This window comes from Oncorhynchus keta, chromosome 15 (genome assembly GCF_023373465.1).
Source record: "Oncorhynchus keta strain PuntledgeMale-10-30-2019 chromosome 15, Oket_V2, whole genome shotgun sequence".
Taxonomy (NCBI): domain Eukaryota; kingdom Metazoa; phylum Chordata; class Actinopteri; order Salmoniformes; family Salmonidae; genus Oncorhynchus; species Oncorhynchus keta.
Genome location: NC_068435.1, coordinates 30,112,154 through 30,256,332, shown reverse-complemented (window position 1 = coordinate 30,256,332; position 144,179 = coordinate 30,112,154). Strand labels below are relative to the sequence as shown.

The window sequence follows — 144,179 nt, the reverse complement described above, 5'->3', positions numbered from 1 at the left end:
TTAGGTGCCTTTTGGCAAACTCCAAGCGGGCTGTCATGTGCATTTTACTGAGGAGTGGATTCCGTCTGGCCACTCTACTATAAAGGCCTGATAGTTGGAGTGCTGCAGAGATAGTTGTACTTCTGGAAGGTTCTCTCCATCTCCACAGAGGAACTCTAGAGCTCTGTCAGAGTGACAATCGTGTTCTTGATTGCCTCCCTGACCAAGGCCCGTCTCCCCCGATTGATCAGTTTGGCTGGGCGGCCAGCTCTAAGAGGAGACTTGGTTGTTCAAAATTTCTTCCATTTAAGAATAATGGAGGCCACTGTGTTCTTGGGGACCTTCAAAGCTGCAGACATTTTTTAGTACCCTTCCCCAGATCTGTGCCTTGACCCAATCCTGTCTCTGGGCTCTATGGAGAATTCCTTTGACCTCATGGCTTGGTTTTTGCTCTGACATGCACTGTCAACTGTGGGCCCTTATATAGACAGGTCCAAATCATGTTCAATCAATTGAATTTACCACAGGAGGACTCCAATCAAGTTGTAGAAACATCTCAAGAATGGTCATTGGAAACCTGATGCTCAATTTTGAGTCTCATAGGAAAGAATCTGAATACTCACGTAAATAAGTTATTTGTGTTTTGATTTGATTTGTCATCATGGTGTCATTGTGTGTAGATTGATGAGGATTTTTTATTTATTTAATCAATTTTAAAATAAGGCTATAACGTTCCAAAATGTGGAAAAAAGGAAGGGGTCTGAATACTTTCTGAATGCACTGTACATACAGTTCTCTGGAAATGCTATGCTTCCAGCCAGTCAGCCAGCTGTGAAAACTACCCTCTTAAGATGGTTTTACATCTGCAACATGATTGAAAAACAACTCTTGTAGAATGAATAGGATTACTATTCAGCATAATGTAACAGGATGACACGATGAATTGTGTGATGGGGTTTTTGCGAGCCACACTTGGTTATTGTCTACTTGTCTGTCATTTTAACTCATCGCTTCTCCGTCAGACTGTTATGTGTGTAACTGTCTCTTAATTCATTTGATAGAGCTTTTATCATGTACCCTTTATTTAACATCCTTTTACATTGATCCAACGGAATAGAGCAGCCAGCACAATTCCCTGGCACTGCCACTTACTGGAGTCACTCAGGAGAGACTAGCATTTGATTAATAACCTGCCCAAAAGCATTAAAACTAAGGAGTTCCTCAGTCCTTCTCCCCAGTTTGGGTCTGTACAGCCTCCAATAGTCCATTACTTTGATCTACAGGTCACAGAGGAACAAAACTCAACACGGAGGGGCTTAGACGGCGTTATGAGCCATATCAAGATGAGTTGGATGTGGACCGGGAAACCATGACTTCCCCACATTGACTCTAATTTCTCAATACGATGGAAGAAGGAGATAAAATAGCTTAAGACTGTCACAGCACATCAATTCAGTAATACAGCTGAGGCAGAGCAGCGAGAGCAGCATACAGGATGGTGACGGAATACATGAATAGAAAAGCACCACTCCAAACAGCTCCATCAGAATCCACATAAAAAGATAACTGCCTGCTTTCCGTTCCTACCAAATGTGAATTTTATTGGGAAATTTGCTGACGGTGTGCCATACTTCAAACGCTAAACCAAAATGCTGGCATATTGGTAGAACACCTTCAGATTGATCAAAATATACATATTATACAAGATTATTGCATTTCATTTCAACAAATAGCAGAATAAAAAGCCTTTTAAGACAAGAAATTCGAGGTAGTAAAGAGCTATCATCATTGGCATCCCTGAAAGTTGAGTCTGATCTCTTTTCCACAGGTTTCAGATGTCTGATTTTTGTTGGTCCTGCTGTGGCTGAGCAGGCCAATCCTACCAACGGAGCTATGCATCTGAGTCTTATACAGATGTAATAGAATCCTGTCAAACGTGTGCCATCCATACATCCACCTTAGCATGTAGTCGTAAATTGGATCCCTGCCTTCCATGTGAAATTCAATAAGAATATGATCAAGTGATTTGTCTCCACAATTATCTCTCCTTCTCCCAGCCTGCCCTAAGAATCCTGTTTAGTTGGATCATCGTGTGTGTGTGTGTGTGTGTGTGTGTGTGTGTGTGTGTGTGTGTGTGTGTGTGTGTGTGTGTGTGTGTGTGTGTGTGTGTGTGTGTGTGTGTGTGTGTGCGTGCGTGCGTGCATGCGTGCGTGCGCGTGCGTGCGTGCGTGCGTGCGTGCGTGTGTGTGTGCGTGCGTGCATGTGAGTGAGTTCCAGAAGCACATGAATATAATACCCATTGCTATGCCTAATTCCTTCTAAGGCGTCCACGGCTTCACCCAGGTAACTGGTAAGTGGTAAATGATGCCTTGTGTTACCACGAGATCTCCTGCAGAGACAAAGCGTCTCTTAATACCAGCGAGTATTCACAGAAGCCATGCAGGCTAATTATCTTCTATTTCAGAGTAATGTATCTCTTTTCCAGCCCTACTTAGATTAAAGGCTGTTCTCATCTTCATGTAGTGAAGTGTAAAATCGTTTTTGTTCCTTGAGTGCATTGGATTTTGTCCAACCATTTGCAATAGTTTGCTGATGTATGTAGTAATAGTCTATATATCTGATCACCAGTTGTAGTATGTCAAAACCAGGTGTAAATGGATTATGAACATCTTAGAGGCCAATTAAATATAAGTATCTAAGATATTCATAATCCATTTACACCTGGTATTGACATACAACTGGTGATCAGATCTATAGAGTATAACATACATAAGCAAACCATTGCAGGCCTACTGTAGTGTATGAACCTGTGTTCTTAAAGGATGTCGAAGACACTGACTGACCTAGTATTGATTCAGAGAAATGGGTTAATACAACTCACTCTGAAAACCCTCTCCATGAACTGACAATGTCACTTTAATGAAAAAGGGAAACATACTGTATGGCTATACTGTATTTTCCATTCAGATGGGAATCATATCATGATATGAACAAGGATGTTATATTTGATACAGAAAAGGAAGGAGTGAGTGGTAAAATAAAGTGTCGTGTAGGTGTTTAAACGCTGAGAGTCCCAGGCACATATACCTCTTGCCCTGACTTAGAATGTTTGTTTATCGATTTCTTTTTTTCGACATAATCACTGCATCTTAGAGAAGAAAGGACATACAACAAATGCTACCAGGAGATACATCTGGGTCTAATTAGATAAGACCTGTTGCATTTTTACAACCAGGGGTCTCACAGGGTAGAGAAGGAGGGATATTGGATGCTTGCATGGCAGGAAATGGTCCATCACTGTGCTTCCCTGGGTCATGAATTAACCCCTTACCTCCTACAGTAGAGGTGCATTTAGATAATAGCCCAAAACAGTCTTGCATTACAGAAACTGGCACACACACATGCTTGGGTATGTGCACACACCCATGTGTGGGCGTGTACGTGCACAGACACATACTGTACCTAACACATTCATCTAACAGACACACACACACACACACACACTCTGTATCCTGTTTATATCTGCAAATGCATGAATATCCACAATTATCTCTCAAGGGAAAGACAGTTACTGTATGTCGCGGGAAAAGGAGCACTGTTAAAGATCACAATCATTTGAATTTTCAGTTGGAATATCTATATAAATACATTCACAGTTTTTCAGGAGCCTATTGGCTCAAATCTAATGGCAAAAATACATTGATTTTACACACGAAAACTATTATGGATAGTCAAGAAAAATGTTCTTCCACCTGGTTTGTTTTACGACATATGTGATACTGCAGGCGTTTGGAATTATCACAGTTATTCAAATGAACACGGTAAAAAAAGGTTTCCAAAAAGACATCTTGCTTTTTGAATGTCAAGTTTGCATAATATAATTAAGCTAATTACCATAGACACAAGTTCTCTGTTTTGATGCATTACGTTTGTATTTCTTTTGTTGTTTCAGAATGTAATTGATGTTTTGAATCAGAATCATAAAACATATCAAGGGAATCAAATCCTGGTGGTATAATATACCTTATAATAATATACCTCACATCCTAATTTTTGTGTGTGTGTGTGTGTGTTTGTATGCCTGTGTGTCTATGAGTCCAAACCTCCAAGAAAAATGATAATATGCCAACGTGTTTAGTTAGTAATATTCAAGTCCAGTCCAATTACTCCACACTACCAGTGAAGAACTGTAATCACATACAGTGTATTCAGTGGGTATACAAGAGCAATAAGGCACGAGTGGGTGTGGTATATGGCCAATATACCACGGAGTGCCTGGATACAGCCCTTGGCCATGGTATATTGGCCATATACCACAAACCACAGAGGTGCCTTATTGCTGTTATAAACTGGTTACCAACATAATTAGAGCAGTAAAAATACATGTTTTGATATACCACGGCTGTCAGATAATCATCATTCAATGCTCAAACCACCCAGTTTATAATCAGGTATACGCCATATACCCACTTATTTTTCAGTGGGCAATGTATATACTCACTTATTTTTTTCCCCAGGATGACTATCAAAGTTGTGTAGCGATGGACCAGAATTTGTAGCTTAAAATGTTGAAAAACTTTTATTTCTTCACATTTTCAGCAGAGCAATGTGCACATAGTTGTATGCCTAGAATGGTGCAAATGTTCAAAAATGTGTGGGGGAAATGCGAGCAGTTTCATGGAGAGAGATGGAAATATCTGATAGAAATTTAGAGAGGGGTGGGAGATCTAAAGATGCAACAACTATTACGGGTTGCTAATACGACTAGGATAATGCCTTTGGCTGCTACACAATTAAAGAAAGTTGAAAGAAAACCAATATAACAAGGGAACACATATGAAACCTTTAGAAAAGAATGGCCTTCATGTTTCTATGGTGGGATTTTGGCTATAGGCTGAAGCAAGGTAAGACAGGCCTCATATTATGACGTAAAACGTTCAGTTGTCAAACTATTAAGGAACAGGAAAGATAACAATGCTAATGATAAGCCTAATAATTTCCTCATAGATGGAAAGGCTTTCCCAAAAACCTTCTAAGTTCAATATTAACCACCTACAAAGTAGCCTTTGCCTACACTCTAAAAAGAAAAGGTTCCTGGAGTATCCTTTACGGGTTCTTCAAATTTAAACTGTGGGGGAACCCCTATAAGGTTTTCAAAGAACCCCTTTTAATGGATCCTTGAAGAACCTTTTGGACCTTTTGGGGTTCATTTTTGAACACCGCCTCCCTTATTATTATTAATAATATGCATAACAATAACAACAATAACACAATATTTTAGTTGTCAGTGTTTATTATGATTTTAGAGGAAAAGCAGATGTAAAATAAATCTAAATGAGGTGAACTCCCAGCAGAGCCCCAAGTCCAATGGATATATCCAATAGCGTGGATATATCCAATAGTGTGGATATATCCCATAGTGTGGATATATCCCATAGCGTGGATATATCCCATAGCGTGGATATATCCCATAGCGTGGATATATCCCATAGCGTGGATATATCCAATAGCGTGGATATATCCCATAGCGTGGATATATCCCATAGCGTGGATATATCCAATAGCGTGGATATATCCAATAGCGTGGATATATCCCATAGCGTGGATATATCCCATAGCGTGGATATATCCCATAGCGTGGATATATCCAATAGCGTGGATATATCCCATAGCGTGGATATATCCAATAGCGTGGATATATCCCATAGCGTGGATATATCCCATAGCGTGGATATATCCCATAGCGTGGATATATCCCATAGCGTGGATATATCCCATAGCGTGGATATATCCAATAGCGTGGATATATCCAATAGCGTGGATATATCCAATAGCGTGGATATATCCAATAGCGTGGATATATCCCATAGCGTGGATATATCCCATAGCGTGGATATATCCAATAGCGTGGATATATCCAATAGCGTGGATATATCCAATAGCGTGGATATATCCAATAGCGTGGATATATCCAATAGCGTGGATATATCCCATAGCGTGGATATATCCCATAGCGTGGATATATCCAATAGCGTGGATATATCCAATAGCGTGGATATATCCAATAGCGTGGATATATCCAATAGCGTGGATATATCCCATAGCGTGGATATATCCATGGCCAGAATGAATTTGCAGTGCATGGTGATCGAACAGGTTTCCTGCTATATTCATCAGAGGTGTAGGGAGGGTGAACTCTGTGAATCCAAAAATGTGTAATTATACAGATGATTAACAAAACATGCACATGACAGAATTCCTACCTTGGTTTTTGTGGTGAATATGAATGAAAAAAATGTTTTGATTAGGGATGCACAATATATCGGTGAACATATCGGAATCGGCAGATATTAGCTAAAAATGCCAATATCTGTATCGGCCGATGTCTAGTTTAACGCCCAATGTGCAAAACCGATGTCAAAGCTGATGTGCATACCTATATAACGTAGGTAGAGGTAATGACTCCACGTAAAATGTTGCGCTACACGTGCAACACAGCATTCCTAGCCTAGCACACAATGTCTGCTGTGGATCGAGCAGTCAACAAGTCAAGCAGTCATTTGAAAGAGTAAGAACATTTCAGCGAGACAACTCAAAGGCGAAATCCATTAACACCAAGATGATATCAACCATTCTCTATTGTGGGTGATGTTGGCTTTCGCCGACTGGTCGTGCACCGGTTAACACTACCAAGTGTGCTATTTTTCCAATGTTGCCCTACCGGAGTTACACAGTAATAGCGTCACAGCTATTAGCTTCACGACATACATACTATGGAACGCTGTTTGGGTCTTTGTAAAGATACAGAATCACTGTCAAAGCTGTACAAAAAAAGTCAGCAAACAAGCAAACACCGGCCACAAGCGATGTGTTTACAATACTGTGTTGGTAATAAAGCATTTGTTCGACCACAACTTCTGGGGTAGCTAGCTTTAGCTTGGTACCTAGCTAGCACCAATACAACCAGCCTGAAAACAATGACCAGTAGAAACTGCACTCATTTTCATTATTCTTAGCAATGATTTAGGAATCCTTGTCAGTAGGTATTAGCTAGGTTGTCACTTGTTGTTCACCTATTGAAATTGAACTTCAGTTTCTGAAAATAAATAGCTAGCCAGCTACTTAACCCTATTGCTCAAAGATAACGTTCATCTGCTTCATCTGGCTAGTGAGGCTCGACCGGACCAGGTTATGTGTTGTGAAGCCAGCCACTGTAAGGATTAGGCACAATATTGGAATTTGCGGTTTGCCTCCAAAATAAAAGTATGTCATTGACAGTGATGCAAATTAATACAAATAGTAGAATTATGCCATACTTTTATTTTGAAGGCTAACCGCAAAGTCCGCTATTGTGGCTAAACCTTATTGTGGCTAGCTTCACATAGTCCATCCACCATTAATCAAATAAGAACTGTGTTATAAATTAGGGTTATTTTAGATGATGACACCTAGCTATATAGTTATATATAGTTCAGTCATCTGCATCCAATACAGTTAGCCTTCAACATATTCTTATAGCCTACATATTCTTACCTCTTTGTTGATTGATTTACATTTAATTTATGTTTTAGAAAGATTTGTACAAATATGAATAGATAGATGATATCATCATAAAACAATATCAATTTAGATCATATAAGGGACAAACCTTACCTTAAATTGTGGAGATCTTAACATTTTTCAGTTCAGTGCCTGCACCTGCTGCCCTTTCAAATCCAAATGATTCAGTTGGGCTGTTAGGTTCCTGCAAGAACCCCCACCAACGAAGGAGGTTCCTCGATGAACCCTACCTCCTATGGGGTTCTTAGAAGAACCTTTTGGGGCAATTTTCAGTGCCAAGAACCCTAAGGTTCATCGAAGAACATTGAGGATCTCAGAAGAACCCTTGTTGAACCCCTCATTTTTTAGAGTGTACCTGGCAGAATGATATCATGATTACTAGCATGAATCCAGTGGCCATTTGTTTTGCAAACTCCATCTCATGTGCTACAGAAACACAGCTAACCAAACAACAGCCTGCACACTTGAAATCTAAAAATCTGTTTCATGCGAGCTCCATCCCATATTCCAGCTGTCATCTCATGTGTCAACAGAAAGTGGCATCACAGCATTTGTGTTGGCGAACCTATCCTTTGTTACACCTTTTAACAGCGCCACACTGTGACAACAGAAAATACAGCTTACAACTTTTACAAACATCTTTTACATCCTGTGTTTGTTTCCCTGGTCGGAATTTTGCTTTGATGGTAATCCTGAATACTACAAAATGTAGGCATCACAATAATATTTTGCCTTTCTTTGAATATGATGAATGTACTAAATATTTGCCATAAACAGTGTGTTTGTGAAAGTCTCCCTTCGCATGGGGTGACCATCAGTCTCTTAAATGTGCAATCTGGTTGAAGGTGCCTGTGATGTCATTTCGAACACAGTCAGCTCTATTTGGAGCCTCTAATTCAAAGTAGGGTTGTTTACTCAAAACATTGAGGGGGAGAATCATTCCCATAGTGCATTGCAAAACAGAAAAACTGAAACTAAATATCTGTGCACAGCGTAACATAATGGTCTGCTGATTAAGTGGTCTCTGAGGATTCTGGGGACCCATCCTAAAATGTTCAAAACACACCTTTAGGGAGGTGTGTTAGTACACCTCCCTAAACACTAGGAGTGCTGATGAAATCTCCATGTACCTTTTGACAAACTGACCATTGAATCACACACTGAAAATGTTTAGTGAAACACTAGGTCGGACAAAGAAAATCACTCTGCAATGGAGTGTCATGTCTACCTAGTACAAAACAAAACTTGGTAGTAGGAGTATTACCTTGTTTTTGTTTTGCTTATATGATGCCCTTCTCAAAATATATAGGTTCCATTTAGGTTCCATATAGGTTCCATTTAGGTTCCATATAGGTTCCATTTGAATATGTAGGGGAAACCAGTTTAATATATAAGATAATACCTGGAGGTTTATGTAATTTACTCCTACGGTATACCTCGGGCGTTTGAGCTGTAGACCTAAGCAACTTATGGCCTTGAGGGACACAAAAGAAAATATGTGTGCACTGCGTAGTGAAAAAGACTCCTGACAACACAAGCATTAACACAAGCATTAACCTAAACAGCACAAATTACTGTTTGGCTGCTTCATCTACACTGACCTAAATCTTAATTGAATTATAGTATGTGCCGGTGTCAAAGTCCTTCCTTAGTTACCTACAGATTAATCAATCATACTGTACTGTGACTGCACCTTTAATTCCATCCTGCTTCCTTACAGTGGGCTAATCTGCCTGTTGTTTAAGCAGCAGAGCTGACACTAGCATATTTTTTGCAGTTAGCGGAGCCTTGCCAGATTTGAGTCCAGCATGTGTCACTGAGGAGGAACCCGAGGCCAAGGACCATGCAGGTCCAACTCATCGTCCGTCCCTCTGTGTCCACGGCTTAAGTCTGCGTCTAAGGCATTACAGGACAGGCATTCAGGGGAAGGCTTGCTGAGATATCTCAGGGTGTGGGCGTACGCAGAAAGGAGAGAGGACTGAGTGAGTAGTATCCGGCACCATGGTGAAGTCATATGTCACTGAATAGTTTGGAGCCAGAGAAGGAAGACCTCAGCAGGAACCATCCGCCCAGCTCAGCCCAGGCTTAGCTCCAGGCCAAGCCAGGGAAAGGAGGTGTAGAATGTGAGTGAGTGAGGAGTTTGAGTGTGGAGTGTTTATTCAGTTTATCTGTGGACCTGTTTGCACTGGAATGTCCCCTCTCATTCTGAGAGCTATGTAAATGTAAAATTTGAAATCAAACATGAGTAAGATGGACTTTGGAACTTCCCGATAGCACCACACACGTAACACAATCCTTAGCCATACATAAAATAGTGTTTATTTTAGTTTTTTTATTTAACCTTTATTTAACTAGAAAAGTCAAAGTAAAACAAATTATTACAAGGACGGCTTACCAAAAGGAAAATGGCCTCCTGCGGGGACGGGGGCCTTTGATTATAAATAAAAAATAAATACAATATTAATATAAGACAAAACACACATCACAACAAGAGACAACAAAACACTACATAAAGAGAGACCTAAGACAACAACATAGCAAGGCAGCAACACATGACAACACAGCATTGTAGCAACACAACATAACAACAACATGGTAGCAGCACAACATGGTAGCAGCGCAAAACATGGTACAAACATTATTGGGCACAGACAACAGCACAAAGGGCCAGAAGGTAGAGACAACAATACATCACACAAAGCAGCCACAACTGTCAGTAAGAGTGTCCATGATTGAGTCTTTGAATTAAGAGATTGAGATAAAACTGTCCAGTTTGAGTGTTTGTTGCAGCTCGATCCAGTCGCAGCTGCAGCAAACTGAAAAGAGGAGCAACCCAGAGATGTGTGTGCTTTGGGGACCTTTAACAGAATGTGACTGGCAGAACGGGTGTTGTTTGTGGACGTTGAGGGCTGCAGTAGATATCTCAGATATGGGCGAGTGAGGCTTAACCAGTGAGGCTTAACCAGTGTGTCTTGCGACCGGTATATAGAGATGACCAGTTTACAGAGGAGTATAGAGTGCAGTGATGTGTCCTATAAGGAGCATTGGTGGCAAATATGATGGCCGAATGGTAAAGAACATCTAGCCACTCTAATCTAGCATGGGTAGGATGGTCATCTGAATCGGGGTTAGTTTGGCAGCTCGGGTGAAAGAAGAGCGATTATGATAGAGGAAATCAAGTCTAGACTTAAATTTAGCCTGCAGCGCACCGTCTAGCTATACTCCCAAGTACTTGTATGAGGTGGCTACCTCATGCTCTAAACTCTCAAAGGTAGTAATAACACCTGTGGGAAGAGGGACATTCTTCTTACCAAAACATATGACCTTTGTTTTGGAGGTGTTCAGAACAAGGTTTAAAGGTAGAGAAAGCTTGTTGGACACTACGAAAGCTTTGTTGTAGAGCATTTAACACAAAATCCCGGGAGGAGCCAGCTGAGTTTAAGACTCTGTCATCTGCATATAAATGAATGAGAGAGCTTCATACTGCCTGAGTTATGTTGTTGACGTAAATTGAGAAGAACATGGGTGTCACAATCATCGTATTGAGGAGACCAAAGCGCAGCGTGGTGTGAATGCATGATTTAATGAAAGACGGAAAAAACAAGAAATACACTAAAACAAACAAACAAACTAACAAGATGAATGTGACTGCTATCAAAACACTGTGCTAACATGCAACATAACATAGACAATAACTCACGAACCAAACTGGAAAATGGCAACCTAAATAGAATCCCCAATCAGAGACAACGATAAACAGCTGCTCTGATTGGGAACCAATCCAGGCCACCATAGACCTACAAAATGTCTAGACGTGACACACACACCTAGACATACAAAAAAACCTAGATGAGACAAAAACACACATACCAACCTCGTCACACCCTGACCTAACCAAAATCTATAAAGAAAACAAAGAATACTCTGGTCAGGGCGTGACAGTATCCCCCCACAAAGGTGCGGACTCCGGCCGCAAAAACCTAATCAAAAGTGGAGGGTCCGGGTGGGCCTTTTTAACGGCGGTGCCTCGGGTGCGGGACGTGTACCCCGCTCTACCTCAGTCTTGGCCCACTTAGGTGGCGCCTCTGGAGTGGGGACCCTTGCAGCGGGCCCCAGACTGAAGATCATTGTAGAGAGCGCCACTGGACGGAAAGGCGCCTCTGGACTGAGGAGCAGCTCTGGCAGCTCCGGACACGAGGGAGATTCCAGCATCGCCGGCGTGACAGGCAGCTCTGGCAGCTCCTGGCTGACTGGTGGCTCTGGCGGCTCCTGGCTGACTGGCGGCTCTGGCGGCTCCTGGCTGACTGGCGGCTCTGGCGGCTCCTGGCTGACTGGCGGCTCTGGTGGCTCCTGGCTGACTGGCGGCTCTGGCGGCTCCTGGCTGACTGGCGGCTCTGGTGGCTCAGGACAGACGGGAGACTCTGGTGGCTGAGGACAGACGGGAGACTCTGGTGGCTCAGGACAGACGGGAGACTCTGGTGGCTCAGGACAGACGGGAGACTCTGGTGGCTCAGGACAGACGGGAGACTCTGGCAGTGCTGGGCAGGAGGAAGGCTCTGGCAGCGCTGGACAGGCGGAAGCACCTGTAGGGATGAGACAAAGAGACAGCCTGGTGCGGGGGCCTGCCACCGGAGGGCTGGTGCGTGGAGGTGGCACCAGATAGACCGGACCATGAAGGCTCACTGGAGATCTTGAGCACCGAGCCTGCCCAACCTTACCTGGTTGAATGCTCCCCGTAGCCAGGCCAGTGCGGCGAGGTGGAATAGCCCGCACTGGGCTGTGCTCGCGAACCGGGGACACCATGCGTAGGCTGGTGCCATGTATGCCGGCCTGAGGAGACGCACTGGAGACCAGAAGCATAGAGCTGGCTTCATAGCAACTGGCTCGATGCCCACTCTAGCCCGACCGATACGAGGAGCTGGAATGTACCAAACCGGGCTATGCACACGCACCGGGGACACAATGCGCACCGCCGCATAACACGGTGCCTGCCGGGTTCCTCTCTCTCTCCGGTAAGCACAGGAAGTTGGCGCAGGTCTCCTACCTGGCTTCGCCCCAAAAATTGGGGGGCTGCCTCTCGGGCTTCCAGCGACGCTGCCGTGCTGCCTCCTCAGACCGGCGCCTCTCTGCTTTCGCTGCCTCCAGCTCTGCTTTGGGGCGGCGATATTCCCCTGGCTGTGCACAGGGTTCTTCGCCGTCCAGAATCTCCTCCCAAGTCCATGAGTCCTGCGTTCTTTTCCGCTGCTGCTGCTGGCCGTTACCACGCTGCTTGGTCCTTTGTTGGTGGGTTATTCTGTCACGATCGTTGTAATCATCGTATTGAGGAAACCAAAGCGCAGCGTGGTGTGAATGCATGATTTAATGAAAGACGGAAAAAACACGAAATACACTAAAACAAACAAACAAACTAACAAGATGAATGTGACTGCTATCGAAACACTGTGCTAACATGCAACATAACATAGACAATAACCCACTAACCAAACTGGAAAATGGCAACCTAATTAGGACCCCCAATCAGAGACAACGATAAACAGCTGCCTCTGATTGGGAACCAATCCAGGCCACCATAGACCTACAATATGCCTAGACGAGACACACACACCTAGACAAAAAACCCTTGATGACACAAAAACGCACATACCACCCTTGTCACACCCTGACCTAACCAAAATATATAAAGAAAACAAAGAATACTCAGATTAGGGCGTGACAGTGGGGCCTAGGATTGAGCCTTGGGGTACTCCCTTGGTGACAGGCAGTGGCTGAGACAGCAGATTTTCTGACTTTATACACTGCACTCTTTGAGAGAGGTAGTTAGCAAACCAGGACAAAGACCCCTCAGAGACCCCAATACTCATTAGCCAGCCCACAAGAATGGAATGTTGTACCGTAACAAAAGCTTTGACCAAGTCAATAAAAATAGCAGCATAATATTGTTATCCTACTCTGATTGTATTTTCCTAATTCTCAGCATGAATGCTTGAATGTAGCTTGTCTGAATTACTTTTTTGTTTGTGTTGCCAAGATACTGACTGCTGGAATTCTAGTATAAATGTGGGTTTAGCAAGTGAAGTCCAACCGTAACAGTCACTGCATGTTGACCAAGCAAAAACACACCAGGAAACAATGTCTCCCACAGCTCAGGCTGTACTGCAGTCAATAAGATTGCCTTTTGTGAAAAGCCCTTGTGTGAACCTTGAAAGTGTGTTTGTATTATACATTCCAGTCCACACTCAGCACCGGGAGCACAGGGCTCTACAGTAGGTTAGGGCAGTGCAGTACATCTCTCATGCCTCAGCCATAGCAGCCCCAGAGGGTAAGATAGGTCAGGGAGTGGGCGTTGAGGAGCGGGCAGCCATATCTCTACCTCCATGCCTGGGCATGATTCACCATGTGTGAAGTGGTGCTGACAAATGGGCGATAGAGGGCTGGTTGGTTTCACTAGGGAGAGGCTGTGCTGCTGCCCTTACTTACAATACTGTTTGACTTTTGTGGTTAGGGTTTCATTCTGGGTAGTTCAAAGGAAAATTATAAGTTTTATTGAGGAAACAATATTGACTTTTATTTAGGAAATTAGTACTGCTTTCCTATTTTGTAGTTTAAACTGTCCTGGACCCCAGTTGACCATGCACACTCTGTCTTCTGCCAATGTTAGAGAACCCCACAGTAAAAGATGTCCATTAGCAAATCAAAGGTGATCATTTAAATGAGATTGAGGTTAGTTGGCGCAGCAGTATGCAAATTTATCAGTCAATTTGTCTCCATGCCAGCATCAGTGACATCCCATTTAACAAAGCACCAAGCTAGGGTAAACAAACCAATCAAAAGCCCCCCTCGCCATGCCCAGAGTGGAGAGAGGGTAATCAACAGAGTCCATCAGCATTTTAACAACATGGTTTCCAACAGGATGGATAGAACTGCACACAAACTCACATACAGGCGCACTCACACCAAAAAGAACACACACACACACCTCCCCCCCAGAGCCCTTTCCTCACGTAGAGAACAAAACCAGATTAATTTGAAAGTTGTGTGGAAGATGAGGCTGAGGCGTGGAGTCTGGGCTGTGCCAGGGATTCCAGAAGAGGCTGGCTGGCCCGATCGATACTGCTAACAATTGATCTGCTCATTTACCTGATACCTTCTGACACCCTCTCCCCCTCAGTTAACATGCTGCTGCGCTAGCAGATTATATTTTATGATTTATTTGGAGTAGAAATATGAAATGCAAGTAAAGAGAACTAGATTTAGATTAGTGTCACTTTTAGTGTGTTAGAACACAATTTGCCAAGATCTCTACAGTGGAAATGTTGTACATTTTAGAATTATAGAAAATATTCTACAATGAGAGTACAAAATATTAGGAAAACCTTCCTAATATTGATTTTCCCTCAGAACAGCCTCAATTCGTCAGGGCATGGCCCACAAGGTGTTGAAAGCGTTCCATGGGGATGCTGGCTGGCCCATGATAACTCCAATGCTAGGTACATTTTTTCAACGTTAAATTATTATCCTATCATCATTAACAGAATGTTTTATTTACAATGTAGTAATGTAACTGCAATGCATTGAGGACAGGAATGTGATTCCTCAGTCAGGAAAAATATCACTTGACACAGAGGCATCCAATATCAGAGCCTTAAATGAAGAGGTGCAGGCTCTTAGAGATGGATGGGAGTGTCTCCTGTCTGAGGCAACACTGATTTCTACGCAAATGGATGCTGCACCTCAATTTAGCACGGAACACAGCCACCAGAGGAAAAGGAAGAGATTCCATGATGACACCTCTTAAGACAGCTCAGGACTATGCAGCAATGGTGTTTAAGAACATGGTGTTTTTTACTGCTATGGACAACATCATAAGTGACTTGGACACTAGGTTCCACAGCACTGCAGAAATTGTAGAAAAATGTTCTGCTGTTCTGAAAGTTGTGAAGATTAGTGAGGATAAAGAACCTTCTATGTGCCAACCACTAATCATGAAATCTTACACCTGAGATTCAAAATGAAGTAAGACACCTGAAAACTGTATATGCTGCCACTTTCCACCCTAACTTGTCCCCTCTTGGTCTCCTGAATGCAATTTGTAAGATGCAGCTGCAAAGTATTTTTGGAGAAGTGTGCATTGCTTTACCTATATTTTGCACACTGCCTGTGACTGTTGCTGGTGGTGAGAGCTTTCAGTAAGCTAAAACTGATAAACTATTTGAGGTTCAATATGTCCCAGGACAGGCTTTGCAGTCTCGCCATGCTGTCCATTGAAATTCAGTTAGCTAGAAATCTGAACTTCAAAGACTTGATCAGTGACTTTGCTAGCAAGAAGGCTCAGCGCTGGGCTCTTGGTGAGTAAGGCTGAGCAAGGGCCAGTGATAACTGTTAAATGGCATGGCTGTGGATACTGGATCACTACACACATGATGCTCACAGGCTGAGAACAGACTGAGAACAAGATATATCTCAAGTAATGGCTGGATTGCCATAAAATGGGTTGTGCACAATCAAGACTCCAAGTGGAAGAAACCTATTGATTTGGAGACCTCTTGACCTTTCCTCTAGCGCCACCATCAGGCCTTTTCCTTTTGTTGTCCATTTTCTATTTGTTATGTATACATAGCTCAAAAATCTGCTGCTGATTTTATTATTTTGTTTGTTATAGAATTCTATAGATGACCATGTTAATTTATTTTAATTGAAGAGGTTAATGTATATTTAAGTTATATTTATTTTAAGTTATTCATTCATTTAAAGACAATTTTAATGGTACAATTATTGAATGAAAAATTATCTTTAGACTGTAAAAGATGGCCTTTAGCACATTTCTTATAGAGGGTATCAGTCTTACATCAAATAGTGAATTCCACTGTACGCAGAATGTTGCCTGCATGTCTGCACAGAGTTATGTTTTCACAGCTCACTGTCAGTAAATATCATACATTAAATATTGGACTACAAGAGAGTTGCAAGCCTGCAAAGGTAGAGTTATTTAAAGCTTTGAATAGGTTACAGCAATTGTGCAGGGTTGGTGTGGCCTGTGGTGGTGCAGCCTTATTTGATACCTTTTCATGGGGCCCAAAGTCCCTGGTTTTGGGTGCTGGACCATTGATGACACGCATGGGAAATTGTTGAGCATAAAAAACCCATAAGAGGTTGAAGTTCTTCACACACTCAAACCAGTCTGGCACCTACTGTACTACCATACACGTTCAACGGCCTATACAGTTGAAGTCGGAAGTTTACATACACTTAGATTGGAGTCATTAAAACTCGTTTTTCAACCACTCCACAAATATCTTGTTAACAAACTATAGTTTTGGCAAGTCGGTTAGAACATCTACTTTGTGCGTGACACAAGTCATTTTTCCAGAAATTGTTTACAGACAGATTATTTCACTTATAATTCACTGTATCACAATTGCAGTGGGTCAGAAGTTTACATACACTAGGTTGACTGTGCCTCTAAACAGTTTGGAAAATTCCAGAAAATGGTGTCATGGCTTTAGAAGCTTCTGATAGGCTAATTGACATGATTTGAGTCAATTGGAGGTGTACCTGTGGATGTATTTCAAGGCCTACCTTCAAACTCAGTGCCTCTTTGCTTGAAATCATGGGAAAATCAAAAGATATCAGCCAATCTCAGAGAAGAAATTGGAGACCTCCACATGTTTGGTTCATTCTTGGGAGCAATTTCCAAACGCCTGAAGGTACCACGTTCATCTGTACAAACAATAGTACGTATGTATAAACATCATGGGACCACGCAGCCATCATACCGCTCAGGAAGGAGACTCCTTCTGTCTCCTAGAGACAGATCAAATCAATCCCAGAACAACTGCAAAGGACCTTGTGAAGATGCTGGAGGAAACAGGTACAAAGTATCTATATCCACAGTAAAACAAGTCCTATACTGACATAACCTGAAAGGCCGCTCAGCAAGGAAGAAGCCACTGCTCCAAAACCGCCATAATGTCAGACTACATTTTGCAACAGCACATGGGGCCAAAGATTTTACTTTTTGTAGAAATATCCTCTGGTCTGATGAAACAAAATTAGAACTGTTTGGCCATAATGACCATCGTTATGTTTGGAGAAAAAAGCGGGAGGCTTGCAAGCTGTGAAGTGCGGGGGTGGCAGCATCATGTTGTGGGGGTATTTTGCTGCAGGAGGGACTGGTGCACTCACAAACTGGAGTGGCCTCATGAGGCAGGACAATTATGTGGATATATTGAAGCAACATCTCAAGAGATCAGTCAGGAATTTAAAGCTTGGTCGCAAATGGGTCTTCCAAATGGACAATGACTTCCAAAGTTATGGCTTAAGGACAATTAAGTCAAGGTATTGGAGTGGCCATCACATAGCCCTGACTTCAATCCTATAGAAAATGTGTTGGCAGTACTGAAAAAGCATGGGCAAGCAAGGAGGCCTACAAACCTTACACCAGCTCTGTCAGGAGGAATAGGACAAAATTCACCCAACTTATTGTGGGAAACTTGTGGAAGGCTACCAGAAAAATTTGACCCAAGTTAAACAATTTAAAGGCAATGCTACCAAATACTAATTGAGTGTATGTAAACGTCTGACCGACTGGTTACGTGATAAAATAAATAAAAGCTGAAATAAATCATTCTCTCCTGTTATTCTGACATTTCACATTTTTAAAATAAAGTGGTGATCCTAACTGACCTAAGACAGGGAATTTTTACTAGGATTAAATGTCAGGAATTGTGAAAAACTGAGTTTAAATGCATTTGGCTAAGGTGTATGTAAACTTCCGACTTCAACTGTACATCTTTTGTCTTGCCCATTCACCCTCTGAATGGCACACACACACAATCCATATCTCAATTGTCTCAAGGCTTAAATATCCTTCAACTTGTCTCCTCCCATTTATCTGCATTGATTGAAGTGGATTTAACAAGTGACATCTATAAGGGATCATAGCTTTCACCTCGATTCACCTGGTCAGTCCATGTCATGGAAATGCAGGTGTTCTTAATGTTTTGTACACTCAGTTAATCATCCTTAACTTAACCAGAGGTGGGACCAAGTCATTATAAGTTCAAGTCTGAGCACTCAAGTCCCAAGTCAAGTCCCAAGTCAGGACAGGGAAGTCCAAGTCAAGTCTCAAGTCCTAAACTTTGAGTTCCGAGTCCTAAACAAGTCATAATGTGCTCTTCACCAAATGTAATACCATTTCATATTTTTAACAAGAGTAATAGTGTAATACAATTACGCAAATCATGAATGCTTTCAAAAATATCTAAATATTTAATCCTTTCCAAATAAAACGTTATATTTCCATGGAAATACATGGGTAGCCATGAGAAAGACCCCCCCAATAGTGATCGACTATCGAGGATTGCTATGTGGCGCAATCGGGCGATGTAGGCTTGTACACAATCGCCCAACCTTAACACACACATACATCCACTCCCTCTGTGTGGTTACAGTAGGCTAATGTATGTCAATGGTTTTAGGAACAGCATAAACATCACTGCCTAGCCAGTTGTAGCTCAATCTTGGGTGCAATGTTCACGTTCCCGCTCTGACTGACTGTGTGGAGGCTCATTGATTTAACGTTACTCTAGCCTACATGATACACCAGTAAAGTAATAAAATATATAGCTGTCGGCTATATTAGCCATGATTTACCGTTCTTTGTGCAGCTTCAAATGTTGAACAAATTTGGAAATTGTTGCAGATTACCGTCTGTAATTTTCTTCCCGCATGTTTTGCAAGTTGCAATCTGTTTTTTGTTGATGCAGCGTCGTCTTTATATCAGAAAATAATAATTTTGGGTATCATCTTTCCAAGGGCTCCATCTGAATTCGCCCGCCGATGTTCCTCTGCACTGCCACGCACAACTTTGTCTCAGCTGTTACAATTTGATTGGCTGCTGTCCGATTCAAACTGTAATCCATTATATGAAGAGATGATGCAGTGCACACATTTTTTAATAGCATCATTTAAAAAATTTGGGCTTGGGGAGGGTATCAAGTCAGGTCGAGTCATAAGGCTCAAGTCCAAGTCAATTCACTAGTTATTGGTGTCAAAGTCGAGTTGCATGTCATCATATTTGTGACTCGAGTCCAAGTCATGTGACTCGAGTCCACACCTCTGCTAAATACTCTTTTGAAATGATGATTCAAAAGAACATCTTAAAAGCCGCATAATGCATGAAACTGCAGTCTAACTTTTGTTCACACAAAACGAAGGGTGAATTAAATCTTAGCTTGATTGAATCTTTTTTTTCTCAATAATATCCCTGGTAAAGTTCTGAGGGGTAGTTAATCCACAATGACTCTGTCAAATGCTCTCCATCAGGTAAGTCACCTCCCGGAATTTGCCGTACCAAACCTAATTACACATGATCTGATATAAAGGATTATTTTATATTGTGGAGGTATTCATATCATGTGTCTGTTTGTTTTAGCAAATCACCAAATTATTTTAAAAAATCGAATTAACAATGAATTATAAAAATGTAATTAACATTATGATGATATTGCGCGGGATATACATTTTCATGAAGACTACGGCATTCATTATTTTTGTCTGTGCATCGTATTTTCGAATGGTTATGATGAAACAAAACTCATGTGTCTGATGTGTTTGGTGAACAGAAGAGGCACGCTAATGCACAGAGCCCAGAGCAACTCCATGCGAGGAGGAGTGATGTCTTTTGGCAATCGATGTTAACATGTTACAAATCTTCAGCCTGCGTTTTCACTTCATTTGATCAAATGGGTTGGTGAAGGTTGGTGAATGACAATAAAGCTGTACAGCTGGTTGGAGTGAGAGAGAGAGAGGCGCTGACAGTGCACAAGACACCACTGAGTCTCTGCACGTCCATCTGGCACTTCAGGAACGCTCAATCAAAAACTCAAAATATTTCTAAGATTTCAAGTAATATTTAAACACAGGTCTGGTTTAAGAGGCCCACATCGCAAGATTTCAACAGAACATCATAACAAGGGCCTAAAATAATATTAGAAAGACTCTAAATGTTAAATGGAATGTTTCACCTAAATTAATAGGCCCTCTGAGTAATGTGATTTTGTTTAAATACAGAATGGAGCCACGAAGCAGAGGATTTTCATTGTGGTCTCTGTTATTTTATCTGATATCTAATGTGACAAGCCATATGCCTAGGGGAGACTGGATGTCAGGGGTTTGGTGCAAGTTCACAGTGGGGAACCTAAGCTTTGACAAACTGAAGAGCTTACAGCCCTTGATCCAATTGTTATTGCATGACTGGGCAGCACATGTACACTGTGTTTGTCTTGAATCATAGCTCATATATTTGTGAATGTGAACATCAAAATAAATCGAGGTGACATGCATTCCCTAATAATATGACACATACACATCACACATTCTTAGTTTTGTGCACCCAGAGAACCTGACACACTCTGGGACTTACTGGGACTTTCCTGTGGGAGACCGGCTTCACAAGTTGACTTGCCCTCTATGAAGGAGACAAGGGTAAAACTATGACTCCCTCTGTCTGTTCTGAGGCTGAAAACCGACCAGACACCGTGCCAACTGCCAACCTCACCCCACTCCCCTCCACCCCCCCCCCCTCTCAAATTTGACTATCTTGACACACTGTGTCTGTGAACAGCCTTGTACGCTGAAACCCTCCCCCCTTCTCACTCCCCCCTCCCTCTCTCTTTCTCTCCCCCTCTCCACCACGCTGCCACCTTGTTTTCCCTTAGCCGCCTATCTTTCCTGGACTAATGTGAGTCGACATTCTGTCACCAGAAACCTAAACTCAGCCACTGTACAATATGTCACCACAGTCAGGAATGCATGATATTCACAAGAGCCTCTCTGTCACTATCTATTCTAGTCTTATTTTAAGACTTTTGGGATCTTTGCCTTTCATGCTTCCCCTCCCACAGATGCTAACTCACTCTTGTCTCTCTCCCCTGATCCCTCTTGTCTCCCTCTCCCATCCCAAATTACGTGTAATTTATCATTCACTCATTTCGTGAACATGCACTCAACAGGGCAACAAATCGCTCACATCGCCAACCAACTCAGATGTGTTTATATTTACTGTAGACTTTTGAGAACATTAGCCAACAGTCTGCAAATGTTGAGTACAATTAGCACAGTTTTAGATTTTAAAGTGCCATTTCAAACGGTGATATGATGGTAAATGCTTTCCAGTAGACATATTACAAATAGCAGAGCGATATACAATGACAATGGTGCAGAAGCACTGCTAAGAAATAATCAGCCATCTCCCATCAGAACAATTTGGTGCACAATGATGATTTTTCGGAATATTTCTAGATAATTTGGAATGCTCATTCAGCAGGCCCTGTTATATTTGAAGAAAACAGTCACCTGGAAACACATTCACCCTGCTGAGTGCACACATTGTGCTGACGCTCCTTCACCGAGACACCTTGCAGTGTGCAATCTCACATTCTCTTGACACCGTGAAAAGTCGAGAGAGAGAAGCTTTGTCTCTAGATTTTAAAAAAGTTCTAAGGTTAGAGCTCAGTCGCACCGTACTTTCATGTTCCCCTTGTTATGCTGATATTAACACATATTTGCATGCATGTACCATTTTTCAACTAAATCCATTTTCTCCCAGAACTGTAGAGCTATGTGTTTTTTTTAATCCAAACGGTGTGGTGAAAGCCTTGTAACGGCACCCACCACCATCAAGAAGACTTGTTTCAGACGTTCAGCCCCTGAGGCAGACCTTGAATGGGAACTTAATGATGCATTTATGAGAGGTCATTTTGGACTGCGAGTGAAAGTGATTTAATTAGTAAGGTACTAGGCCATTAACATTTGGCGCTCTTAACCTGAACCGCCACTCCAGATAACGTCCACAGCATACTTTGTGTGTCAGAAGAAAGATGGGGATTAATGGTGGAAAGAAAGCCTTAGTTGAAGGTTGACGCAACCTTTACATGAGTAAGGTTGAGCAATCAGTCTTCATCTAAGAAAGGCCAATGATCTGTTAACCTACTCAGGTTAGACCTACGTCTAATAATCCATGCCTTTTCCAATCTCTCCTCCAGTGGAAAAACAGTCCGGGTAATGAAGTGAATGGGCAACCTAATTGAGAGTTGACTGGGTCTCTGGGTATGTTAAGAGGTCGGCAATCTGTCTCACTGTACAGAGGCCTTCTCGTTAAATTAACCTAGTCGGCTTGGATTATGACAAATATTAATGACGCATAAAGAATCCGCAGTGAAAAAAAACAAAACAACGGGCCAGTGAAATCGATGTGGCTTGGTTTCTGTGGATGGATAATAGTCGTAACCACCTGTAGGTTTCTGCTTCCCACGACGAGGCCCGCCTGGGCTAGCTAGAGTGATTCATGTTTCTATTTTTAGATCATTTCCCCCGCTTTACTTTATTTATTTTTTTGTTCTAATTGAGAGAAGGCAAGGCAGAGAAGGCAGACGGGCAACACTGCCAACAGAAATACTTTGTCAGCAACTTGATTGCATTTACATGGTAGAATGGGTCCAAAGCTGGAGCAAATTAAAGGGTCCTGAGCTGCAGGGCTCAGCAGAAACAACACAGACACTCTGAGAGACACACAGTGTGGTGAGCCTTTAACACCGTCACCATCAATATCATTATTAACTAAGCCCTCATATTATTACCAACAACCTTGATTGTTTTAACCTCATCTATTTTCACTCCTCGTTCTTCCTATTATCACAGTGATCCTTCGGCTCTATATTTAGCATCAAAAGCCTTAATTGTTTTTCCGGTCTACGTTCATTTTTCTCCATTCTTTAATTCACCACAGTGCACACACAAACCTGTTCTTACATCCTTATTACATGTTGTTTTACAATCGCCAACAAGCGTTCACCTAAACTTTAAGATACTTTTTCGAAACACTTAACACAGCAGCACAGCTACATCACACAACTGGCCAGAGAGTTAATTTTCTGCTCAAAACCGCATTTTGTTCATTAGATACCAACTCTACATTTCAAAATGCAAAAAAAACGTTCTCGGCATACACTAACTCTTCCAAAACACAGCAAAAAAAACTCAATGTCTAATCATTCTGTCATGACACTAGCACATGTGTTCTATCCAAGGGGAAAACTTAGCACCATGACTTTCAAAATACTAACAGTTGATGGCATTACAAAAACTGCATTACATTTCATGTATCAGTTCTACCTGCATACAATAGACAATATGAAATCCATTGTTTTTATAATTCAGTTTCCTTTTCCTGTAAACCACTCTACATTTTTTGGTTGAGTATCGAATGTGTGCATTTTGGCAACATAATATCAAAAGTGAATGAGTCCTCTTTACATTATAGAATGTACAGTAGAAACAAATAGTAAGTGACAGAATTGCTGTCCTTCAGAGGAACAAAAATACAGTATTTGCATTGGGATTGGGGGCCTACAGTTCCTGTGGGACATACCAACAGTAATGATTTTTTAAATATATTTTTTTATTTTACCATTATTTAACCAGGCAAGTCAGTTAAGAACAAATTCTTATTTTCAATGACGGCCTAGGAACAGTGGGGTAACTGCCTGTTCAGGGGCAGAACGACAGATTTGTACCTTCCGGTTACTAATCCAATGCTCTAACCACTAGGCTACCCTGCTCCCCCAATGATAGAAGAAGCCCTTGTGAAATGCACTACTTACTTGTTGGTTTGTTGAAAAATCCGGATAATGGAAGCCACGGTTGACCGTCTGAGATTAGGCTGGACTCTTTCACCAGCCTCTCTCAGTGATAGACCGTGGTATTAGGCTGGACTCTTTCACCAGCCTCTCTCAGTGATATACCATGGTTTATCACATGGTCTATGATGGTGGCTCTTATTTCATCAGTGACAACAGCTCTTACTCTCCTTTGAACACCACCATACATTCTTACTGCTCTCCCCCTACCTCTCCTTCTCCTTGTCCTGGTCCAACTACTCCTCTGCCTGGTCCAGCTACTCCTCTGCCTGGTCCAGCTACTCCTCTGCTTGTTCCAGCTACTCCTCTTCCTGGTCCAGCTACTCCTCTCTGGTCCAGCTACTCCTCTGCTTGTTCCAGCTACTCCTCTGCCTGGTCCAGCTACTCCTCTCCTTGGTCCAACTACTCCTCTGCCTGGTCCAGCTACTCCTCTGCTTGGTCCAGCTACTCCTCTGCCTGGTCCAGCTACTCCTCTGCCTACTCCTCTGCCTGGTCCAGCTACTCCTCTGCCTTGTCCAGCTACTCCTCTGCCTGGTCCAGCTACTCCTCTCCTTGGTCCAACTACTCCTCTGCCTGGTCCAGCTACTCCTCTGCCTGGTCCAGCTACTCCTCTGCCTGGTCCAGCTACTCCTCTGCCTGGTCCAGCTACTCCTTTCCCTTGTCCAGACATCATTTTTTCTCTCGCTGCTCCTCTGTGTTGTTCTGTATCCACATTGAATAAAATCAATTCAAAGAGTCCCATTTTAACTGTGTGTGTCCATGTAATTGAAATAACTTCAACACCTGGCTTTCTCTCCAATTGAGATTGGAATCAGCTGTGGTTGGTCTATTTTACACAACTTACAGTAAATCAGCTATTTCTCAATGTTTCAATGATCTGTTCATTCAAAGATGCTTATCAGCTGTTTCAATATAGCTTTTGAGCTGCTGTTGTTGCAGAAGTAGAGGTGTTATACTATATTTAAGGTTCTGAACATGAGGTCTTCATTTCTGGCATGCTGTGTGCAAGCATTTGTAAATAAGACAAGAAAGATCCATAGTACTGGTATTGGGTAAGCTTGTTTGTAAAGAAAATGTAATCATTTTTGTAACCTGTTAATTGACTGCATATTCTGTGAAAACAACATGGTCCACAACAGATGGATGTTGTGCTAATTGTGGTTAGAGTTTTGAAAATGTGACTACAGATTGGACAAAAGGATGTTAGCGACTGTCAAAAGAAAACCTGTAATACCAATAGCCTTGATTGTTTTCACATTCTACATCCTTTCCTCTTCGTTCTCTCCTTTCACGAACCACAAATGGACACACATACGTATCCCTCCCTTTAAACTAAAATTAGTAGCCATAGGGAGGGGAGACAGCAGGAACAGATGCTCAGTGTTATGGTCTCACATGTCTCAGTGAAAAGGCAGGCAGAAGCCCCCCTACAACCTACTGAAAAGATTCCTCTTTACCTGAGGAGGCTGTCTCTCTCATTTGACTCTCTGACTGGCCAATGATCCCTCACATCACCTCACACCAAGCTGAGCACCGCCATACCTTTGTATTATAACTGAAATCATCTGTTCAAAGTTGTGGTATGAGTTGAATGTGAATAATTAGCATATGTGAAGCAGGAAGTGAAGCAGGATATCCATGATGGGGTTATGGCTCTATGAACACCCCCTACATTGGTGTAAAACAGATCCATGTAGAAAGTGAACATCCCCTTTCTCTAGCCAAAGCGTCCCGCTGACACAGCAGCTGTGTGTGTGTGTGTGTGTGTGTGTGTGTGTGTGTGTGTGTGTGTGTGTGTGTGTGTGTGTGTGTGTGTGTGTGTGTGTGTGTGTGTGTGTGTGTGTGTGTGTGTGTGTGTGTGTGTGTGTGTGTGTGTGTGTGTGTGTCGTGCCAACGCAGGTGGTTAGAGGGGGGGGGGCTGCTATGCCTGTGAACAGAACAACAAATCCGGTACAGTGTACACCTGAGGAGCTGTCATTGTCATCATCAGCCATTTATAATGCATGAGAGAGACTGAGAGAAAGAGAGAGAGACAGAGAGGGAGAAAAAGGGAGGGAGAGAGAGTGACAGAGACACAGAGAGGGGGGATTTGGGGACAGACACAGTATCAAAGTTCTAGGTGTGAATCTCCTTCAGATTATAACCCAGATCGCTCTCTCTCAGTCCTGAAGTCGCACTTGTCACGACCAGAAATCTCTCCTTCCACTCTACCCTCGTCCTCTCTCCCTCCCTCTTCACGCCCTGTCTGGCCCAGCTGGGTGTGTGTCCGGACACCTCCTCCAGAGAGCTCAAGGTGACACACATTTTAGTCAGGCTGCTTATGACTGGTTGTGGCCGTGTCCCCGGTTCTCACACAACAGGACAACAAGCCAACCTGGCCTCACGTCCTCCACCTACACCGCCAAAGCTCTAAACAAGAGCCCCTGAACAGAAGGTAAGCTATAGTACAAACACCAACACCACCTACCAACCCCCGGAGCCCTTTGTGGTTCTCTCAGAGAGAGACACTAATCTCCATACTCTGTTGTGTGTTATGTGTGGGGCTACTGGGAGCTAGCAAGAGCGGCAGGCAGGTTGACGAGGTTCCAGCTCTCTGACACAATCATTCATGGCTCATTGTATATGGTGTGTTTGGGGAGTGGAGCAGAGCAGAGAGAGTGCTGTTAGACGGCAGGGTTGGTATTTTTCTGCAGGGTCAGCAGAGGCTGGTGCCAAGCCAGCGTCACAGCGGATAAATCAATGAAACCCAATTAGACTCCGAGAAAAGCCAAGGTGAGAGGGAAATTGAATGGCACTAAAATGCACAGAGTTAGACTAAAAGTGATCCTCAACCCCTTTCCCTCAGTGGCAACTTTGTGAAAACGCAGAGATTAAATCAAACTTTTTTTGGGTTCACTAACACTATAAAACTATCCACAACCTAGCGCCAGCGAGGTGTTGTCATTGACCGGTAAATTGAGATATAGTGCTAGAAAAAGTCCAATGCAGCTTGTGATGTTTGAGAGCACACTGACACTGTCAGAGAGTTCCTAGAGACAGTGTGGCTTGTGTTTTGTGTCACATGTGGGTGTAATGGCACAGTGCAGTGAGTCTGTGGTACATGCATGTGGGAGGTTTACGTTTGCCGCGTTCCTGCATCATAATGGAGTGTAAGGTATCATACCTCCATGCATTTTCATGTTTTGCCTCTGGGAAATCAAGGCATACACGCCGAAAAGGTGGTTTAGAAAGAGACATAAAACAAACACTCATTAAGATATTAGCTAACAGAGGGATGCTGAGACTCATTTAAAAAGTGAGCAACCTCAGTCTCAGCATCACTCTGTTACAGTGGAATTGCCCAGAGAGTACATTTGGTGCTGTGTTCACACTGAGTCCAAGAGTAAAGCAATATGATGCAGTATGTTTAATGATCACCTCGTGAGCTGGCCAAATGAGGAAACCTTTGCTCCAAGCAACCTGCCACTAACATCTGCTGTGTTGGAAGCATATGCCTTTCTTCTTTATGCCAGAGTTACATCTGAAACCAGGCTGCCTCAACCTTACATTATAAACCATGTCCAAATAGACACCCACACACACACACACACACACACACACACACACACACACACACACACACACACACACACACACCATGAGCGTTTAAACTCAATGTGATAGTTATCAGAAGATAATATCATAACACTACTGTAGTTGATATCCATCCTCTTTTGTGTTTGAAATGTTCAATCTTGTTGTGAGTAATGAGAGTCTATGTTATACAAATTGGAGAGAGTGAAGACAAGCCAATATCGGTGTTTCTGTGAAAGGTGGTTGGTAATGCCTGTCCCCGGGTGCACTTCAAACAAGAGCACCGCAAAGAGCAACAATTCGCTATACACACAAAGTATGATACTCAGATAATGTAGCTCTGTTCTCAACGTACCCATAATTCAAGTGGAAAATATGGATGTGTTCTGAATTAATGAAAGAATAACAGCATCGGAGCATATGTGATAACCTGCTGAGTATTCATGAAGAGTTGGAAATTGCTTGAAGATGTTATGCAGCAAATTGCAATTACAAAGTATCTTAAAACGTTAAAAAAACTAAAACCCTGACATGTCATGGAAATGCCAGAATGGTCTGGATATGGGGTAGATTGGCCGTTACCTAACTCCCTCATTAAAAATGGCAACGTGGTATGATCAAATCAACTGAATGTTGCGATGTAATGGAACCATTCTAATCAATAACCACGTGAACTATCTATCCGTTCATCTCAACAATTGTCTTGTGTATTGGGAATGTGAGAGCTTTAATGGTTTTCATTAACCATACTTAGAAATTCTAGTCTCAAACTATGTCCTTTGAAAAGAGGAGAAACAGGGGAAAACAAAGCCCTTTTTTAGTTTAATTTCTCATTTCTAATCCCATTACTTATGTGATTAAACTCCAGACCGTGTCTCATCAGTACCAACGTGTCTCCAGTCGAAAACCCTAAGCTCTGTCTCAGAGGAAACCCAGTGAGACCGATGCAGCTGGGTGGACATCTTGGATCCGCCCAGCACCCTGACTATGGTATAAATCCATCGCGGGGCTTTGTTGCTCAGACAGGCTTATGGTCCCATCCTAAATCAGAGAGTCCAGACTTGCAAGGGATGACAGTCTGTCTCTTCACAGATCAATAGCAATGAGAGGGAATGGATTTCAATCCTCAAGATTCGAGAACTGCTCAGGTTCCAGCCAGAGAGCGAGACAGGTCCACAAGTATCATGCATATTTGAATGGCAAATGGAATATTGCACCCCTTTAAGTGATGATGATGGCTTGGTCAATGTTGTTTATGCCCAATGAGACCTGTTGCAGAGAGCATCAGCGGGGACTAGCAGACCATGCATCACTTTGAGAGAGGTGGCATTCCTATTGTATGCAAATGGTTTGGGACAGGAGGGGGATATTTAATTTAGATCCTCAAGGACTTTTCTGTGTGTGTGTGTGTGTTGTGTGTGTTGTGTGTGTGTGTGTGTGTGTGTGTGTGTGTGTGTGTGTGTGTGTGTGTGTGTGTGTGTGTGTGTGTGTGTGTGTGTGTGTGGCCAAATCTTGCTGCTATGTGCTCGTATGGCACTTGGGTGTAATAGCTATTGATTGGCTGATTAGGGAGGACCACTCAGGAGAGACCAAGGGAGAGCAGTGTCTGTCCTTAAGAGATGAAAGCCATGGCTATTGATTTAAATGGTGGCTCGTGTGCCAGGAAAAGTGTTTGTTGACTTGTTTGTTTGCTCATTCATACATTCATTCCATCACCATCATTTCTTCAGGTTAATCCAGCCAAGCATTGACTGTTGAATGCTTTAGTTTTCACTACATTGATTTGTTTGTTTCTTTGCTCATTCATTAATTAATCCGTTCATCTGTTCATCCAGTCATCCATTCATTCATTGACATTTTGGTGTTTGAAAGTAGGATTTATCTTTAAGGGCTTCTGAACTAATTCTATCAGTGGGAGACATTTCAGTATGAACAATCTATCCGGGAGGAATTCAATTTGTACTTTTCTGTCTGAAAGTGTCCACGAGGACAAAATATACTGACACTGTGCTCTACACTACAGGAGAGGACATGAGCAGTGAAAAGCGTTTGAACAAGTTTCTACTTCTCTCTCCAACACAAAATGAAAACAATTAGTAATGGCTCTGCTATTTTGCAGTGAGTTCTTAGAGTGAGACACGAATGTATTTTTTACAGAGCATGATCTCCCAGGACACAGCAGGTCAAATAGAATAGCCAAGTAAATTCAATGAAACCATCTTAATTCTATTGGAGCATTAGTTTTTCTTATTTCATATACTAATCCTTTCGGCATGATGCCTATGAAGGGGATTCTGACTGAATTATATGTGTACACTTGCGCATGCACAACAAACACACACACACACACACACACACACACACACACACACACACACACACACACACACACACACACACACACACACACGCACACACACAAAGCAACATCTTGACATTGTTTGTGGACAAGGCAATGCTCTGATGTGCTGACACTTCTTTTCACAAGGACTTACGATGAACACTTTTTCCTGAAGTTAGATATGTCGCACAGCCGGGAAAATTATGGCCCTAAAATACTTTGTGATTTTAAATGCAATTATTGGTTTATCTCAGGACACACTGTAGACCATAAAAACGAGCCACAAATCCATCATAACCGGGTGTAATCATTCAAATATTTTGGCGACTGAAACATGGGGTGACCACTGGAGGCTCCTCAGATGAGGAAGGAGAGGACCATCCTACTCAGTGAATATCAGAAATACAAAAATAGTCAACCATTGAAAAGTTTTCTTTTTTTAGAAAGAACTATACTAAATATATTCACGTCAACTTTTCCCACATTTAGCAAAACCTTACACTCAAGGAGCAAAACACAAGGCTAGATTTGCACAACTGTAAGCACATTGTCAGCTTCACACTATTTGCAAAACATTACACACAGTGATTTGCAAAACACTAAACACACTTGTATACATCAGACACAGAAGTATATCATGATGACACTTCCTTGCAATTCCAAAGCACTGACTGTCAAATTACCACACCTATGAGCCAATCTGTTAAACACAGCCATCAGGTGCACAAACACATGATTGCTAAACTGTAGATACACCAATCAGGTTTAAGCACTATAAAAATGCAGCAGGTAGGTTCACCTGCCTTCAACCAAACTGGAAGGAGTCAGAAGAGTGAGGGTGAGAGGGGGAGTACACAGAGGAGGAGGAGTAGGAGGAGGAGGAGGAGAAGGAGGTAGAGGAAGAGGCGGAGAAGGAGGTAGAGGAAGAGGCAGAGGCCGAGCCAGAGGTCGAGGAAGACCTGAAGCAGGAGGAGAATGTGCACAAAGAAGAGGACCAAACCTATCAAATGACATGCGTGCAACACTAGTGGACCATGTTGTGAACCACGGATTGACGCTGAGGGAGGCTGGACTGAGAGTTCAGCCAAAACTTAGCAGATATACAGTGGCATCTGTCATAAGGGCTTTTTGACAGGAAAACAGGTAACAGGTTAAAAAAAAGATCTGTCGACAGTTACAGTAATCAACAGCTTATTGTATGCACCATATCAGCACTCGTGACATTGTACAGTAAGTTACATGTATTATTCTCTACATAGGATTGAGGGTCGGGAACGACAAGGAGGAAGGGGGCCATATTCACGCAAGAACAAGAGAGCGAGATAATAAACATGGTTTTGGCCAATAATGCTATCCGGCTCAGAGAACTACAAGCCAACATTATCGGTGACCATGCCATTTTCAATCATGTCCATCAGGTCTCTCAGTCAACACTGGCACGCATCCTGAAAAGACATCAGGTTCAAATGAAACAACTTTATCGAGTGCCTTTTGAGCGGAGTTCAGAGAGGGTCAAACGGCTGCGGCTTGAGTATGTGGAGGTTTGTATTGTTCACTTTAGCACTGTGATGTTGCATACTGCACACATGACTTCTTTACATTGACTGTATACTAGACCTATGCTGAACTACACAATCTTGTCTTTCACTGTATTTCAGGGAGTTTTGCAGATGGATGCTGAGGAAATCCTGCATGAATTCATATATATTGATGAGGCAGGGTTAAACATCACAAAAGCAAGAAGGAGAGGCAGAAATATCATTGGCCACAGGGCTATAATCAATGTCCCAGGGCAACGTGGGGGTAACATCACCCTTTGCGCTGCGGGGGTAACATCACCCTTTGCGCTGGCTTTCACAGCATGGGGTTGTCCTCCGTCATGCCAAAACGGTCCCTTACAACACACCTCACATTCTCGCATTTTTGGACCAATTGCACCACATCGTCACAGCAGGTAATGAAATGCACCAGATGCAATACATGGTCATCTGGGACAATGTAATTCCACCGCTCTGCTTTGGTCCAGAACTGGTTTCAACACCCTCCACAGTTAACAGTACTAGACCTTCCACCATACTCTCCGTTTCTAAACCCTATCGAAGAGTTTTTCTCTGCATGGCGGTGGAAGGTTTACGATCTCCAGCCCCAGGCTCAGGTGGCCAGGAAGGTTTACGATCTCCAGCCCCAGGCTCAGGTACCCCTCATTCAGGCCAGGAAGGTTTACGTACCCCTCATTCAGGCCATGGAGGTTTACGATCTCCAGCCCCAGGCTCAGGTACCCCTCATTCAGGCCATGGAGGACGCCTGTGACCAAGTCGACGCCACAGCTGTGCAAGGATGGATTCAACATTCAAGACGGTTCTTCCCACGTTGTCTTGCTAATGATGATATTGTTTGTGATGTTGATGAAATTCTCTGGCCAGATCCAGCTAGGCGACGAGATAATGTATAGTATGTCTGTTTTTTTCAGATTATTTTATGTTTGTTGTTATTGACTGTAATTGTAACCTGTACTGGATACAGTATTTTACGTGTGTCTGATTGCTGAGCTAACAGTGTTATGCACACTACTGTAGTAGCATGAAAACTGGGACATGTTTTGTTGTGATTCTCCATGTTGACATGTTGACTGATTTGGGTATATGGAGAGAAATAAATTATATCTTCCTCAGTCTACAGCATTGGTCTTGTGTAGTGTTTGTATAGTTGCACTTTCTCTGTGTACTTCATTTACAGTTCTCTAATCACAATGACAATTGGACTTGCTAAAAGTGCTTTAGGTTAGCAACAGCAGTGTGTAACTGGTTCAAAAAGATTGAAGTCATATGAAATGTGTGTTTCGTATGGTAAATATTTAGTTTTGACAAGTGTTCCATTTTGCAAATGATCTGAAGTGTTGTGCTACTTTGGTGTAGGGTTGTGCTAATTGTGTGTAGTGTTTTGACAAACCGGGCCCTGTAAACTGTAAAACACACTGTTTTACGAAGGTCTCCAGTAGCATCAACCGCACCCTCTAGGGTAGTGCCATGGTGTAGCCACTTTTACATCCTCCTCTGGGTACATTGCCTTCAACACAAAACCCTTGAGGCTCATGGTTCTCACCACCTTCCATAGACGTACACAGTAATTATGACGACTTCCAGAAAACGTCCTCCAACCTATCAGAGCTCTTACAGTATGAACCGACATGTTCAATCAAAGGATCCAATCAAAGGACCAGAGAACGAATCCAGTACTGAAAGCATAAGCTACAGCCAGCTAGCACTGCAGTACATCAAATGTGGTGAGTAGTTGACACAAAAAGAAAGACAATATAGTTAAACAGTTTGGAACAAACAATTAAGGAGAAGCAGCAGAGAGCGAGAGAGAGCTAGCTATATTTTGTTATATTCTTTACCTTTCACTTATTTAACTAGCTAATGCATCCAATTTTGCCTACTCAGCAACCTGACTCAAACTGAGAGGAGTGCTATTTCTGTTAGCTAGCTGGTTTAGGCTATCCAACACTGTGACTCTTCCAAGTCATGGTAGGATTTCAGTTTTAGGAATGAGAGCCCGTGGAGGCGGGAAAGAGTTATAACACGAGCAAAGTGATGACGCTGTATGTGGCTGCCATGAAATTGACCTGTGTGTGCGGGTGATCAGGGGTGTTTTCATGACTCCGATTCTGTTGCAAAACGTTTCTGAAACTGAAGCAAATGGAACGAAGGGACCTACCTGAATAAGTCCAATATAAACTCTTGGTTTAGTTGCAAAACTGAATGTTTTGCAACTGTTTGGACTAATGATTAATCACCGGATCAGCTAGATGCAGGCAAGAGTATGCAATACAGTATTGAATGTGTCACTGTCACCTTGATTACTCCAATTTGTATCTCGACCTGTGCACCTATGTTATACATTTTCATTTGTAGTCTAGGTTGTAGCAACCTCACAATTTGTCCTCCCTAATCTTAAATGCCACCGACCACCACTGTATGCTTTAGGACAGAGATTGGGTACAGTGATAGTGGTGAAAACATTTGAAAACCACAATATCCCACCACTAAGACAGAACAGACAGACTATACAGCACAACTCTATTTGGCCCTATTGTTCAAATGGCATAAAAGATTGAAAGAGCCGCTTTGGCAGCAGAAACAAATAATCACAGTGTTACTGTGGTCCTAAGAGGGCTCTATTGAATGCATAACAATGAAGCTTGATTGGAATTGATAGCTGCTTTGAATGCTTCGATGTTCCTCTCAGCTGACTCATTTGTTATAGGGCGACCTTTGACACGTCAGGGAATGCCATTGGCTAATGAGCTATTTAGCCAAAGTTAGAGAGGGGTCAAAAAAATGTGTGCTTTCTATCAAAAGGACTGGCATTCTGTTGAAGAGGTGGGCTATCGGAACACCATTAATCAAAAGTGTTTTTACTGCAGTGAGCTAAATCACTAGTCTTAAACAAATCTACTTTGAAACAAAAGTATTCTGTTATGAGCTTAAAAAAAGAAGACACCTGTACCATGTGAGATATAGAGTTGAAATGTGTTCAATTTTTAGTTTGCATCTCAATATTACACTTTATATATCCCAAAAGGCTGAAATAGAACAAAACCATTTGACATAGAAACACCAGATTTTCTACAAGTTTTTAGAAATAATGTTTATTAATTATTAAATTATGAAAAATATTAATACAATTCCACCCATGAGGCCACTAGAGAGCGATTTGGTCATTTGACTGCAGGAAAGGGGTGTTATGATAGCTATCCGTTCAAAGCGGTTGTCTGTTTTTACTAGTCTCAGGCACTTTACCGTAGCAATTAGCCTGGGGAAGAGGTTCGTTAATTACCTAAGGAGGCAGTCATTCATGACTCATTATAATTTGTATTCAATGAAATGTCAACCTACACCGACAGAAACATCATAGAACAAGCACACATGGGGAAACTACATACTACTACTACGTACAGTTCCTAGTCTCTGTATCAACAAACATATAGTCAGCATGAAAAAAATGCAGAGGTGTGTAAGTGTTATAAAGGTGCTGCTGACCTCTGCCATTTTTTCTCCCTCGGAGCGATCAAGGCCACCGTGGAGAAATGGGCCTGGAGTCAAGGGCTTCCCCCCAGGCCACCAGCCCCCACCAGCCTCCCCCGGCCCCAAGTCACCAGACACCTGCACTTACAGGAGTCAACAGCAGTGTCAGCAGCATGGGCCACATGCCTCATACAGCAACCTTACAGCTGGCCTGAAAGCAGTGCTATTTCTCTTTGCCCAGACACCTCTACATAACACAGGTCTAAGAACAACCTTCTCTAGTCTCCATCTGTAGGATACAACTCACCTCCTCTTCTGGCCCTACCTACTCTACACATCCAAGTCTCAGAATTGGAGCAGATTCCAATTCTGAATCAGAACAGCATATTGATAATAATATTCCCCTTTAGACTGCATGCAGTTTTATATTATGCATTAGTATTAAATGTATTTTCATAAAAGGCAGCCCACAGTAGAAATATGCTGCATACACAGTTCTCATAGGTACAAAGTGGCTTTATGAAATCTGAAACGTGATATAGCTTGATTGAATGCTCTGAGTCATAATTGGATCCCTCCTTTCCTCCCCCCTCACCTCCCATCACCCCTCTCCTCCTCATCTCCCCCCTGACAGAATAACTGCGACAGCCTTAATCAAAGAGATGGAACATTTTGATCCCACTCTCGATTAGATTAGATTACATAAACTGAAGCAATTTGTACAAAATGCAAGGCGAATGATCAACAGGTCATTCAACTTGATCTCTAACCCAGTTTAGGCAGTTACACAGTAAACAATGTAAGGCATTCCACGGATCCATTTGCTTCCTTAGGAAAATCCTTTAGTTGAAATTTCTAATCAATTTTACATTGATTAATACTGTGGAGTACATTGAATTGATTTAAAATATGTTTGTTGTAATTGTTTAATTCCATGTAAGTAAAAAGAGTAAGATAACTAATGTCAAATATACTGTGTCTGCAAAATGTATATAGGTTCAGAACTTTTGTGAAACAGCGCAGTTGAAAAAGACAGGGCAAGTATAAATCAAAACAGAAAGGTCTTCAGAGATAGATGGGAGAGATTGAGTATAGCTGAAGGTTGGGACTAAAAACAAACAAGAGATAACTAATTGTAAAAATGTACTGTGTCCGGAAATTGTATATACAGTTGAAGTCAGACGTTTACATACACTTAGGTTGGAGTCAATAAAACTTGTTTTTCAACTACTCCACAAATTACTTGTTAACAAACTATAGTTTTGGCAAGTCGGTTACTTTCTGCATGACACAAGTCATGTTTCTAACATTTGTCTATAGACAGATTATTTCACTTATAATTCACTGTATCACAATTCCAGTGGGACAGAAGTTTACATAACACTAAGTTGACTGTGCCTTTAAACAGTTTTGACAATTCTGATAGCTTCTGATATCTTCTGATAGCCTAACTGACATAATTTGAGTCAATTGGAGGTGTACCTGTGGATGTATTTCAAGGCCTATCTTCAAACTCAGTGCCTCTTTGCTTGACATCATTGGGAAATTAAAAGAAATCAGCCAAGACCTCAGAATAAAATGGTAGACCTCCACAAGTCTGGTTCATCCTTGGGAGCAATTTCCAAACGCCTGAAGGTACCACATTCATCTGTACAAACAATAGTATTCAAGTATAAACACCATGGGACCACGCAGTCGTCATACCAGGAAGGAGATGCCTTCTGTCTCCTAGAGATGCACGTACTTTGGTGAGAAAAGTGCAAATCAATCCCAGAACAACAGCAAAGGACCGTGTGAAGATGCTGGAGGAAACAGGTACAAAAGTATCTATATCCACAGTAAAACGAGTCCTATATCGACATAACCTGAAAGGGCGCACAGCAAGGGAGAAGCCACTGCTCCAAAACCACCATAAAAAAGTTAGACTACAGTTTGCAACTGCATATGGGGATAAAGATTTTACTTTTTGGAGAAATGTCCTCTGGTCTGATTAAACAAAAATAGAACTGTTTGGCAATAATGACCATTGTTATGTTTGGAGGAAAAGGGGGATGCTTGCAAGCCGAAGAACACCATCCCAACCGTGAAGCACGGGGGTGGCGGCATCTTGTTGTGGGGTGCTTTGCTGCAGGAGGGACTGGTGCACTACACAAAATAGATGGCATCATGAGGCAGGACAATTATGTGGATATATTGAAGCAACATTTCAAGACATCAATCAGGAAGTTAATACTTGGTCGCAAATGGGTCTTCCAAATGGACAAGGACCCCAAGCATACTTCCAAAATGGCTTAAGGACAACAAAATCACGTTATTGGAGTGGCCATCACAAAGCCCTGACCTCAATTCTATAGAGATTTTTTGTGGGCAGAACTGAAAAAGTGTGTGCGAGCAAGGAGGCCTACAAACCTGACTCAGTTACACCAGTTCTGTCAAGAGGAATTGGCCAAAATTCACTCAACTTGTGGGAAGCTTGTGGAAGGCTTCCAGAAAAGTTTGATCCAAGTTAAACTATTTAAAGGCAACACTACCAAATACTAATTGAGTGTATGTAAACTTCTGACCCACTGGGAATGTGATGAAAGAAATAAAAGCTGAAAGAAATCATTCTCTCTACTCGTATTCTGACATTTTGCATTCTTATAATTAAGTGGTGATCCTAACTGACTTAAAAAAGCAAATTTTTACTAGGATTAAAGTTCAGGAATTGTGAGAAACTGAGTTTAAATGTATTTGGCTAAGGTGTATGTAAACTTCCAACTTCAACTGATATGTATAAGCTTGAATTAGAAGCCTAAAGGGCTGTTGTCCATCCGTTTACTCCAATTAGAGGAGGTGTGGTAGTGTTAGGGGATAATTAATAAAGGAAAATACATATTTTTAATAGATATGGGGGACTGGAAATGATGCAGACAATTAAATTCATGGAAACCACAATCTATCTGTAATATTAAAGCTGATCTACCACCCCACCCCCCAAAAAACTAGAACATAAAAAAGTTATAAATAAAAAACATACCTACAAAAATGTTTCTTAAGAAATTACAAAAACAAATAAATATTTGTAAATAAATTATATAGTAAGTACTGTAGTACTCCATGGTAAACTGTAGTATTATTACATGTGGATGTGTCATTCATTTGGATAAAGATCAATATCATAATTTCTGCATAATATAAAAAAAATAATGCAAGATTAAAGGGCATGTCTTTAAATCTCCCAGCTTAGCTACTCATAAGATTTTCAGGCAGAGAGAGTAGGGCAGGAGAGTGGAGATAAAACACTTTTAAAGGTCCCGAACAGCGAAGATCATGTCTTTCATCTAATTGTATGATATTTGGAAGAAACCAGTTCAAAGTTGGATAAGTTGCAGGGTAGAGTACTGGGAGGTAGCCGGATAGTAATATTGACTAGGGTTCAGGGCAGGGTACTGGGCAGAGACTGGTTAGTGGTGACTGTTTAACAGTCTGATTGCCTGAAGATAGAAGCTGTTTATCAGTCTCTTGGTCCCAGCTCTGATGCACCTGTACTGTCTCCTCCTTCTAGATGGTAGTAAGGTGAGCAGGCCATGGCTCGGGTGACTGAGGTACTTGATGATCTTATTTGCCTTCCTGTGACACCGGGTGCTGTAGCTGTACTGAAGGGCAGGCAATGTGCCCCCGATTATGTAGATGACCCCTCCACCCTCTGGAGAGCCCTGCAGTTGCGAACTGTGCAATTTCCGTACCCGGCGGTGATACAGCCTGACAGGATGTTCTTAATGGTGCATCTGTAGAGGTGTGTGAAGGTTTTAGGGGCCAAGCTGAACTTCTTCAGCCTCCTGAGGTTGAAGAGGCACCTATTCTAGGTTGGTTGAACAAAATAACTTGAGTTCCTGTACATTATCATAATCACACCATTAGTAGTTAATCATATACCTGCAGCTTTCTTCTTCCCGGAGAGTTCTTTATTCCTGTCTGCGCGATGTTCCCGAGAACCCAGCTGGCTGTACGGAATGGGGGACAACGCATCCGGAAAGAGCCATTATTCAGTGAAACAGAGTATGTTACTGTCCCTGATGTCTCTCTGGAAGGAGATCCTCACCCTGAGCTTGTCTACTTTATTGTCCAGAGACTGAACATTTCATGAGTAATCTATCCATTGTGGCTCCGGAGGATCGCCCAAAGACTGCCTTCACCACACCAGAGGGGCTTTTCCAGTATGTAGAGGATGCCCTTCGGACTGCATGGTGCCGCTGCAACTTTCCAACGCCTCATGGATGCCATTCTAGAGAGGAGGAAGTGGCTTTGATGGCCCTGGAGGGCAAAGGAAAAGAGGAGGCTCTACCACAGGTGCCCCCGTGGCCAAACTCTCCTGCCGGAGCAGTCAAGACAGCTTGACAAGCTGATTATGAACTTTGGTCGAATATTCTCTCCATTCCCAGGACAAACAGATGTCCTGTTCCACCATATCCACACTGAACCCGGCAAGAAGGTGCATATCCGCCCTTACAGGATTCCTGAGTCTCGCCGAGTCATCGCTAAGAACGAGGTAAGGGAGATGTTGAGGATGGGTGTGATCGAGCCATCGACGAGTGCGTGGTCCAGTCCCATAGTCCTGGTCCCCAAATCCGATGGTAGTATGAGACTCTGCAACGACTTTAGAGGCGTGAATGCCATCTCTACATTCGATGCGTATCCCATGCCCCGCATGGATGAACTCTTGGAGCGCTTAGGAAAAGCCAAGTTCAGCACCACCCTGGATTTGACGAAGGGATATTGGCAAGTGTCGGTGGCTCCAGAGGATCGCCTAAAGACTGCCTTCGGCACCCCAGAGGGGCTTTTCCAGTACGTGAGGATGCCCTTCGGACTGCATGGTGCCAATGCAACTTTCCAACGCCTCATGGATGTCATTCTACGGCCCCATCAAGAGTATGCAGTGGCGTACATAGACGATGTGGTCATCCACAGCGAGGACTGGGATAGTCACCTCCTGCGATTACGGGCGGTGCTCGTGAGTTTGGAAGCCACAGGGTTGACGGCCAATCCAAATAAATGCTGCCTGGGCCTGTCCGATGCGGAATACCTGGGGTACACTGTGGGGAATGGGAAAATACGCCCACAGAAAGAGAAGACCAGGGCAATTCGGGACTGGCCTCGACCCCGGACCAAGCGGGATGTTCGGTCCTTCTTAGGGATAACGGGATATTATCGCCGTTTTATCCCGGGATATGAAACCATTGCCAACCCCCTCACAAACCTCATCAAGAAAAACTTGCCAAACCAGGTAGAGTGGAAAGACAATACGGAAGAGGCCTTTCAATTGCTAAAAGATGGCATGTGTTCTGATCCCGTCCTACAGGCTCCAGACTTCTCACAAGAGTTCATTGTGCAGGTCAAGGGTGAAGACGAAGCAGAGAAGCCAATTTTGTTCATAAGTAGGAAGCTCAGCGATTTTTTATTTTATTTTATTTCACCTTTATTTAACCAGGTAGTCAAGTTGAGAACAAGTTCTCATTTACAATTGCGACCTGGCCAAGATAAAGCAAAGCAGTTCGACAGATACAACGACACAGAGTTACACATGGAGTAAAACAAACATACAGTCAATAATACAGTATAAACAAGTCTATATACAATGTGAGCAAATTATGTGAGAAGGGAGGTAAAGGCAAAAAAGGCCATGGTGGCAAAGTAAATACAATATAGCAAGTAAAACACTGGAATGGTAGTTTTGCAATGGAAGAATGTGCAAAGTAGAAATAAAAATAATGGGGTGCAAAGGAGCAAAATAAATAAATAAATAAAATACAGTTGGGAAAGAGGTAGTTGTTTGGGCTAAATTATAGGTGGGCTACGTACAGGTGCAGTAATCTGTAAAGCGATCAGGAACAGAGATATGCTACCGTAGAGAAAGAGGCCTTAGCCATTAAGTGGGCCCTTGATTATCTCCGGTACTACCTACTGGGTTGGAGGTTTGCATTAGTTACTGACCATGCGACCCTCACGTGGATGGCTTGTAAGAGAAACAATAACAACAGAATAGCCAGATGGTTTTTGTCTTTTCAACCGTTCTCTTTCCATGTCATCCACAGGGCCAGATCGAGGAACGGGATGGCAGACGCGCTGCCCCGACACAACCAAGACGGTGCGTCTGGCGCCCGACCCTCTGGTTCGGTCCTGAGGGGGAAGGTATGTGGAAGGACCACCAGAGGGCAGGCTGGGCTCACGGATAGTAACCCAACAAGGCATGGGAGACAAGGTAGATAGAGGCAATTAAGCACAGCTGACGGTACTAATGACATATTCTCCTTCCCCTATAAGAGAGAGTAGGGAACCAGCAGACAAGGGGGGAAAAACTATCTCTGGAAGATGGCCACCGAGACAGAAGAGCTATCCATGAAGAACCACTAAGACGGTGACAATCCCGAGACATTTGTTTTAGTTTAAAGATAATCGTATTGTGTTCCTGTTTGATCTGTAGAAGAAGATGTATGTGTTGTCCTTGGGAGATTTTCATTGATTATGTTGGAGTGTTTGTGTTGACCAAATGCCCTCAATAGAGAACTGTGTTCAATCAAGAAAACCTACTCCTGACTCGTTTATTCCACCTTTACGCTTTAGAGTGACGCCCAAGTACTTGGTCCGCTCACACCATCTACAATAAATGCGGCCCCAGGATATGTGGTTTCCAATTTGCACATAGTTCATTGTAGTTCCTTGAGAGCCATCTGGGGTTCGTCTTGCAGGGGAATATACACGGCAGTGAAGATAACTGCGGTCAGTGAGGTACTCCAGATTGGGAGAACAAAGGACTTGAGTTCCTGTACGTTACCACAATCACACCATGAGTAGTTAGTCATGAAACAAACCCCTCTGCTTTTTTTACCCCAGAAAGTTGTTCTTGTCTCCTCGATGGATGGAGAACCCCGCGGGCTTAATTGACGATGGACAATATATCCGGAGAGATCCACGATTCTGTAAAACAGAGTATCCCTGATGTCTCTCTGGAAGGAGATCCTCACCCTGAGCTTGTCTACTTTATTGTCCAGGGACTGAACGTTAGTGAGCAATATACTCAGAAGTGGTGGATGGTATGCACGCCTGAGTCTGACTAGGGCCCCACTTATTCTTCCTCTTCTCCAGCATTGGCGTGTTGGTGCAGCCACTGGGATGAATAGAGCTCCCTTAGGGAAGTTCAAACAAAGGATCCAGATTAGGGAAGTAGAATTTCTGCTTGAATGTCTGGTAAGTGACTGCCATTCTAATGTCCTATAGTTATTTTTGGCTGTTGGTAATAATACTAGAAAGTTGCACATTGGCTAAGAGCTAGAAACAGGGTGACTGTGTCTGTCAGTGCCATCTTAAAATGTTTTGCTTGGGAGATAGAATGATGGTGCCAGAACTTTAAAGGGCCAATCAGCAGTTGAAACAACAGGTAAAAAGCTCAGGAATGGGGCTTGAGAAATTTAACCATAACTAATCGACATGGATACAAGCGCTGACCAATGATATCAAAATTATATTTTTAACCATCTTTTGAGTCGATATTGTGTTTGTTTACAATAACATTGTTTACATATAATGGAGTAAACCAAGCTTTTTTTTGTTTGGGGGTTTATAATGGGGCAACTATAATGGGGCAACCACCGTTAAACCAAGCTCGTGAGGTATTTAAAAGTTATATTCTTCATGAATCAATGGGTACCTATCATTCATTAGAAGCATTAAAAGAAAAGCAATCGCAGATATTATTTTTTTATTTTTCGAAAGGAGGAGTATCGAGTGGAAGGAGCGAGTCTCAAGGAGCCAGAATGTGTTTAGTGAAATTGGCGAATTGACCAGTAGGGAGAGACAATGAGAGACCCTGTCCTGGCACAGCGACAGCGTCTTTCCTGTTCTGTTGGAGGGACTGCATGCATGGGAGGGAGTAGCAGCCTCAGTACCAGGCGGTGATCTCAGATCGGAGCACGGAGTGGATAGGGGAGGCTGCTAGGCTACATGCTGCTGCCGCTGCCACCTTTGTTGTAAGCAGGGATCGTTTGATTTCACCACTACATCCATACTGCAGCAGACATAGCCTACGGATATTTATCACGGATTGCAAGGGGAAATACATTACAACCGGCATACCCATGTACTTTTACGAGGGCAGAGGACTGCTTCTCCTCACGCTCTTGGCCGCTTTGCAGGTAATGTGTCTGCGGAACGGTTTTGTTGAGTTGGAACAGGACAGTTCTAGGACTAGTGCTTGTTTTCAGTGACGATGTTTCTGCTGTGATCTGTCGGGTAACGTGCCCGCTTGTCCATTATGGCTCGCCTCTCCACTATGAAAAAAGGCTACACAGGCATGTTTTGCATGGTTGCTAGATATAATGCAGTATTGGGAACTTATATATGTGACGCGTCAACAAATAATGACAATATGTAGTAGATTGATATTGCATGAAGATCAACCCTGGGTTATTGTAGCCGACATCGCTAGGGTCTATTTGAAGGATGGGATGATTTGCCATTTAAAACAGCTACCCTTCTTCAAAATATGATTTTATGTGGGCTACAATGTATCAAGAGTAAATTCATTATAATAAATTTAACCGACATAATATATTAAACATAGTATTATCTATTAGGGTATTCCGTCCATATGGTGATCAAGCAATACATTGTTTCTTCTTAAGTATATTTTAAAAAACTTGCTTAGATGATGATAGCCTATACATTCATGTTTGTTGGATACATTTGTAACCTTTTCACGAGAACTTTGTAACCATATAATGTTAACGTCTATTGATGCAGGCCAGCTACTTGAATCATTTCCCCGGACCGCGGGGTTACAAAAACCTACCATTATTTATTCCTAACGGACACGGAATGAGGCTCGAGGCAATGGCCCATTCCGTCTTGTAAATAGGCTATCAGTGCAAACAACAGCTACACACACCGGTGCGCTTATCGTATCTAGAGTTTCACTAGGTTAGTGGAATCCACAAACTCTGCCTGGAACAATGCTGAGTTAATGTTTGATTTCCGACCCACAAATTGTCTTCAAGTCAGCTGCTTATTGTGCTTAGGCAGAATTTAAAGTATCAACGTAGCCTAATCCAGTTTTCTATGCTATTTATCATATTTTATAGCCAATTCTGCATATTCTGGTTTCTTCGCAATTATTATTTTTTAATTACTAATTTAGTCCTAAATTACTTATTTGAGTTAGAACATTATAATTAAGGAACTTTTTCTTTTAATGGTCAAAATAGTAAAATGATTCAGCTCTAATATGAGAAACAGTCTAATATATATATAGGCCTATTTATGTTTTCCCCAAAACGAGATATAATTTTAGAAGAACTAGTGTGTGAACAATGCTGTTATATGCATCGTGGTGTGCTCTGCCTGATAATGTAGTGAGAGAAAGGCAGCCCTACACCTCCCCCTCCTGCCCCAGCATATTCCAGTCAAATTCCGCTGATTAATGGCAAGTGGCACTGATACACACAATGCTTTTTTTTCTGCTGAACTCTTCTCCTTTCACATTATTTTCAGGTCCGGTCTTTCTAAAGAAATATGATTAAGTGTATTTGGGAAGATTGGGTCTACTGGTGTCCGCCCAATATGTATGATCGGATTTGAACATGCTTGTACACAATCAGGGAATCTATTTAAACTCTACTCTGAATGGCTTAGGCCTACTTATTCTTTTTTGGCGATGTTTATTTGAAATGTTTTATAAATGTGATTTCCGTGATGTGGTATTAATACATTTTGTGTTATTTTGTTATAGACTAGACCCACTCACACTTGATGAGATAAGTGTCAAACTCTATATCTATCTAAAAACCCAATTTGTGTTCAATTGAATTTGTGTCAATGAATGTTTGTTTCTTTTTGGAAAGAAGGTGGAGATAAATCATTTGGCAGAAATCTAATGTATCCGAAACAACATGAGTGTTTTTAAATCCGAGATAGAGCGAGGCAGGGGGAGGAGAAAAAGGAACAGATGATGACGATGTAGTGTTTGAGTAGACACAGGAATTCACACACAGAGACGTTCGCCCCTACTGTTTAGTAGGAGTGTTAGGAGTTGTAGCCTAGTTTCACCGTTCCTGAATTTTAAAGCATCTTGTTAAACCAGAGCAGAGTATTATAAGGGGGCCAACCAGCGTTCAACCATTGCCTGGGCTTGGGCCTCCCTCTCTCTCCTCACAGAGACAAATGGGGCCTGTTCTTACCTAGCCATGCTCCTTGGCTAATGCTTAACCCTTTTGGCCTCATTATCCTAATTGCAGTCCCTGCTATAAAAACAACAGATGCTTTGTAGAACTGTGGTGGAGGGTTCAGAACGTGACCAAGACTTTTCGGGGGTAGTCAGAGGAGTGCATTTTGGAGAGGGGGGATTGTGACTCTGACTCATTCTCTCCCCTCCCACCCCCCGGTCCTATCCCTGCAGATCACAACTGAGGGCAGAGGCACCCTTCCTCTGTGCCGGCCGGGGTTCTCTGAAGATGTGTATGTCGCCGTGGTGCCAGAGAGTGCAGAGAAGGGACAGCCCCTTTTCAATGGTAAGCGCTGAATCGGGTAGATTTTTTCTATGTCGCTCTTCGCTGGCTGTTTGCAGTATGTTTGTTCACATGTGCTTCAGTGTTTTTATGTGCGTGTGTCTGCGCCTGCCCATGTCTATATATAGATACTGCTGCACTGTCGGAACTAGAAGCACAAGCCTTTCGCTACACTCGTAATAACATATGCTAACCATGTGTACGTTACACTCATAATAACATATGCTAACCATGTGTACGTGACAAATACAATTTGATTTGATTTACTGTTGTTTCGCTCAACACGTGTATGATGCTGAGTGCGGTGGGAGGGTGACAACAAGCATTAAACGTATTTCAACAATTAGCGTTGCTGTTATGTGGGCCCAGAACCCCATGTTGTTTGGCTTGTAAAGCCAATGAAATCTCAGTCTGAATCAATTTAGTCCTGCTTCTAGTCATTTGCTTGCACAGGCCTTTTTTTGAAGAACAGAGCACAATTCAACAACAAAAAATAATATTACCGCAGTGTTGCTGAAATTCTAATGCATTATCACTGGGGTAATCTGTTACTGTGATGTGACTCGACTTTATTTGCCTTTAGAAATAGTTTTTAAAGGCAATTGAAAAAATTTGAAAAATGTTAAACCGTTTGGAAATTAGATTACTTTATACAGTCGCCTTTATAAAAAATGCATATTTATTTATTTTAATTTTACCTTTATTTAACTAGGCAAGCCAGTTAAGAACACGTTCTTATTTACAATAACGGCCTAGGAACAGTGGGTTAACTGCCTTGTTCAGGGGCAGAACGACAGAGTTTTACCTTGTCGTCTCGGGGATTCGATCTTGCAACCTTTCGGTTACTAGTCCAACGCTCTGACCACTATATGCTTGCATAAGTCGCAGAAAGTCTCATTCTGAATAGGAAATGAAAAATCAAACTTCTTTCTTCGTTTTGAAATGGAACCGTGGTAATTGTAAAAGTGAAAACATTGGATGCACTTTGCATAGCACCGTTATGTAATAGACATGTTCCTTGTGCCTCAGCACACCTTCTATGTCTTGTTTCTATGTTTCTGTATTTTCTCCAATTTCCTTTTTACACATATGCTAACCCAAGTGGCATGCGGATCAAATGGTCCAAGCTTTTATATCATGTGTGCTATTTGCTGCTTTAGGCAATAATTATTATGCAAGTAAATAAGTATGTGGTTATTATTTCTGTCATGTTACTCTTTAAACAGAGCTTCAAGAAAATGCATAAATCTTGCAAGGACTTGGTGGAAATACGTGTTTCAGTGACCATGCTGTTTTATAGTCCCAACCCCACTCCATGGCTGTCATTTCCTTGTGACACAGCTTTAAGTGTCAGTGTTGTGTTTTGTACGTCAACTGTTCTGTTGGAAATCCAACATTGGAATAGCATGACTTGCTCGATCCGAACAGCCTTTTATCGTTTTCATTTGTGTCTGTTTCATATAACTTCTAAAACATATCATTCAGGAAAACAAGGAAATGGTTTGTCATGTTTATTTTTTTCCCAATCATTATAATGCAATGGAAACTGTAATTACAATGTATAATAGAAAATATGACCAATTAATGTATTATTTGCGAGGAATCAGTCCCAAAGTGAAAATGATGCCACACAAACAAACACAATTGCTATAGTGACAGCCACCAATAGCACCTCTGAACAGTGCTGAGACAGACGATAAAACAGGAATATACCACCAACGTGCTATCCAAGGGCTTGGGGCCTTGAGGTCATCTGAACCAGAAAACAACTCCAGTGGTGCTGGATTTCACAGTGTGTGCCTAGAAGTCACAGTCAGCCGAGGTTGTGAGTCAGAAGGATGGAGGGGGAGGGCGTGTAGGAATGAGGGAGAAGAGAGAGATAAAATTTAAAAAAGATAGAGGGAAAAGGAGGGAGAAGGGGAAGGGAGAAAGAGAGAGCAAGTAAAAGAGGGGTGGATGGAAAAGAAAGAAATAGCTTTTACACAGCCCAACCTCCAGTTTGATCCTCCAAGTGATAGTTTTGCCTCTCAGTTGGTTTGTGGATGGGCCATGACCAGAGGTAATAGGGTTCCCATTTGTCAGCCACCCTTCATCCCTTCCCTCACCTTCTTCTCTCCTCTCCTCTCAATTTACCCTCCCTCACCTCCTCCTCTCTCCTCTATCTTAGCCCTCCTCCCAGCCCTCCAACCTCTATGGAGAGAGAGATTCCCTGACAGGGAGAGAGACACAGCACTTCTGTGTCATTGTAATGTGCTGGCCTGGAGCTGGGGCTGCATGGGGCTCAGTAGCTCAGTGGTGTGGGATGATGCTAATGAATGCGCCAGTCGCTAATGAAAGTCTCCTGTGGCATGTTTTGAAAGACAAAGCTTCCATGGTGTGGAGGGAGTGTTAAGCCCCCCTCATGTTTTCTAACTCCACTTTCACCATGCTGCTTGTGAATATTGTTTTTACCAGGAAGCTGGGAAACAGAGGATTTTCAAGAAGCTCCTAGCCACATGAGGTGTGGTGTGGAGCCTAATGCCATGACACCTTTCTATTTTGGTCTTTCTGTGAGAATGCCTGCCTCCTGTGCATTTCATTACGTTTCTTAATTGCACCCTTAGGCCCTAAATAATGAATGAATGGAGACAGTGAATCGTGTAGCAGTCATTCTCCTCAACCATACCTCAGTGTTAATGCTCATTGTAATAGAAAATCCTTCCTTGTTATGTCAGAAATAATCTAGCAGCCTCATTGTAATATGCATGGACCTGTCCTCATTTAGAAAAGCTATTAGGGAGCGTAGATATACTAAGCTCTTTCTCGAGCCGGGACAGTTAGTTTATTTCCTCCAAGTTTGCCAAGAGGAATAGTTGTGAATATGACTGTAAACCTATCAGTATACAGTATTAGGTAACAGTAATACGATCACGTTGTTCTTGCTGCAGTTGACCCCGTGGAGAGTGGAGACCGTAGGAGAAGGGATAGGTTGTGAAGACGTTTCATTCCAACTCGCTGTCTCTGAAGGTGATTCCATTCGAGTAATTGATTACCAGAATACACACCATGAGAAGATCATAGCGAACAGCAGCATTCACATGCAAGTCTAATGGAATAAATAACAAAGTAAAAAGTTTCCCGGCCCAAAACACATTCAGTTCTGCTTGGGTATTCTCTACAATGGCAATTCCTCCACAATACACAGGTGATTGTTGAATTGTGAAGACGTAATGATTTGTTAGGTGATGCAGATCAGAGATTAACTATTGGTTGGCACCAAGCGAACGCTCCATCAGTTTTCAATAGAATCGTTCAGGTGTATCTGGACAACATTGGTTAGCAGAGCAGCAGATGGGAAAGCGAGGGTGGACAATTATTTATCTGAGGTCTCCTCTCTCCTCTCTATCTGATGATGTGGAAAGCAAGGATTTGAGCTTTTTGTTTGTGAACGTAAAGCTGCGTCAGGCTTAGGAAGTTTCCCACTGTCGGCCCCAAGGGGCCTCTCATGACCTTGCCTAAAGCAGGGAACTATTTGTTTATGACTGATACTTAGTCACTCAGTGGAGAGAAAAGAACAAACATGGCCTATACATCAATTCCCCTCACTGTACTCATCACTAGTCACCACCACAGCTAAGCTAACACGGTGTCACCAGCAGGGAGTGTTCCCATAGAAAGGACGTTTTAACATTCATGTCAGGTTCGTTTCCTGTTCGATGGAAATTACTTAACTTTTGAAATCAGCAGGTAAAATGGCCATTATGGCTGGCGACGGTAGTATGGCCTGGGTCTGGGAGCTGCTGGATAATGGAATACTGGCTATAGAGAGCTGACTTGTACACTGAGTGTACAAAACATTAGGAACACCTTCCAAATATTGCATTGCAACCCATTTTGCCCTCAGAACAGCCTCAATACGTTGGGGGAAAGCGTTCCACAGGGTTGCTGGCCCATGTGAAAAACCCAGCAGTGTGGCAGTTCTCGACACACTCAAACCAGTTTGTCTGGCACCTACTACCACAACCCGTTCAAAGCCACTTAAATCTTTTGTCCTGCCCATTCACCCTCTGAATGGCACACATATTTCAATTGTCTTAAGGCTTTGACCTGTCTCCTCCCCTTCATCTACACTGATTGAAGTGTATCAAGCAAGTGACATCAATAAGGGATCATAGCTTTCACCTGGATTCAGCTGGTCTGTCTATGTCATGGGAGGCTTTTTAAGCAGGAATGTAAAGTGAGTCACTCACAGCAGCATTATTCAGCAGAGGCTTTCCTCTCCAAAACTGGGTTAATGAAAAAGCCCAAAAGCCTAATTGAACTTGAAACACTCTCCTCTCGCTTGCAGCCACCCTGCCTCCCCAACCCCATCACCTATGTTACCCTATTTTCAACTTAGTAAATTCAGATTTTTTTCCCAATTAAGTGTGCTGGGCCGATGAAAATGCTTATAGTCTACTACTTCAACTTCTGTTCAAGTGCTTTTAACGGCAGTTCGTCGACCGTGTCCACTGAGCCGTCTGTACATGGCTCCACTGACTGGGGGTTCAAACCCCAAGCCGGCCTGGGAGACACAGTTGACCGATTTCATGATGTGGTTTGCACAAGCAGTACCAACACTAGGAGAGAGAGAGAGAGACTCACTTTGGATTTACAACCTCAACTCTCTTTCTGTCTAATGACATGTAAACTGGATGGAAAGACCTCATGGGCATAAGAAATAACATCACTTTTCATTACTTTGTCTTTTAGTATAATTACCTTTCCCTGGTCTGTTTGATTAAGACAAACATCTTAAACCAACAAAGAACCAGTCCCGTTTGACGGAAAGAAAACATTCAGAAAAATAAATGATAAGCCTTCTTTTGTGGCTTTTGGCGTTTTTTAAGGGTGGAGATTGTATTTGCGTGGTGTTGTTGTTCTGGTTCTCTGCACTCTTTCAAGGTGATGGCCCCTGGTATAGGGTACATTTGGGGCAGCTCTCAGAAGTGTTTGAGAGGCCGTGTGTTTGGTCAGACGTGACCCTGGTCGATCCCGTCCTGTAAATTGGGGCCGGTGCTCAGCAACCAACTCAACCTCTTAAGACCCCAGGAGGGAGGGGGTGGGGATGCGTGTGTGTGTGTGTGGAGGGGGGTGGTGGCATGGTATTCTAGTGATCTCACACTGAAAGGAGAGACCGGTGAATGGAGGTCATGACCCTCACAGTGGCAGCCCCATGTACACGTCACCTCTCAGTGCATGTTGTCCTGACCTGTCTAAATGAACATCTATCACCGGGAAAAGGAGAGGCGGGGAGGAGGAGCGTTCAGACGGAGCACCATTCGGTTGGGTGGATCTCTACGGATGTTTCCACCGTACATGATAAATGGTAATGAATTAGCGTGACATTCGCAGCCTAATCAAAGGCATCTGTATTAGTTATGAGGGGCTGCTGTGGAAACACTGACGGAACATGATTCTCTTATGAAACATTATAGCAAAGATACACATTCCGTTCGTGAATAATGTGTGTCTGAGTGTTAGCCGGAGTCAGTGTCATCGCACAGCACATCATGGCCGTAGATAAGAGAATGTGTGTAATAACGTAGTGCAATGAAATCTCCCCCCGGCCGCCTTGCTGCAGTTGAGGTGGTGTAGTAGACCACTGTCTGAAGCACTGATGTCTGTGCCAATCCTGAATTATTCAATAGTCAAACAAGGCTTCTTTAATATTCTAATCCCCTGGTGAGATGAGATCCATAACTACAGAAGAGCCATCATCCTTCCATTCACCAGTCAGATGAGAAGAGGAGAGGAAGAGGGAATCAGCAGGAGGCATCCAACAGCTCAGCCAAGCCCTTACTTTTGTTTTCTCATTACGATGATCGCTGAGTGTTACACAAGTTCCTCTTAACTCTTTAAAAAAAAATTATAGTAGGACATCAAGTGCAACCCCACGACTGGACCTCTCTCCCCATCTCATTTGATGGGGGCTCTAAATCCCAATCCCCCGCTTCCCTTGTTTTAAGTTGAAACAGCACTTCTTCCTTCTTTCAGGGTGATCCTGTTTGCAGCACCAGTCCATTGCTCTCTTTCTCATTCCCCCCTCTTTCTCTTTTCCCCCCACCAAGCGGATCAATAGATCCAGGGTCTTTGTTTGGCTTGATCAATATGTTGTAATGAAGGCTGTGCTCCAATTCCCAGCTAAAGCATTGCTGCCTGCCTGCCTGCTGGGTTTTTTGGAGGAATCTGCTTTTCTCTTTATTGTTATGAGACCCCATGCATTTTCATTGTCCGCCTGTCGGTGTTGGTTTTTCCCCGTGCCACGCCCCCATGGCCTAGATAACTGCCACATATCATGTCGGCTGATTGGATCTCAGTGGTATATGGCTTCAATACCCCTGACCTCTGATGCAATTTTGCCCACGATATAACATGGAAGTTGTGTTAGTGTTGTGTTAGTCCAGCAGTGAGAGGTGGGGGCTGAGGACACTATACTGATCCTTTCACGTGATCCCGGGTCCATGGCCCTCCAAAGGCTGTATCATAACCATGAAACGGAAATGTTGTTAATGTATTAAAGCAAGTGTACCCATCTGCGGCTAATTTGCTCCGAGGTAGGGGAGGCTGGCTGTGCCATTTAGGGCTATGATGCTTGGTGGTATGACTGGAGAGGGCATCTTTTATTTATGGCTGACCTTTTTTTCTCTCCAGTGGCTCCTTATCGAACAGCTAGTCTGCTCAGCATCTCCGCACGTTTTGGGGGCAGACAGGGACTTGTGAAAAGCCTGAATGCAGATAAAGGGATTTTTTTGTGTGGCGAGTGGTTGGTGGAGGGTTGACATTGGGGTTAACTCTTTAGTCTGGCTCACGTCTCTCAGCGCTCCTGTTCATATCGCTCATATCAGCGGCTAGCCCTGCCCTCTTGTTAGAGTGTGTAACACTCTGCCTCTTGTTAGAGTGTGTAACACTGACACAGGGCAGCAGTTAAGGTGCCTCTCCATTGCGCCGGTGTGTGCATGTGTGTGTGTGTGTGTGTGTCACAGTGAGTGTGTGTGTGTGTGTGGGTGTTTGTCCTTGGCATATAATTAGCCTTTTCAACCCAGAAGGCCCTGAGAGCCGGTGGGGCTCCTCTCCCTCTCCACCAGTCAGGAGAGTTCCCGGAAACCACAGCTGTTGCTAAGGGCCTTGACTTGTCGTCAGTCACATGACCCACCTATCATTCAAATATCTCAACTTACATTCAGGAGCATCCAAAATGCTTTCTGTAAGGGTTAACGTCCATCCACCTAGATGGGGTTCTTTTAAGTGTTGTTTCTAACCACATTTTTCAAATAATAATTGTGTTGACTGGGTTAGCATGGGGATTGGATATGGAAACAAAGGTTTCAAACAATTGGTGCACGGATCCGTCCTCAGTCATATGAAGGTTATGTTCTTTTATTTGTTATTTGCTTCTGAATCACACCAGGGCCCCTCCAGCCTTGAACCACTCTGGCTTGGGTTTCTGAAAATGATGTGTGTTCTTCAATCTAAACGACTGTCAGAAGGAAAAGATGAATTTATTTTTCTAAAACAATCCTTTCCTGTAAGCACTCTGTCATGAGGTGAGGTGAGACTGGGAATGGTTCCTTTCTGAATCTGGGCGACCACTAATTCGGATGTGTGAGTTTTATTTTACATGAAAGACATCTGGAAAGTGCAGAACATGACCATTCCATGTAACGAGGTTGGGTATAATTAGCTGTATTGGCCTCGCTTTCCACATAATATGCTTCCCTATATGTAGGCTAGTGTTATTTTTAACTAGTAAAACTCCAGACCCAGTCTTTCGCTTGGCAGACAACAGGTCAACACAGTGGAGTGAACTGTTTACTTTACTAAAGGACCGACCGGCTTGTGGTTTGCACTTGTTTTTTTTTTTTTCTTCAGGAGGCAGGCCTCTTTAGTTTGGGCAGCAGCACAGCGAACAACTCCATATCTCTCCTGCTAGATTCCAGCTTCACAAAGAGAGCCCTGTTCACAGTGTTGGCCCAGCAGTCGATTGAGCAGTATTCAAAGAAACCTTTTTATGGTACTCTCCTCCCATTCATCCATTCCCTCTCTCGGTGTTGTGTGCTTGTTTCTCTCATCATGCAGCTAAATAGCTGAGTGGGTGGAGGCTAGCCCTCACGTTTTCCACCACATCCCACCATTCAGGCATCACTTAAGCATAAAGGAGGAAAATAACTATCCCTCGTACCACAGGAGCAAACTGCCCCCCCGGTGAATTTTGTTTGCTTTAGATACATGTAAATCCTTAACTACCGTTTTGTTGGCACTGGGGTGTGGCCTTGACAGCACAAGTATCTGAACCTCTGAACCTCTATGTCAAATCAAATGAATTTGTCACATGCTTTGTTAACAACAGGTGTAGACTGACAGTGAAATGCTTACAATCACTTATCCTTCGAACAAGAAGCGTTCGAAAGGCAATAAAAAATAGCAGTGAGAAATGCCCAGAACCATCTCGTCTTTAGGATCATAGAGTTAAATTATATTATAAATGATATATACATTTATGAGACAACTTGACTGAACTGTGAGCATGCAGCTCTTTTTCTATTGAAACAGTGTGTGTATTTAAAGCATTTTTATTTTTTTCTTGTCAAATGTTAAGCTCAGCTCAAGGTTTTAAGCCCCATGCTGAGCTAGAGAGGCAAGAGGAATTGACACACCATTATTTCACTGACAACAAAAGGGGACATTTGAGGCAGGGAGACATAAATTGACTCTATATACTATAACCATGTTCCACAAAGGCCAATATCCTGCCTGGGATGAGATCGAGACGGCAGGCAGCCTCCCTCCCTCCCCTCTCCCTCCCCCACCGCCTGTCGCATGCGTCACCAACTATTGTGTTCCAGACAGGGCTTCTGTTTCAACGTACCAGCGCTTCTTTGGACGCTACTCTTTGATAATTTGCCAGGTCCTGTGACATCACTCCCTGACGCATTCTCTTCTCCCACTCATCCCTTTCCCCTCCATCTATCATCCCTCCTTCTACTACTCTATCACTCCCTCCCCATCCCCTTCTAAGCACTAAGCAGCAGTGTGATGGATGAGCCCCCATATCCTCCATAGGATGATTGATGTGCTTTAATTGAGTAATGCACTGATTCTACTGAAGCATTCTGTTTAGCATTATACAGCGTCAAAACCAACCCCAGGTTTTTGTTCCTTATGGCGACCTTGACAACCTCATGGGCACATAAAGCACTGTTAAAGTTGTGCTGGTAATGTTTTTGACGAATGGCCTGGCCCGGTGTTGTTTTGTGGAGGTTGGTGTTTTTTAATATTTCCCAGAGGTCTCTCTGTTTCAGCTGAAGAGGCCTCTGTGTCTGTCTGAAGTGCGCTGGAGGGAGGGAGAGGGTGAGAAGGAGAGAGGGAGAGAGAAGCAGATGATGAGGCAGGAAATGAGTAACGATATCCACTACTCACTTATCATATCAAGCCAGGTCACCTCCGAAGGGACGGGTATTGATATGTGGCAACGAATTACGTTGATTTATATCAGTTTAATCTTGGGCATCTGGTGATTGGGAACACTGAGGTGACAGTTCCTCTTCGCTTCCCTTCGCCTGCCGTCTCCCACCAAAACTGTTTACCTCATCAGATGAGCGGATGTGTCTGCCTGTATTACTGTCCCGCTCAAAGTGATATACCGTTACCGGGCCGCGTTGACGCCGCCCGCCGTCGAGCTGCGGAAGTTATGATTGACCTGCGGTAAATTCTAGTTACCGTCTGAGGCGGGCGTGTAGGGGAGCTACACCATTCAGTCAATCAATGAATCAAATGTATTTATAAAACCCTTTTTACATCAGCAGATGTCACAAAGTGCTACACAGAAACTCAGCCTAAAACCCCAAACAGCAAGCAATGCAGACGTATTTGTATTTATTATGGTCATGGGGTCCAGCAAAATAAAGGGGTCCAGCAAAATTAAGGCAGTTTATACAATTTAAAAAAACATACATTACACTCACAGATTTCACAACACACTGTGTGCCCTCAGGCCCCTACTACACCACTACCACCTATCTACAGTACTACATCCATGTGTATGCATATTATCCTGTGTGTGTGTGTATATGCATGTGTCTGTGCCACTGTTTGTGTTGCTTCACAGTCCCTGCTGTTCCATAAGGTGTTTTTTAATCTGTTTTTAAAAAAATCTAATTCGATGCTTGCGTCAGTTACTTGATGTGGAATAGAGTACCATGTAGTCATGGCTCTATGTAGTACTGTGAGCCTCCAATAGTCTGCTCTGGACTTGGGGACTGTGAAGAGACCTCTTGTGGGGTATGCTTGGGTGTCCGAGCTGTGTGCCAGTAGTTTAGACAGACAGCTCGGTGCATTCGACACGTCAATACCTCTCATAAGTAAAAGTAGTGATGAAGTCAAATCTCTCCTCCACTTTCAGCCAGGATGTCGAAGCATGGTGGCTAGGAAAAACTCCCAGGAACCTAGGAAGAAACCTAGAGAGGAACACGCCCTTCTCCCCTCCCCCGTTAGCCTGTGTTATTTCACCCTGTGTCGATATTTACCGAGGCGTTAAAAAGCATGCAGTGTGCCGCCACATTATTTGCTGTAATAGTGTGGGCTCAGCAAGATATGGGCTCATAGGCCTGGGATGGTTGCTCCTTGCACCATGTAGCCTGTATACTGTGTGTTGGTCCTGGGCTGCAGTGCAGTATATGATTTGAGCCCTGTACATTAAATGACCCATTGAGGTGTATTTGAGAAAGGCTCAATAAATAGATTTGAGATGTGATTCTTTTTCAACTATGCACACAACGCCTGAGCAGTTTTTGTGCTGACCACTCAACCAGCCACTTTAGCAACATGTGCTGTGTTTGCTTCTCGCAAACTGATCAATCAACATGAACCAACATGTTATTTCAACGAACACATGTATTATTTGTTATTCAAGCTATAAGTATCAAGTTAGATAGGCCTGGTAAATGTGTTTTACAGGGCGTCAGACATTGTCTGTGTTAACTCACTCACTAACTTACTAGCATTACATTCCAGGTGCATTGCTTTCCAGGTAAACATTCCACCTCCAGCCTCCCACTGTATCCCACTAGAAAGCAACACACTCCATCTTCTATAGACCCTGTGTCACTCCTTCACTCTCCTCAAAAAGTGTTCTAAGCACAGTGACCTTTTGCCAAAGATAAGCTTCCGTTGGCTGACTTTAAGAGTTTGAAATAATAGGATCAGCCATGAGTCTATGACGTTGTTAACCATATGAGAGCTATGAGCCAAGGTTATTGACCTTTCATGCCTGTCACTAGTGATAGAGGGACTTGGGCCTGGGAGGTGAATATATTTGCCTTATTAAGGACCAGAGATTGGAATCAAAGACCTAGGGGGCAACTTTATCCTCCAATTTTCCCTCTCAGTGGACATTTAAACGTCTTTGTTGTACACTATTTGAACAATGCCCTTCTGCTAGAATAGAAAGTGATGGTGCCAGTAGTGTTTAGGCCTGGTGTGAAAGTCACACAGAATCATAATGCCTCGACTCAATCATAATGCATAGTGCAAGACAAGGGTTAAATGCAGGGGCTGATTGTAGGATTAACACTTGCGGTCCTGACTTACTTACCAGATCTTAATCTTGAACGGAGGTCATTATTACGGTATGTGATGAAGGATTTGCGGGGGGATTTGAAAAGCTGGTGTTTCAAGGATTTTATGCATAAGGGATTTAATGCTAGAGTTGCTGCAATGTTTTATTTTCAATCACAATCTTTTCTCTTTCTCCCTGCTGGGTCTTTGTACTGTGTGTGATTGATTTGGTATGTTTATAGCTGGAAAACAATACAACTGAGTGGAGGGCAAGAGAGGCAGAGTTTAATGAACTATGTAAGGAATGTCGGCTGGAAGGACGGGAGGGTCAGGGAGATGCCGGCGAGGGAGATGTGGGTTGAGGAGACCGACCACATGTTATTAAGTATGATTGTCTTAGTGGGAGGTGAGGGAGGCATGCAGCCCTGTTATTGGGTTCTTATTCCATAATCTTCTCTTCTCTATGATTCTTTTTTTTTCTTCCAGCTGTCTGTATCGAACCACTTCTGTGTTTGTAGTCACACGCCACCCATCTCTCATTGGGTCCAACTAAACTTTGGAATCATTTCAATGTCTAGTTTTGATTTTATATTTGGTTGAGCTGTCAACTAATGTGAATTCAATGTGAAGTCAACAAAAAAATGTCATTGTCATGTTATTGGATTTCCTTTATGTTGATGGCGTTTTGCAAATCCAATCAGTTATCCACGTTGATACAACGTCATCACATTGAATTATTTTGTTGAAATGACGATTCAACCCGTTTTTGCGGGACCCACCAAGCTTTGTTTAGTGAATCCTGGATGTACATATACATATTAACACATGACCGCTGTCTCTCCCCATTATAAATAAAAAGTGTATAAAATGGGTGTAGGCAGCACCATGTCTGTGTGTTTGTTATTGCCAAGTGTCCCTAGGGGGTCCATCTGAAAGCACATTTTTAATAACCCTGTCTTTTGTTTAGTGATTCGTAAATGTACAAATGAACCCAGGACCCTAACTATAGTCTGGTGTCCTTCATTTGGATTAGCCTGTTGAATTCGTCAAGTTTATAGAAAGATAGCCAAAGTATGTGGTAGAAGGATGGATGCATAAGGATGGTTTCAGTGTTTGTTTGTGTGTGTGCTCACTTCTACACGTGTTTGTAGAGTGGATTAGTTTCATATGTGGTATTTATAGACGAAACACAGCCAATCTAGAGAATATGTTAGTTTCCAGTGGGGGTATGCAGGGGGGCTCAGTTTATTTTGGGCATTCAGGGCCTCTATATCATGCAGTCCTCTCCTGGCAGGAGGTGTGGGGAAGTGGGTGTCAGTTGATGGGATAAGATAAACAAAGATAAAGTCCCCGCTTCTGGCTCTTCAAGTTCATGTATGTTGTGGATGAGGTGCCAGGAGCATAAACCAAACGAATGATATGATTCTTTTAATTGTTTGTTTTTAGAGCCGGAATGAGGAATAGTTAGGGGAAAGGGTGCACCCCTGTGTAGTCCCCAATAAAGTGGACCTTGTTGGATGAGCAGAAAAAACAAGACAACTGTTGATTGGGAGGCCATTTGAATGTGAAGGGCTTGTTTTCGCTCTACTGCGTCCCACAGAGAATGCGTTGTCTAGGAGTGCTAAGGTCACAGTCACACAAACAAGGCCATTGTGTCGGGTGAATCAGCAGTGCATTTACCAGCGCTGTTCTATTCTGCTGTTGATCTCCCCCGACCACTAATGGCCATTGTTAGGGCTCTTTTATATGGTCGCTGAAGGATTCTTTTGTGAATAGAGATTTGATTGAAATGACGTTGGCATTGACAACTGTTGTGTATGAGACACCATATTAGGGAGTTACTGGATAAGCGATTTGCCTTACGTGTGTGTTGAATAGTACCGATATTGACGTTTATTACTTTTTTATATTCATGCACATACTAGAAGTATGTAGAGTAGAGTTGGGATTTTAAACTGTGGATTGATTGTGTGATTTCAAATTAAGGGTGAAGACACCAAACAGCAGAATGTGTTTGATATATTATAAAACAATGTACCATGGATTTGAATGCATACAGGCATGCGAGCAGACACTTTGTTATGCCTGCAGCTGTGTGTGCACACTACCTATGATTCATGAACTTGAATCATACCGACCAAATACAGCAGCAGCACAGGCTGGTACTAAAGTAGCGCTGCCTGGGAGAATAACCTGTGTGGCGTGATAACTCTACAAGAACACCTCACCACTGTGACCAGCCATGTTCTCCACAAGCTCACCTGCCACACCACAGGAATCACCATAACGTCACAGCCAAACAATGTTGCCTTCTGCTTTCATAGCCAAGACAAAAACAAGAGTCTGTCGTTATTCTGTTGCGGCGGCAGCTCCCCCCTCTTCCTCACACCAGCACCATCCGCGGTCCCTTCAGAGCTGGGCTAGTACAGCCGTTAAGGCTGTGTGGTGTGTGGAGTATTAGGTGCTGCCTGGCTGCTGTTGACAGCTGGAACAGAATTCCATGCCACTTGGACACAGCTGAGGCAGTGTCTAGCCCTCCTCTCCTCGCCCAATCCCCTCCAGTCTGGGCCCTGTGATTATCCCTGGCCTTTATGTATTATTCTGCCTATCGCCGGCACAGTGCAGGACACCTAGAAAATGTGATTGCACCACCATCGATTTGTGCCTGTTTGAAATGAGGTGGGCCAGACAGAAATACACACACTTATGTGGGAGTAAGTCCTCCCCCTTTCTCTCTCTCTCTGTCTCTCTCTCTCTCTCTCTCTCTCTCTCTCTCTCTCTCTCTGTCTCTCTCTCTCTCCCTTTCACCTCTGTGATTGTGACTACTTCCTGAGCCTGCTGTGCTGTGTGAGTGGCTGTGGCTCCTTAGTCTCTTGTTGTGCCTTGTCCGCCTGACTACTGAGGCGTCTGAGGATGTGTGTCTGTTTGGGCAGCTGTGCCCCACTGGTAAGCGCCGTTCCGTGGGGGATAAGTGGGGATAGGCATGCGCTCTGCTCTACCCGTCAAGAGTTTTTCATCTGCTTGCAAAACGCGACAGCTGGACTGAGCTTTGGACAGCGCTAAAGTCTCTTCTACTGCACTCCTCTACGCTTCCTGATCAGAGAGGGCCATCGAGAGAGAGACTTCGACAGTCTCTTTGCCTTTCCACAGTCTCTTTGCTTTCTTCTTGTTCTGGTTGAAAGCAAAGCTCTGCAAAATGAGAGCATGTGTTAAGAATTAGCACCGCCAAAACTGTTTTAAGAGCGGCTTAACAATTGAAAGATGGGCTGTGGCCGGCTCCTTTGGTCTCCTCCTATCCTCCTACGTTCTTGTGGTGAAAACACTGAGCGGTAATACGAGGAAGGGTTTTATGTGTGGAGGAGAAGAGAAGGCCAAGATGAGCCCTCCCCTTGGGGATTAATGGAACTCTTTGTCGCTGTTCATAGGAAATAGGAACGGCTCTTTGTTAGTGGAGGGGACTCGACGGTCGCTGCAAGCAAATAACCACCCCTGTCATATCCCAAATCCCCCACAACCTCTAAATTAATTGCCTTGACTGACTCTCATCCTTCAACCTGATTTCCCCCCCCCACACACACACACACTTTAAGTCTGTGTTTTCTGTCAAAGTCACTCATTTATGATTCTGCTGCAGTGCACTGTGTGTGCTGGGGTAGTTTGGAGCGGCTTTGGAGACACTAAGGCTCACACTGTTAGTATTCACTGTCACTTCTATGGTTAAGGCCGTTGTCGAAGCGGAGACAGCCAAATAGTGGCACTCAGACCCTGATTCATGGCCTTGCTTGTGATTCCATGTTTAGTATTATCTGCCTGCTCGGATCTATTTTTCTGCAGCTCAACAACTTGTGGGCCTACCTCACAGTTAAGTGAACGGCTAGTTTTTTAACACTGCCAACCAGTAAATAATTGTTTCTTCCCGACTGGTTGGACAGTGTTGTACAGATGTAGGATCTTCATTTAAGACAGTTTGCTAAAGCAGGGAAATAATCCTGCCGCAACAGGAAATGTGAATAATGTGGATAATAATGAATGAACATTTTTGTAGGGGTTGGTGTTAACTTCTTGCGGCGACCCATCCCGGATCCGGTATCGTGACTACGGCTCAAGCTCATTACCATAACGCAAAATGCTAAAAAATATTCTTAGAAATATTTAACCTCCACATATTAACAAGTCCAATAGCTCAAATGAAAGATAAACACCTTGTTCATCTACCCAGCAAGTCAGATTTCTAAAATGTTTTACGGCGAAAACATAGCACATATTTATATTAGACCACCACCGAAACAAAAGACGAGAGGCAGCCATTTTGTCCCAGAAAATATAAAATTATAAAAGCAGGATTAAAAAACGAATCATTCACTAACCTTTTGAAAATCTTCATCAGTAATAGTACATGTTACATAATACATTTTTTTTTTCAATAATATGCCATTTATATCCATAAATCTCTGTTTACAATGACGACATTTAAAAAAATGCTACTCAAATGTCCGGAGAAATGATGATAGCTCCGACAGATAAAGTCAGATAACAAGCAATAAACATGACTAAATATACATGTTCTACATATAGTTACAAAGATACACTTCTTCTTAATGCAACCGCTGTATTACATTTATTTTTAACGTTACAGAATTCGTTCACTGGCTATACAATGAGACGGCGCTCAGATATTAGCAGTATGTCTCCTCTACGTTTGGAGTCCACAGAAACCCAAAATAACCACATAAATATTCCCTTACCTTTGATGTTCTTCAATCAGAAGACGTAGAAGGAGTCATACTTACCCAATACATCGTTTGGTTTCACGTTGTGTGTCTCTGTATTAGCATATGCTAACAGCTTCAGCTGAAATGCACCCAAAATGACTTCTGGTCCCGCACTCTTGCGCATCAAAACTTCAAATTTACATATTATATGTCGACTAAACTGGTCAAACTATGTGCAGAATCGAGCTTTATGATGTTTTTAACATGTAAAACAATGATCAACGCGAACAGACAAACCGCCTTCAATTGCTGTTACTTGGAAAAGAACGTGCCCCAAATCGGCCGCGCGCAATAGAGTGCATGTATTTGAGAGTGACACTAACATTTTCGCCCGCCAAACGACGAGGGCTCGCGGGATTCTCACAATGAACGCGCCATTTGAAAGCAGGCATCGCGCTGAACACATACATACTGTTCCCAGATCGGTAGCTGCCTGGGAAGGGTGGGGGCGATGACGTCAAAGTTGACCCAACTTTTCTCTTGACAAGAGAGAGTTTGGGAGAAAGGCTGCCCTGAGAGTTCTATATTATTATTATATGCATATACTAGCAATTATTATATGCATATATTAGCAATTTTTTATATATTAGCAATTTTGGGAAAAAATATTTTCAGTTTACTATGGGCACGCACTTCCTCCAAAGGGGGCAGTATTGAGGCCTAGTCTTAAGAGGTTAATACATTTTTCTCCAAGGAAAATCAAGTCGGAAATTTCCAAGTGGAAATGACAAACTTCATAAGTCTTTTTAAACCTCAAATACACTACAGGTTTTAAATGCCCTGCATTGCAGGAACGTTCTCCTGCAACAGGTCCTACATCTGTTTTTTTGTCTTTTTTTTTTTGTGCAGAGCCTCAGTCTTCGGAGAGGCTAGACGTTAAGAGATGTTAAACATTCCTTGCCGGGCAAGGCCAGATAAACGGTGGCCTATCTATCAGTATGGGTGGAAATGAGAATTTGGCACTTCACTGGTGTGTCTTTCATCTAGTCACACCTTGTCACATATCACACCTGTGGTCCAGTCGGGAAGAGAAGGTGAAAGGTTGATCCGCGGTGTCAATCGAGGTGTTAGTCTGTTTGAACGACTCAGCCTAAAACAACAATAAGATTCATAAAAAGCATATTTTCTTTTACTCCCTCTATCTAAGCACCCATGGTTGTCGTGGGCATAATTGTTTTACAGTGTCTGCAAGGCTGAATATATTTCCCTGTTTTTTTGGGGGGTACTTTAAGCGAAGGATTAAAATGTGTCAGATGCTATTGTTTTGTTCTTCCCTGTCTGCATTGCACAGGAATTTGGTCTGCGCTCAGTCTGTTAAGCACTTCAATACAGTACACAGATTAACGTGTCTATACAAAATCCTCTTTTCAGTGGCTCTGAGCTTACCAGGACTACTCCAAAAGAGTTTCATTCTATCTCGACATGTCTGGCTTTTCTTTTAGACATGGAGGCTATAGGCAGTTTAGCATCCTCAACCACAGTTTATTTGGTTTGGAGGAGAGAAAGAAGGAAATACAAGTGTTCTAGGATATAAACATGTCACCTCTGACATATGGAAAACGGCGTATGTGTGAAACCACATTCACATGTTACATATGAGATGTGCGCAATATCTTTACTGGTGCAAGCAATGTATTATAGACGTTCATGTGGCAAAGAGCCATGTCTTCTGTATCTTGAATAACCTTTTCCGTACTGATTTGCAAAGCAATCCTGAAAAGTTTAGGCCGTACACAGAATATGTCACATATTTGACTAAATGTAGTTTATAAGATACAGATTAGAGGTTTCTGTTTTGAAGCCGGTTGTTGCTCACCCTCCTCCCTCTTGTCTGTCTAGCCTAGAGGTGTAGAGCAAGTGACTCAGTGGAGGGAGACAATCTATTGGCTCCATGTTGACTTCCTCAGGCCGTCTCCAATGGATTTGACACAGGTAACACTGTTTGTAATGAAAGGGGGAGGGGAGCTAATAAAGGAGGTGAACCCCAGCCGGAGAAAAGATTACGTCAAAGGAAAAGAAGAGAGAAACTCAGATGCAGAGGGACTCAAAATGTGCAAAAGCTTTGAGTTTTCCATTGCTTTCTGACACCTGTTTTACTCTCCCATTTTCTCTCCACATCCCCACCGAGTAGAGTTCTAGACTGCAGGGGGAGTTCCTGGCAGAATATGAACCAGGATTTGAAAGGCTGAAGCAAAATACACAAGACGTACATGCATTCCATGCCATGCTAACTTCATAAATGTTTTTGAATTCAGTTGCCTCTGATGCATGGACTAAGGTCTTTGCTCCTATAATGAGGTTTCATTGTTTTTTTCCCCCCCGACTAATTTTTTGCTGTTGCTAGTTTAATTGTAATAGTGAGGAAGCATTCATTTGTTTAATTCACTGGACTGGGAGTTGATGTCTGGCATGGCATGGAAGGAGGGAGGCCAGTTTAATGGCCATCCTCTGGAAAGGATAAGCCTGATTAGGTCTGATGTGCCTCCTGTCTCCTATAACCTAATGTGGGAGTGATCGACGGAGCAGGGGATTCTGGGACGGGAGGCAGTGGATACAGTGGAACTATAAATCGGGACCATGTTCCTGTTCCCTGGCCCTTGAGTTTGTAATTGGCCATTAGGCCTGGTATATATACGGTGGAGGAGGCTGGAGATGGAGGGGCCAGATGTCGTTGGTCGTCGATGTGGCTGGGTTCAACAGTGGGCCGTTAGTGAGGGGGGAGGCTGTGGCAGTAAAGAGGGGGACGTGGGCTGGACACTGTCCCTCATTAAGGGGGGGCTGGACTGGTGGGCCCCATAAAGACCCCTTTAATGATCTGACCAGGAGGAGCTCCAACAGTTTGCCCACAGTCGTAAAACGGGCCGATATCCCCAAGATACTCCGCTGTGATTTGGTCATAGCTCTCGGCACCAGCTGTCCTAGCCTGTTTAAATCTAACACGTGGGCGCCGGCCCCCTCCAGTTACGGTGTATGCCATATGTACAGCAACATTGATCTGAAACTGAACTGGACAGCTCCCACTGGTCTGCTTCAAACTGTTTCTCCACGTCTCCCCCTGGATGATTGAATGGAACATATGCAAGGACAAACATTAAGGATTCCAGTATTTGGTGTAATATCATATGGCCCTGTTGGTCATATCATCGCGATTGATTTATGATGCCATTTGGGTTTCTCACATTACCACTTTGTATGCTTTGCCCTCATTCTTTCACTCCCCATTCAATGAAACCAAATACGGCCTTGCTTTTTATATTCAACTAACCTAGTCCAAGAAAATATTTCCTTTTTAAAAATAGAGATTTGATTTACACTTGATGGCCTGAAGGGGTTGAGGTGTCACAGAGCCAAGGCGTGGCAGCAGCCACACGCACCCCTCACTCTATCTCTTGTTTATCTAGTCCTTAACTCCACACACAGCTGTTGTGTTGGGCTGTGGGCTGGGGGCCTGTGGAATGGTGATGAGCTCCTAATGTGGATTCCAGTGAGGCAGAAAGGCAAATGTTAGTTGTCCAGGTTCCTCCTGGTATCCCGGCATCGCTGCAGCTGCCACCCCCCCACACAGACACACACACACACACACATGCACATCCACATACTGTACACACACCCCGCCTTGGCGCCCACCCAGAATGCAACACAATATCCGCCAGCATCCCAGCTGCAGACGCTTTAAGATATCCTCTGTTGCTAATATTCCATTCTGTTCAGCGGCAGAAGCCTGCATACTTTAGGGCTTTCAGCACAATGGTCCTCTTCTTTGAGACCAAAGTCTCAAAGAAGAGACAACTGATTTGGAGAGCAAATCTGATTTAATGCTTGGTTTAATGTTGTATTGTCCACCTACTGGCGTTAAGTGAACTTTGCATAAACCGAGCATCCAGATACATTTCTAATTAAAATGGTGTTTGGATAAGGTGTCCTCTCCACTCTGTTGCCTTTGGTTATGACACACACACACACACACACACACACACACACACACAAAAATCTCCCCTTACTCTCTCTCTCTCTCTTTAAACACCATTGTTTCCAGTACTTTAGTAGAATGTTATGGCTCTTCTTTGGCTGTGGCTGTTTTAGAGGGTCTGTTTTGGAGGGTTTTTGGCTCTTTGCGGTGGAACTGCTCCTTGGCCAGGCAGTATAGATTACAATGGAGGGCTCTGTATCTGACAGATGAGTCACTTTTAAAGAGACATATGAATACAGACCCATGGTTTTCCCATTGCATTGCACTGGGATGTTACTTTACAGGAAGGCTATGAACAGTGCTTTTGCTCTTTTTACCCCCTTCTTCCTGTCTTTTGTTTTTTAAGAGGCCGTTTGTGTGTCTCAGCACTTTCGTTCCATCTATGCCTCCATCTCTCTCCAGCGTTTCCCCTTTATTCATTTAGCAGCGGTGGGATGCCACTGCTTAATCCTTGCTGCCATTTCCAACAAATATATATATATACGGTACCTTTCAAACTTTTGGACACAGCTACTCATTCAAGGGCTTTTCTTTATTTTTTTACTAATTTCTACATTGTAGAATAATAGTGAAGACATCAAAACTATTGTCACGATCGTTATAATGAGTGGACCAAAGCGCAGCGTGATCTGGGTTCCACATCCCTTTATTACTAGGTGAAACTCACAGCAAAACAATACATCTCAAAACGAACCGTGAAGCTAACAATAGTGCTAGCAGGCAACTATACAGAGTCAAGATCCCACAAAGCACAAAGGGGAAATGGCTGCCTAAATATGATCCCCAAGCAGAGACAACGACAAACAGCTGCCTCTGATTTGGAACCATACCTGGCCAACAGAAACATAATCACCTAGATGACCCACCCTAGTCACACCACGACCTAACCAACATAGAGAATAAAAAGCTCTCCATGGTCAGGGTGTGACAATTATAAAATAACACATCATGTAGTAACCAAGAAAGTCTTAAACAAATCAAAATATATTATATATTTCAGATTCTTCAATGTTGCCACCCTTTGCCTTGATGACAGTTTTGCACACTTTTGGCATTCTCTCAACCAGCTTCATGAGGTAGTCACCTGGAATGCATTTCAGTTAACAGTTGTGCCTTGTTAAAAGTTCATTTGTCAAATGTCTCTCCATATTAATGAGTTTGAGCCAATCAGTTGTCTTGTTACAAGGTAGGGGTGGTATACGGAAGATAGCCCCATTTGGTAAAATACCAAATCCATATTAATGGCAAGAACAGCTAAAATAAGCAAAGAGAAATGACAGTCCATCATTACTTTCAGACACGAAGGTCAGTCAATCTGGGAAAATTTGAACGTTTCTTAAAGTACTGTCGCAAAAACCATCAAGCAATATGATGAAACTGGCTCTCATTAGGACACACCACAGGAAAGGAATACCCAGAGTTACCTCTGCTGCAGAGGAGTTCATTAGAGTTCATTAGAGTTACCAGTCTCAGAAATCGCAGCCCAAATAAATGCTTCACAGAGTAACAGACACATCTCACCTTCAACTGTTCAGAGGAGACTCAGTGAATCAGGCCTTCATGGTCGAATTGTTGCGAAGAAACCACTGCTAAAGGACAACAATAAGAATAAAAGACTTGCTTGGGCCAAGAATGGACATTATTAGACCGGTGGAAATATTTCCTTTGGTCTGATGAGTCCAAATTTGAGATTTTTGGTTCCAACCGCCATGTCTTTGTGAGACGCAGAGTGAGTGAACGGATGTGTGGTTCCCACTGTGAAGCATGGAGGAGGAGGTGTGGGGGTGCTTTGCTGGTGACACTGTTAGTGATTTATTTAGAATTCAAAGCGCTCTTAACCGTTATGGCTACAACAGCATTCTCCAACGATACACCATCCCATCATCTGGTTTGCGCTTTGTGGAACTATCATTTGTTTTTCAACAGGACAATGACCCAAAACACACCTCCAGGCTGTGTAAGGGTTATTTGACCAAGAAGGAGAGTGATGGAGTGCTGCAGACTTGGCCTCCACAATCACCCGACCTTAACCCAATTGGGATGAGTTGGACCGCAGAGTGAACGAAAAGAAGCTAACAAGTGCTCAGCATATGTGGGAGCTCCTTCAAGACTGTTGAAAAAGCATACCAGCTGAATCTGGTTGAGAGAATGCAAAATGTTCATCAAGGCAATGGGTGGCTACTTAAAAGAATCTCAAATATAAAATATATTTTTATTGAACACTTTTTGCGTTATTACATGATTTCATATTGGATATTTCATAGTGACTAAACTAGATAAAAAGTATGTAGAAAAGATAATGGAGCTATATATATTTATTTTTTTGAGAACTAATAATCAGCGCAATAACTAGACAGTCAAGGATAATGTAAAGTTTCCAAAATGTCATGGCATGGGGCCCCCATTGATTTTGTTATAATGATTGAGTTACTAAGATAACATAAGAACACGGCATAAGCCATGGCAAAATGTGTAGAATTGCAGGAAATTAGCTTTAAAACTGCAAATGATCTTATCCCCATTGCAAAATGTGTAGAATTTAATAATATTTACATTAAAACTGTTTTTTTTTTCTCTTAGCCCCATGACAAATTTGTAGAATTGTAGGAAATTGACTTTAAAACTGTAAAATGTTCTCGCTGCTACATGGCAAAAACTATAGAATTGTAGGAAATTTGCATTAAAACAGCTAAATTTAGTCTCTGTCCCAAGAGGAGGGCCTCTATAATTTCGTTCGAAGACAGCGCCCTTGGCCACACCCACTACTCTGCCCCCCCCCACATGCTAACTTTGCCACCGCTGCTGAAAATGATCCTAGCGGAAACACTGCTCTCTTTTACTTGAGAACCGATATCCAAAAGACTGCTTCAGGTTACAGTGCTGGCTCACAGATACTTTTTGAAAGGGGAACACAGTGATTTCGCAGTGGTGGGTGGGGAGGGTGGGAGGGAACACAGCCCGGTAGAAGCTACTCTCCTCTGCCAGCTATGCTGAAGGCATTCAGCTACTGCCCATTGTGAGTCGTTTCAAAGGGATTGGTTGGTGATGGGGATGACATTTGCCCTCTCACTCCCACATTATGTAAATGAGAGCACAAAGGAGAGGGATGATTCAAACATTTTTCTACACACGTCTTTTTGGTTACGCATGTATGTTTGTGTTTGAGATCGGCTCCATCTGTGTGTGCTTGTGTTTGTGTGTGTTATGCATTAACATTTCCGTGCCCCGAGGAACCTAAACAGCATGTTGTTTCCTGGAGAAAGACACCACCCGGCTAAACTGGTTGTCATGTAACTGAACTCGCCCACCAACCCCACCGTGCTGCCTGGTTTTGGTAGAGTAGAGAGGGAAACTAGAGATCCCTCACCAGACCTCCAGGCTCCCCTCCTAAACTCTTTCATTGTCCCCAATACATAAAGGGAGGGGGATATGTAATAGAATTTGGGCCAACTTGCTTTCGAGGTTCACGGACAACGGCCTTTCCCAGAGTCTCTCTTTCTTGCTCGCAGTGACCATCACTGGTTGTAGTGGTTTTAGTAGTCTCTTCTGAGAAACCTAATACTACTGAACTGCCGCCCGCCCCCTTGAAACCACGTTTACATTCATTTATTAGATGTTCCCTTGCTGTCTCTAACCAGAGCCTAAAAAACATGTTTTCCCACTCCCTTGGTACGTATTAAATATTGGGGTTCTAGTCCTGCAGAGGAGTCGGGTGTGAGGAGATATAGGAGGACGGGCTAATTGCAATGGCTGGAATGGAATGTATAAAAAAATTGCATAGCTGGCCCAGAAAAAAGAAGATTCAAGATTTATTTTTAGTCTTTTTTTAGGGGTAGGTAGATGTTTCGGCCTCGTCATTTGGTCAACATATCTGTTCTGAGTGCAATGGTCACACGGACTTTCATGGAATAAACAGAGCAGTATTAAACATATGGAAACAAGAATATTGAGTCCGTTCCATTGATTCCATTCCAGCTATTACAATGAGCCCGTCCTCCTATAGCTCCTTCCACCAGCCTCCACTGTAAGTCCAGCTGGTGCTTTTGGACACGTCACTCATGGAGAGAACCACAGGTGGACTTATTTGAATTTCTGTATTCACTGTTTTCTTTTGTGTTTTTCTCTCTTCCCTTTTGCTTTCATGTGGTTGGCTCTGAACAGGCCAATAAGGGAATTTTAAATGGATGTATACAGAGAGAAAAGCCTTTCAAAATCAATGTGACTTCAAAAAAGTGAAATGTGTTTTTTTTGTTGTTGCTGACGATTGGTGTTTGTGTATTCCCGTTTTTAGTTCCTGGAATCTTATCACATTGCACACAATTGTTTGGCAGTACAATTTCATAATATTTCTGACAGAAGACAGCAATTGTCAAATGTTCCGAATCGGTGCAAGTGTTATAGCTTGACCACTTACTTTCGCACACAACAATCCTTTGAAGTCAGGTGAAAAATCATAGCGTTCCTATTGTATCAATCGCTCAGCATGGATTCGTACTGTAGTGTGATTTTGAAAATCACAGTGCTGTTGCAGTTGTCACGGGCCTCGTTTCCAAAAATCACTCTGACATCTGCTGGAAGGCAACTGTTGGGGAAATAAATATAAAATAAAACAGCTGATGCTTGCTGCTGCAATCACTGTACATGTTAGATTCAACCTCTGTCTCCATCTGTTTTTTCAACAGAGGCCACATAAGTCAATAACTAGGTCAATAATTCAAGATTTTCAGAGCCCATGATCTGATATGTTATTCAATTAATTTAACGGAACACTGGTTCAGTGTTTATTTATTTTTTGCTCATATGTTGAGGCCCTTTTCTCATCTCCCAAAAAATCTGCATGGCTTTGGAAACGACATGATTCCAAGCATCTGTTTTGAATTGTTTAGAGGGAGAGCAGCGTAACATCAACAGACCAGGCTTGGATTGTCTTGTTTGACCTGCCATCACCGTGTATGTGCCATGCAAATGCTCTGTTCTAATGCTGAAGCCACAGTGTTGGTAGTGATGATGACTCGATGCCATTGCCTGCCGATGCCAGGCCGAGGCATCACGTGAGCAGCCAGCGCCAACCTTCACAAATGATCAACGTCATATTTTCCCGCGGAACGATTAGAGATGGCGAAGCAGACAGTGTTAAGACATTTAGAGGGTTTTCAGGAGGCACAATGCTGACATCACAGAATTGGTAAGACTGTAAAAGTGTCTGCTTTATGGGTTGTTTATTACAGCTATACACCCCTATAGTGTTGAACTGTATAATGTGAGAAATACAGTGTGGTGTGGCCGTGGCTTGCTGTGTATTATGGATAGTGAATTACTGCCTCTCAGGCCTTGCAGGCACACCACTGAAAATTCTAACACACTGTGATATTAAAGTTAGTTTTCCTACCCTATTAACAACCATGGAGGGCTACGCATTCTTCAATATCTGTCCGAGCGAGCTCTTCCTAGAAAATAGAGAAGACCGAGGGAATCATTTCCCTTTCGTAACATCACGCGTTATGTTGAGGAATAGAAATGAGAACAGAAACAGCAAGAGTTTTATCATCCGATAAAGACTATGATGAACTTTGACTAGTTGAATGCACAAGCTCACTCTAAACAGAGTCAGAGGCCCGTGGACTACTATAAGACAGGCAGACCTGCCCTGGAGCCCTGAGCCTGCCTCTGAAGAGGCCCTGATCAGTAATCTGGCTAACAGGACTAGCCACAGTCTAGGCTCCTGGTCGGCTGCTATTCACATGTTCAGAAGAATAAGTTCAATCCCAGTCTCCAGAATTGCAACTCTTGTACCTGGAGGCCTGACAGGGGACTGAAGAAAATGGGACGCCACCTGGCACAGTTTAATCCTCCGACTTTTTCCAACCCGGAGGCAAAGCGGCAACAGCCTTGTACCCAGTCAGTCTGTTGTAGCTAGAGGGCCAGCCGTTGCCAAGTTTAGATTTCCCCGCCTTTAGTCTTACCCCCATGAATGAGAACAGCGTACTCAGTATCAATCAGGATTTAAAGTATCACATCCAAGGCAAGGGGATACTTGCAAGTGCAAGCGTATTTCATTCAAGTGTCTTCCCACAAAACAACAACATCTTTGCGTCTTTCTATCTGGGCCTGCGTCCACCTCCTGTGGCAAATAATCAGGACAAAGCACTACCACATAGGGAACTGGCCAGTGGATTAGTCTATGACAGACCATGTGGTTTGTTGTTTAATCTCACTCACCGTGTGTGAGCTGTTCAAAGGGAGGAGAAAGGGCCACTCTGTAAACACAGACAGAGGAGCTCTAATGGCAGTGGAATGTCTTCCTGATCAAGCTCTTTTCCACGGTGCCCATGACACGCTGTGAACCACAGTCTGTCTGTTTGCCATAGAGGTAGGTACTGGTGAGGCGGGATGGAAGGATGGCGAAGCTAACCAGACCAAACATATCACATCTCTTTCTTTTTCCACTCTCTTGCCTTGTCTTCTGTCTCTATGTCCTTCTGTCTCTGGTCTCCCCCCGGTCTCGCTCTCGCTCACTCTCCGCTCTCGCTCACTCTCTGTCTCGCTCACTCTCTCAGGGTCTTCAGAGTGACTCAGGTGGAGTCATCTACACTCCTGTAGCTCTATAACTGTCACGGTTTTCTAATGGTGAAGGAGAGTCGGACCAAACTGCAGCACGTATATTGTGATCCATGTTTATTTACACAACGTAACACGAATCCAAAACACAAACTCTACAAAACAATAAACGTAGTGAAAACCAAAACAGCCTTAACTGGTGCAAACTAACACAGACTAAGGCCATCAAGACACTCAGGACAATCACCCACAACAAACTCAAAGAATATGGCTGCCTAAATATGGTTCCCAATCAGAGACAACGATAAGCACCTGCCTCTGATTGAGAACCACTCCAGACAGCCATAGACTTTGCTAGATAACCCCACTAGCTACAATCCCAAATACATACACACCAAAACCCCAAGACAAAACACACCACAATACAAAAACTCCATGCCACACCCTGGCCTGACCCAATACATGAAGAAAAACACAAAATACTTAGACCAGGGCGTGACAATAACCCAGTTAACGTCTGGGTAAAATGCATCGCCATGCCTGCTCTAAAAGCATTGTCTAATTACCAAACAATTATCGTGTTCAATTTACTCTAATAAGCGTCTAAATTGGAACGTAGTGGCAGTACCGTAACATACTATATACATGGCGTCAGAGCTTTGGCTGTCAGTGTTTTATTTTTTACATTTTTTTTACTCCCTATTGGTAGTTACAGTCTTGTCGCATTGCTGCAACTCCCATACAGGCGAAGGTCGAGAGCCACGCGTCCTCCAAAACATGACCCTGCCAAGCCACATTGCTTCTTTACACACTGCTCGCTTAACCCGGAAGCCAGCCGCACCAATGTCTCGGGGGAAACATTGTACAACTGGCGACCAAAGTCAGTGATGGGACAAGGACATTTCAGCTCGCCGGCCAAACCCTCCCCTAACCTGGCGACGCTGGGCCAATTGTACACCACCTCATGGGTCTCCCGTTCGCGGCCAGCTGCGGCACAGCCTGGGATTAGAACCCGGGTCTGTAGTGATGCCTCCAGCACTGCGATGCCGTGGACCGACCCTGTATGGGTTTTTTGACCGACAGACATTCTGAACTTGAGCACTGCCTGCGACAAGAAGTTGCCCCCATCCCACCCGGTATTTGGACAACTTTTTAACATTTTTTGTTGTCTGAGTGAGTAAAATGCTGTCAATTAACATGACTCGATGTATTTTGAAAAATAAGATGTTGAGGATTCTAATAAATACAGCATTGATGTCATGCAAGCAAGCCAAACCCACGTGAGTTCAAATGTGCGCTTCACATCTCGAAATTTTAAAACTCTTGTCAGATACAGTGTCAACGTTTCGGATCACTATGTTTGATGCATAATTACAGGATGACATGGGATCATACACTGGGTTGTTCTGAACAGAATGTCTGTTGTAAATCAAATGTACCATGGCACACGCACCTGAATGCACTCATGACGCCTTTCTATGCCCATCAAAATTACGATCTGTTTCCCTGAATTGCCTTGTAAAAAACACTATAATATCATATTTTATAACCTAGCTAGTCATGTTGGCAATAGAACACGCTTTCAAATCATGCCCAGCTGACCCAGATTGTGTTTTACAATGAATCATTTTTGGATTGCGTAAAGAAACTGTAATTGTGTGATGGCGAGGGTGCAGGCTTGTGTTCCGAACTTAACAACTACAGGTGTGCTTGCTCTAGATCCTCAACGGCACACCTAGCAGAGCTCAAAAAAGTAACTTATAGTTGAAGACTTTTTTTTGTCAAAAGTGCATTGAAATTGCTAAAGAACTCTGCACACTTTTCCTCTCACTCAAAATGTTGTCGTCTTATGTTGCACCGAACCCACATCTTCCAGGAATAGTCTTATCATGTTACTGAATGTATACAGAATATCTTCAGATTTTGTTATCGAACAGTAAGGCCATTGCGACTTTACCCACAACAAAAGACACGGTCAGTACAGAAAACACAACATTGAGACAGCAGTTTTTCGTCTTTAGAAGCAAACTGTTTTCCATTAAGGTCATAATCAGAGAGACAGAGGCATCGGTGATATCCTCTCTGGGGCTTATCGTGAATATTTAGAGCTTGTGTATAGCAGTTCAAATACATACATCATCGTCTTGGTTAGTTAGAACATGATGACTTGTTTGTAGCTCCACACGGCTCCACGCGGCTTGCGGAAGTCATTGTTAACTTGCTATCAACATCCAGGCAACAGACTGTTCCTAGGAGCCACAGTCAGTGTAAAAAAACAACCCAAGGTCTGAGAACGTTCTCACAGACTTGCCTGCTTGTCGTGTCTCTACAAGTGGAGACAGATTTGTACATGGTCATGCTTGCGGTTCGGTGTTGGAGCCCGAGACAAACCAAGGACAGATGTGTTTGGAGTCATTCCCCCCTCCCCCGTTCTCCCCAGTTCTCCCCTTCCCAGATCCCCTAATCTGGTCTTCATTGTGTCTAATAAAGCACAGCTGTAGGCCTACATATCCTGGGCTGAACCCGCTCAGTTCAGCTGATTAAACCAGGCTAAGAGGGCTCTCCATATGGAACAGAGCCAGACAGACATACAGCTTTACAGACATACCAATACATATGGATTGATATACAGTACCAGTCAAACGTTTGGACACACCACCTCATCCAAGGGTTCTTCTTTCTGTTTTACTATTTTCTACATTGAACAATAATAGTGAAGACATCAAATCTATGAAATGACACATGGAATCATGTAGTCATCAAAAAAGTGTTTAACAAATCAAAATATATTTGAACATTTAAATCAAAATATATTTACTCTTAACAAGGCACACCTTTTAATTGAAATGCATTCCAGGTGAAGCTGGTTGAGAGAATGCCAAGAGTGTGCAAAGATGTCATCAAGGCAAAGGGTGGCTACTCAAATCTAAAATATATTTTTATTACTATATTATATTATATTACTATATATATTATATATATTATATTATTATATACTTTTTTTGGATACTACATGATACCTTGGACTGGTTCTGTACGTACTGCCGGTGTCACTATTAGGTCTATGACTGAACCATACAGCCAACCAACCATACAGTCATACCCAAATATATGGAGGTATACATATTCCCCACACCAGTGTTACCATATTGGTATATTGCAGCCATACATACTGATATACAAATCCCCCTACAACATGACTGTTAAACCGCTTTACATACTGAAACCAAAACCTGCAGGCTAGTCACATACAGCTGTAGCCATACATTTATACCCCAATGTACCGATGCATCTATACTCACACCATCGTAGCCGTATGTAAAAGCATGGTTTTATCGTATCTATCCTTGTTAGTAAAGCTATAATGTGCTCTCCTATACAATCAGGGCAATCTTATACATTCACATATCTGTGGCATCGACAAATATGTGTGACGTTCTTATTTGTATGACACATTTTGATTTTCCAACAAATATCTTTGAAAGGGGATAAAATAGGATCTACTTCACAGTCTGTTTGATAAGAGCCTTTTAGAAAAGGTCTTTGTGCATCCTAAATTACCAGTGTCTGGTTCTGTGTTAGGTTAAGCTATGACTCACTCTGCAACATTACAGTGCGCCAATTTGTAGGTTGGAGATGCTTCTGCTGCCACGTAAAAAAAGGAAGTCATGCATTTGAAAGTGAGAAACAGGCCTTAATGGAAAAATGCTATGCCTTCGTCTCTCACAAATGAATGCTACATCTGCCCTTCAGAGGTTTTATGGGAGGGAGAGATGGCACCAACAAAGATCTATAACCACCTCATCCGGTCTGTACATGAGATGGCGTCTTGTTTCATTTCCACTGACCTGCAGTGTGTTTTCCTTCCTCTTGTATATTTACATTTGAGTCATTTAGCAGACGCTATTATCCAGAGTGACTTACAGCAGCAATTAGGGTTAAGTGCCTTGCTAAAGGGCACATCAACAGATTTTTCACCTAGTCAACCTACACCTACAAACCAGAGACCTTTCGGTTACTTGCCCAACACACTTAACCGCTAGGCTAACAGAGGCTACTGTTATAGATTACCATTCATACTGTACATCACCGTCTGCACACAACACCGTGTACAGGATATCTCATATAGCTTCCTGTATATTGTATATGCAGGATTTATTTGTTTATTTACTTTAACAGCGAGGACACCGACCATCAGTGCTATTACATAAGTATGTGCCATCCATTTGAAAGTGTGATTCAACCAGCCTGCAGATACAGACATTATTGCTTGCACAGATGGATGATCCCGCTAACCCCCATACTCCATCCCCTCCAGTCTCACTTCCCCCACTTCCCCGCCTCCCCCCTCTCAATTTCATTACACTCAGTTGGTTGATCTCTTTTGAGCCACTAAGAGCCACTAAGTTTATGCGGTGGATGAAGGGGGGTGGGGGAGTGGAATCTAGTATCTAGCAGGTCGAAGTAGGTTAGTAGTGAGATGAGATGCCATGTCTGTTATGGTGTGTTATGTATCCTAGTTATTGTCGCTTGATATCTTTAGGAAACCCACACAGCAGCACAAAGGGCTCAGTGGAGTTGACAGACACATTGAGAAGGTGTTTGGATATTCATACAGATGCATGCTTTGCTTTCCTCCCTGCTCTGCTCTCCTCTGCCTTCTTCAACTTGAGCAGGCGCATAACAAGCTGTCATGTGTCTGAAAAGCCTGTATAGGTGTTGAATTTGAACGATTTTGAGAGGAACATTGTGCACATCCTTTAATCTTCCCTGAGTGTATTTTTCCTTATTTTTCTTTAGCGGCACACTAATTGTGTTTCAAGCTGCATTTGACACGTATTGATTCAAATGTGTGGTGGCTGGCGAATGCACACCCAGCCTACCCTCTGTATTGGCAGCTGCACTAATCCTCCTGCCTTTTTCTCTGAAAAACCCCTCTGTCTCTTTCTGTCTTTTTCCAGTGCCATTGTTTTGAGGAAGTTTTTTTTTCCCCTCCTCCTCTTTAACTAAGCAGGTTTTCGTTTTTCGGCCAACCCCCTCAGAAGACTAGGGTTTATTTTTTTCACTGTTTTAAAAACAAACAAACGTTGTTGTTTTTTTGTCCTGTGCAGTGCCTCGTTGTTTATGGTACAGGGGTCAACGGGTCGGTGGTGTTAATAGGGGGTGGGAAGCTAGGTGGAGTGAGGGAGATACTGCCTGTTTCATTTTTTTGATAACGAGAAATGCTCTGGCCGTCATAAAGTGGTGCAAAACGGTCTCTTTGGGAACACATGGAAATGTCAAAAACATGTAGGCTGTGTCAATATCATTGATCATGTATTTGAATTACATTCCAAGCAGCAGCTTGATATTCTTTTGGATGGGATTCAATGTTCATCTCCTGTCCCTCGTTTGGTTTTATGTTGGAGAACAGCTTGTCCATCTGTGTTATACTGATTAGACCTATACATTTGCTGTTAACAGCAATGCTAGACAACTTCATTTACATTCCATCAAGTATGCATTTATTTCAGGTTTCAGATAAGACTCAAGTGCAAACTGTGTAGAAGTAACAATGTTTCTTGCACCAACAGGGGCAGACAAGCGACAGGTCAAGGCAGGCAGGGGTCGATAATCCAGAGCAGTGGGGCCAAGGTACAGGGCGGCAGGCAGGTCCAGGGTCAGGTCAGGCAGAGGTTGGTATAATCCAGAGCAGTGGGGCCAAGGTACAGGGCGGCAGGCAGGCCCAGGGTCAGGTCAGGTCAGGCAGAGGTTGGTAATCCAGAGTAGGTGCCAAGGTACAGGGCGGCAGGCAGGCCCAGGGTCAGGCAGAGGTTCGTAATCCAGAGTAGGGGCCAAGGTACAGGGCGGCAGGCAGGCCCAGGGTCAGGCAGAGGTTGGTAATCCAGAGTAGGGGCCAAGGTACAGGGCGGCAGGCAGGCCCAGGGTCAGGCAGAGGTTGGTAATCCAGAGTAGGGGCCAAGGTACAGGGCGGCAAGCAGGCCCAGGGTCAGGCAGAGGTTGGTAATCCAGAGTAGGGGCCAAGGTACAGGGCGGCAGGCAGGCCCAGGGTCAGGCAGAGGTTGGTAATCCAGAGTAGGGGCCAAGGTACAGGGCGGCAGGCAGGCCCAGGGTCAGGTCAGGCAGAGGTTGGTAATCCAGAGTAGGGGCAAAGGTACAGGATGGCAGGCAGGCTCGGGGTCAGGCAGAGTGGTCAGGCAGGTGGGTCCGGACAGGCAGGGGTCAGGAGGGCGAGAAACAAAACACTGGTTGGCTTGAACAAACAAGACGAACTGGCACAGACAGACAGAAAACACAGGTAAAAATACCCAGGGGATAAGTGCGGAAAATGGGAGACACCTGGGGGGTGGACAAGCACAAGGACAGGTGAAACAGATCAGGGCGTGACAGTTTATCTGAGTGTGTTTTCCTTAGCCTTAGTAAATCAATCAAGTGAGAGGAGCATACTATGAAGACTATTAGTTATCTTATTCTGGTCTTCTCCAGACCCACTGGGTACAGACGTCAATTCAACGTCTGTTCCTTGTTTGTTCAACGTAATTTCACTGGGCACAATTTCAGTCTCAGTTTTCTTTCCTTTCTTGGGCACATTGTTAAAGGTAGCCGAAATGCACTTGGCTGGCTACAAATCAACTTCGATCTGGCCAAACGCCACGCCTACTTACGTTTCTTCTCCAAGATGAGTCTGGATTTGATTTCCTCCCCAACAACTTCTCCTATGTGAACACATTCAAACCATTTTGATTGGTGCCAGAAACCGATGGGTAAAGCAGCATTTTGGATATAGTCATTTGGTTTAATACTCTGGTTAGAGACCATCCATTCGCGGATTACTTGTTTTGTACACCCCGCCTAACTTTGACGTCAGCAGAAACGACTTCTACGATGGCAGTCCCAGACGGAATGTATGTAGCGATAAGTAGAGCAGTCAAAATGTAATTCAGTATGTTGTCGGGCAATAAATACACCAATCTAAAGACATGAAGCATGTTATTTTTATTGGACAAGTTAGGTTTAGGTGGAATCTCATTTATGACATAGAACAGCACCCAACATAGTATTGATTGGATTTCTAATATTGCCTACAATATCTTAATTTGATCACTCTGTTGCATGAGAACTTGTCTGCAGTGGAGGAAATGTACACTTGTAGTGTATTTGAGGTTTAAAAACGCTTCTGACGTTTCCACTTAACCATTTCAGATTGGATCTCCCCCAACCCCTACAAAAATGTTCATTAATTATAATCCACATGATAATTCACATTTCCTGTTGCTGCAGGATCATTTTCCTTCTGTAGCAAACTCTCAAATTAAGATCCTACATCTGTAGTATGTTTGTTAAATCCAAGTGTTTTTTGGGGTTATATCCAAGGGACAGAATGCCTTGACATCTGAAGACTTGTCTGCAAATGACAAGTTGAACAGATAGTGGGTACTAGTGCATGTAATTGGGAATATTCATTGTGTTCTGTCCGAGCGCCTTGATCCTCATGCTACTGTATAGGCTAACCGGGAGAGGCAGTCTGTCTGTGTCGTTACTCAACACCGAGGTCGGACTGGGGGACTGAAATGTGTTTTTCTATGTAATGAGATACTATTACAGGATTATAAGACACTTATAATAAGAATTAACACTTGTAGACAGTGCAATTCACAGGCCCACGGATTCATCTGGCTGTGTTAGGCCTGTGGTGTGTAGATATGCGCGGGCGTGTCATGTGTGTGATTACGGGGCCACCAAACGTGTGGTCCCTCTGTCATGCGTGACGCTTATTATTTGTGGTGGATGGAGCTGGCTGGCTGGCTGACTGGCTGGCTCCGAGACTGCGTTGTTTAATGAACTGTATGTCGAGCACAAGCGCAGGAGGTTGGACAATTTGTCGGAATTTAATCACGCCCAAATGTACAGGAGTCTTAATTTTATCCGAATTGATAACATATAAATGGCTCCCTCTCTCTCTTTCTCTCTCTCTTTCTCTCTCTCTTTCTCTCTCTCTTTCTCTCTCTCTCTCTCTCTCTCTCTCTCTCTCTCTTTCTCTCTCTCTCTCTTTCTCTCTCTCTCTCTCTCTCTTTCTCTCTCTCTCTCTCTCTCTCTCTCTCTCTCTCTCTCTCTCTCTCTCTCTTTCTCTCTTTCTCTCTTTCTCTCTCTCTCTCTCTCTCTCTGGCTCTCTCACGGAGCTCCTGGGAAATCTCCTTTCTCTCCTTACTCTTTACTTTCGAATTGGAAGGCCTTTGTCCCTAACTAATCAGAGTTGTATTGCTCTCCATGATTTGGGATCTTTATCCTGCATTGTCACGGTGCTGCTTTGTGCTAGCTTTTTCTCCCGTTGATTTAATACGTAGTCATCTAAATACATAGAGGTATTCATTATTTGATCATCACAAGCTCTCAATCACTTTATGATGACTATTCAAATGATGTCGCATTTTTCTAGTCAAGAGCTTTTCTCTCTTGTTAGCTTTGCTAAACCTCTGAAGTAGTTGGGTATGTTTTATATTCACCACTCTGTTTTATAAGTGGTGTAGATCCCACTCCAAACCACCACAGAAATTATGGCAAGTCCAGTTTGATTTAATTCAACACTCTAAAGGCTTTCAAACATAAATGATTTGACAAACAGTTAATTGCCCCCTTCCCATCCTTAACGATTTCATTGTCAAGTGAAGCTCAGTAGCTCACCCATGTCAAGCAGCTGAGAGGCGTAGTGCCTGAAAACTTGGCAGAGACGCGGCAATACTTGGGGATGGGTTTTTGGCTGGAATGAGTGAAAAGGCACATTGTTTGACAATTTACACACTCACTGAATGGACTTTCTGAAATGCTGCTCAACACCAGTCTGTCCGTTTCCACACCCCAACAGAATATCTCCCAACAAGCTGCTGTGCTGAGAGGTCATTTGAATTGGGTGGCGATGCAAATCATGTCTGTTTGAGCGTGCAGATGCCTCCGCCGAACCCTAATGCTATGTTCTACTTCTGCCACGGCAGTGTTAACTATACTTTCTGACAGCAGCTATACCATTGTCTTTCCACATGTCTCTCAGGGTGTTATTTATGACAATGTTACCCCTCAATCAGAAGATCTGAACCTTTGAGTGGGTTCAACCTATTGATCAGTGTTCGTTTCAGCCACATGCCACTCTGTCGATAGTGAATCAAAACAATTGAATTGAGCGGTTGATTTTTGTGTGTGTCATTTTAGCTGAGGCTAGCCAGCCAGCCAGCCAGCCTGGTCCTGCTGGGAGGAACAGCCCGACAACAGCCACCTTTCCGTTGCGCTGGAGGGATAATTAAAACATCTTTTGAGTCTCCATGAACATGCCCTCAGTGGAGACCTACCAACTCACTCTATCATTGGGTTTTTCTCTCTGACACAGAGTTTAAAAAATATTTTTTACAACAAAGGCATTCTGACAGAAATGATCAAGGGGGTAAAATGAATGGCTTTGAAGCCCTCAGTTTCAGATCAAAAGCCCCGGCTAATGCCCCATTACAGGTTGCACTCAGGCACTTTAATGGTCAGCCCCCTCGTGATCCAGCCATGTAGCCAACAGAAATATGTTCCCTCTCTCTGACTGGCTCCATTTCTAGCCCTTGACCCAGCCTTCCTCACCGGGGTTCAAAATGATTGGCTGATGATGACAAGGTTGATGGCTGCCCTTCTCCTTTCAAGGTTTTCTTTATTCTCCGAATCCCGTCCTAATGGAAATGTGAGAGCCCCATGTTCTGAGTGGATGATGCAGTTGTAGTACTGGTACATTAAAGTAAGGTCTTATACAGGTATATGACATGTTTGGCCTGCTTTTACCATGTTGCTCAAACTGAGTGGACTCAGTAATTGCCCTTCTACTGTGCCAGAGTGGTTTTCAAGAGGTGTTTTCAGGTATTCCAGTACAGTGTTAAGAGTGAAAGCATTTCACTTACATATTTTTGAAAATTGGATGTCACTGGTGCAGTGTGTCTGTGACTATGAGAGATACAGTTGGCTCTTTCTGCTGTTTGAGTCTGTATGTTTGTTTTGAAATGTTTTGTGATATAATATCATCATTATGTTGACAGTGAATCTAAACAAGTTCATATCACATGCATTACTTTGGGCAAAATTGTATTTATATTGTATATGATGGCACAGTATTTCTTGCATTGTTCCCCACCCTTCTATTCCAGAGCTGGCATGTGTCAAATGATCAGAAGTTCTGTAATGGCACAGCCCATTTGAAATGGATGCAGAAAGCAGTGTAACATTGGGCAAATGTGTTTTCCCCCACTGTAAGGTCAGTGGGAAATGGCCTCTGTTATACACGATGCTGCAGTACGGTGCAATGAATGTCGTCATGGAAAGTGGCTTATTATTCACAATCAGATTTTGAAAAGGCATCTTAGGAGCTGCCCCTCTGGCATCTAACCACACGTAGATATCTTTTCACTGCCCTCCCTCCCTCCCTTGGAAGGCGGACGGTGGCGATTGGGCAGAGTGGGCAATGTTCAGCAGTTAAAATTGAACAAGGGAAGCACAATTAAAATTGAATGACCTTTATGAGAGGGGGGAGGCAAGGTTAAAGGAATCAATTATAGACACAAAGTTCAATGGTTTTATTTCTAATAACTTTGATTTAACGTTGTCTAGAGGTGTCTGGGCATTGTCGGCCCAGCCAGCGATAGTCAGATGCCAACGGGAGGAGGAGAGGTTACAACGGTTTTGTACCGGTTTTCCTCCTCTTCTGAGGAGGAGTAGGAAGGATCGGACCAATTTGCAGTGTGCTAAGTGTTCGTCATTTTATTCAACTGAACACTACAATATAAAGTAAACAAAAAGAACAACCGAAACAGTTCCGTCTGGTAACTAATACATATACAGAAAACAACTACCCACAAATCATAGTGAGAAAACAGGCTGCCTCAGTATGGTTCTCAATCAGAGACAACGATAAACAGCTGCCTCTGATTGGGAACCGTACCAGGCCAAACACAGAAATACAAACATGGAATACAAAACATAAAATGCCCACCCAAACTCACGCTCTGACCAAACTAACACAGAGAAATAAAAAAGGAACTAAGGTCAGGATGTGACAGTACCCCCCCCCCACCCCCAAAGGTGCGGACTCACAAAACCTAAACCCATAGAGGAGGGTCTGGGTGGGCATCTGTCCGCGGTGGCGGCTCTGGCGAGGGACGTAGACCCCACTCCACCACAGTCGACCCTCGCCGCCGACCTCGAACTGGGGACCCTTGCAGCGGGCCCCGAATAGACGGGAGATTCTGGCAGTACCGGAGTGAAGGGCGACTCCGGCACGTGCGGGCGCAGGCACAGGACGCACTGGGCTGTGCAGATACATGGGAGACACAGTGCGCAGAGCTGACGCAGGATATCCTGGCCCGAGGAGACGCACTGGCTGTCTGGAGAACAGGGCTGGCAACATCCGCCCTGGCTGGATCCTCACCCTATCCCGGCAGATGCGGGGAGCTGGGATGTAGCGCACCGGACTAAGAACGCGTACTGGGGACACTGTGCGCTCCACCGCATAACGGTGCCTGACCAGTACGACGCCCGCCACGGTAAGCACGGGCGGTTGGCTCAGGTCTCCTACCTGACTCTGCCACACTCCCTGTGTGCCCCCTCCCAAATTTTTGGGGGGGCTGCCTCTCAGGCTTCCTTGCCAGCCGTGTTCCCTTGTATCGGCGGTTCCCTTTTCCTGCTGCCTCTGCTCTCCTGGCTGCCTCCACCTGTTCCCATAGGAGGCGATCTCTACCAGCCATAATCTCCTCCCATGTGTAGGATCCCTTGCCGTCTAGAATGTCCTTCCAAGTCCAGGAGTCCAGAACCCTCTGCTCCTGGTTACCACGCTGCTTGGTCCGGTTGTGGTGGGTAGTTCTGTAACGGTTTTCCTCCTCTTCTGAGGAGGAGTAGGAAGGATCGGACCAATATGCAGCATGGTAAGTGTTCGTCATTTTATTCAACTAAACTGAACACTACAAAATAAAGTAAACAAGAAGAACAACCGAAACAGTTCCGTCTGGTAACTAATACAAAGACAGAAAACAACTACCCACAAATCATAGTGGGAAAACAGGCTGCCTAAGTATGGTTCTCAATCAGAGACAACGATAAACATCTGCCTCTTGATTGGGAACCATACTAGGCCAAACACAGAAATACAAACATAGAATACAAAATAATAGAATGCCCACCCCAACTAACGCCCTGACATAAACTAACACAGAGACATAAAAAAGGAACTAAGGTCAGGACGTGACAGGTTTTATATGGACACACACACTGACCCTTCCGTTATCCTTGTCACGGTTTTACAGTTAAAACGATCATTTTAATTCTTCAAAGAAATAGGTTTTCATTATCCCCCTTTGATCCCAGAGAATGTGAAGGAGGTGTAAAATATGCTCGAGGTTATGTGATGCTGCTGGTGATCTCCTTCAAAGGAGTGGGTATTTTTCCTTCAACACATGATCTGACCGTTTCACACGGTCAGAAGAAACTCAGGACACTACTAAGCAGAGTGGAAGACAATGTTAAGTGTTAGCTTCCTAGCAGGTCAAATATCATATTTTCATGTTGATCTGAGACTCCATTCACCTGTATGTATTACCATGGAGTTAGCTACTAGCTAGCCATGTTAAAGTCTTCATAAAGAGCTGTTGAGAGCTATTTGACACCCTTTTAATAATGTGGTCAGTTTAATACCCTCCTTTAAGCCTGAAACGCTGTATCAAGCGGCAGTCCTGATCGCTCTGCTCGCAGAACCCAAATCCCAGTAGCTATGTTGCTGATAAGTAAAGAAGGATGTAGCTTAGCCATTATCAGCTCTTGGCTCCGATGACACAGTAATCCAGCTAGACGCTAGGCTAGGCTCCTGTGACACCAAAAAACACACTAGAATCATCTCATTTACCAAACAAAGACTGTTGAACATCTGAATACGTGATATCTCTTTTCACACTAACCCGTTTACTTCCAAATAATTTTCCCTCTAGCAGCAGCTAACAGACAGCATTTCATTCAGTGACTAAAATATCTTCAAAAGCTCTTCAGCCTTCATAAATAAGAGGTCCTCATATGATGATGAACCTAACAAGGAGATGACTATGGCTAATTTCTACATTCTAGCTGTAGAACATAGGAATTAGAACACAACAGCGAACGTCCTTCTGATTCCGTACAGAAAAACACCCCCAGTCAATGAGAATGAAATGAGAATTAAAGGCCCTTATTTGACGATGGTATCCCAATGGAGATAGCTAAGGCTAATTTTCCAGGTTCGACCAAACAACACAGGGACTTTGTACTTTAATGGGCCTGATCCAGAGAAGCGATCTGCATCTCCCGCTCTGTGAAGGAAATGGAGGTGACTGTTGGGCACTGGCGTGGAGTCAATCGTCTTACCTTGTTATTGTCCTCCCAATACATTCACTGTCAGACAAGTCCGCTGGCTCCCGGGAGAGCCAGTGGTCATGTGCTGGCGTGAGAGAAATGCTAAGTGTTAAGAGAAAGGAGAACAAGAGAACCTCATTTATGGAACAGGGCTGTTTTATTCCCTCAGGGCAAAGGGTCCATTTTAGCATATCCAGAGAGCCCATAGGTCAGTTTATCTGAGATTGAAAAGGACCTGCATGGGATATCGCTGCTAGCTGCTATGATAATGCTGCTTGTGCTGGTTGTGTCTCCGAGTGTGTTTGTGCCAGTGTGGGAGTGCATGGTAAAGAAAGGTGGTATCAATGCAATTTGGTCGTGTGTTTTCAGCATTTAACTGAAGCCTTGGTTTCAGGACGGTGCTACGTCTTCTGCAATAACACATCATTGTCGTGGGAGTTGGTCACCATAAGAAAGTACGGCTGCTGCCTATGGCGTAGCCCGTATGACTTTGATAGCCTTTTCCCTTTTCCACACGTTTATTTTGCAGAAAGACATTAGTGGGGCAAGTCGACATTTCTCCATGTTTCTCTGTTTGCGAATCCTGTACATATTTTAGGCAGAGCCTTTAACACATGGTTCTCTGTGACGTTTGAAGTTCTCTGCATTAGCAATACCGCTTCAAGCAGGGCCCCTGTCTGGAAAAGACCAGCCTTGTCATTCCGACATCCAGACATCAACTGTAAACTGTTTACTTTCCCTCAAGAGTTCCCTGCTACTCATCGCAAGGACATTGCTGTTCGAGCCTCATGTCCACAGAATGAATGGGTTTAAGATTCTTAAGAAGGAAAAAAAGCTTTGATATAAAAAGCCAAAGGCAAACCAGCTAAAATGGCATATTAGCCTTGAGGGTATAGAACATGTATTCAGAGGAAAAGCTTAAACACCAAATGGGAACGGAGTACACAGGCATGCATACGTATGGGTAGTATCAAGCTATGATACTTCAAAAGCATCAGTATGGTGTTACTTTCACTTTTTATATAATAATTGGACAATTATAGGACAGAATATTGTGAAGGGCGCAATAGCAGAAAGTCCTAATTTCATGCTAAATGTTTCAGAAAATAAATGTTTTGTGGCCTCAAACTTGATGCCAAATTTCCGTTTAATCATTTAGCCACTATTTCATTTTCCTGTAGAGTGTCTTTCTTAGCACTTTGATTTTAATTGAGGCACCGGCATGTGACCTAGCCAAGTCTCAGCTTAGCCACCATCTTGTAAACAATGGACATTCCGCTGAGCACAGTTCATTTAGAGCCTATGTGATATATGGCATTGTCTCATCTCCAGTGCAGCCATCTAGGCCCAGCGTTATGAGCATGAACTCGATTTGGTGATCTGTGTTCATGAAAATGCATTTGTATCAGTGGCGTCCTGGCATTGGCCCGCTGGGATCATCTCTGGAGCATTCGCCGGGCTCTGCATTTCTGCCAGGCGACTGATGAAACACCTATGCTGAGTATTTTACGTCTGTCAGTGACATCACCAGCAGGAGATGAATGATGGTAATATCAGGACGAACTACATGACGAGGTGCTCAGTCAATTTTTTTTTGTGTGTGTTTTTTGGTATCGTATTGTTTAATAGCTACTATCTTGTCTCCGTATGGGCTTGGGAGAGACGCAGGTTGAAAGTCATCCAATCCGGAAGCCAGCCGCACCAATGTGTCGGAGGAAACACTTGGTTAGCGCGCACTGCGCCCGGCCCGCCACAGGAGTCATTGGTGTGCGATGAGACAAGGATATCCCTACTGGTCAACCCCTCCCTAACCCGGGCGACGCTAGGCCAATTGTGCGTCGCCCCACGGACCTCCCGGTCGCGGCCGGTTACGACAGAGCCTGGGCGCGAACCCAGAGTCTCTGGTGGCACAGAGTCTCTGGTGGCACAGCTGGCACTGCAGTACAGCGCCCTTAAGCACTGTGCCACCCGGGAGGCCGCGAGGTAATCAGTCTTGCCACATTTACAGCACATTACAGGGACCAGCTTTTTACTAACTTAGTGCCACTATATTGGATTGGCAGACAGGCATAAAAAGGTAAAGACTATGAAACATTTTATGTACTGTCTCGGCGTTAGGCTACGACAGGCGACCTCTTTATGTGCTCCCATTGTGAGGTAGGCTGCATGAGAATGAGATACTGTATTTTAGGTCTTAAAAAAAACTGCTGTCCCGTGTGACAGTTCTCTAGAACGCTGCAAATTGAGAAAATGTAGAATCTGTCTCTGTCTCTGTCTCTGTCTCTCTCTCTCGCCCCCCTCTATCTGCTCTCTGTATCTCTGTAGTTGTGCTTGTCTGTTAGTGACACCAAAGGATGGAGACAGACAAAAGAGTGGCACTTTGGGAAGGTTAGCTGTTTTATTTTTTTGTGTTGCTAGTCAGCTGCGGGGGTTTCTATAAGCCTGTGAATGGGCTTGTTGAGTCGGAGGTAATTCTGTGCCCCGGCAAGGGGCATTAGTTGGACTGGCCTTTCTGCTGACTGGCCTGTGTTCTTCCCCCCTAACAGCAGCAGTATATACCCCTCTCTCTGCTGCATCGGCGTTTCTGTCCAAACCAAAGACCTTTATTTCCCTGGCCCTGTGGCCATGACGACATGTCTAATAGGGTGTGGTGGTGGTGTCAGCAAGGATCTCTTTAAGTTTCGTTATACCTTGGGGAGACGATAAATCTAGATATAGATAAACTGGAACATCCAGGGTTGGTAAATGCTGCTCCTGTCTTCTATAGGCTATGGGAGTTTCGGGCTGATAAATGAATAGACACACGGTGGACATCCCCATTCATTATTATTGGAATTTGTGCTGCCTGCTGAGAATTTGCACAGCGATTGCCATGGCGCCTGGCTGCTGAAGGGCCTCCCAGAGGTGTTCACATGGCCAAATCTCAGACTGAGCTAGAGAACTGGAGCTCAGCATTCCAACAATGGGCCTCAGTGCCACAAAGGCTCACAGGGAAACCACTGCAATCAAATACAGGCTAACCCAGAGTTTCCAAAACTCGGTCCTCGGGGCCTAACGTTTTGGTTTTTGCCTTAGTAATACACAGCTTATTCAAATAATCAACTAATCATCAAGCTTTAGGGAGAAAAAATAAATGTGCACCCCTTGGGGTCCCCAGGACCGGGTTTGGGAAACACCGGGCTAACCCATGGTATTGCACACACCCAGACACACACTGTACATCCTCAAACACACAGGGAGCAACATTGTAGCCTTGTTTGTAATTAAATTGGGAGCGACCAACCAGGCTCAGCTCAGCAGCTAGCCAGGACTAGACCCATAAATGACCATTAAGATGAAGCAATATTAACACTAATCAGGTTCTTATCATCTCTTTGATACTATAGGCCACAACAAACAGAGTGTTTCGGCCAGCCAATCAATATACCTCATTAGCAATAGAGCGTGTGAATTAGATTGTATCACCTCTCCCTTTAATGATACAGTCTCATCCACCCAGTAGACCTTTGAGAAGCTGTCATTGTGAGCTGAGCCGTTCTGACACTTCTCTCTGTATTCTGCCTATGTGTCTGCGCATCAGCCGGACTACTGCTGTTGAGTTGATTGCCTGAAGGCTTTGAATTTACAGACGGGTGGCTGGAAGGAAACACCTTCAGCTAACCAAGGTCATTTAGCGCTCTGAAGTCTGCTTTTCCAGGTTCAAAGACAAAAAAATGACTAATTGGATGAGGTTGCTTGAAAAACATCTCTGTGCAGTGTGCAGATGGTCAATATACAGGCCTGTGGTGTGTTTGGTTCCAGTATAGATTCTCCTCCCGTTGTATCTTGTATATCTTCATTACATAGAGTGTTTACTCTTTGCTTTTTCCCCCACAATGCCGAGGCACTCTCTGAGACACCTTTGTGTGCTTTTCATCAATATTTAGATGAATGGCAATTCCTCAGGAGCAGCAGACCAGTGTACCATGCTGTGGCTTTGTTGGCAGATGTGATGCTTTATCTGTCTAGCACAATGTAATGGGTTGCATCCAGGGCCCTTTCAACTGTTTCTCCCAACAGGGCTCAGTCCTTGTATAGTATTTATTAATTATAACCTTCTTTATTTTCTCTCTTCTCTTGACTTATCTGTAGGTCTCTTTCTCCTCTCCTCTGTTTTCAGGTTTTTGAAAATTACGTGAACATTGTCCTTTTAAAAAAAAAAGGCCTGTATTTCTGTGTGCTTTTGGTGAGGACATGGAGGTTAATTCGGTAAGGTACACTCCACTGGACACCTTTGTGTCCACTGTGAAAATCAACAGTCTGACTAAGCAAATGTTTTTTCCCCTCTCTTTATGCTTTGCCCAATTTTCAGAATTTCACAATTCTTTGTCATTGGTAAAATTGCTCAATCTCCTGCTGTGGTGGTTTAGCCATTGTGCTTTATGTTCCGGAATAGAAAGGAACTGGTACATTTTGTGTATTATGTTGAGTGCTGGAAGCAAGCGAACACAAAAGGCTTTCTCTTTAGTTCAACTAGCACGACAGTGTTAATTCTCTATGTCACAGAAAGGTTATTAGTAGGTAGTGAATTGTATTTCGGTGTGTGTGTGTGTGTGTGTGTGTGTGTGTGTGTGTGTGTGTGTGTGTGTGTGTGTGTGTGTGTGTGTGTGTGTGTGTGTTTGTGCGAGTCTGCAAAATAAAAATAGTAGCTCCTATTTTAGCTTTTTTTCACCAACATCCTTGCTCAGTACCCAGGCAATAGGGCCTGGGGTTAAACCTTAGCTCCTGTTCAGAGCCAGGGCTCAGCCTCCCTCCCTCCACATATAATGCACTACCTCACACTGCTGTGCCTCCAATGTAAAGACCCTCTGAAGTCACAGCTTCAATACTTTAAAAAAAAAGTAATTCCACATCTGGTTTAATAATTCAAAATGGCATCGGCGCAGCCTCCACAATCTCTTTAGCTTGAAGGAGTTTCAGTATTATCTGTATACTGGATTCTGTTCTCTATCACCGCTACAGAAAACAGAGCTGTCAGGGAAATCTTTACACACAGGAGGCACTGAACAAGCACGGGAATATTGAAGTGTTTATGTATGTGTGCATGTGTGTGTGTGTGTGTGTGCAGGTGGGGTGTTTGAGATGCACTGTCACTCACTTGTAACATGAACCGATGTCAGACCACTGCCACTGAAGCGCTCTGGGACTGTGTACTAGAGCTCCCAGGAGCCGTGTGTGTGTGTGTGTCACTGCAGCTGTGTGTGTACGTGTGCATGTGTACTCACTTATGAAATAAACATCACACACTTCTCACTCCCTGAGAGTTGGGATCGCTAGCCGACCACGGCGAAGCATCCACGTTTGTCATTGGGGAGAAAGCTACTGTGCAACAACTTGAGCTGAAATAAATAATAATGAAATGGATTATTATTATTTTATTTATTGAAGCTGATGCTTCTATTTACCCAGACCCAACAGTTCATTTAGCCACAGTCTAATTAGCACATCAGTTTTAAAGTGCAATGTTTTGGTATTTTAGCTTTCTTTCTTTCTTTTCTCCTTTTTTCCTGTTAATATTAAAACAAACAATCTTTACATTCAGTCATCGAACAGACTCCCATTTTAGCTTTCAAAGTTGTATTCAGCAAGTGCCCTTCAGGGGTGCATCTCCCCTTTTGCTTTCTATCCCTTTCTCTTTTAACTCTTCCTTTTTCCTTCTCTCTCTCTCTACCGCACCTGTTTAGAACAATACCTTTGTGGTGCAGCTTGACATAAATTATTTATGAGTTTTAGGAGGAATTGGAGAACCTTTGTGGACTGTACCACACAGTCTGTGAGTGGTGTGGGAGTAGTCTGGATGTCCGTCTGTCTGTTTGAGTGTCTATTCGCTGTCTTTCTGTCTCTCGCTCCCAGGTTGCCTCAGCTTCAATCTCATGTTCTGTTTCCCCTCTCCTTCTCTTCCAGTGAAGTTTGTGAACTGCGGCCGAGGTGGACTGGTGCGGTTCAAGTGCAGTAACCCGTTCGACTTCCGGATAGAGGCTGACGGGGTCGTCTACGCCCTCAGGCCTTTGACCTTGTCCACCCTCCCTACAGTGCCCCTAGTTATCGTAGCCAGGGACGAGACCAATCAGCAGCAATGGCAGACCCAAGTGAGACTGACGCCCCCTGTAGGCCAGGACCAGCAGGTACGTCCAACACCTCCACATGCATCCTCTCTCTCTAATAGTTGTTGTTTATTTGTGACTTTGAGTAGCATTGTGGAACGTGGAATGTTCCAATTCGGATTCCGCCGTTGCATCCAATTCCGCTTATTAGCCTCGTAGGAGCATAAACAGATGATTTGTTCCCTAAATTGTAGCAGATGTTCCGCGATACTGAATGGAGGCTCGTTATTTAAAACTTAATGTTTTGGTACAGTCCATACGTAGCTTGTTTTTGGTCGCAGGTTCAGGAACGGCTGAAGAATTGCAACATTTACCTGGAGTTAACTCTGCAAATAGCACTGCTGGGTGATATGAAAAGTCATAGTCAATCAATAAAATAATAATGCTCTTAGCAAAAATGTTTATCTTTAATTTACAATCCATAGAAACCATGAGAATAGAAAGGTTCAGAACTTCTGTGAAACATCACAGCACAGTTGTAATATACAGTGCCTTGCGAAAGTATTCTGCCCCCTTGAACTTTGCGACCTTTTGCCACATTTCAGGCTTCAAACATAAAGATATAAAACTGGATTTTTTTGTGAAGAATCAACAAGTGGGACACAATCATGAAGTGGAACGACATTTATTGGATATTTCAAACATTTTTAACAAATCAAAAACTGAAAAATTGGGCGTGCACTTTATATCTTTATGTTTGAAGCCTGAAATGTGGCAAAAGGTCGCAAAGTTCAAGGGGGTCGAATACATTCGCATTTGTATATGGCAAATAGAAATCAAAACTGGACGGTCTTGGAAGTGCATTCGAAAAGTATTCAGACCCCTTCCCTTTTTCCACACTTTGTTACGTTACAGCCTTATTCTAAAATTGATTAAATGACAAACTGAAATACCTTATTTACATTGCCTTGCAAAAGTATTCATCCCCCTTGGCGTTTTTCCTATTTTGTTGCATTACAACCTGTAACTTAAATTGATTTGTATTTGGATTTCACGTAATGGACATACACAAAATAGTCCAAATTGGTGAAGTGAAATTTAAAAAAATAGCTTGTTGTAAAAAAATTGACAAAATAAAAACCGGTAAAGTGGTGCGTGCATATGTATTCACCCTCCTTGTTATGAAGCCCCTAAATAAGATCTGGTGCAACCAATTACCTCCAGAAGTCACATAATTAGTTAAATAAAGTCCACCTGTGTGCAATCTAAGTGCCACATGATCTCAGTAAAAATACACCTGTCATACACCTGTCTGAAAGGTCCCCGAGAATGAAACACCACTAAGCAAGGGGCACCACCAAGCAATCAGCACCATGAAGACCAAGGAGCTCTCCAAACAGGTCAGGGACAAAGTTGTGGAGAAGTACAGATCAGGGTTGGGTTATAAAAAAAAATATCAGAAACTTTGAACATCCCACGGAGCACCATTAAATCCATTATTAAAAAATTGAAAGAATATGGCACCACAACAAACCTGCTAAGAGAGGGCCGCCCACCAAAACTCATGGACCAGGCATGGAAGGCATTCATCACAAAGGCAACAAAGAGACCAAACATAACCCTGAATGAGCTGCAAATCTCCACAGTGGAGATCGGAGTATCTGTCCATAGGACCACTTTAAGCCATACACTCCACAGAGCTGGGCTTTACAGAAGAGTGGCCAGAAAAAGCCATGAAAGAAAAAAATAAGAACACATTTGGTGTTCGCCAAACGGCATGTGGGAGACTCCCCAAACATATGGAAGACAGTACTCTGGTCAGATGAGACTAAAATGTAGCTTTTTGGCTATCAAGGAAAACGCTATGTCTGGCGCAAACCCAACACCTCTCATCACCCCGAGAACACCATCTCCACAGTGAAGCATGGTGGTGGCAGCAGCATGCTGTGGGGATGTTTTTCATTGTCAGGGACTGGGAACCTGGTCAGAATTGAAGGAGTGATGTATGCTGCTAAATACAGGGAAATTCTTGAGGGAAACCTATTTCAGTCTTTCAGAGATTTGAGACTGGGATGTAGGAATCTGTGGTATGACTTAAAGATTGCTGTACACAAGCAGAACCAATCCAACTTGAAGGAGCTGGAGCAGTTTTGCCCTGAAGAATGGGCAAAAATCCCAGTGGCTAGATGTGCCAAGCTTATAGAGACATACCCAAGAGACTTGCAGCTGTAATTGCTGTAAAAGGTGGCTCTACAAAGTATTGACTCGGGGGGGTGAATAGTTATGCATAGTTGTCTTGTTTCTCATTCTTGAGCCCCGAGACAGGATTGTGTAAAATCATAGATCTGGGGAAGGGTACCAAAAGAAATTCTGCAGCATTGAAGGTCGACAAGAGCACACTGCCTCCATCATTATTAAATGGAAGAAGTTTGGAACCACCAAAATTCTTCCAAGAGCTGGCCACCCAGGCAAACTGAGCAATCGGGGGAGAAGGGCCTTGGTCAGGCAGGTGACCAAGAACCCAATGGTCACTGACAGAGCTCCAGAGTTTCTATGTGGAGATGGGAGAGCCTTCCAGGAGGACTACCATCTCTGCAGGACTCCACCAATTAGGCCTTTATGGTAGAGTGGCCAGCCAGATGCCCCTCCTCAGTAAAAGGCACATGACAGCCCGCTTGGAGTTTGCCAAAGGCACCTAAAGAAGACTTAGAACATGAGAAACAAGAATATCTGGTCTGATGAAACCTAGATTGAACTCTTTGCCTGATTGTCATGCATCATGTCTGGAGGAAACCTGGAAACATCCCTATGGTGGTGGTGGTGGCAGCATCATGCTTTGGGGATGTTTCTCAACGGCAGTCTAGTCAGGATCGAGGAAAGATGAATGGAGCAAAGTACAGACAGATCCTTGATGAAAACCTGCTCCAGAGCGCTCTGGACTTCAGACTGGGTGAAGGTTCACCTTCCAACTGGACAAACACCCAAAGCACACAGCCAAGACACCGTAGGAGTTGCTTCAGTACAAGTCTCTGAATGTCCTTGAGTAGCCCAGCCAGAGCCCGGACTGGAACCCGATCGAACATCTATGGAGAGACCTGAAAATAGCTGTGCAGCGACGCTAACGTAACAAAATGTGGAAAAAGTGAATGGGTATGAATACTTTACACTTCTGTTCAAAAGTTTTGGGTCACTTAGAAATGTCCTTGTTTTTGAAAGAATTTTTTTAAAATTGTCCATTAAAATAACATAAAATTGATCAGAAATACAGTGTAGACATTGATAATGATATATCAATTACAAATTGTAGCTGCCCCTCAGTAAAAGGGGCAGATTTTTCATGGAATATCTACATAGGTGTACAGAGGCCCATTATCAGCAACCATCACTCGTGTTCCAATGGCACATTGCATTAGCTAATCCAAGTTTATTATTTTAAAAGGCTAATTGATTGTCAGAAAACCCTTTTGCAACTATGTTAGCACAGCTGAAAACTTTGTACTGATTAAAAAAGCAATAACTGGCCTTCTTTAGACTAGTTGAGTATCTGTAGCACGCGCTCCAGCAGGTATATCTCTCTGGTCACCCCCAAAGCCAATTCCTCCTTTGACCGCCTCTCCTTCCAGTTCTCTGCTGCCATTGACTGGAACGAACTACAAAAATCTCTGAAACTGGAAACACTTATCTCCCTCACTAGCTTTAAGCACCAGCTGTCAGAGCAGCTCACAGATTACTGCATCTGTACATAGCCTATCTATAAGTTAGCCCAAACAACTACCTCTTTCCCTACTGTATTTATTTATTTATTTGTTTTGCTCCTTTGCACCCCATGGTTTCTATTTCTACTTCGCACATTCTTCCACTGTAAATCTACCATTCCAGTGTTTTATTTGCTATATTGTATTTGCCACCATGGCCTTTTTTTTTGCCTTTACCTCCCTTACCTCCCTTATCTCACCTCATATCATTTGCTCACATCGTATATAGACTTATTTTTCTACTCTATTATTGACTGTATGTTTGTTTTACTCCATATTTATCTCTGTGTTGTTGTATGTGTCGAACTGCTTTGCTTTTTCTTGTCCAGGTCGCAATTGTAAATGAGAACTTGTTCTCAACTAGCCTACCTGGTTAAATAAAGGTGAAATAAAAAAAATAAAAAAATCTGGAGCATCAGCATTTGTGGGTTGGATTACAGGCTCATCCCTCTATTCTTGTTCTGAGATTTGACGGCTAGTCTATGCGAGACATTGTCAAGAAACTGAAGATGGTACAAAGCTGTGTACTACTCCCATCACAGAACAGCGTAGACTGGCTCTAACCAGAATAGAAAGAAGAGTGGGAGGCCCCGGTGCACAACTGAGCAAGAGGACAAGTACATTCGAGTGTCTAGTTTGTGAAACAGACGCCTCACAGGTCCTCAACTGGCAGCTTCATTAAATTGTACCTGCAAAACACCAGTCTCAACATCAACAGTGGAAGCGACTCCGGGATGCTGGTGCTCTGGGTAGAGTTGCAAAAAAAAAGCCATATCTCAGACTGGCCAATAAAAATAAAAGATTACGATGGGCAAAAGAACAGACACTGGACAGAGGAACTCTGCCTAGAAGGCCAGCACCACGGAGTCGCCTCTTCACTGTTGATGTTGAGACTGGTGTTTTACGGGTACCTTTAAGTGTCCACTTAATGGGGAGCACAAACATATACTCAGCCTGATCAGTGGGTAGCAGCGCTGCACACAACTGATGCAGAATACCTCCTCATAAAGACTGATTTCAATCAGCCGTTTTGTGCTGGGTTATGGAGGTATGTTCATCATCCAACCAGAGGGGATCACTAGTGGTGATTCAAACAACAGACATCTGTCTCTAGGCTTTAAAGAGCTGCCGCTCAGTCAGTGTTCCCGCTGGGCTTGACAGATATTGCTAAATCTTGACCATGTGCTCATCAGTCAACATTGTGATTGGCTGTAGATGAGAATAGCCATGTGATGTGGTGATGTAATGAAGTGTGTCAGAGAGAGAGAGAGAGAGATAGAGAGACTCAAACGGCTGGGTTTGTATTTTTCATACTCAGTATTCGATTATGTGTTCCTGTTCAATTGAACGGCCATAATCTGTGACAGTTTTTCTTTCTCACTCTGTGGAATGGTGTTAATTGGCAAGACACAGCACAGACTCTCATTTAAGCTCTTTGGGAGGCTTTCTCTCTCTCACTCTTGCTCTCTCTCTCTCTTCCAGCCTTTTCTCTGTAGCTCGTTCTCAGCCCTTTCTCTCTTTCAACCCAATTTGCACCGGTGTGAGTGAGCTGTTTTAGGTTGAATTATTGAAGTCAGCGTTGTCTGATCTTACGTTGTGGACTTTCATTGTTAATGAAATGCCTCTAAGTACAGTACAATGAGCCTCTTTGTTCAACATAGACACAGCCTGAAAATACATTGTCTCTTCCTCCAGTCATATGCAGGACAAATTAGTTACCCAAGCAGTACATTTCAAAAGCACCTCTCCGAAACCACTGCATAAAAGGCACTTGCCTTTTATAAGCCTCCAGATTAAAACCGTTGAGAGTTATGTCTAGTTAGTATGAGTGCAGCAGTGGAGGTTTAAAATTCTACAGGGGATGATTTAGTGATAGTTTTGAAAACAGCATAGTTTGCTGCTGACGCTCATTTACCATTGTGACTCCTGCAGGTATGTGATTCTAATGACATCATTAGTCACCCGTGTCGGTCATTTAAAGAGAAATGCACACATGTTCAGGGCATATAAACAAGGGGCTTGGCCACAGTTGTTTTTAAATAGAAATAAGCGGACCCAAATGGGTAACCACATGCTTTTTTTAGGAGGGTGGGCCTAGTCTAGACTGATTAATAATTGATCGAAATAACACAAACAGAACTGTCAATGTCAGTGCTGTGCTGTGTGTCAATGTGATTGACTTAACTGTATTGACAGTGGTGGCTTTGGACTTGATGACATGGTAGTAACCAAATCTTTGATTGACTTCAGAGCCCTCCACTATATATCTTACCAGTTTATTGGGCCGTGTGTGGTTATCTGGTTATCAGCATGAATCATCATCATGCGATCCTTAATCACATCAGCAATTAGATGCTATATTAGCGAGCGCTGCGAACGCATCGGACCTGGGGAATGTTTTAGCACTAGAACCGCTTGACGAATCCCCTTCAAGCTAACTAGCTGTAATTCTGACTGAAACATTCTAACAGTGTAATTAATACACTTCATATATGCTATCACTAAAATATTTATTTGGTTGTGTTCATGAAGGTAGGTGTTAGGTAACATTAAAATATATATATTTCTCCCATTTCAAATAACAAAATAGCATTTTCATTAGTTTATATTACTCTAGGCTGGAGTGCCTTTATTACAATTATGAAACAGAAAACATTTGTTCCTCGTTTCAGGAAACTAGGCGTATATCGCACATCACTACTTCACAGGAGCGCCATTTGAATGTAAACATACTTATTTTTCTTTAAATCAATTCTGGAACATGTGCCTTAATAACAAACTTATATGCCATCTGTAAATAGAAATACACCTGTTAAATTACGAGCCTTGTTTGTTTAGCCAAGAAAAATGACAATAACCTTCCCGCTAGCCATGATTGGCTGAGATAATGAGTGGGCTGGACATGCCGAGAGATTAGTTCAGATTGGTCTGCCATGTAGCACCTTCCGTCTATAATATGAGCTAGTCAGTATGTGTAGGTAATCCATTCTAATGCTGCTTTTAAAAGAATATATATCAGGTCGTAGAACTGCAGAAGTGTTGCTCCCCACTTTCTGGAGGACCGAGTTTATAAAATCAGTGGAATTAGAGTATAATAATTAAGGAGATTGAGAAAATTCTGCCGTTTGATTGCAAATATGCAGACAGAGTCGAAAAGGTAACACACAAGGCTGTTGTATATTACATCTTCAAACTAAGGTCCACCATGGCATTTGTGACAGAGAGGGAGAAGCGTCTATCCATATATACGGTAAGGGAGTCTAGCGAGCTACATGTAGGCCTCCATTGTAAATAAGATTTTGTTCTTAACTGTCTTGCCTAGTTAAAATAAAGGTAACGGCTAACATTGGACCTTTTTGGTTAGCTACCTGCAGATTCACACAAGGTTGGGATTATGGTTCATTGTTTAGCTGAGGTTCCGAATCAGAAGAATAATAGAGAAGAATAATAAGAATAATAGAGATGTCATGATTTGATTTCTTCCCCATTATAATTATAATATACCAATAGAATAGAATGGCCCACCCTGTTATTCATTCAGAATACGTTATTATGCATGATCCGATGCATGCTTCCCCTCGCTCTGCAACTCACCCATGCTCCCCCTTTCGACCCCATCATACTTGATTTAATGTCGTTTTGGTTTAGTTTAGGTTCCGTTTTAGAAGCAATTATCGGGGGGTGATTATCAACTGGCCTCTGCAACTTCCATGTCGGATGAATGAGCAGCGCAGGTCCTACTGGTGGGAGAAGGAGGGGAAAATGGGAAAAACATTCCAATTATGACATGCTCTGCTAAAAACGTCTATGACTCCAGTTCTGTTTGTTATTTCGATTCTAACAGTGGCAGTGGTTTAAATAGGCTTATTTTAGGAAGGGTCGAGGACGGATGGGGGCATGTCTTTAAAAATCATGCCCCCATCAGAGTAATAAAATGAATAAAGTTATGAGCTGTCAAAATGACTGCTTTGCTGGTCCTAGTGTTAATCAATTGGCTCGTCAACATCAAAGTGACCTCCCCTGCTAAGGCCATCCACATCAACAAAAGAGTCTAGGCCTTAGAGAGGGTGATTTTTTACTTGTCTATAACAACACACACACACACACACACACACACACACACACACACACACACACACACAGTCAGAGGATGTAGGTAGACTCCAACAAGGTGCAGAGAGACATGCCGTACACTCCAGAGATAGATAGATGTGTGTTGGGGCTAAGGCTTCTAAGCAAACCCTCCACACCATTCATCATTCCAGACGCCAGGTCACAAATAATTACCGCTCTCACTTTCTCCTCCAGTTTAATAGGGTAATAGATATTTCTGAAGCATGTTCCCCGCTATCTGTCCGCTTGCCTCTCTGCATTTCAAATGTGTGAAAGCAGCATAATCGGATTTCAAACATGATTAGTGGAGGCGCTCCAACAGCTCCGTAGATCGTCAGGGAGGGGTGGCATGCGTGCCGAGGCGGCATAAGATGGGGCTCGTTTTGTAAGGCAAAACAGTCATTAATTTTGTTGTTTGCACAGAGAACTTTCTGCTGGTTTCAGTACTTGGGATACTGTGCAACGAATTGGCGATCAGTAATTACAGACGGAGAAGAGAGTAAATAAAGGACTTTCTGAGGCATGACTGTTCTGCAGCAGGGAAATTGCATCTGTCATTCACTGACTTTGACTACCTAAGTTTGCCGGCGCCTTGTTTTCATTTTTACCATGGCGCGTTCAAGGTTATTGTGACTTTTCTGGCGCTGCTTCAGCATCTCTCCCAACAGTCTCTCTCTGTGGAACAGCATAGGCAATTGGAGCCATCTGGGTATTTAGAGTCTGGCTTGCAGGTACCATCCTCCTTTGTTTCAAATCACATTCATTACAGCCATGGGAGGATGGCACATCAATTTTAAAAGTCTTTGTGTGTGTGTGTGTGTGTGTGTGTGTGTGTGTGTGTGTGTGTGTGTGTGTGTGTGTGTGTGTGTGTGTGTGTGTGCGCATGCTTTTATCAGGACATGAGAGGAGGTCTGTGATTTAAAGCTAACTGGGGGCTGCAGTACTATCCCCGACAAAGCACCTCAAACACTACTCTCATTCCCAGCCTTGTTTCTCACTGAAAGCCTGGAAAGAGAGGCTGTTCAAACACATCATCACATATATGGAGGCTATGTTAACCTTCACTGAATTCTCAAAGTCAAAATGGATCCTAAAATATAACGTGGCCACATCAAAAAGCCTCCGACAAGCTCCCACATTTGGTCATCTAGTGGGTATAATTGAATGCTATTGGGAAACAAGTTTTAGGTCAGGCAGGAATGTATATTCTCTTGAATTCCTTCCATCACATCATTGGTAGTTAAAGACAATTGGTCTTGTGGCTACTGTATAAACAGTCTACCTCAAGTCATTAGTTTCTAGATGTGTCCGCTTTAGTTGTTTTCAATGTCTATCTGAAGTTTCCATTGTTTTTTTTAGATGTGTCAAGTTAGTAACCTGATGTTATTTCTCTCCTTCAGGCCCAGGACATCCAAGCTCCCCCAGCTCGGTCCCAGGGTCTCCAGGAGATATGGTTCCCATCACGGCAGACAGACAGCAGCTCCATCGGCCAGCTCAAACGCATGAAGAGAGACTGGGTCATCCCCCCAATCAACGTTCCCGAGAACTCCAGAGGAGAGTTCCCCCAGGACCTGGTCCGGGTAAGATGTCGCACACACACGCGCACGCACACACACGCGCACGCACACACACGCGCACGCACACACACGCGCACGCACACACACGCGCACGCACACGCACACACGCACACGCACACGCACACACACACGCACACACACACACACACACACACACACACACACACACACACACACACACACACACACACACACACACACACACACCAGATATCCACAATCTCAAAGGAAACGGTATTGCTCTGATGTGAGCTTCATGGTTCTATGAAGCAGCAGCAGATTTTGGACCGGCCATTCCCATTCTACCACCATTACCGCAACACTCAATCCACCGCCATATTTACTACATGTCCCGAAAGGTCAAGTGCCTGTGCTATTATATCTGATTTCCCTCAGGTCATCGATATGAATGTAACCTGGTATGATGTAGCGTTAGAGAACACAGTGAATTTGACAAAAGAGCCCTCCATTGGCCTGTTTCCCTGTTGAGACACTATCTTCGCTTTATCATGGGCTCAAGGACACTCCCAGCCCATCCATTTACTTTACACACACACACACACACACACACACACACACACACACACACACACACACACACACACACACACACACACACACACACACACACACACACCATAGCAGTGGGTGGGTGGATGTGAATGAAGGGCTGGCAATCTTTCTCATGTCAGTTAAGAAGTAGATCCTTTCTCAATGTAAGCTTTCTGGTTCCTGACTGAGTGCTTAGTCCAATCTACGACATCTGTATGTATTATATTTAATCCAAGGGCATTAGGGGTGGGGATTTTACTGAGTTGAATCAATGACATAAGGGTGTGGCACCAGGCACCATGCAGACACACTATGGATACCCAGGCTTATGGGTAGAGATAGATAGACCAGTGAAGACACGGAGACTCAAATATATCACACTCACATAGCCTTGCAAAAGTATTCAGGCCCCTTGGATTTCTTCACCTTTTATTGTGTTACAAAGTGGGATTCAAATGTATTTACTTGTCATTTTTTGTCAACAATGTACACAACATATTCAATGTACACAACATATTCTGTAATGTCGAAGTGGAAGAAAAATTCAATTTTTTTTAAAGGTGAATAGATATTGAATAACTAAAGCATAGTTGTTGCATAGTTTTCATCTCCATCTCCAATACATGTTAGAAACACATTTGGCATCAATTACAGATGTGAGTCTTCTTGGGTAAGTCTATAAGAGCTTTGCACACTTGGATTGTGCAATATTTGCCCTTTATTATTTTAAGTCTTCAAGATGTTGAGGATCATGACTAGACAGCAGTTTTGAAGTATTCCCATCCATTTTTTTAAAAGCAGTTTTAAGTCAAAACTGGAACTTGGCCACTCAGGAACATGCACTTCCTACTTGGCAAGCAACTCAAGCTTACAATTGTCCTGGTTATTGACCTGCTGAAAGGTGAATTCCTCCCTCAGATTCCCTCCCTTGGCTTAGCTCTATCCCATTTCTTTTTATCCTGAAAAACTCCCCAGCATTTGCCGATGTCAAGCACACCTATAACATGATGCAGCCACCACCATGCATGAAAATAAGGAGGCAGTTACTCAGTGATATGTTGTGTTGGATTTGCCTCAAACATAAGGATTTACATTTAGGACAAAAAGTCTATTCATTTGCTGTGTTTTTGCGGTATTTTTGTATATATTTTTGATTATGTCATTTAGGTCATTATTGTGAAGTTGTTGATCCATCCTCAGTTTTCTACCATCACAGACATTGAACTGTTTCAATATCACCAATGGCCTCAAGGTTACATCCCTTAGCAGTTTCATTTCTGTCTTTCAGTTCAGAAAGATGACTGTGTCTTTAATGTGTCTGGGTGGTTTAATATATAATCCACAGCATAATTATTAACTTGATCATGCTTAAAGAGATATACACTGTCTGATTTTATATTGTTACCCATCTCCTAATCACTGTCTTTCTTTAAGAGGTTTTTGAAAAGCTCCCTGGTCTTTGTTGTTGAATCTGTGCTTGAAATTGTCTGAGTTGTCTGTATGGGGACAGAGGTATGCTTAGTCGTCAAAAAACAATATTGTGATATTGTCAGAATTATACGATACAATATATAATATTCATATATGTAACTATATACATTTTCCCCCATCACCAGTACACACACACCACACACACACGCACGCACGCACGCACGCACACACACACACACACACACACACACACACACACACACACACACACACACACACACACGCACACACACACGCAAGGGAGGAAGATCTGTTTGTACCACTCACCAATGGGACTCCAGGGCGGGGCAACACACGCACCTATACATACCCCCGCCACCACATTATTATTTTTAAGTACAATTCTGAACATACACCTTAGCCAAATACATTTAAACTCAGTTTTTCACAATTCCTGACATTTAAACCAAGTAAAAATTCCCTGTCTTAGGTCAGTTAGGATCACCACTTTATTTTAAGAATGTGAAATGTCAGAATAAGAGTAGAGAGAATGATTTCTTTCAGCTTTTATTTCTTTCATCACATTCCCAGTGGGTCAGAAGTTTACAGACACTCAATTAGTATTTGGTAGCATTGCCTTTAAATTGTTTCGGGTCGCCTTCCACAAGCTTCCCACAATAAGTTGGGTGAATTTTGGCCCATTCCTCCTGACAGAGATGGTGTAACTGAGTCAGGTTTGTAGGCTACCTTGCTCGTGCACACTTTTTCAGTTCTGCCCACACATTTTTGATAGGATTAAGGTCAGGGCTTTGTGATGACTCCAATACCTTGACCTTGTTGTCCTTAAGCCATTTTGCCACAATTTTGGAAGTCTGCCTGGGGTCATTTTCCATTTGGAAGACCCATTTGCGATCAAGCTTTAACTTCCTAACTGATGTCTTGAGATGTTGCTTCAATATATCCACATCATTTTTTCTTCCTCATGATGCCATCTATTTTGTGAAGTGCACCAGTCCCTCCTGCAGCAAAGCACCCCACAACATGATGCTGCCACCCCCGTGCTTCACGGTTGGAATGGTGTTCCTCGGCTTGCAAGCCTCCCCCTTTTTCCTCCAAACATAACAATGGTCATTATGGCCAAACAGTTCTATTTTTGTTTCATCAGACCAGAGGACATTTCTCCAAAAAGTATGATCTTTGTCCCCATGTGCTGTTGCAAACCGTAGTCTGGCTTTTTTATGGCGGTTTTATGGCTTCTTTCTTGCTGAGTCAGTATAGGACTCGTTTTACTGTGGATATACTTTTGTACCAGTTTCCTCCAGCATCTTCACAAGGTCCTCTGCTGTTGTTCTGGGATTGATTTGCACTTTTCGCACTAAAGTACATTCATCTCTAGGAGACAGAATGCATCTCCTTCCTGAGCGGTATGGCAGCTTTTTGGTCTCATGGTGTTTATACTTGCGTACTATTGTTTGTACAGATGAACGTGGTACCTTCAGGCATTTGGAAATTGCTCCCAAGGATGAACCAGACTTGTTGAGCTCTACAACTTTTTTCCTGAGGTCTTGGTTGATTTCGTTTGATTTTCCCATGATGTCAAGCAAAGAGGCACAGAATTTGAAGGTTGGCCTTGAAATACATCCACAGGTACATGTCCAATTGACTCAAATGATGTCAATTAGCCTATCAAAAGCTTCTAAAGCCATGACATCATTTTCTGGAATTTTCCAAGCTTTTTAAAGCACAGTCAACTTATGTAAACTGTGTATGTAAACTTCTGACCCACTGGATTTGTGATACAGCGAATTATAAGTGATTGAAAACGAGTTTTAATGACTCCAACCTAAGTGTATGTAAACTTCCGACTTCAACCGTATATATATACCTACAATTGAGTATTGATCATCATTTAACCAACCTACCTTTGTGTTCTGAAACAGATCCGGTCGGACAATGACAAGAACCGATCCCTGAGGTACAGTGTGACCGGACCCGGAGCTGACCAGCCACCCACCGGCATCTTCATAATTCACCCCATCTCTGGAGAGCTGTCTGTCATGAAACCCCTGGACAGGGAACACATATCCAACTTCCACGTAAGTCTCTCTCTCTCTCACACACACACACACACACACACACACACACACACACACACACACACACACGGGTCTACGTTATAGAGAGCAGATGACTAGGACCACGCGCACTGGCAAAGTCAAGATCCACTTTGGTTGGAAACATTGTTCTTTTCTAGCCAAATAAAGGTATGGTGGAGTAATAGTGTGTGCAGGTCCTATTAATCTCAAGCCTTCCTTGGCCCAGCTTGACCTGAAGTGATGCGAGTTTGACTGTATTGACTTTTCTCCATGATGGAGAAAGCACCTTGGCCTTGCAACCGGTACAGTGAATAAGAGCAACGAAGCAGATATTCCAAACGTTTACAGTGAAATTACCAAGTATTAATCTTTATCGAGATGTACAGTATGTCCTCTTTGGCTTATACATGCAGTCTGTACATTCCAGGAGGCTGGCTGGCATGTGCTCAAGGTCCCTTGGTAGTCAAACACTCCTCAATAGTGTACACTGGAGAGGGGTGGGGGGTTTGGGAGGCATTCCGGAACTGACTTATCCGTCTGAGAATTTGAAAGAGTCAATGAATTTGTAAAAAAAAAAAAAAAAACTCTAACTTCTTGCGATACATGACCCACTCATAACTATGAATTAAATGGCAGTGGTCATTGTTTGGGAGTTGTGATATGTCTAGCAACCAATGTTATTGATTTGATTCAGGGTGAGACATGTATTAGACTGGGGGCAGACAGTAAAATCAGTAAATGACATGTTTGTAATGAAAGGTACAATGGGGAGGCCATCGCTGGAAGGGCTGCACGGTGAAGAAACAAACATTAACAGTATTGAAAGGCACATTCCTGGGCTCATTATTTTTGTCTGAGAGAAATGTAAATAGGTAAGGGAGAGAGTCATCACAATGCCAAGGTTCTGCTAAGGCAAAGTGGAGTGTGTCAGCTGTATGTTTATCGTGTGGGTCCTACATTGCTTTGACTTTTGTATATTTTCTGTTTTCTGGTTATGTGTATGCCTGGATGAATAAGTGTGTGCGTGCATGTGTGCATACGTATATATGTGTGTACACCACAACCAGCTGAGTGCTCTCCCTGGTGTCTCACCTACAGCTGAGAGCTCATGCTGTGGATCTGAACGGTAACCAGGTAGAGAGCCCCATCGACATTGTGATCAATGTGATTGACATGAACGACAACCGGCCAGAGTTCATTCATCAGATCTGGAACGGCTCCGTCCCTGAGGGCTCCAAACCAGGTAGGAGCGCAGACTAAGCTTCCCGGCCTCTGGCCCACTGTGCCACTAGACTATTAGGACATCAAACGGCATTGATGAATCACACAGGGTAGTCATTTTGTTCATTTGGCTGTGGTTCGATATGGATAAGATCTCTGCCAATAGCAAGTATTCTCTTGTGGAAGTGCTTTGTCAACATTTCAGACGAAGCCAAAGCTTTTATTTAGGCTATGTTTCGACTGTGCTCCATGTTAGTCAACGGATCCTCATAGTATGGAAGTAACGTCAGTGTAATGACTGTCTTAGGTCGATTCAATGCAGTATTGAAATAAAACAAGGTTCTACCTTTTTAAAAGTTAAATCCCCTATTTGCATCTTCTGTCTCTCTTGTCATTCATCAGGGACTTTCGTTATGACGGTAACGTCTGTTGACAAAGACGACCCCAAAACAGCCAATGGGATGCTGCGCTACAAGATCGGATCCCAGAATCCCGAGAGCCCGACATCCAACATGTTCACCATTAACAACAAGACAGGAGACATCATTACCGTCGCGGCTGGCCTGGACAGAGAGGTACGCAATACAACAGTTCGTGTGCGCGTGCGTGTGTGCGTGCGCGCTCGCGTGCTTTCTTATTAAACCCCGTTGCAGTAGCAGTAACAGTCCCATCACATTCATTCGTATATGTGCTCCTCCTTCGCTGCTCGGCATTCCTCTAACTCGTATACATCAAGATATCTTTTCTTCTTGTTTACCTAAGTGAGCTGTAGATAGCAGACGAACAGTTTTGAGTTGTTTTTGCTGCTGATAATCTTTAGTGTGTCTCAAAACTAATGAAGTTAGCTAAGTATGCCCCATTACCATTTTTCCAACGAAGACCAGAAATTGACTCATCACACTCTTCGGAATTATTTACTCTAACATGGAGGCAATATGCATCATTGAGCAGCTAAATGTTTTTCTCCTCGTTGCTGTTAACACTCCTATTTAATTGCATGGCCATGGACTTGCTTTTACTGGAAGGAAGGAGAGGAAAAAATAACGGAATAAATATAAAAAGTCAAAGGGAAAAAACAAAGCCAATTGCTGTAATTCTGGCCAGGGCAATCTGGATAGTTGGCCCACTCAATCAAGTTTGCCCCAGGGCTGCTGTTATATATACGGCATTTGCCACCCTGAAAGTAATTTCCCCGATTCTCATTACCTAGCAACTGGTCCGTCGCCTGAGTAGCTTTTAATGTGAAGGGAGTCATTTGTTACAGTGGGATTACCCATGCTGCACCATACTGCTACACAGAGTGGAAGCGTTGCACTCCCACAGCAAGCCGACTTCTAGAGTTCCTTTCTCTCTCCACAGGGAATTGATGTAGACTTGATCATTGTGAGAATAACTCAGATTCCTCGTTGGGGTTTATGTAAGACCCCGTTTCTACTGAACACACGGCTCAAGGCTTTACCTTTTTATTTAACTAGGCAAGTCAGTTAAGAACAAACTCTTATTTACAATGACGGCCAGCCGAAATGCAAAAGGCCTCCTGCGTGTTGTATGTGGAGGCGGAGGGCTGCAGTAGGTATCGCCGATAAGGGGGGCTGCTGAGAGGGTTTTATAAATAAGCATCAGCTAGTGTGTCTTGCGACGGATATACAGATATGACCTGTTTACAGAGAAGTATAAAGTACAGTGATGTGTCCTATAAGGAGCATTTGGTGGCAAATCTGATGGCCGAATGGTAAAGAACATCTATAAATTACGTCTCCGTAATCTAGTATGGGTAGGATGGTTCGTTTGGCAGCTGGGGTAAAAGAGGAGTGATTCCAATCGAGAAGACCAAATCTAGATTTAACCTTAGCTTGCAGCTTTGATATGTGCTGAGAGAAGGACAGTGTACCATCTAGCCATACTCCAAAGTATTGTATGAGGTGACTACCTCAAGCTCTAAACCCTCAGAGGTAGTAATCACACTGGTGGGGAGAGGAGCATTATTCTTACCAAACCACATGGCATTTGTTTTGGAGGTGTTCAGAACAAGGTTAAGGCCAGAGGAAACTTGTTGGACACTAAGAACGTTTTGTTGTAGAGTATAAGACTGTGTCATATACATATAAATGGATGAGAGAGTGTCCTACTGCCTGAGCTATGTTGTTGATGTAAATTGAGAAGAGCGTGGGGCCTAGGATCGAGCCTTGTGGTACTCCCTTGAAGACAGGCAGTGGCCGAGACAGCAGATGTTCTGACTTTATACACTGCACTCTTTGAGAGAGGTAGTTAGTAAACCTGGCCAAAGACACCCTCAGAGACACCAATACTCCTTAGCGGGCCCACAATAATGGAATGTTCTACCATATCGAAAGGTTTGGCTAAGTCCTATAAGGTTGCAGTGACACATCCATAACATGAGCTGAAATCAGATTGCATACCAGAGAGAATACTATAGACATCAAGAAAGCCAGTCAGTTGATTATTGACAAGTTTTTCCAACACTTTTGATAGACAAGGCAAACTAGACATGGGCCTCATGTTGTCCATGATGTAGAGAGTGGATTCTTTTTCAACTTCTTTTTTTTTCATGCAGAAAGTGCCTCAGTACACGTTGATCATCCAGGCCACAGACATGGAGGGCAACCCCATGTACGGCCTGTCCAACACTGCCACGGCCGTTATCAGGGTGACTGACATCAACGACAACCCACCAGAGTTCACTGCCGAGATGGTAAGAAAGAACAAAGCTTCACATCTATGTATTACACTGTGTGATTCACTCAGTTGCCAGTCTTAGCACTGTAAAGACCCAAGCAGAGCCATGTTGTGTCTCAACCGATGACGGGCACAACAACGTACAACTCAGATGATGTAAAACAGGGTCTCGCTACAGCATGTGCAAAATAAATAAATACATCGCAGTTTACAATGTTTTAGATAATTTACGTTAAATTTACATCCTTTTTATTCCCAATTCTTTGTCCCGAGAAATGATAAAATAGTTGTACAACCCTGTGTATACGTTTTTTAAAAAATGATATCAAACTCAACCGTTTCTTTTCCAGTGACGAAGGACTGGATGTCTCATGATAGCACATCTATTGCCTAAATGTTTTGTCATTCAGTTCCAAAAAGTTACTTTCTGACCACTTCTACTATGGGCAAATATGTATAGAAAGGTTTGTTCAAATCAAAAGGGGTGCATCCCAAAAAGTGATTGATATAAAATGGAACAACCCACATGTAAGTACTGACACTGTGAGTACATCAGGCAGGCAAGAGAGAGCAGAGCAGAGACAGGTGCTTGATGTATTTGTTTCCGATATATTGGCCCTTGTGTAATGTAATGGTATTGTTTTGCTATCAGGCCGAGATGGCGATGATAACATGATAAATTGCCGTGGACATTTATTTACTTGAAATTGGGTGTTGGGTGTGTAGAGCTGGAGCACGGAGCCTGTGTTTTTCCGCTGGCGCAGCAGTATGTGTAACTGCTCTCTGTCCCATCCTCCATCTTTTATTCATTTAGTTCTTTGGAGAGGTGCCTGAGAACCGGGTGAATGTCATCGTGGCCAACCTGACGGTGACGGACAAAGACCAGCCCAACACGCTAGCGTGGAAGGCCGTCTACAAGATCACTGGAGGTGACCCCACTGGCAGGTTCTCCGTGCCAACCGACCCCACCACTAACGAGGGCCTGGTAACCGTCGTCAAGGTGAGGCAGACTGCAACACCCTCAGACTTAATCCATTACCCCAATCCTCTTCCCTCCACTCCCGTATCTCCCAGGGGAGCCACTTATTTTAATAGCTAATTCTATTTTATTATTTTATTTATTTAACTTTTATTTAACTAGGCAAGTCAGTTAAGAACAAATTCTTATTTACAATGAAGGACTACTAAAAGGCCTCCTGCGGGGACAGGGGCTGGGATTAAAAATAAAATAAAAATATAGGACAAAACACACATCACGATAAGAGAGGCACCACAACACTACATAAAGAGAGACCCAAGACAACAACATAGCATAGCAGCAACACATGAAAACACAGCATGGTAGCAACACAACATGGTTGCAGCACAAAACATGGTACAAACATGATTGGGCACGGACAACAGCAAAAAGCTAGAGACAACAATACATCACGCAAAGCAGCCACAACTGTCAGTAAGAGTGTCCATGATCGAGTCTTTTTATGAAGAGATGGAGAGAAAACGGTCCTGTTTGAGTGTTTTTTGCAGCTCGTTCCAGTCGCTAGCTGCAGCGAAATGAAAAGAGGAGCGACCCAGGGATGTGTGTGTGCTTTGGCGACCTTTAACAGACTGTGACTGGCTAAGACAGCTCAGCAGTAGTAGTACAACTAACTAAAGTAGCCCCGAGCTGACTTTTTCTGGGATCTTTGCCTCATTGCATTAGAAGAAGAAGAGTACTTTATTGACGAAAAAAATAACCGAATATATACTTTATCGATCCCTTACCGTCCATGGAGCATACTTATGTACTTTTGCGTTTCCTCCCTCCAGCCGATCGATTATGAGATCAGCAGGACGTACATGTTGACGGTGGTAGCGGTGAACGAGGTGTCTCTCGCTCGGGGCATCCACTCCCCTCGCCAGTCCACCGCCACGGTCTCCATCAGGGTCATTGACGTCAACGAGAGCCCCTACTTCGACCCCAACCCCAAGCTCATCAAACTGGAGGAGGGGATGTTAGCAGAATCCACACTGACCACCTTCACAGCACAAGACCCTGATAGATTCATGCAGCAAAGCATTAGGTAATAATGATACTAAATTGCTGTATTCATACAGAGCTTTTCATGCAGTTTCTTCAATCACTGATTGTCAATAAAAACACTCCCATTCTCAGTAAGATATGTATCTTTCTTTTGTTGAACATTCACCACCTTTAGCCTTGAATGTATGAGTCTGCATAAAATTAAATAATGATTTTAAAAAACCTAGCTTGTAAGGTTTGAATGAGCGTCTTTATGTATCTTCTTTCAATCTTCGTCCTCTGTGTTCTCAGATACACCAGGCTCTCAGACCCAGCCAACTGGCTGAGAATTGATGCTAACACCGGGCGCATCACAACCATCGCCGTCCTGGACCGCGAGTCGCCCTACGTGAAGGACAACATGTACAGCGCCACCTTCTTAGCCTCTGACAATGGTACTTAGCCTAGTCGCCGGGCGCTAATATCTGCCTCCATCTGTATAGCCAAGTAGACTAGGGGAATATTGTTTTTAGAAGGCAAAAATCTCACACACAGCTGCCTTTTTCAAGGTTAAACTTGTGCCAGACACCAATGTAGCAACCGCCACCCTGTTGAAAGTTAACGTTTCAGAGCGAGCACAGACCTAGCAGCCACACTGTGGACGTATTCACCTCTTTCTCTCTCCTTCCCTGACTGAATTTACCTCTGTTCAGGTTTAGCCTGTTCCACAGAGCACAGCGTAGGCCAATAGGCTTAGAAACTCTCTCAATAAAGAGGTTTCTCAGCATTAATAGGTCAGGATTAGATGAGTGGCTCATTTGAGCGTGGCCTGAATGGCAAAAAAAGCCTCTTAGCCCCATGAATACATAGAGGGGCTGAGGCTCTGGGTCTCCCGGGCTAAGGCAGTGACAGTGTGCTCTTCTCTGTCTGTCTGGTTTAGTATTCTCACCCTGTGGCCTCCCCCCTTCGTCAGGAATACACACTCTCTTTAGATAACACACACACATGCACAGCCTCTCTGCGTCTCCCTCCATTCCCCAAACGTTACGCTATATCCCCCACCCTCACCCGTGGAGAGAGAGGAGCTCTGCTCCTCAGATCAGTATGCAGTCTGGAGGGGTCCTGTCCCTGCAGACTGGCTGCTGCTGCTCCTCTCTGCCTTACTTTTACACTAAGAACCAGGTTCAGGATAACAACCTTTATGTATTAGCAAACATGCAGCGAGACATCATGCATGATAATCACTTCAATGATATACTTCCCCTTATCGTTATTATGTGTTATGTCAAATCTGTATTCTAAGACATTTGTGCGTGTGACATTGTGTGTGCATCCGTCCCTGTCTGTGTGTGTTGTCCCGTCCAGGCGTCCCACCAGCGAGCGGTACAGGCACCCTGCAGATCTCCCTGCTGGACATCAACGACAACGCGCCCCACGTCTACCCCCAGGAGACTGAGATGTGCAAGAAGCCCGAGCCTAACGGCATCAACATCACAGCACTGGACGGAGACCTCAACCCCAACGCCGGACCCTTCGCGTTCGAGCTGGCCAACAGGCCCTCAGATGTCAGAAGAAACTGGACCATCACACGGCTCAGTGGTAAGACACAACAACAATAGCAAACAATCAAACAAACAAAAACACTGTAGATCAGGGCTATTCAATATATCTATCGGGGCCTCTAGGTCGGCAATACTGCTGGTTTTCATTCTTCCAATGTAATCAGAGACTAATTTAGACCTGGGTCACCAGGTGACAATTCTGGCCAATAGCTGACATTCATCAATCGACTTCCAGTGTTTTTACAACCGCCAGTGAGAATGGAGAACCACCTGGTCATTTGGATGGTGATAAATAACCCTATAGGTTTGGCACTGGCTTCGGGGCAGTACAGTATGGGCATCATGTCCATGAGGATTTCTGGCTCTCCATAGGGCCAAGAGCAGTGACCGACACTCTTAGAAAAAAGGTCCTATCTAGAACCTAAAATGGTTCTTTCCACAGAGGGTTTTAACCTGGAACCAAAAAGGGTTATCCTATGGGGACAGCCAAAGAACCATTTTGGAACCCTTTTTTTCTACGAGCGTATGACAGTAGACAATGCTCTCAGTGTGCGTGCCTCACGAGGCCTATGTTAAGACACTATATTATAAAAGAGATTAGTAACAGCTCACTAATTGATTATGCTAATTATACAAACAACATATTGGCGGAATGACTCATTTGTTGTGCGTTGATAGCGAATCGATGCGAGTGTAAACCGCAGTAAATGAATAACTATCTTAATAGGATAACAGCCATATGGATTATAGAATCTGGGGGGGGTTTAGCCTAAGCGGCATTATCAAAAAGGTCTTCAGTGGGTTTATAAGCTCAAAATCTAAATCCTGACCATATTTTGGATTAGATAAGCTGACACAATTTCCAGGTATTGGAATTCATGCTGTTCAAAAGTATGTGGACAATCCTTCAAATTCGTGGATTCAGCTATTTCAGCGACACACCTATTGCTGACAGGTGTATAAAATCGAGCACACAGCCATGCAATCTCTATAGACAAACATTGGCAGTAGAATGGCCCGTACTGAGGAGCTCAGTGACTTTCAACGTGTCACCATCCTAGGATGCCACTTTTCCAACAAGTCAGTTTGTCAAATGTCTGCACTGCTACAGCTGCCCCTGTCAACTGTAAGTCCTTTTGAAGTGGAAACGTCTAGGAGCAACAACGGCTCAGCCGCAAAGTGGTAGGCCACACAAACTTATAGAAAGGGACCTCTAAGTGATGAAGCGCGTCCTTGGTTGCAACACTCACTTAGAAGTTCCAAACTGCAACTGGAAGCAAAGTCAGCACAAGAACTGTTCCTCGGGAGCTTCATGAAATCTGTTTTCATGGCTGAGCAGCCACACATAAACCTAAGACAATCATGCAGAATGACAAGCGTCGGCTGGAGTGGTATAATGCTCACCACCATTGGACTCTGGAACAGTGGAAACGCGTTCTATGTAGTGATGAACGCGTTCTCTGTAGTGACCATCTGGCAGTCCGACAGACAAATCTAGGTTTGGTGGATCCCAAGAGAACGCTACCTGCCCGAATGCATAGTGCCAAGTGTAACGTTTGGTGGCCCCTTAGTTCCAGTGACGGGAATCTTAACGCTACAGGATACAATGACATTCTAGATGATTCTGTGCTTCCAACTTTGTGGCAAGAGTTTGGGGAAGGCCCTATCCTGTTTCAGCATGATAATGCGCCCGTGCATAAAGCGAGGTCCATACAGAAATTGTATGTAGAGATCGGTGTGGAAGAACTGGACTAGCCTGCGCAGAGCCCTGACCTGAACCCCATTGAACACCTTTGGGACAAATTGGAATGCCGACTGCAAGCCAGGCCTAATCGGCCAACATTAGTGCCCAACATCACTATTGCGCTTGTGGTTGAATGGAAGCAAGTCCCCACAGAAATGTTCCAACATCTATTAGAAATCCTTCCCAGAAGAGTGGAGGCATATGGACTAGCTCCATATTAATGCCCATGATTTTGGAACGAAATGTTCGACATGCAGGTGTCCACATACTATTGGCCAGGTAGTGTATTTATTTTCCCAGTAGTTACACTCTGGAACATTTTAAGTAGAGTGTTGTTTTGTTTTATTTAGGGATTAGTAACTGAGTTGCTTATTTATCTTTCTTCCTTCACTTTCCCTTACTTTACGTCTCTTTCCCTCCCTCCCTCTCCCCCCTCTTTCCTTCTCCCCCATCTCCCAGGTGATTATGCTCAGTTGAACCTGAAGATTGGCTTCCTGGAAAGCGGCATCTACGAGATCCCCATCATCATCACTGACTCTGGCAACCTGCCCATGTCCAACACATCCTACCTGCGGGTCAAGGTGTGCCAGTGTGACCACAACGGGGACTGCACCGACCAGCAGCACATCATCGCCGCAGGGCTGGGCACGGGCGCCATCATCGCCATCCTGCTCTGCATCATCATCCTCCTCAGTGAGTGCAGCCCTGCCCTCTCGCATTCTCGCGCGTGCACACACTCTCACAGTCACACACACACCAGTGTCGCACCCGCCACACACAAACAAGATCAATGCCATCCCTTGCCATCCCCAAACACTGCCACAGGAATTATGGAGGGAGCTAAACGTCATGCCCAAGAGACACCACTAGATTATTTCAGGATTACCCAAAAGATATCCCTGATCAGGCTCGAGGCAAGCTCTAAATTCTGGATTGGATTACATGTGTATGCAAAATATGTCAGTTATTATGTTTTGTAATATGGGATCTCTCTCTCTCACACTTCCTCCCTCCCTCCTTCTGTAGTTCTGGTGTTGTTGTTTGTGGTGTGGATGAAGCGTCGTGATAAGGAGCGTCAGGCCAAGCAGCTTCTCATTGACCCGGAGGACGACGTCAGAGACAACATCCTGAAGTATGATGAGGAGGGAGGTGGAGAGGAGGACCAGGTGGAGTAACACACATGCGCAGACAGACACACACACACACATACACATTGAAACACACACTCACATACACACAGACACACACAGACACACACGAGACATCCTCAGATATACTGTACACAGAAAACCGCACTTGTTATAATGAACTTCAGTTAATACAAGGGAATCATTTTGTAAATGTCTGTTAATATCTTCCACAAATGGAGTGTGTTCATGCCACGGGCCCATTCTGTGAGGTACTCCACACACTGGCCTAGGTAGTGTAGACTACAGGTGAGTGTGGGGTAGTAGCAGTCTTCAGTCCTAAATTGGCTTCTGAGGCTAGTAATTGCAGGGATAATGTAATTTGGAGACATACATCTGCTACTGTGTAGTAATTAAGCTCCATCTAAAGGTAACGATATGACTGGGAAGCCATTACACATCTGCCAGAGATTGGGCAGGAGGGACACACACACACACACACACACACACACACACACACACACACATGCACAGTGATTTCTGAAGACACTGTGATATAACGCTCCTCAAAGACTGTAGAAGCGGGGGGGTAACTGAATTCAGATTTATCGAAGGAATACATACTTCCATTTTGAGCTGAGTGGAGGAGGAGGGCTGGACATCAGCAGGAAATGGTCTTGTCTTTGGAATCTGGAAGTCAGTCAGTCGGTGGTGTGTGTTGGGTAAAAAAATGAACCTGACTGTCCCTGTGATGTGGACTATATAATGCCTCACCTCTGTTCTCCCTATCTCTCCCGCTGTGGAGGAAATTGAAGTGTCAGACCATTGGCCACTCTGTGCTCTCTGAGTATTTTATTTTAGTTTCTGACTGCCATTGCCTGGGTTTTTATTAGTCCGTGGGGCACTCATTCTACCAAGAGGAGACAGCTGATCAGCCCCCTTCTCACTGGCTGTGTGGGAAGTGAAGAATAATGTGGTGTGGAAAGAATATCCAATTCCAGAAACTTCTGTGGAAGTTAAAGTTTTGTAACTTGATGGAGAATCTCCATTGTAATGAGTGTTTTCTAGCCCTGCCTGTTCATCAATGCAGTTGCAAACTGAAGCACGTCTTTGCCAAGTTTTTCAAAGGGCCACAGAGGAAAGCTGTGTATGATATCGTTTTTCCAAATACAGATGGAAATGCTTATTTTTCAAGGCCACACAAACAAAATAGCTTAAAGATACTTCCTTTCATTAAATTACCAACAGACTATTTTGTCTTGACAGAACAAACCTGTGTATGCAACCGCAGCAGGTGTCCTAATTCCTCATTCAGTTGTGAAAATAAAAAAAGAGTGGAAAGAGTGGAAAAACAACCTCTTGTTAAAGTCTCACTCTAGGAGGAAGGGCACAGAGTCAGTCAATAGGAGTGTCTGGACTGGAGTGTCTGGACTGGAGTGTCGACATGTGTAGTTGTGTTTGTGTTTCGATTCATATGTTTGTATTTTAGCCATCTACAGTATGTATTCATTTGTCCATCTTTAAACATGCATACACACTCAGGATTTGTGTGTCCGCGAGTGTGTGTGAGCTTAGTTACATGCATAGTTATATGTGCAAGCGAGCAGGGACAATATTGAAGGGGGATATTAGAGATGGATGGATTACTGAAAATCTGCTAAAGAGGGACACTCCATCATTCACGCTTATTAAGCACACAACTATTCTCCCATGGCATTCCCTCCATCATATCCTCTCTGATAGCATATCAGTCCACCTCCTCGTTGCTGTCTTCTCATCCACATCACAACGCACCACGGCTCTCCAAATATTTCTCTCTCATTCTCGGTCTTGTTCTCTCCATCTCCCTGTTTCTCTCTCTCTCTCTCTCTCTCCATTTCTCTCTCTCTCAATTTCTCTCTGCAGCTCTGTCCACTCCTTCTCTCTCCTCCTGTGACACCGCACAAACCAAATGGCGAGCCAGTCAGGTTGCCTTGGCAATGTTAATAGGATTAGTAATGGCTTATGCATATCCGCCATTCCGTGTCTGGGGCCTGATTAGAGCAGAACAGTTCCCTGCACACTCTTCCAGAAGAACACTGCTCTATTGCAAGTGGGTTGAAGACTGATGCTCGGTTCCTTAGCCTTGACCCCGAAGCTGGATATTGTTAAATGCAGCTAACTGTCCAAGTGGTAGTACTTCAACCAACAGTCTAAAGTCAACCCATTGATAGGATTTGTAGCTCTGATGATACAGGGTAGTAACAGTAACAACAATATACAAATATGTAGACACTGCCACCCCCCTCATACATACATATATATATATATATATATATATTTTTTTTTAGCTCTGCATATTCTTTTTCTAGAATTTCATGATTTGGCCCTTTTTATTTCAGTGTGTCCCAGTCTCGGGTAGATCATGTGGCCTATGTGTGTGTATTGGTTTAGGTAGAGAGATCTGCCCATGTGTGTATCAGCGCAGGTAGGGAATTCAGTCCACGTGTGATTAGTCTAGCTGGATCTTATTCTGTTCTGGCCATGTGTGTATTGGTCTAGGTAGGAAGTTCTGCCCGTGTGTGTATTGGTCTAGGTAGGAAGTTCTGCCCGTGTGTGTATTGGTCTAGGTAGGAAGTTCTGCCCGTGTGTGTATTGGTCTAGGTAGGGAGTTCTGCCCGTGTGTGTATTGGTCTAGGTAGGGAGTTCTGCCCGTGTGTGTATTGGTCTAGGTAGGAAGTTCTGCCCGTGTGTGTATTGGTCTAGGTAGGAAGTTCTGCCCGTGTGTGTATTGGTCTAGGTAGGAGTTCTGCCCGTGTGTGTATTGGTCTAGGTAGGGAGTTCTGCCCGTGTGTGTATTGGTCTAGGTAGGGAGTTCTGCCCGTGTGTGTATTGGTCTAGGTAGGGAGTTCTGCCCGTGTGTGTATTGGTCTAGGTAGGGAGTTCTGCCCGTGTGTGTATTGGTCTAAGTAGGGAGTTCTGCCCGTGTGTGTATTGGTCTAGGTAGGGAGTTCTGCCCGTGTGTGTATTGGTCTAGGTAGGGAGTTCTGCCCGTGTGTGTATTGGTCTAGGTAGGGAGTTCTGCCCGTGTGTGTATTGGTCTAGGTAGGAAGTTCTGCCCGTGTGTGTATTGGTCTAGGTAGGAAGTTCTGCCCGTGTGTGTATTGGTCTAGGTAGGAAGTTCTGCCCGTGTGTGTATTGGTCTAGGTAGGGAGTTCTGCCCGTGTGTGTATTGGTCTAGGTAGGGAGTTCTGCCCGTGTGTGTATTGGTCTAGGTAGGGAGTTCTGCCCGTGTGTTTATTGGTCTAAGTAGGGAGTTCTGCCCGTGTGTGTATTGGTCGAGGTAGGGAGTTCTGCCCGTGTGTGTATTGGTCTAGGTAGGGAGTTCTGCCCGTGTGTGTATTGGTCTAGGTAGGGAGTTCTGCCCGTGTGTGTATTGGTCTAAGTAGGGAGTTCTGCCCGTGTGTGTATTGGTCTAAGTAGGGAGTTCTGCCCGTGTGTTTATTGGTCTAAGTAGGGAGTTCTGCCCGTGTGTTTATTGGTCTAGGTAGGGAGTTCTGCCCGTGTGTGTATTGGTCTAGGTAGGGAGTTCTGCCCGTGTGTGTATTGGTCTAGGTAGGGAGTTCTGCCCGTGTGTGTATTGTTCTAAGTAGGGAGTTCTGCCCGTGTGTGTATTGGTCTAGGTAGGGAGTTCTGCCCGTGTGTGTATTGGTCTAGGTAGGGAGTTCTGCCCGTGTGTGTATTGGTCTAAGTAGGGAGTTCTGCCCGTGTGTTTATTGGTCTAAGTAGGGAGTTCTGCCCGTGTGTGTATTGGTCTAGGTAGGGAGTTCTGCCCGTGTGTTTATTGGTCTAGGTAGGGAGTTCTGCCCGTGTGTGTATTGGTCTAGGTAGGGAGTTCTGCCCATGGCACCTGAATGGCGCAGCGGTCTAAGGCACTGCATATCAGTGCTAGAGGCGTCACTGCAGACCCTGGTTCGATTCCAGGCTGTATCACAACTGGCTGTGATTGGGAGTTCCATAGGGTGGTGCACAATTGTTCCAGCATCGTCGGTATTAGGGTTTGGCAGGGGTAGACCGTCATTGTAAGTATGAATTTGTTCTTAACTGACTTTCCTAGTTAAATACTTTGTATGTGTGTATTGGTCTTGGTAGGGAGGTCTGCCCATGTGTGTATGGATCAGGGTCTAGGTCTTGGTGGGGGCTCTGCTCTGTGTGGATCTCCACTTGTCTCTGGCTTCTTGCTGACTCCCATCTGTCCCTCCTCTCCCCTCCAGGATTATGACCTGAGCCAGCTTCAGCAGCCCGACACGATAGAGCCGGACACCATCAAGCCCGTGGGGATCCGGCGTATGGACGAGAGGCCGCTGCACCCTGAGCCCCAGTACCCCATAAGGTCAGCAGCCCCGCACCCCGGGGACATCGGAGACTTCATCAACGAGGTAAACGAATAAACAATAAACAAACACACTAATCTTCTCACGGTTAAACATCTGAATCTAGAATAATGCCACAGGAGATGGCTTCGTCATTCTCTAAATCAGGAATATTTAGAGAATGATTTCATAAACACTCATGGTTAGGGGTAGAGGTATAAATATTTAATTTAATGAAGTGAATACTTCAAAATAAAGGAAAGCAGCTGAAGGAGATGATGCAGGCTTCACATTTGAAGGTTTATTTAGCTAATCTCTCTCCCTGTACTCATGCAAGTATTGATTGAAACAGAACAGACGCACACAGACATTAAAGGTTAATGGGAAATTAAATTTATGAATTAATTTTCCCTTTTGCATTTACAACTGCCTGTATAGTGTTTCCTTAGGGACAGATCGAAATGTTCTTTTTTTTCCCGAAATGTTATTTTTTTGTGCTTTTTTGTGTTTTTTATTGGACACAGGGGAGGGTAGTGCGTTTTTTTCCCTGATTTACATTCGCTGTTCTGCTTGTATTTTCCCTATGAACAATGGCTTTACTTACTTTTGATATTACCCTAATAAAGTTTAGAAATGTTTGTGGTTTGGTATGGTGTGGCTATTATTAAGCTTTAGCTGCTGCAGGCCTATGATATGAAGGCAGTGTGCCCTGTCGCTCCAACTGACTCCCACAGTTGAACATGAGGTGAGGAAGACTGCCTACCAAAGTTACTCCTATAATCTAACAATATAATGCGTATCTTTATACAAAATATTATGATAGAAAATGTAAAAATTATATAAAAATTAAGTTTTAGAACACCTACTCATTCAAGAGTTTTTCTTTATTTTTACTATTTTCTGCAATGTAGGAAGATGATATTAAAGGCATCACAACTATGAAATCACACATATGGAATCATGTAGTACCCACAAAAGTATTTTAAAAAATCTAAATATATTTTGTACCCAGCCTTTGCCTTGATGACAGCTTTGCACACTCTTGGCATTATCTCAACTAGCTTCACCTGGAATGCTTTTCTAACAATCTTGAAGGAGTTCCCACATATGCTGAGCACTTGTTGGCTGCTTTTTCTTCACTCTGCGGTCCAACTCATCCCAAACCAAACCATCTCAATTGGTTTGAGGTTGGGTAATTGTGGAGGCCAGGTCATCTGATGCAGCACTCCATCACTCTCCTTGTTGGTCAAATAGCCCTTTCACAGCCTGGAAGTGTGTTGGGTCATTGTTGATAAACAAACGATAGTCCCACTAAGTGCAAACCAGATGGGATGGCGTATCGCTGCAGAACGCTGTGGCAGCCATGCTGGTTCAGTGTGCCTTGAATTCTAAACAAATCACAGACGGTGTTTATATATGTTGCTGGCTGTACTAGGTTGGATCTGAATGCATATGGATGTCCATAAAACTTCTCAAATGTCCCTGTATGTTGTCCAGCACAATTCTCCAAATGGAAACTATGAAATGCCATATTGTTTTTATGGGGATATTAGAATATTTGCATGAAAGTCTGTCGCCAATTGGATGGAACCGAGCTATATACACCCTAAAGACTCAAGTGCACTAGTCCAGTGAATGTAATTGTAAATGTATTTATGTAAAAAAAAAAGGGACCACAATGGAAATAATTCCCCAATTTTATGGTGCAATCCTGGTTACTTTAAAAGTCTTTGACTATACAGTCGGATGTCGAAAGTTTACATACACCTTAGCCAAATACATTTCAACTCAGTTTTTCGCAATTCCTGACATTTAATCATAGTAAAAAATCTATGTCTTAGGTCAGTTAGGATCACCACTTTATTTTAAGAATGTTAAATGTGAATGATTTATTTCAGCTTCTATTTTTTTCATCACATTCCCAGTGGGTCAGAAGTTTACATACACTCAATTAGTATTTGGTAGCATTGCCTTTAAATTGTTTAACTTGGGTCAAACGTTTCAGGTAGCCTTCCACAAGCTTCCCACAATAAGTTGGGTGAATTTTGGCCCATTCCTCCTGACAGAGCTGGTGTAACTGAGTCAGGTTTGTAGTACTCCTTGCTCGCACACGTTGTTTCAGGTCTGCCAACACATTTTCTATGGGATTGAGGTCAGGGCGTTGTGATGGCCACTTAAATACCTTGACTTTTAATGTCCGTAAACCATTTTGTCACAACTTTGGATGTATGCGTGGGGTCATTGTCCAAGCTATAACTTCCTTTAACTTCCTGATTCATGTCTTGAGATGTTGCTTCAATATATACACATAATTTTTCTACATCATGATGCCATCTATTTTGTGAAGTGCACCATTCCCTCCTGCAGCAAAGCACCCCCACAACATGATGCTGCCACCCCTGCGCTTCACGGTTGGGATGGTATTCTTCGGCTTGCAAGCCTCCCCCTTTTTCCTCCAAACATAACGATGGTCATTATGGCCAAACAGTTATATCTTTATATCATCAGACCTGATGACATTTCTCCAAGAAGTACGATCTTTGTCCCCGTGTGCATTTGCAAACTGTCGTCTGGCTTTTTTATGCCGGTATTGGAGCAGTGGCTTCTTCCTTGCTGAGCGGCCTTTCAGGCTGTGTCATGCACAAAGTAGATGTCCTAACCGACTTGCCAAAACGATAGTTTGTTAACAAGAAATTTGTGGAGTGGTTGAAAAACGAGTTTTAATGACTCCAACCTAAGCGTATTTAAACTTCCGACTTCAACTGTATGTATTTTTTTCACTGACAAATAAAATCAATCAACCAAACTGTGATGAATGGAAAAAGACGTGTTACAAATCGGCAAAAGTTTCATGACATTCGGAGATTGTCAAGACTTCGATACTAGGTCAGCCTACAAGGTAGGGATGTATTTTCTGTTCGTCAAGATTGACATAGTCTATTAATTGTGGTGTTGACAATGCAACCATTATATTGAAGTGCCTGATGTCGGTATGCTTTGTCTATTGGTTGTGTGGTGCATTGGCACAGAAACCTGTTGGTGGAAAATTGGTTGCATATATTTTATATAATTATAAATATGGCATCAAAATGTTCAAAGTCTGACTTTGCCCTAGCTGATCAATGTCTGCAGCCGGCTCTGATCGTGGCGAACCCTCAACCTTCTGGCCCATAGCTCTGTTTGGAATCGACTGTGCCACAAAAACATGCTTAAGTGGCAAAGTCTATATCCACGTTTATAAACACAGGGTCGCTACAGTTATTGTTATTTGTGGTCCAAAAACATCATTTTGAGTTAGTTCTATGAGGGGGGAGGGTGTTCAATTTATTTTACACTACAAGGGGAGGGTCATGTGAACATATTTGTTACGTTGGGGAGGGGGGTGCATTTTATTTTATGACACCTTGAGTTGGACCAGCCCCTCCCCCCAAGTAAATTTGTATCTGTCCCTTATGGAAATTGTCCACGAATAGGAGATAATCGCTTTTTTGGTTTCTGACAAAAATACAGTATTTATAATGTGTCCAATTTAGTTATAATATTATTCACTTGGAGATAATTGTGTTTCTCTTAGCTGTGCAGAAGAAACGGATGGGGTAATAGTTTTAGACGTCTCTCTGTAGAGATCTAGTGGGATGAGACAGAGAACTGCACATTGCCTTTTCCATAGAGGTGCCCTGTTCTGTTCCTTCATGGCCTCGCTTGCCTCAGGGCACCATTGACTCCAGTGTTGAAGGGTGGATGTAAAATGAAAAGAACGGTCATGTATTTTTCACCAGCTCCAACAGACAAGACTTTCACTGTATCCAAAATGGAGTTCTCTCTTTCTCTCTCTCCCCCAGTTGTTGGCCTATTCCCATGTTTTAGATTAGAACTGCCCTACTCGGGCTATTTCTCTCCCACTCCCCCTCCCTCGCTCTCTCAGAAAAATTCCTGAAAACACTTAATGCTCTTGTCCGCTCAGTTTATATTGAGTGAGTTTGAGTGTTTTGTCCAGTGCGTAAAAAAACTGCAATACTTATTGGAGCAGAGACAGGTCTGCTGTTTTACGTATTATTTCTGTACAAGGACAGCAGGATGTTGTGGGCCAGAGCATCCTGACCCAGACATCCACATTGCAGGCAGTACATGTCCGCCTGTTTCCCATCACATACACATGCACACGCACACTCACACAGGTGGTCCCCGTAGATTCTATCTACTGCCCCCTGCCGGCAGCTGGTTTATGCCTTGTCTTCATTGGGGTTGGAATCTGACCTAGTTGCTCAGGGAGAAGGGGTGGGGCTGGGGTGATGTGTCTGGGCTCAAAGTCTGGAGTGCACACACAACCCCATGCCCACAGAGCCTTTGGCAGTTAATACAAAAATGGGCAGGTAAGCAAATCCACCCAAGAATTTAGCCTCCCAGAGTGGCCAAACAATAGCCTATTATCCAGCTTTTAGTCTGTCCCCACTCCGGGAGGTAATGTTTGGGAAATCTTACATAACCTTATGTTGGCCACAGATGCTGGACAAAAAGTTCACACATATTAAAGATTCAAATAAAGTGTTATTGGGGCAAAAAGTTTTTCAAGTCAACATTTCCACACTTTGTTACACTCTGAACCCCCATATTCACAGTGACAATACTACAGTTTGATTCTAATCAGGGGAAATAAACAGAGAAACTTACCCCGCAAATCTCTGAATAGGATGTTATTAAATTCAATTACGAGACCTGTTTTGTGAGCAGTGGATCAGAGGGTGAAGTCAGGGGAGGACAGGGCAGCACAATGTTTTTAGGAGGGCGAAGCTCTGTGATTGGCTGACCTTGTCACACTCCCAGTGGAGTGGTGGTTGTGCCGGATGGGGCTCTATCCATCAGAGCAGTGATGGCTGTAATTGTAACGAACAATCCATCTGTCATATTTCCCACCAAATTATCAGCGCCACAGCCCTGAGCAAACATTTAACAAAGGCTAAGAAGTGGAAAATAATCACTAAGCATCTGGGCACCTTGTTTCAATCTATCCTTTTTTGAGAGAGAGAGAGAGAGAGAGACTACAAAATGGAGTTCAAATATATCTCTGACATGTTTCCAATGAGCCTGGTGGCTCGTTTGTTTCTTCGTGTTGTGCTCTGTTTCTTTTCATTCAGTTCTCATTTGTTAGATGTTCTCACTCGCAATGAGAAGATGTTGAATTCGGGACTGGGCCCAATGCTCTTCATGGCCAAAGCACATCTCCTGTGCTAGATTAGCAATCCATCAAGTCTCTAGAGTACCGTTAAGGAATGGGTTTGGAAATCAATAGCAATCCATAAGGACCTCTCACACTGCTACGAGAGCTTCTGGGAATGTTAAGCACAATCTTCAAAATGGAAACCCCCACCATTGCACCCCACACTCTGAAACACACACACTAATGGAACACACACACACACACACACACACACACACACACAAGGGCTCATTCCTAGTTTTGGGGAGCAATACTTGAACACACGAAATGGAGTGGGCATGTAGTACTGTACCAGGGACCAGAGTGTGGTGGTGAAAGCTGGCATATTGTCAGTGCCACTACAGCAATCTCCTCCTCTCAGCCCTCCAAGCCCCTCAGGCAGCGCCCGTGGACATTGGAGTGATGGAGGTTTGAGGAGGGGGAGGGCCAGGCTAAGTCATCAGTGAGCTGAGGCATTTGGTCAGGCGGTCATGCTAAATCTCAGCTTTTGATAAAGTCCTGGATAATCCTGCATGCCAGAAATATCAGGGAGAATCAAAGCCAAAACGCTTCGCTGCAGATGGACACTCAGTGGGAAATTAGAGCCGGTCTTAATCCATGAAAAGGACCTGATTTCCTAAACATGTAGAAGGGAGGAAAACATTAGGAAATGCTAGCCTGTTAATATTAGCCTATTTAGGTGGCAGTATGGGATAAGAACGTGAATGTGAATGGTGTCTGGTAGCTATTGTCAGACAGGGTTTGGTCATGTTGGACTGGCTGGCCTTAATCTCCTCACTCATCTAACTGTGTTTTTTATTTCCTCCCATCCATCCAGGGACTTAAGGCAGCAGACAACGACCCCACAGCCCCGCCCTACGACTCCCTGCTGGTGTTCGACTATGAAGGCAGTGGCTCCACAGCCGGCTCCCTAAGCTCTCTCAACTCCTCCAGCAGCGGAGGGGACCAGGACTACGATTACCTCAACGATTGGGGCCCTCGCTTCAGAAAACTCGCAGACATGTACGGAGGGAGCGACGACTAGGACACAGGATGTGCAAGACGTAAAAAAACAAGATGACAAAGAATGGTGAACCCAGGAAAAGAGAAAATATATTTTGTTTTCCTCTCAATGGATGTGGACAGCTTCCGATTACCGAAATTCCCCTGAAAGAGTGGTGACAGGAACAATGACAGAAAAGTTCAAAAAAATGTAAACTTAATTCAGAAATATTTTCAAAAAACAACCAATCTAGGCTTATTGTTGTAGTCTACGCATACATATGCTTGTTGAAGGCTTAGGCATACGCTGAAGTGCAGTCCAGTTTTGGAGAAGGGGAGGGAACATTGGTGAACTGTCACTGTTTGGATCGTTGATATTGAGCGCGCTCAGTTACACTTGAATTTCACAGTACAGAAGCACTGGGATATAATGTGCCTTTTTGTACATTTTTGGGGATCTGAATGATTAGTTTTATGTTCAAGGCTTTAATGGTACTGACTTTTGGAGTGATTTCAAAACATAAGAAAGTATGTTAAACTATGGTATGCTTCTACATGCTTTTTTTGGTTACACAATACGGCTGTTTGTTGAACAAGGATTATTTAAGTGAATTACAAAGATGAATAACTTAGATGATGAAGGATCCTTATTAGCTTGGATGGGGAGAATCAACTGAGAACAGCACTGTACAGTACTCTAGAAATGTAGAATGTTTTCACAAAAAAATTAAACTTATTCAGCTGGTTGCAAATTAAAGGGAGTCGTAAGTAATACTTTTGTAGCAGAATATGTTTGTTTTCCTTTATTTCTGAAGTGGTGTAGTATTTTATAAAAACAACAACTGTTTATTTTGTTCTAATCCGTGTACACTTCATTTGCCTTAGTCATCATCTGGTACGTTCAACTTTTACTTCACGGTAAAGAAAATGTGTGTACATATATTTTTCTTCTTCTGTAGTCTATGAAGAAGTGCAAAAAGTTCTGAACTTGTAAATGTATCATTTGGACTACAAATTAATGTTTTTGCATGTTTTTATCTTTTCACGACAACAAAAATTATGAAAAAAGTTATTTCCAAAATGTATTTACAAAGCAAAACAATTAAAACCGTGTGACATTAAATGTGTAGAAGTGAAGTCTTTTGTATAAAATGAAGAAAAACAGCAAAAAATAATAATAAAAAAATTGCAATCTTGTCAGCACAACTGTTTGAATTTGTACCAAAAAGGGGGTGGGTGGGATGTTGTGGCACCATTGGCACTAATTACTGAATCAGCTTTAAGACTGGAAAAGGTTTTTGTCTGAAGCTTTGTGGATAATCGTATGTACTGGAAAACAAATTATACATCTCTGACCCACCAACCATCCGAATAAAATGCCAATTTTTGAGCTAACGACTGTCTCTTTATTCATTCATAAATGTTTGTTTACAGTAAATACGAGTAGCCATGCATGAGTGTACTTGAGTTTTCCGTTTGAAATATAGAGATGCAATGTCTAGAATAGCCAATATGCACTCAGTGGCCAGATTATTAGTTACTCCCATCAAGTACCGGGACGGACCCCCCTTTGCCTCCAAAACAGCCAGAATTCTCTGGGGCAGGGATTTTCCAAGGTGTCGGAAAGGTTGCACAGGGATGTTGGTCCATGCTGATGCGATTATTGACCGATGCTGCAGATTGACTGGCAAAACATTCATGCTGCGACCACAGCCCATTCCATCTCATTCCAAAGATGCTCAATTAGGTTTGGTCAGCAACAATGTTCAGATATGCTGTGGCGTTCAATCGTTGCTCATTTAGAATCCAGAGACCTTAATGTGTGCCAGGAAAACATTTCCCAACCTGTACGGTTGACATCAGGCAGGATTGGTCTCATGCGGCTTTCGCCAAGTCTTGTCTCTGGCATCAGACGCAACAGGAACTGGGATTCGTCGGACCAGGCAATGATTTTCCATTCCTCAAATGTCCGATGTTGGTGATCGCGTGCACACTGGAACCACTTCTTATTGTTTTTAGCGGATAGGAGTGGAACCCGGTGTGGTTGTCTGCTGCAATAGCCCATCGATGAGTTGTGTGTTCTGAGATGTCGTTCTGCACACTACTGTTGTAGTGAGTCGTTATTTGTCTGTTCGTGGCCCGCCTGTTAGCTTGCACGATTGTTGCCATTCTCCTTCGACCTCTCTCATCATCGAGCTGTTTTCACCCACAGGGCTGCCACTGGCTGGATGCTTTTTGTTTGTCACATAATTCTCAATAAACCCTAGACAAGGTTATGTCTGAAAAGCCCAGGACGGAAATACTGAGATACTGGATCCGGCTCGCTTTGTACCGACGATCATACTATGCTCAATGTTGCTTAGGTCAATTGTTTTCCCCATTCTAATGTTCAATCGAACAGTAACTGAATGCCTCGATGACTGTCTGCCAGCTTTATATAGTGAGCCACGTGACCCACTGTCTGTTGGAGCATTCCATTTTCGTGAACGGACTGGTGTACCTAATTAACTTGCCCCTGAGTGTATATTTAAATATGTATACAGTATATACTGTAGGTGCAATAGTCAGAGGGCATAAAACAGATATTCAGTGTATTTCCTCATATGTCTTTGGAGCTTTTTCGAGGTCATCAAGGCCATATCGATCAGCTACTCCCAGCTGTTTTCTGCCTGGTTCTGGAATTCACAACAGTCCAGAGAGGATCAAGCTCTCTGACTTAGTGTTAGGAAGGGCACTCAGCCGAGCAGGGCTCTCTCTCCCATCAGGGGATGTGCATGTATGCTGGTCTCCTGGGACTGTGGGAAATGGGGTGAGAAAAAAAGAGATAGAGAGAAGGAGAGACGGAAGGTTGTCATACTAACTACTGTTCTGAAATGTCAGTCAATCATCTAGCCTTCCTCTCAATACTACCCTTGCTCTCTCCCCTCTGCTTTGCTCCACTGGGACTTGTAGTTCAGGGAGTGGATTATGCTCAGCCAATCAGAGGTGGACTGGACATGCCTCATTACTTCAGCGTAATAAGACTGTAGTTGGTTTGGAAGACTTGCTATGGAATACAATGAAATAATGTCATAATTGGTGGTCTTTTGAACCTTAGTTGGCTTTTGTTATTCAGCAGAGGTAATTATTCCCTGTCTTTTAACTGGTAATCAACTGCTCTGTGTTTGCTTATTGCATGTCCTATATCAGATATACTGTATTACTTGCTACAACTGTATTGTTCCTCTATGACACAGGTTTTCTACTGTCACTAGCTAACTCCACACTAGCTAACTCCACATATCACATGTTCAGTAATGGACTCTTGTACTCCCACATTTCCTTGGAGTAAATTCCCACTGGGTGCCAACTCGTTAAATCAATGTTTTTCTAAGTATTGTGAAGTGGATTCTACATGTAAAATACATTGGATCAGAAAAAAAGGGTAAAATATTTACCACACGATTACGTCATCATGGGAACATAGACAAACCTTGTATAAAATATGTTGACTTTGTACATTTAAAACAGTGTCAGATCTTCAACATTGTATCTACAATCAGAATGAAGAAAACAATTGTCTGGGCAGCACCTCCTAGTGGAGAATTGATTTATCTACAGCTACCTTTTGTTCTCCCATCCAGGGTTTTAACCAAGCCCAGCTTTGATATTTGTCACTGACTGTAACCAATGTTCTATGGTGAAAATGATTGTTTGGGAATCTCCACTAAAAGGGATTTTGGCAATGAGGCCTATATTTACTTCCCCAGAGTCAGATGAACTCATGGACCCATTTGTATGCCTCTGTGTCCAGTAGCGTAAGAATAGACTTCCAGTCAGTTAACAATTGCGCTAAACACTAGTTAGTAACTTCCTTCAAACTCCAAGCAGAGATATAAAATGGTGTCCACAAGTTCATCTGACTCTGGGGAAGTAGATAAAGAGCCTCATTGCCAAAATCTCAAAGTATTGCTTTATTAGATTCAATGTTGCTGTCAAAGTCATTCCAAAGGGTAGGTTAAACAGAGCAAATGAAATGTGACCATAATTTATCTTTCATATATCATCAATGATACTATTTAGGACTATATAATCATCAAAAACTATCTTAAATTCAACCCAGGATTCAACAAGAAATAGACAAAACAATAGGCCTAGAGTTTCAAGCTCTGGTTGATTTCAAAATGTAATGATATTTACTGATATTGAATTGCGTTTGGTTGTCAACCCAACCAAATATCAAGATTTGAAGGAGATGTATCTCCTGCTTAGACTGTTCCATCTGTGTAACTGACTTAGTCTGGCTTTAATTCCAGTTTGTTTTCAAATGAATAATTGATATTTTGGATCAAGTCTCCAGTTCAACCAAAAATCTAACTAAAAATAATAGGACTAAATCAAATGAAACTTTACTTGAAGTGGACTTAAAGTTTCATTTGATTTCATTTCGTCATACTTAGATTTTTGGTTGAGATGGAGACTTGAATCCAACATATTAATTGTTAATTTGTAGACAAACTGGAATTAATGTCAGACAGTGGAACAGATGGAAGGAACTACCCAATCAGAAGATAAAGCCCCTTCAAATGTTGATATTTGGTTACGTTGACAACTAAACACAATTGAGTATCACTTTTGAAATACAATAAATATGTTGGATTCACGTCATTATTTTTCTAACAAATGGGTTTGCTCAGATTCAACCTTAAAAACAGTAACATGGCTACATGTTGAGGTTACTGTTACTATACATTGATATTATGTAATCATTATAACGTGTGCATGTTCTAGATAGCATACATAGGTCATCGCAGGTCTGTAGAGATCTGCGCAGAATCTCAATTGGCATTGATCATTTTCATGTACTCCATGTACTTTTAATGTCATCTCAATTGCAATCCAGATCATTTGGTTCTGTTATGAGATGAAAGACAGCGATAGGTCACACATTAATCTGTTGTATAAATAAATAAAATATCTGACATTGTATTCCCATTTGTCCTTTACTGTACTTTTAAATGGTTGATATCACAGAGATACACATTAGGGTGACAACTCAACCAAAAATCAGACAATGTTTTGTCATGGGAATTTGGTTAGGCTTTTAGATGGTTGAAAACATTTTCATAACACATTGGGAATTCAACTAGCTTTTGGCTGTCTTTTTGAGTGGGTGAATATAGGTTGATCAAAGTCTCAACCGAATACTACCCAATGATCCACATTGAAATGATGTGGTGTGACCAGGGGGTTATTTTCTATTCCCTAGGAAGTAGGAGTAAAGTTCTTAGCTCGAGCTGAGTCAGATTTGGTTCACCATACAGTAGGTCACTTCCTTTAACATTGAGGTTTTCAGACAGGTTGGGGTTTTCATGTGGTTCCTTTTTTTGTGTTAACATTCAGATTTAACCTCTAATTTATGCCAGCTCAGAGCTCCTTTCCCCACCGCTGTGCTAAGAATGGTCTGGCCCCTGCAGGAGTGGATGTGGTTGATGGTGACTCACTGGGCTAATGGAAAGAGTTTTCTAATGCCCAGGGCTTTATCAAACAATGGAGGCTGATGCCAAAAGCAGACTGACACACTTAAGCTTTCTGCTTAAAATCAGCTTGATCTGAGTTGATAGTTCACATCCTCCTCTCATGCCATTAGTGAAGGTACATAGTGTTCTGTTCCATATGTTCCAGTATAGGTACATGGTACAACCCCCCCACCCCTTTCACCTTTTAACCGCTGTGCTGTAAATGTACCAGTACAGGAAACCGTTGAGGATGTCTTCTCTATCGCTCCTCTCATTTACAGGCACACCTCCTCTTACGCCTATCGTCTTGATGTACAAATCATTTTCATTGTTTAACCCCCACGGGAGGGGGGGGGGGGGTTGGGAATAATTTATGTTTCCGATGCTGCACTTCAATTTCATAACATGGATTATCCCCAGAGGAATGCAGGGCAATCTCAACCAGAGAAGCCTGAGACATGTGAAGGCTGCTCCTTCACTGCTTCCACAGGCACTCCCTCCATCATACTATACTGGTACAGCCATGGGAGCATTACAACTGGGCCACGCCTTGCAGTCAAGCTAAATCCAATTGACCACGCAACAAATAGGATATTACTCTGGTTATTTTGTATGTGATGATATTGAGGGAGTAGCCTGGTTACACCTTGTGCTAACATGTGGGTTTTTTGATTTGATCAATATGATCCAATCACTATCTAATTGAGGCTTGTCACGTCTACACATGGTGCTAAAATGTGTCTCTTATCCATCCATTGTGCCCACATTGTGACCAGATTTCCTGGTGCCTCTCTGTATGCAGATGTTTTTACAGATATTCTTTCAAAATAATATTTATTTATTTATTTTAAGACAATTATTGTTGCCATTTAAGTCAATGGTGCTACCTGTCAATGATTTTAGAGATCAGTGTAATGATTATTTAAATGGCTTGACCATCCAGATCTGTTTACACTTGAATTAAATCCAGATACAATGGGTCCCTGACTACCTCCGGAGGTGGTCAGGATGATCTGATTACGATCAGACAACGATGCGTTTTTTAATCGTGTATGTACCTGTCTTAAAAATGTGGGCACAATCAAATTGTGGACAAGATCAGGACAAGGGATGTGTGTCAGCACCAGTTGTAAACGGGGTTAGTGACACCTAATGTAAGAGTTTGGTAGTAGGGATTTGTTTGAGGGGAAATCTAATTTTCAGAAATAGGGAATAGTTATGGGTAATGTTTTGGCAATGCAGTTTAAGAAGCAGCAATGGGTAATGTAAGTTCGGCATTTGTTTATTTTCTGACATGCAAATTAATTGTATATGAAGGAATATTTCATTTGCACATCGTAGCTGACATTAAATGGATGAAAATAGCAATATCGTTAAATGCACATACCTCTGTAGATCATTATTTGCAAGAACAATTAACGTTAAGTGGGATGACACTAATGTCTTGAACATCTGACATGTTGTGCAGACATGAAAAGGACAAATTAAAGATGCACAACACTATAAATATATAGTTCTTTATTCGCTGCTATTTCGAGCTGTAGTTAAATCCTGACAAAACCTGGCTTCATGTAAATAATAGCTATTTTTCATTTATGAATGTGACAGAGAAGATCTGCCAGCACTATTCACTGTGTTGTCTTTGCATATTAGATACAATATCTACATTGTTACATGTCAAGGGATTTATGTATAAGTTCAGTTATTTGGGACAAGCACTAGCTCCAAATACACAGGGAAATACTGCATGCACTCATTCTCCGTACTCTCCAAAGACCATCATAGAGATAGGGAGAGACAGAGAGAGAGAGCTACCCTGGCTCTAGCTTTGGCTCCCTGTCTGTCTGGATGGCTGAACAAGTGTTGCAGCCATAGTCACAGTGTTGTGGGTCCCAGCCTTAGCATGGGGAATCAGATGCAAACCAGCTGCTAAACTATGCAGCCTGTGACCTTTGGTGGACCCGGGAAGATGGATGCTTCCAGAACTATTGACATAAAATCCAGGCCCCACAAGCAGAGAGCAAATTTCTTACACATCCCACGCCCTGCGGACGACATAAAATGAATAAGCAAGTGTGTTATAGTTCACTGTTCAGAGCTAACATGGAGGGTGAGATACATGTACATTCTTTAATTTGTCTCTGTATCGACCCATTCGTTTATGAGGTGTCAATCCCATAGCCATAGATTTTTAATTGTTAATTCTGTATGAGTCGTCAGAAGACTGGTAGCTGTGTGAAAACAGCTGAGGATGCTAGCCCAATGGAATAATAGAGAGAGAGAATACAAATAAGAAGATAGACAAATGCTTTCATTTGTGTGTACCTATTGGTTTGCTACCGCCGAGTCATGCTGTAGGACCAATAGCTGTGAGTGCTAACCCCACGGAGTATAATAATTATCCCCAGAGAGAGAAAGAGACCTGTTCCATTAAAGTCAGAGACTATAGAACAATGATCAAACAAACAACATCCATCCTTGAGCTACAATCTACAGCCTCGATTGTCTCCACACAGATAAGTACAGAACAGCAACAGAATGGCCTGCCCTCTCTTCTGTTCCAACAGAGCTGTTCCGCCTCTCTCCCTGTGCCTGCTATGTTGTTGATTTATCAGCTCTCATTTATCAGGTCCCATCCCCAGTATTATTATTATTCAGCGCACAACCGTGTCACCGTGGTCGCGGAAGGGGGTGCACTGAGATGAAAATGATGAACGATATTTCTTTCATAAGATGCATATCAGCCTGAGCATGTGATTTTGGGGCTTGTGTGTAGCTATTTGAACATTCATTCACTGTCACTTTCTGCCAAGACCGGCGAGGAGTATTTCTCATCCCTGCTGTGGGTATTTTCGCATGAACGGTCGACATGTTTCAAATAGGACATGTAATCATAGGACACAGACATACACACATAAATGCATGCATGGAGGCTTACACGCACACAGTGGATCAGGTCTTTTTTATGACCCTCTTGCTTAAAGTTCTTATTTTTTCAGGAAAATATAAAGTAAAAAAAACAGGCTTTCGTCCTGTTTGTGGCCTAAAAAGGACAAGATGGCCAAGTAACAGTAACAGTATTGAATGAACAATCATGTGAAATATGACCATTATGACCCAACTGTTTGTTTTCCTACGCAATCATGGAAGTGTTGTGTCTACAGTATGTTCTGCACTGCATGGTTACGCAGTGTGGATTTATATGTGCAATGAAACAGTTAATAAACACTTGACATTCCATCAACATTGCATCATTAAGGTTTTATTTCCTTCTGGCTACATCCATACAATGGCTGAAGAAAAATCTCTCTCTGTCTCGATGAGAAAAGTATTTTTCAAAGTGTTCATTATAATCTTGTCCTGTCAAGTGTGTGACGTTGTTGGGAGGCTAATACATTTGCTACAGGCTAGACGGCCATGGATCAATGTGCTGCTGATTATACAATGGGACTCTTGTATTATTGTCTCTAGCTATGGAGAGAAAAGAGGCCACTGGGTAGGCTTCCTGTCTGTTGGATCTATTGTAGCCAGCCATTCGTATGGATCGCTGTGTGGTAGAGTGACATGCTGACAGCCACACAGGAGCATAACTCAACACCACATTCCAATGCCATTCAACCATGGTCATGCTTTGAATGTGTAGTATCATAGAGAATAGACATTGTGGTGCATATTGAAGCAGCATAACAAACCAGCTTATGGGTGTAATACCAGATGACTACTTTGATTTGTGGGTGTTCATTACAAGTTGTGTTTCATACTTTTCTTTCAATACATATAATGTTATAGTTGTAGGATAAATGCTTTAGTTGAGTGGTCAAACTCAGCTCCAAAGTATAAACTGAATTGACATCAAACGCTGTATATAATGGAACAGGCAATTAGTGAGGCTGTGCCAAGATGGACAGACAGTGGCCTGACTCAATAAACCACTAAAACGTGCATTTCATGCTGATCTGATGTTGCCCCGGTGATCATGAGGTGTAAAAACAGATTTCCACGGTGGCTGGATGATGTTAAATTAGTTTTCACTCTCGGCGGACTAATCTTTCTCTAGGCCATAGTTTTTTAATTCCTCAATTCTAAGTGCAGATCAGCTTCAAATGCGTAGCTCTTTGCAAGTGTCGACAACACTCTCTGCAGCTGGAACTTTACAAGCCATGTCCTTTTGAAGTTGAAAGTTAAATGAATAGAAAATGTGACTTGTTTAAGGGGGCATTTCAGTAGGGGGGTGCACTGGAGCTTGGTTCATTTGCATTATTTCTTAATAAATAAATACATCTCCCTTATTATGTCGAGATCACAACTTAACTCGTGATCGCTACATATTTAAAGTTGTTTTGTCGAGATCACAAGATAATATTGCCGTGATCACGAGATAATCAAAAGTACCACGCATCATCCATTCATTTGTTCAGATGAACCACCTCAAAGAGCCCTGTGGCTGCTGCTGCATTGATTGCAATGCTTTCATGGGGCATTTAAGCCTTGAACGCTACCTGACAAGCGGCATGTCTCTCAGGCTGCGTATCGCCCCCAAGACCACAGCCAATCGCATGCAAGGAACAATGCAACTTGGCCAGTCTTGTGAGCTAACTAGTTAGCTAGGTAGTCTTGTTAGCTAGCTAGCTAGCTTGTTATCTGTGCTGGTTGTTAGCTTCCATAACTGATATGTGAATAATTATAAGGGACACTTCATGTTTTATGGATAATATTTAAATTTACAGTATGCGATCTCCATTCCTGACAGGCAGATCAGATTCAATTTCAGCCTCAGAGGCTGATAAGTCAGGATGATTATCAGCCTCTGATATATAAAGCCTCTCATATATATCAGCCTCTCATATATAAAGCTTCTTGCAGACAGCCTACAGGCAACATCCTGACTTATGTGCCTCTGAGGCTGCAATTGAAATGGATCAGCCTGCCAGGAATAGAGCGCACCCACTCTTATAATAATTATAATAATAATCATAATCATAATGCACTGACTGCTAATCTGCCTGAAAGGAGCTAAACCTATAAAACAGCCTACAAGGCACAATCCTGATTTATCAGCCTCTGAGGCTGAAATTGAATCTGATCGGCCTGAATGGAGATCTCACACTGTAAATTTAAATATTATCCGTAAAACATGATTTTACAATTATACACATATCAGTTACGCAAGCTAACAACCTGCACAGATAACAGGCTAGCTAGCTAGCTAGCTAACAAGACTACCTAGCTATCCAGCTTGCTCTCTTGTTCACAAGACTAGCCAATTTAGCTACGTTGTTGCTTGCATGCTGTGGTCTTCGGGGTGGCATCGTTCAGGGTTTAAATGCCCCCACGAGGGCATAAATGCCCCAAGAGCTGTTAGCTCAAGGTAAGGGACATTTAGCTTGCTAACAATACTAATTTCTAAACTGATGAGCTCCAAACACGAATGAAAGCATGATGTTAGTATGAAAGTTACCATCCTTTAGTGTAGCAATCAATAAAAACATATGTGCTGATCCACTGCGGGCTCTGGCATTTCAGCCGTACTGTCAATCTGTCCACTCCTATTTATATAGTTTATCTCACGATCTAGACAAAATAACTTTTGTTATGGAGCGATCATGAGATAATCAAGTTATGACCTCGACATAATGAGGGAATTAAAAAAAATGAATGTGTCCTCTCTGGACCTCCATACAAAGAAGATACACTACATGACCATTAGTATGTGGACACCTGCTTGTCGAACATATAATTCCAAAATCATGGGCATTAATAGGGAGTTGGTACCCACTGTGCTGCTATAACAGCCTCCACTCTTCTGGGAAGGCTTTCCACTAGATATTGGAACATTGCTGTGGGGACTTGCTTCCATTCAGCCACAAGAGCATTAGCAAGGTCAGGCACTGACGTTGGCCAATTAGGCCTGACTCGCAGTCGGCGTTTAAATTTGTCCCAAAGGTGTTCGATGGGGTTCAGGTCAGGGCTCTGTGCAGGCCAGCTCTTGATCTTAGCCATCCCGGATCCGGGATCGTGACTACATCCTCAGGCTCATTACCATAACGCAACGTTAACGATTTCTTAAAATCGCAAATGAAATGAAATAAATATGCCTGCTCTCAAGCTTAGCCTTTTCTTAACAACACTGTCATCTCAGATTTTCAAAATATGCTTTTGAACCATAGAAAATCAATCATTTGTGTAAGAGTATTGATAGCTAGCATACCATTTAGCGTAGCATTTAGCACGCAACATTTTCACAAAAACCAGAAAAGCAATCAAATAAAATAATTTACCTTTGAAGAACTTTGAATGTTTTCAATGAGGAGACTCTCAGTTACATAGCAGATGTCCAGTTTTTCCTGAAAGATTCTTTGTGTAGGACAAATCGCTCCGTTTTGTACATCACATTTGGCTACCGAAACGAAACGAAAATTCAGTCACCAAAGCGTTGAACTTTTTTCCGAATTAACTCCATACTATCGACCGAAACATGGCAAACGTTGTTTGAATCAATCCTCGAGGTGTTTTGTCACATATCTCTTCATTGATATGCCGTTCGTGGAAGCATGCTTTCGTCTCAGAATCCCATGGAAAAATACCAGCAGCTGAGTTTTGCGCACCAATTTCCACGCAGGACACCGTGCGGACACTTGGCAAATGTAGTCTCTTATGGTCAATCTTCCAGTGATATGCCTGCAAATACGTCACAATGCTGCAGACCCCTTGGGGAAACGATAGAAATGGCAGGCTCATTCCTGCCGCATTCACAGCCATATAAGGAGATAATGAAAAACAGAGCCTCAGAAATCCTGTTCATTTCCTGGTTTTGCCTGAAGCTTCTGTTCTAGGGCACTCACAGTGAATATCTTTGCAGTTCTGGAAACAACAGAGTGTTTTCTTTCCAAAGCTATCAATTCCATGCATAGTCGAGCATCTTTTTGTGACAAAATATTGCGCTTAAAACGGGCATGTCTTTTTATCCAAAAATGAAATACTGCCCCTAGAGTATGAAGAGGTTCTTTAACACTGATCTCGACAAACCATTTCTGTATGGACGTCGCATTGTGCACGGGGACATTGTCATGCAGAAACAGGAAAGGGCCTTCCCCAAACTGTTGGCACAAAGTTGGAAGCACAGAATCATCTAGAATATCAATGTATGCTGTAACATTAAGATTTCCCTGCACTGGAACTAAGGGGCCTAACCCGAACGATGAAAAACAGCCCAGACCATTATTCCTCAGACTGCCAGATGGTGAAGTGACTCATCACTCCAGAGAACATGATTCCACTGCTCCAGAGTCCAATGCCAGCGAGCTTTACACCACTCCAGCTGATGCTTGGCATTGTGCATAGTGATCTTAGACTTGTGTACGGCTGCTCGGTCATGGAAACCCATTTTATGAAGCTTCCGACGAACAGCTTGTGTGCTAACGTTGCTTCCAGAGGCAGTTTGAAACTCAGAAGTGAGTGTTGCAACCAAGGACAGGCGATTTTTATGCGCATCAGCGCTCGGTGGTCCCGTTCTGTGAGCTTGTGTTGCATAACACTTCGCGACTGAGCTGTTGTTTCTTCTAGATATTTCCACTTCACAATAATAACACTTACAGATGACCGGGACAGCTCTAGCAGGGCAGAAATTTGATGTACTGACTTGTTTGAAAAGTGGCATTCTATGACGGTGCCACGTTGAAAGTAACTGAGCTCTCAGTAAGGCCATTCTACTGCCAATATTTGTCAATCGAGATTGCATGGCTGTGTGCTCGATTTTATAGACCTGTTAGCAATAGGTGTGGCTTAAATAGCTGAATCCACTTATTTGAAAGGGTGTCCACATACTTTTGTTTATAGTGTAAAAGCCTTAACTACTCCAGCAATATAATTTATTTAAATTAACTACTTACTGATTCATTTGTAGCCTAGTGGTTAGAGCGTTTGGCCAATAACCGACTCCCTGAGCCGACAAGGTGAGAAATATGTTGACTTGTCCTTGACCAAGACACTTAACCCTAGTCGCTCTGGATAAGAATGTCTGCTAAATGACTCAATTTGTGCTTGAAAAAAAATACTTATATTTTGAATTAAATCTACAATAAAGTTAAGCTTCATGTTTTAAAGTTAACGTACTTATCAGGTTTCAGGTAAGACCCAGATGCAGACAGTGTCAAAGTAACAAAAGTATATTACTATTACAGGGGCAGGCAAAACGACAGGTCAAGGGTAGGCAGAGGTCAGTAATCCAAATAGGGTGCAAAAGGTCAATAAACTGGAGACAAAGGGCTGTGAGACATGGGTTTAATTCTGTAAACATGTATACAGATGCATACGGAGTGTACAGGGCAACAGAAGATGAACAGCAGAAGGGCTAATGACCTTGGAGATGCGGAAAGAGACGATAACCGGGGAGAGAGTTTGTGGTATTCCATTCGCTCCTACCGGTGAGCCTTGTCTTTTAGTGGACAGATGGAGACGAAAAGACCAGTAGTCCCACAATACAGGCAACTCTAAGTATGAAGCTTGTACAGCCGTTCAGCTGGAGATATCCTAGCTCTGCCTAGTTGCATAGGCCCGGGAAGAGGTGAATCTGCAGTCTTTGGAGACTTTCAGGGGAAGTTGAGTAGCCTCCGGTTCTCTCGGCAACGGAGCCGTTGGGTACTTCCGGGATGCCTCAGAGGTGAGGTGGAATCCTTGGACGGGCGAGTGAAATCAAATCTATTCTTTGTTCCCGTAGTCGCCCAACGATCTGAATGGTCAAGGCGATGAGCGAGTCGAGATACATCGGTAGTTCCCGGGCTACAAACTCGTCCTTTACTTCCTCTGATAGTCATGCAGGAACATGTTGAACAGCGCTTCCATGTTCGCGGCACTCTCAGCTGCCAACGTGAGGAAATCCACCACATAGTGTGCCACACTGCGGGAGTCTTGCCGAAGCTGGAGTAACTTCCGGGCAGCCTCTTGCCCAACAATGGAGCATAGAAAACTTTCTTTACCTCACAAACTCCTCCAGGCTGAAGCATATGGCTGCCTGTTGTTCCCATACTGCGGTAACCCAGGCGAGAGCCCTCCCGGACATCAGCGTGATGAGGTATGCTATCTTAGAGCGTTTAGAGGGGGAAGGAGGAGGGCTGCAGCATGATGAGGAGGAAATATTGAGCGAGAAATGCCCAACAAATGCCCGCCTCTCCATTGAAGCGTTCTGGGGGAGGTAAGCGGGGTTCCCGGGAAACTGGGGTGCCCAGGGAAGTGGTGCTGCTAAAAGCCGTGTTACTGAGGGGCCGGGAGGTTATCGTCGTGGTAGGCTGCCTAACAGACAACCCGTGGAATTGCTCCAGCAACGTGTTCAACGCTTGGTCATGGCGTTCAGCCAAGGTCTGGAACCCTTGAAGCAACTCCTCGTGCCTTCCAATGGTGGCTACTTGGGAGGAGATGGCATTGCGGAGCTGGTCTTTGTCTGCTGGGTCAGTCAAACAAATCTGAATATATTTTAGATCTTAGATATTCGAAGTAGCCATCCTTTGCATTGATGACAGCTTTGCACACTCTTGACATTCTCTCAACAAGTTTCATGAGGTATGCATTGGAATGCATTTCAATTAACAGATGTGCCTAGTTAAAAGATAACTTGTGAATTGACGGGGACAGGGACGGGGGCTGGGACGGGGACGGGGGCTGGGACGGGGGCTGGTGATGGGGCTGGGACGGGGACGGGGGCTGGGGCTGGGACGGGGCTGGGATGGGGGCTGGGACGGGGGCTGGGACAGGGGCTGGGACGGGGACAGGGACGGGGATGGGGACGGGGGCTGGGACGGGGACAGGGACGGGGACAGGGGGCTGGGTCTGGGGCTGGGACGGGGGCTGGGACGGGGGCTGGGACGGGGATGGGGGCTGGTGCTGGTGCTGGGGCTGGGGCTGGGGCGGGGGCTGGGACGGGGGCTGGGGCTGGGATGGGGACGGGGCTGGGACGGGGGCTGGGACAGGGGCTGGGACAGGGGCTGGGACAGGGACGGGGGCTGGGACGGGGATGGAGACGGGGACGGGGACGGGGATGGGGATGGGGACAGGGACAGGGACAGGGACAGGGACAGGGACAGGGACAGGGACAGGGACGGGGACGGGGACGGGGACGGGGGCTGGGACGGGGATGGGGACGGGGGCTGGGATTAAAAATACAAAAATAAATAAAAATATAAATAAAGGACGAAACACACACAAGAGAGACAACACAACACTACATAAAGAGAGACCTACGACAACAACATAGCAAGGCAGCAACACATGACGACACAGCATGTTAACAACACAACATGGTAGCAGCACAAAACATGGTACAAAACAATATTGGGCAATCCATTCACCTTCTCTGCGTCTCACAAAGACACTGCGGTTGGAAAACAAAAGAATAAGCAAATGAAACGACAGTCCATCATTACTTTAAGACATGAAGGTCAATCCGGAAAGTTTTAAGAACTTTGAAAGGTTCTTCAAGTGCAGTCACAAAAACCATCAAGCACTATGACGAAACTGGCTCTCATGAGGAACGCAACAGGAAAGGAAGGCCCAGAGTTTCCTCTGCTGCAGAGGATAAGTTCCTTAGAGTTCTAGTAAATGCTCATTAGAGTTAAAAAAAATGCTTCACAGAGTTCAAGTAACAGACACATCTCAACATGAACTGTTCAGAGGAGACAGCGTGAATCAGGCCTTCATGCTCGAATTGCTGCAAAGAAACCCCTACTAATGGACAACAATAATAAGAAGAGTTTTGCTTGGGCCAAGAAACACGAGCAATGGACATTAGACCGGTAGAAATCTGTCCTTTGGTCTGATGAGTCCAAATTTGAAATTTTTGGTTCCAACCGTGTCTTTGTAATATGCAGAGTAGGTGAACGGATTTTCTCTGCATGTGTGGTTCCCACCGTGAAGCATGGAGGAGGTGTGATGGTGTGGGGGTGCTTTGCTGGTGACACTGTCAGTGATTTATTTGGAATCCAAGGCACACATAACAGCATTCTGCAGCGATGCGCCATCCCATCTGGTTTGTGCTTAGTCGGACAATCATTTGTCATTTCAACAGGACAACGACCCAACATACCAAGAAGGAGAGTGATGGAGTGCTGCATCAGATGACCTGGCCTCCACAATCACCCGACCTCAACCCAATTGAGATGGTTTGTGATGAGTTGGACCGCAGAGTGAAGGAAAAGCAGCCAACAAGTGCTCAGCATATGTGGGAACTCCTTCAAGACTGTTGGAAAAGCATTCCAGGTGAAGTCGGTTGAGAGAATGTCAAGAGTGTGCAAAGGTTTCATCAAGGCAAAGGGTGGCTACTTTTGATTTGTTTAACACTTTTTTGTTACTACATGATTCCATATGTTTTATTTCATAGTTTTGATGTCTTCACTATTATTCTACAATGTAGAAACTAATAAAAAAGAATGGAAAATCTTTGAATGAGTAGGTGTGTCCAAGAATTTGACCGGTGCTCTATGATGTGTATGTTTATAATTGCATGATCTAATACACAGTGCTGTTGATGATGGAACCAACAAAATACACAGCTTTAAAAGTACACATTTACCTCAAGATCAATAGTAGATATATCTAAACATGTGATATGATGTAAACTGACATATGTTATGAAGTTTTAATGACTTGTAATTATTTACAAGCAAATCCTAAATAAACAACATCCATTCACATGATACAATTCCCCATTTAATGGGTGGTGATGGCTTTCAGGTGGATGTATAGCCTATAACTATCAATTTCTGTGTAAGTAGAAATTTGATCGAGGATAGAGCAGGATTGAAGCCCACACTGGAGCCCACGAGGTGTAGAGCCACATAACAGCCATGGTGGTGGTGGTGACGATGATGGCTCAGGCTTGTTAACCATGATGTTCCTTGATACTAATTCAACGCCACAATTGGCACGATTGCCTAATTGTAGCCCAACTAATCTCACCTTACAATGAGAGACACAAACCCCTGTCTCTCCTATCTTTATATATGTCTCACTCTCCCTTCATCTCTCTCTCCCATTCGGTTTCTGTTAACTACTACTTGACACTTGATTAGTTTTGTTATATAGTTGTGGGTTTGGGTGGAAATGATGGACCGTGTTCCTGTTTCTTCAGCTTCTCATTCCACACTGGCTCATTATGGTGATGCTGGTGTCATTTTCAGACAGTTACCAGCCAGTCATTTG

General features: G+C 43.3%; 1 protein-coding gene across 1 annotated transcript; it reads left to right on the top strand.

The window, feature by feature from the left end:
• The first annotated feature begins 43,058 nt into the window (after nucleotides 1–43,058).
• Nucleotides 43,059–127,887, top strand: LOC118394757 (cadherin-2-like). The gene is made up of 16 exons (XM_052463837.1): nucleotides 43,059–43,348; nucleotides 45,607–45,718; nucleotides 91,925–92,145; nucleotides 101,333–101,512; nucleotides 105,433–105,588; nucleotides 106,687–106,831; nucleotides 107,212–107,384; nucleotides 109,385–109,522; nucleotides 110,321–110,506; nucleotides 111,316–111,569; nucleotides 111,821–111,963; nucleotides 112,874–113,107; nucleotides 115,274–115,507; nucleotides 115,841–115,980; nucleotides 120,195–120,359; nucleotides 126,329–127,887. Exons 1-16 carry the CDS (start codon nucleotides 43,292–43,294, stop codon nucleotides 126,533–126,535), a joined length of 2,745 nt encoding a protein of 914 aa, XP_052319797.1. The 5' UTR covers nucleotides 43,059–43,291; the 3' UTR covers nucleotides 126,536–127,887.
• Nucleotides 127,888–144,179: the final 16,292 nt, after the last annotated feature.

What these genes read in the sequence shown, in the direction of transcription:
- LOC118394757 (XM_052463837.1), top strand. Translation starts at nt 43,292, where the DNA reads ATGTACTTTTACGAGGGCAGAGGACTGCTTCTCCTCACGCTCTTGGCC. An exon ending in CTGTAGGCCAGGACCAGCAG is followed by an intron (nt 92,146 to 101,332) that starts GTACGTCCAACA and finishes TCTCTCCTTCAG; the next exon opens with GCCCAGGACATCCAAGCTCC. An exon ending in CTGCATCATCATCCTCCTCA is followed by an intron (nt 115,508 to 115,840) that starts GTGAGTGCAGCC and finishes CTCCTTCTGTAG; the next exon opens with TTCTGGTGTTGTTGTTTGTG.